The sequence below is a fragment of the Lontra canadensis genome, unplaced genomic scaffold (assembly GCF_010015895.1).
Source record: "Lontra canadensis isolate GAN:19392208 unplaced genomic scaffold, GSC_riverotter_1.0 scaffold3, whole genome shotgun sequence".
NCBI classification, from domain to species: domain Eukaryota; kingdom Metazoa; phylum Chordata; class Mammalia; order Carnivora; family Mustelidae; genus Lontra; species Lontra canadensis.
The window spans coordinates 52106030-52250208 of record NW_022630997.1 but is presented as its reverse complement, the minus strand read 5'-3'; the positions used below and the strand labels follow the sequence as shown (position 1 = coordinate 52250208).

The 144179-nt window shown below is 36.1% G+C and overlaps 1 protein-coding gene across 2 annotated transcripts; it reads right to left on the bottom strand.

Moving 5' to 3' along the window:
• Positions 1-36220: 36220 nt before the first annotated feature.
• On the bottom strand, positions 36221-107990 carry RTKN2 (rhotekin 2). 2 transcript variants are annotated; one of them, XM_032842289.1, is made up of 12 exons: positions 107719-107990; positions 100883-101079; positions 88672-88730; positions 83477-83530; positions 82035-82152; positions 79439-79633; positions 68133-68227; positions 56795-56901; positions 55736-55867; positions 44526-44691; positions 40471-40578; positions 36221-39208 (listed from the first exon to the last, which is right to left on the bottom strand). In XM_032842289.1, the coding sequence occupies exons 1-12, from the start codon at positions 107776-107778 to the stop codon at positions 38670-38672; spliced, it is 1830 nt and encodes a 609-aa protein (XP_032698180.1). In that variant the 5' UTR covers positions 107779-107990; the 3' UTR covers positions 36221-38669. The 2 variants fall into 2 exon arrangements, with proteins under 2 accessions (XP_032698180.1, XP_032698188.1); XM_032842297.1 differs by lacking the exon at positions 107719-107990 and adding an exon at positions 103282-103410.
• Positions 107991-144179: the final 36189 nt, after the last annotated feature.

Genomic DNA, 144179 nt, shown 5'->3' with positions numbered 1-144179 from the left:
GAGACTTGAAGGAAGAGATGGATCTGGCCTTGCCATATCCTGGACGCAAACCTTCTAAGCACTGGGAACAGTAAAAAGGAGGAAGATTGACAGTGGAGCCAAGGAGGTCAGCAGGTGGGGGGTAGAAGGAGGCCAGATGAGGAAGCTTATTACATGTCCGGTGAGTGGGACCTTATGCTAAGGTGACTTTAAAAACTGGCAGGTTTAGGGGTACCTGGGTGGCTCAGTGGGTTAAAGCCTCTGCTTTCAGCTCAGGTCATGATCCCAGGGTCCTGGGATCGAGCCCCACGTTGGGCTCTCTGCTCGGCAGGGAGTCTGCTTCCTCCTCTCTCTCTCTCTCTGCCTTTGCCTCTGTGCCTACTTGTGATCTCTGTCTGTCAAATAAATAAATAAATAAATCTTAAAAAAAAAAAAAAACAACTGGCGGGTTTAAGCAGGAAACCTGCCTTCCTGCATCCATTCGTCTGGTCAATGAACATGACTTCAGATCCTTCCCTTCCCTGGCACTGTTGGGTACCAACCTCGCTGGAGATTTAGTGTTCTAGAGAAAAGACAGATACAAATAGCTGGGACTCAGGAAACCAATTCCCAGGCACCTGGGTGGCTCAGTCCTTAAGTGTCTGCCTTCCGCTCAGGTCACGGTCCCAGGGTCCTGGGATCAAGCCCCGCATCAGGCTTCCTGCTCAGCGGCAAGCATGCTTTGCCCTCTCCCACGCCCGTGCTTTTATTTTCTCTCTTTCCATCAAATAAATAAATAAAATCTTAAAAAAAAAAAAAAGAAAAGAAAACCAACAGCCTCACATTGGAGGAACTATGGGCAGGAAACAAGGCCCGTAAACACAGAAGCAGAGGAGGGGTCCTTCCTTGGCACAGTTCTGGCTCCCACATCCCTAGGGTTCCACAGAAGTGTGGTTTGCCTGGTGGCAGTGTCCAGGCCCCAGGGTGCATGGGGACCTGCACCGAACCCAGGCCTGGGACTCCCCGGGATTTTTATCTACATTCCTCAGGACCCAGCACAGTACCTGGCCTCCAGTAGGTGCTCCACAAATGTTAGAATTGATGGTCTGCTTTTTAGGTATTTCTATTCCATCTAACTCAAAAACTGCTTCTGAAATTCACATGAACTATATGTATTAGTAAAACATGAAAAAAAAGGGGCGCCTGGTTGGTTCCGTTGTTAAGCATCTGTCTTCGGCTCAGGTCAATATTCCAGGGTCCTGGGATCAAGTCCCACATCAGGCTCCCTGCTCAGCAGGGAGTCTGCTTCTCCCTCTGACCCTTCCCCACACCTCGTGCTCTCGCTCTCTCACTCTCTCTAAAACAGATGAATAACACTTCTTTCAAAAAGTGAAAAAAATGAGGCAATCAGAAGAAGAAAATGCAAAGGGAAGGGAAGCGAGATAAAATTAGGGTTATAGGGAATGATTAAAACCCCGCATGAGTGGTTTTGAATAGAACTACTTCCAGCAGCCAGTGAAGAAAGTGCAAAGTTCAGCAGCGAGATTCACAGAAACAAACTAAAGGACAGTAACAAGAAGCCGGGGGCTCAGGAAAGGCCCAGCTCTTTCTAGCACTGAGTCAAGGAAATTTTTTCTGAGTCTTCATAAAGAGATTCTCTGTGAGATAGTACATAACAATGCCCCTAAGACAACACAGTCGTGGATTTCAAAGAGCTGTTTCTTGAAACACCCGCGGGGAGCATGACAGAGGCATACCTGAACAAAATCCCATCCAGGAGCCCAGGCCAGGGAGGAATTCTGATCTGCCAGTTGGTGGCGATGATCGCGTAGGACAGCAGACGGGCTGGGGGAGGCTGGGGAGCAATGGAAGATGAAGCTGGCCGGGCCCCCATAGTGTCTGAGTTTGGCACAGGTAGGCGTGTGCCTACATCCTACACACCTCCAGAGACGAGACACTCAGAATGCAGGGGACACCGTCCCCTTCACACCCTTTGTGCAGCAAGTTCTGCCCTCCCAGACCAAAACAAGGGGGAGGGAAGCCTCCAGAGAGGAGGGATTGGTCATGAGGGGCGAATCTTCATCAAGTGCGAGAGTAAACACCTCATATTTCAACTCTGTGAAGAAACCATCTCCTGGAAGACACTCTCCCAGAAATGTGTGTAGCTTGCAGTGGGGTCATCTAGGGCCTGCTGGCGATTCCACGGGGGCACCCTATTTCCTGGGCCATAAAAATGTGCCCCTGACTGACGGCGGGCATACGAGGTGCCAGGTTAAGGAATGGCTTGCTCTGGCTGTGTGTTTGTGGCCCTGTCTACAGCTGCCCTGGAATTAGCAAGGGCAGACACCTCCCCGGCTGTGGCGTCAAGTGCAGACTCCCAATCGCTCCTTCCTGGGGGAGAATGCCTGGTTTGGGAAAGAAAAAATCATGGTGAAATGAAAACAGAAATTAACATCTCTTTTTTAAATGGTGTCATTTTGGAATGATTGTAAACACAGTTTAAAGTCATTGGAGTTCCTACCCATATCTGTGTGCGCAGACATAACCAGTGCTGTGCTCTGATGCTATCGAGGAGGGAAAGGGCTTTGTCTCTTTGTGAGTGTGTATTATCTTGCTGGATCCTGATAGCGCTTGCAGATGGGAAAATGGAGGCTCAGTGAAGGTTAAATGACTTCTCCAAGGCCACACAAGATGGGTTCTAAATCTTGTCTCCCACTTCCTTGCTGTGAGCTGTTTCCATGAGATGATGTTCCTGGGGGACCCAGCTCTGTGTCTGACACTAGGAGTAGGAGCCCAATAAGCATTCATTCCCCCACCTGTTCCTGCCCTCTTCTCCATTTTTCTACTAAAGAGATGCTCCTACATTGAGGGCTCCGAGGGCAGCTGCTTCCCATAGTCTTAACCTATGATTTCCACTTGGCCCATGTATCTGCTCTGCCACAAGTCCCAAGTGGAAGTGGTTGAAACACAGGAGCTTCATGAAATGCCTCAGAAGCCAGCAAGGGTTGCGGAAGGTGGAACGTTGTTGAGCCTCCAGTCTACAAGGTTGGCATGAAAATCTCCTCCCACCCCTGTGCCCCAGCCCTGTCACCGTGTCTCTCTTCTTCACACAGAGTTACGAGGGTTTTGTGAGATGCTCACATCTGAACCATCGATGCCACGGGCTGCACATTCTGGTGACGAATAGGAGGCAAGAAAGACACCCATAAATTCTTGGGCAGTAAAGTCAAGAAAATAAATTCTTTGGGTGACAATGAGGGGATGGTGGAATTTATCAGTACGATTATTGCGCTAGATTTGTACTGTGTTCCACTTAGATTGGAAAGTCAACAACTATACATAGTTTGGGATACTCTGCATGTGATCAGGCTTCTTTCATTGGGCATATAATTTAATAATTGTTTTGGGATTAGGAATACATTCTAACTTCCTATTATGTACGTGTTTGTTTTAAGTGCTATTGTAGTGCAAGGGAAGGAGGAGCTGGAAGGTGCAGGTAGGGCAAAGACACTGTGCCAACAGATGCAGACCCTAAAGAGATTATTCTAGAGACATAAACTTCTTAACGGTCCACCTGTTGAATAAACAGACCTAGCACAGGGTTGCCTGGTGCTACAAAGGAGTATGGAAGATATATTTTTATAGTCATTTTTTAGTAGCAGAAGGAGGACACGGATAACCTATCATGGACTCAAGGCGAACAGGAAATCGATCAGTGCACCGGGTATCAGAAACGCGATTCAGGTCCTTTCACAAGATTTCAGCATCGAGGAACCATCTAGGAACCAGAACACTTTACTAATCAGATTGGGCCATTCCTTGACATTTGTGTATTTGCTGATTCTGATCCCCAAGTCCAGTTCTAGCCAGCAAATTCTCCAAATATGATTACCTCCAGTATATGAGCTCATTTCTTTGCACTTACTCCCAAATGGTCGACATCGATTTGTGACATTAATGAAGTAAGTACCCAACTATCCTTGTTCATGAGCTATTACCTCGGTATTGATTGTAGCTTTAATTGACAATTACTTGAATGGGCTGGGCTATAAATGGAAAAATTTATTAATTTTCCATGGTGATGCTCATTACTAAATTTCAGCGCAATTGTGTAACAAAGTACGCTCCCCACTGTGGCTAACTGAACTGGAAAATTCCACTGGCCATTTCCCAAACCTCTTTATCCTGGAAAATAAAGAATTTGATATTGTTAAATTTGATATCAGGATTCTAGACCTCGATTCTGTGGGAAGAGAATTGGCTGTGAAAATAAATAGAATTTGGTACATTATTTTTCCTTCACTGTTGTTTCAGAGAATGTGCGGCCCCACAGACTTCATTCTACCTCTTGCTGCCTAGAGAGATCGTGAACTCCATATAAAATTATATTCGTTTTTCTTTCTTCCTTTTTTTTTTTTTTAATTAGGAGTGGGGAAGAGGCAGGTAGGCAGAAGAGATTTTGTGGTTTTAAGAAAGAGGGGTTTCAGTTTCTAGGGGAGGTAAATGGGGGGAAGGTAAATTGATGAAAGACACTAATGGCAGACAAGGGTTATTTAAGCAGACCCATCTCTGTGTCATCACGAAGGAAACTTCATGCTCTGTTCTTAGGCAGAGCCATGGAATACAGAGACCTCTCCTTGTGTTTGTCAAGTCTCAAGTGCCTTCAGCTCAAAATAATCCTTATTCCAAAGTGGCATACTGGGGGCACACGCTGAGGGGGATATCCTGATTGCCTTCAAAGGTGATTCACAAGTGTGACTTATGATATCTGATTGAGCCAAAGCAATTGTTATAATGTGACATAAATTGATCAGAGTTGGAATTCACTTTGTTATGAGCTAATTAATGGAGACATTCCTATAGTTTTCTGGGAGAGTGAGTAATGTAGCAGAAAGGTTTGTCCATAAGTGAGCTGCTGAATTCTCGATGTGGCTGTTCTAGAATTATAACTAGTGAATATCCACAAAAATTTCAGGAAAAATATTGGTTGGCATTCAGCAAATTCAACTTTCAATTAATTGGACAGGTGCCATTTTTGTTTTGTTTTGTTTTGTTGACCATTACACACTCATGAGAAGTCAGTGGTAGGAAAACTAGCTCCTATTAGAAACGATGTTCTGAAACAGAAAAATTAATGAGATGGGTTTACTTTGAGTGCCGTCAACTTTGCCTTGTATGAAAGGCTATGTAGTATCGGGGAAAATGCCCTTTGCTAGGAATCAAAAATCTTACAGCTTCATACCTCTGGATCTCATTATAAAATGAAAGGTTTGGCCCATATAACCCCTAAGGGGCTTTCTATGCTCTTAAATCCCACAGTTTTGGTCTTGAGACATTGAGTTGTGTGAGGGAAAGATCATGGAAAGGGTATTGCACTGGAAGGCCAGAACACTGCTTTGAGTTGTCGTTTCCCCAGCCAGCTGTGTGCTCTTGGAGAAGTCACGTCACCTTCCCGGGTCCCACCTTCCTCCTCTATATCATGAGGAGCTATGGGGCCGTAGCCTGAATGATCCCTCCCCTTTTTCAGTTTCTTCAGTTCACATGGTAATCAATGGCTCCTGCTATGGTTACTTCTATGTGCAAACTTGGGGAGCCTCTAGTACCCAGTTATTTAACTAATCACGAATCCTAGAGTGTTTGGTAGATGTGGTGGACATCCACACTCAGATGACCTGAAGTGAAGGAGATTATGCTCAGTCCTGTGGACAGGCCTTGTCCAACCCACTGGAAGTTCTTAAGAGCAAAACCAGAGGTTTCCTGGAGAAGCAAAAGTTCTGTCCCAAGACTGCAGCTTAAACTCCTGCCTGAGTTTTGATCTTTCCAGACTGCCCTATGGACTTCAGACTTGCTAGCCCCCACAATTGTATAAGCTGATTTCTTAAAATAAATCTCTTAGTATACACACATGTAAGTACACATTTATCTCATTGGTTTTGTTTCGCTGGGGAACCCTGACTGATACAGCTCTCTGGGTGATAGATAAATTTGGGGCCATCAAAGGAAGACGTGCTAATATTTCTTTTACTTGCTGTGGTAGGAGGAGGGACAGAAACACAGAGCACAGACTACCTCAATGATTATATTCAGCCCACAAACATTTTTCTTGGGCCTGCACAGTTTATTTCTTTTGAATTGGTTGACAACATTTAAACAGAAGGAGATATCACTTAAGTGTGACTTTTTCTTTCTCTTAAATAATTGGAGATCGGGCCACCTGAGGCCTGTATTCCTTCGGGGGAATAATCAGCTTGAACTAAATCCTCAAACTGGGTTACTTCTCACCCTGGGGATACACAAAAGTTTTCCAAGGAATATCAATTTCCAGACACTCAACTTCCATATGTTCTCATTTCTAAAGCTGATCTGCTTGGCAACCGGCTTGCCTTCCGAGCCCTCACATTTGTCCTCTCCTTCTCAGGTCCCCTTTACAACCACCCTTCTCCCACCTCACAAACTGACTAGACGTGGGAATAATGCTGTCCAGCTATACTTTCCACAAAGCACTTGCTGCCCATGGAGAGTTGAAAGATGACCCCCGAAACGTATGTCCCATACGTTTAATAAAACCTCAGAATGTTACCTTATATGAAATAAAGGTCTTTGTAGATTATGATTTCCTGGATTACAGTAGATCGTCCATCCAATGACAAACGTCCTCACGAGAAGCTGAAAAGCAGAAAACAGCCACATAGATACAGAGGGGGAGGCCATGTCAAGACAGAGGCAGAGAGCAGAGGGATGGGTCTACAAGCCAAGAGGCACCAAGGGGTGCCGGGAGCCAACAGGAGCTGCGAAACAGGCGTGGAACAATTCTCCCCAGAGCTTCCAGAAGGACCCACCTCTGTTGACAGCTTGATTTTGGACTTCTGGCCTTCAGAACTATGAGAGAACACATTTCTTTGACCCGAAGCCACCAAGTTTGCGGTATTTGCTGGTGGCAGACCTAGAAAAAGGAATCTACTCCTCTCTGTGGGGAGCCCTTTCAGGGCTGACCTCCACTGCAGGGGGCCATCCTGACTGCAGCCACAGCCCTTCCAGGCTGGCCCACATCTGGCGACAGGGCGTGTGGGGTACCCGTCTCCTAGACAGCTCTGACGGGCAGCATTCTCTTCAGAGCTGCCTCCTGGGGAGGCTTCACCAATCTCCTCTCATCCAGGCTTGTGTCCTCCTCCTCCTTTGCACGTGTATGGATCCTGAGAAAATATCCCGCTCCCCACGTTCTGTCTCAGCATCTGCTTCCAGGGAACTCAATCTGCAATGCAAGAGAAATGCACCCCTTTGGCCCTTCTCAGGTCTTACTACGGTGCATTGCCTCAGGTGTTGCCGCTCTCTGGATGACCATCAGACAGTTCGAAATATCGATGTTGATGTTGCTATAACAAGAAAGTTTCTAGTCCCATTTCTCGCTTATGTAAACCAGTTTTCTCAGTATTTGTATCTGTCAACTCCAAACATAGGAACAGGTTTGGTGCGGAACCCTACCTTTTCCTAGGTAATATTCACCCATGAGTACGTGAACTAACTGGAAGAACTAAAACCCCATTTATCTCATACAGGTAGGCATTTTAAATAAAATTTTTAATTTTGTGTTTAATAATGATTCATAAATTTTACAAGTATATTTAGGTTATCTTAATCAATTTTCCCAGAAGAAAAATATTTTAACACCTAGGGCCTTATGGTAACAGGAAATTAACTTTTAATTTGTATTTTTATTTATGCAGAGATAGTACGGAAGTATGATGAACAAAACACTTTAAATCAAACATTATGGTTGAATAAAATTTTGTGGGGGAAGAGTAATTAAAATAAGAGTCCAGGGAGGAAAAGGAAGTAAAATTTGTTTGTCTTTAAAGAACTTGTTTGTGTATTCTTTTTATGGTTGTTGGTGTTTATCAAATTGGTATGGGATCTAAACTCTCTTGGAGTGATATAAATTATTTTAAAGTGTTACCCTTTACAGTACTCTACTTATCTTTTAAGAAATATCCATTAATCATATGACTAAAAAATTTAGTTGTTAACCTAACAGTCTGATAAGGGGTACATGGTTTTCCAAAAACTGGGGCCAAGTTCATGACAACCACTGATTTGTTCTGCCTGCTGGTACCTGTAGGCAGTTTGGTCTCTGACTCCTTCCTTTGCTAAAGAGCAGAACACCTCATGTTACAGCCTGTCTTAATCCCCAAGGGCAGTTTCTGGGAGCATCAGCCCCCCCGCTCCCCATCCAGATCTCTGATGAACTGACGTATCTGCCAGGAAGGAAGAGGCTGAGATACAGAGGAAGGGTAGCTTTTCCTAATTCTCGAAAAAACGCTTTAAAGGTTGGGGCTACTGAGAAGAAATCTCTGATGGGCAACAGCGGCTGAATTACAAAGTCCCCCAAAGAAATGTAAGACAAGCTTCTCCTTCCAGGCTCTCTGCCCAAACCCCTCACCCCTGAGCTTCCTATCTTTCCCTTCTCTACATAGATTCCATTCCAGGCAGAGGCGAATAAGACATCTGAGGAAAATGGATTCACTTTGCACCATTGCTAAGAACCTCAACTATAATAATGACTGCCATTCATTGAGTGGTTACTATGTGTCAGGTGGAAAAATGAAAGACCTTAATAGCTGACATCGGATTCACTGCAGGAAGGGAACTGCCTTTTGAGAATCTCTTCAACAACACTTTTAGGAACTGATTATAAAAGCCATCCAGAGGATGCACAGGACAGCAGGGGGGAAAAGTTATAACAAATAAGAATAGCCAACACCTATATAAATGCTAACTATATGCAAGATACTACTCAACATATTTTATATTTAGGAATTCATGAAATCCAAGGCAATTGGACGGCTCAGTTAGTTAAGTGCCTCTTAATCTTGGCTCAGGTCATGATCTCAGAATTGTGAGATTGAGCCCCAGGGCTCTGCACTGAGCATGGAGCCTGCTTAAAATTCTCTCTCGTCCCCTTCCTGAGTCCCTCCATCCCCCATCCACCTCACGCATATGTGTGCATGCTCTCTAAAAAAAAAAAAAAAAAAAAAAAATCATGAAATCCTCATAATCATCCTGTTATTATTCTCATTTCTAAAATGGGGAAACTGAGGAATGGAGATTAAGCAACTTGTCTCAGTACTAGTTAGCAACAAAGTGTCCAACTGGCTCTAGAGTTTGTGTTCTTGTTTATTATACTGGATTTATGCTCTTAACCACTGTACTATTCTATATCAGGACTTTTATGAATAAAACAATAATAATTAAGCCAATAGGGTCCCATTTCATCATAGAATAAGGAAATAGAATAAAGATCAGAAACAGACCCACATATAGAAAATTAACATATGATACTTAGGTATTTCAAATCAGTAGCAAAAATAAAAATAAATTTCCAGTTCACACCTAAATCAAATTATATTCCAGATGGATCAAATGTGTCAAATGTATAGAAATGTAAATATATCACAAAATGCAAGTTCTAGGAGAAAATATTGGAATTTTTTATAATGTTGGCATTTCCTTCTAGGCATATGAAGCACAGTATCTATTTTTAAAAAGATTTGTACTTTTAGCTAAACATACAGTAAAAACTTCTATATGGAAAACAACACACTATAATCTAAGTGGAAAGAAAAACTACTCTGAGAAAATATTGCAAATATATGATAAACAAAGAGACAGAAACCATAATATATAAAGAGCTTCTATAAACCAACAAGGGAAAGAAACCCAAACTACACATAAGGATGGGGAAAGAAAAAAATTCAAATGTGAATTCACAGAAAAATAAATGCAAATAGCTAGTAAACCTGTAAATAGATGCACAATCATATCAAAAGCCTAAGATGTACAAAATTTTTTAAAAGGGATATCATTTTTAAAGAAAAATATTAGCAAATATTAAAATGTTTGAAAATATGGCAGACGGAAAACTCTAAGATCCTGTCGGCATCTTGGCAATACGGTAAATGGCAAGCTTTTCAGAGAGAATATTGGCAGCAGCTATTTCAACAGGAAGTGCATATTCCCTTTGTTCTAATAATTACAGGGGATAATTATCAGGTCTCCAATGTTCAAGTGCATAGAACGAATCCACGATTCCCTCCTGGGTCAAGTTTCTGCACCTCAGCCTGGTTTGCAAGGCCCTCCATGGTCTGGGCCCATCTACCCACTCAGTGCCACTCCCGCACACCAACCTGCCACCCCCAAGCCTGACAGATACCAAATAACACCACCTCCCCTACGTCTTTGCTTATGTGGCTCCATTTCCAAGGCCCCTCCCTTTTGGCTTCCACCTGTCCCCACCCGTTTCAAGGCCAAGCCTGAGCTCCATCTCCTTCATGAAATCAGGTCCTTAACACAGCCTCTGACACCCACTAAGGGCTCAATAAATGCAAGCTTTTGTTACTTTAATATTGTAAATCATTAAACATCTACTCTCTTAGGTGACATCTTAACTCTTTGGGGTATATTTTCTTTACAGCGAGGTTGAAATTTTCTGGAAGACCAGAAATACTCTGGGCTTCGCATGTAAAGGCAGTATAGTTTACAGGGGTTTAGTATAAGACGGACCTGGGTTTGACCTTGATCTGCCATTTTCTGCCCAGGTTTCAAGTTATTCCACCTGTATGCACCAGCCAATAATACATGCTAAATTGATTGTTACTATAATGATTATGGTGGCTCACCATAATCTGCATCATATTTGCCCCACCCCTTCAAGTCCACAATAGAATCAAACCCATGGAAAACAGGAAACTCTCCTTGTAAGTTGCTTAGCTAGAGGTCCAAATTGTCGTGTGTTCTATCAAATACTTTCTAAGTGACACTTTGTGCGTGTGCATGTGTGTATGTGCATTCATTCATTCATTCATTCAAATATCTAAGAAGAGCTCCTCTGAGTTCGCTTGTAAGCGAGCAAGTAATTATTCTTGGTTTAGAGCTAGCCAAGAATCAATCTTGACCTGGTTGCTAGGAAACACTGTCTTTGGAGCAGAAGTTAAGAATCAATTTCCCCATGCTTTAAAGAACTTATATTTAAGTAAATGACTTTCTCAAAAATATTGATTCATTCCAAAAGCATTTAAATAATAGAGAAAACAAGAGGATTTTTATGTGAAAGCTGCATCTTGACAGCAAAGTAGACATGTGCTTAAGAAAACGTATTTACACATATAATCCACATCTTAGTTCAGAGAGAAAATACACTTTTATGTAGTAATAGGACTATTTATGCAATGAACTCTCATGGGCTGTTGCATAAATAATGATTCCTGAACTATATGAATGTTTTTATGTGAAAAGTGCCTTTGTGAACTTTCATAAAAATTTGGTTTTGTGATTACATCAAAGGCTGAATTCCTATTAACAAATGAAGCTTTGTGAAGACATGAAGACATTTTCTAATGGAAACATCGTAATTAGAAACACATTTTCTCAATAGACGTGTTTGGAAGATGCTTGCGCCTCCTCATGGCCTCGATGTCTTGCAAGGATTCTCTTGGTCAGCAACTGGCTTCACAAGCAATTCTCGGACCTCGGCGAGCCCTGCTCCAGGGAGGGATGCCAGCCAGCCTGTGAAATATTTCTGCAAGAACTTTTGGCTGCCTTAACTGCCTAAAGCAAATGTTTGTTTGCTGCAGTACGTGAATCAAATGCTTTTGTGTGAAAACACTTGCTAGAGAAACAAATGTTTGTTTTGGTAATCGACATTTGGACTGTTGGAACATTACCACTTAAGATATTGGTTTGAGAAATATACATTTAATTTGGAAAGCACCAGTGAGGATCAGGCATGTGACACAAATCCAGGCTGTAAGGAAATGAGGTTGAAATTGGACCCCAATATTTCACTTCCCCTTGTCAGATCTGACTAAGAAAATGGCGCCTTGTTTGACATGTTGCTGTGTAATGTTACTGAGCAACAGCATAAAGGAAAAAAGTGATTTACTTCCTTCCAGAAGTGTATGACTTATAAATTATCAAAGATAGCAGCAAGAGTGTATTTATCTAGTATTAATATTTAAATGCCATCTTTCTATTGAATGTACCACATGTTCTATATTAATCTTTTAGATTAGACTTAGTACAAAGTGATGTTTCCTAAATGGAAGATTTCTCCTTACAGTTCACTTTTGATTATCCATGCTAACTGGCAGCAGGAAAGGTACAGATACTCCAAAACAGCAGGTGATATAGAAATAAGCTTTGGCTTCAGAGAGCATTAAATTTTTTAGTAGCAGAAAGAAACTAATTACATTTTAAGGGAGAGACAAGTTCAGAGGGGAGTTTAATGGCAAGAGGGTAGTTTTGATTTTAAATATATTTGGTCACAGAAAATCCATAAATAGAAAGTCAAATGATAGGATACAGAGCTCTAGTCTAAATACTAGAGTAAAAAACTTTTTAATTAAATGTTTTATTTATTTCCCATACATTTTAAAGCATATTTTTAGTTCTGACAAATACCAGGATTATGTGTAAATGTATTTGATTTTTTTCCCACTATGTTTGAGTTTTTCTCTTTCGTTAAAGGAAACTACAGGACCCAGGTTCATCTGAAAATTTATGAGCTGAAACCTATAATCAAATCACTATGTACTTAATAATAAAATAAAATTATAGTCCACATTCTTTGCTGCTGGCCTTAGTCCTATTTGATCTTTAGCTGAAAAAAGAAAACCATATTTTTAAATGAAAAAGGAAACTAGTATCAGTTCAGAATAGCCAAATAGAAGGATTATTCACTAGAACATTGAGAAACATGACTTTGTATCCTGAATCCAACCATTGCTGTTTCCATTTGTAAATTTCATTCTACCATTGAGAAAGATAAGTGATATAATTCATGTATATTTTAAGTACTTTGAGCTCCCCAGAACTTAATAATTCAAAGTATTACAGTAAATTCCCATTTATTTTGAATCCAAACTACCAGAAAGCTGAAATAATGAGAATTTTTTGTGTGCAATTTATAAAATGGTAATATCCCTGGAGCATTAAAAGATTCTAAATTCTTCTGAGCAGTCATACAAAGATTAAATTTTGTTCAGCATAATTTTGTGGTAAGATGTTTGATAGAGTTCTAATTCTTTGAAGATAGTAATTAATCCATGTGTAGCCTATGGTAATTCCTCTTCTTAACTTCAATATAGAAATAGTATCTTTGCATTTCCGGGAAACCTTGGCTTTTTATTTCTAGTCTACTCATGTTCAAAAATGTAGAGCACATCATAAACTTTACAAAGTTTGATAACGGATCACATATGCCCTACTTTATTAGCTATAAATGATTCATGTGATTTCAAGTTAAGAAACACCCACCCACTCAAGCTAGCCACAGGAAAAGATATTCTTTATTTACTCTGATATGGGCTTTTCTATAGATACCATGCCTGTGCTCAGGCACAAATGAACCAAGGGCAGGAGGTCTGTGGGAAAACCCTGGGAATTTATATTTTTTCTCTGCCTCCCATCTCTATTCTCTTTATCTGTTTCATTCTCTTCTTGGGCTGCAAACCAGTATCTCCCTCCACTAGATGGAAAGTTGGGCCTGATATGGTAACAGACATGTATTCCAGGATCAGGCATTAGAAAGACACCAGCACTTTTTAGGCCCCACTTGAATTGTAAGAGAGTAAGACGGGTATCTACTCAGTACTCCACTTCCCAACCTTTCTCTCCCCCAGTACACTGATGGGGAGGAGGGGAAGGATCACAACCTTGGTAAACGATCAAACCCCATGAACAGAGGAAAGGGCAGTCATCAGAGAGGCAGGCTCAATGTGAGCTGGGAGATATCGCTAACAATCTCATCTGAAGAATTTTAAGTATCGAGAAACTGTCACATTCATGGTGACAGATACAAGTTTTCTAAAATTCTAATTTTCACTTGAAAGCTTAAATTTTAGCATTGGCAAAAAGTACTGTCAATTGCATGACTGTGGTGACAAGCTGACTTCATTCATTTTTGAGAAAATGTCTGCCAAATAACCAAGTCTAAATAACCATAATTTGTCTGTCAGTTATTCTTTTAAGTAAAAATGTTCCATTAAAAAAAGAAAGAGAGAGAGGCTAGTTGGGCTCACAACTCAAACAACCACACTCCTGAAGACAACCATCATACTTTGATATACAGTGCTCTATACGTACTTCTTATTTCATCAGATAGAATATTTAAAATTACATGTAATCGAGGGCCAATATTTAATACAAGGGATAATTTTTAACTGATCCATCAAGGGCATTACACAAAATTGTCTTCTTTTTCCCTCGACATGGCAGCTAAAATTCTAATGACTTCTAGCTGGTGTTCCTGCTAAGATGCCAGTTTTATCCATTATTATTATTATTTTTTTTTACCATCAATGCAAATGTCAATATAGTGAAGAAGGCAAATTATCTTTTTAGTGTTATTGTAAAAATTGTTTTGCTTTCTCATCTTACTGAAAGGATCTCAGAGATACCCCCATTACCTCCATAGCCAGGGATCTGTGGATTACACTGAGATAATCAGTGTTAATACACCAACCTGCTAAACATACTTTCATATCAGCTGAAATCATTGAGCAAGAGAATCTTAGTCTTCTGGTATAGTATTTTCCTGGCAATAAGAAAATGTACATCCATATTACATGGGACAACACCACATTTAAAAATTATAAATTATAACATTTTAGCAATCAATTTTGGGGAGAATTTGGCTGATAAAACTGGTTGATAAAAACCACAGAAATTAAAAAAAAAAACACAGAAATGATGCGGGTTCAACATAACATCCAGAATAATATTTAAAACAATACATACCATGATTTTGGTTTGATGGATTACTTTCCAGGAACTGAGAAGTTCGTGCATGGAGACGTGATATGACAATTTCCCAAATCACATAAAATTAAAAATTCAAAGAAGTGCTGGAAGTCCTAGCCACAACAATCAGACAGGAAAAAGGAATAAAAGGCACCCAGATTGGTAAGGAAGAAGTCAAACTTTTGCTATTTGCAGATGACATGATACTATATATACAAAACCCTAAAGATTTCATCAAAACCTACTAGAACTGTTAAATGAATTCAGTAAGGTCACATGGTACAAAATCAATATAGAGAAATCCATTACATTTCCATACACTAATAATGAAGCAGCAGAAAGAGAAATTCAAAAACCTTCCCATTTATAATTGTACCAAAAACAATAAAATGCCTAGAAATAAATTTAATCAAGAAAATGAAAGAGCTGTACTCTGAAAACTATAAAATATTGATGAAAGAAATTGAAGACGACACAAAGGGTAAAATATTCTACGCTCATTGATTGGAAGAAAAAAAAATTGTTAAAATGTCCACACCACCCAAAACATTCTAAAGATTTTTTAAAAGATTGTTATTTATTTATTTTAGAGAGAGAATACATGTGCACAAGTTGGTGGGGGCGGGGCAGAGAGACAGGGAGAGGCAGAGAATCTAGCAGACTCCATGTGCACATGAAGCCTGTTGCAGGCCTTGATCCCATGACCCTGAGATTATGACCTGAGCCAAAACCAAAAGTCAGACACTTAACTGACTCAGCTACCTAGGTGCCTTATAATCTGTAGATTTAATGCAATCCTTATCAAAAACCCCAACATTTTCACAGAACTAGAACAATCCTAAAATTTGTGTAGAATCACAAAAGACCCCACACAGCTAAAGCAAAATTGAAATAGAAAAACAAAGCTAAAGGTATCACAATTCTTGATTTCAAGTTATACTACAAAGCTGTAGTAACCAGAATAGTATGGTACTGGCACAAAAATAGATACATAGGTCAAAGGAACAGAATAGAAAATACAGAAATAAACCCAAGATTATATGGTCATTTGATCTTTGACGAAGCAGGAAAGAATATCCAATGGGAAAAAGTCTCTTCAACAAATGGTGTTGGGAAAACTGGACAGCTACATGCAAAGAACCACTTTCTTACACCATACACAAAAATAAACTCAAAATGGATTAAGGACCTAAATGTAACACCTAGAACAGAGCACATCAATAATTTCTCTAATGTCAGCCATACATACATTTTTCTAGATCTCTAGGTCTCATGAGGTAAGGGAAACAAAAGCAAAAATAAACTATTAGGATTTCATTAAAATAAAAAGCTTCTGCACAGAGAAGGAAAAAATCAGCAAAATGGAGAAGATATTTGCAAATGACATATCAGATAAAGGTTAGTACCCAAAATATATAAAGAACTTCTGTAATTCACTACCCAAAAAACAAACAAAAGAAAACAAAATAATTCAGTTTAAAAATAGCCAGAAGACATGAACAGCTATTTATTCAAAGAAGACATCCAGATGGCCAACAGGCATAGGAAAAGATGCTCAACATCACTCATCATCAGGGAAATGCAAACCAAAACCACAATGAGCTATAACCTCACACCTGTCAGAATGGCTAAAATAAAAAACACAAGAAACAAGTGTTGATGACGATATAGAGAAAATGAAACCTTATGTGCAGTTTGAAGGAGTGCAGACTGGTGCAACCACAGTATGGAGTTTCCTCAAAAATTAAAAATAAGACTACTGAATGATCCAGCAAACACAATACTGAATATTTACCCAAAGAATACAAAAACACTAATTCAAAAGGATTTTATTGCAGCATTATTTCCAATAGCTAAATTATGGAAGCGGCCCAAGTGTCCACTGATAGATGAATGGATAAAGAAGATGTGGCATATATAAAATGGAATATTACTCAGCCATCAAAAAGAATGAACTCTTGCCATTTGCAACCACATGGATAGATCTAGACAGTATAATGCTAAGCAAAATAAGTTAGTCAGAGAAAGACAAATATACAACATGATTTCACTCATATGTGGAATTAAAGAAACAAAAGGAATGAAAAAAGGGGAAAAAAGAGACAAACCAAAAAACAGACTTTTAACTATAGAGAACAAACAGTTACTAAAGGGGAGCTGGGTGGGGGGGTTGATTAAATAGGTAAAGGGGATTAAGAGTACACTTATCTTGATGAGCACTGAATAATATACAGAACTAATGAATCAATATATTATATACCTGAAACAAATAAAACACTGTACATTAACTATACTGGAATTAAAATAAAATTAAAATAGAAATAATAGGGGCACCTTGGTGGCTCAGTGGTTTAAAGCCTCTGCCTTCAGCTCAGGTTGTGATCCCAGGGTCCTGGGATCGAGCCTCGCATCACCTGCTTCCTCCTCTCTCTCTCTCTGCCTGCCTGTCTGCCTACTTGTGATCTCTGTCTGTCAAATAAATAAATAAAATCTTTAAAAAAATAAAAATAATAAAATAGATATAATAAAAACAACTGTATAAGTAATAAAACCACATTATAACAATATAATTACAACATTAAAAAAATTCAAGGAACTCTGATGCGAAAGCAACCTAGAACAGGTTTGTGAGTTGAAATAATAAAAATAAAAATGAAACAAATTAAATTTTCAAATGAAGCAGTTACCATATATACTACTGAATGAGAACACTAATTTGAATTACTAAGATTCAGAGATCCAGGACTAAGGACGGAGTAGTTTAATTTTCTAGCTGTGTAACTGTAAGCAAATGTCTGTGAAATTCTTTGGACTGTTTTCACAGTTTAATTGTATTATATGAATAAATGTATTTAAAGTGTTGGACACTATGTAGCACATAGGAGATATCCAAAAATGTTATTTCTGTGAAAGTTTTAAGAGATAGGCATTATAGGGGCACCTGGGTGGCTCAGTCAGTTAAGTGTCAGGCTTCGGCTCAGGTCATGATCCCAGGATCCTGGGATTGAGCCCCGTGTCAGGTTCCCTGCTTGGCAGGGTGCCTGCTTCTCCCTCTCCTCCCAGTTCCTGCTCTTTCATTATCTCTCTCTTTCTCTCAAATAAGTAAATTAAAAAAAAATCTTTAAAAAATGGTAAGCATTATATAGCAGAGAAATTCTATTGCTTACCTAAAAGGATGGTCTTTACTATTCAGCCTAAAAGAATCACTAAAACAAAGAATTACAAGAGTAATAAGAGTTATAAGAATTACAGCTCATAAATCAAAAAGCATAATAAAATGTAATAATAATTGTTATTATAATACTCAACTAATCTAAAATAGGACAAAAAAGAAGGAAGAGTGGAACAATGATAGAACAAATAGAAAACAAAGAGCAAGATGACAGACTTAAACTTTATCATATCAATAACCACATTAAACATATATTACCTAAATAACAACCCAATTAAAAAGCAGAGATTGGGGCGCCTGGGTGACTCAGTGGGTTAAGCCTCTGCTTTCAGCTCAGGTCATGATTCCAGAGTCCTGGGATCGAGTCCTGCATAGGGCTCTCTGCTCAGTAGGGAGTCTGCTTCTCCCTCTCTCTCTACCTGCCTCTCTGCCTACTTGTGATCTCTGTCTGTCAAATAAATAAATAAAATCTTAAAAAAAAAAAAAAGCAGAGATTGTCAGACTGGATTAAAAAGTAAGACCTTAACTATATAATGTCTACAAAAAGCACATTTTAAATATAAAGAACAAATGGTGTTAAATGTTCAAGGATGTAAAAGACTAAAAAGAGACGTTTTATGCTAACATTAATTATTTAAAAAGTCAGAGTGGCCATGTTAATATCAAATGAAGTAGATTTCAGAGCAAAAACAGTGACAGGGAGAAAGAAGTTCATTTCACAAAGCTAAAGGGATCAGTTGATCAGAAGGATATGAAAATACTAAACTTTTATGAATCTATTAATAGAATTTCAAAATATATGAGCAAAATGGACAAAACTATGAAGAGGAATAAATAAATCCACAACTATAGTTAGGGATTTCAAGATCTATCTCTCCTTAACTAACTAAAAAGGTAAATAAAATGTAGATGACAGGTATGTAAAACATTTGAACAACACAATCAATCACTGAATTTAACTGACATGTATAGAACATTCCATCCAATGACAGAAGAATAGATGTCCTTTTCAAGTGTACACATGTGAAACACTAATCAAGAATGACAACATTCTGGGCCACAAAGCAAATCTCAATACATTTAAAAGTATTCAAACTATACAATGTATGTTTCTTGACACAGTGTTATTAATTAGAAATCAATACCAAAAGGTTATAGAAAATCTCCAAATGTTTAGGAAATTAAATCACACTTTTCTAAATCACTTATGACCAATCAAGAAATAAAATAGGAGATTTAAAAGTATTTTGAACTGAATGAAATGAAAACACATGTCAAAATTTGTAAGATGCTACTAAAGCTAGGCCTGGAGGGAAATTCATGCACTAACTGCCTGTAAAGAAAATAGAAGCAGTCTCAAATTAGTGAACTCAGTTCCCACCCTAAGAAACTAGAAAATCAAGAGCAAATGAAACTCAAAGTAAGCAGCAGGGAAATAATAGAGAATTAAGTGGAAATCAATTGTCTTAAAAAGGAAAATCAATAAGATAAAAGTTGGTTTTTCATGATCAATAAAATTAACAAAGCTCTGTCCAGGCTGATCAGGAAAAAATAAGAGAAGAAACCAATAATCAATATCAGGAATGAGAGAAGTGACATCAATAGAGTCTGCAGATGTTTTTAAAAAGATAATTAAAGAATATTACAAACAACATTATGTTAATAGATTTAACAACATAGATTACATGCATTAAATTTTTAGAAAGACTGAAACTATGAGAGCTCTCTCAAGAAGAAACAGATAACCTGAGTAGCCCTGAATCTATTAAAGGAATTAAATTTTTCAAAGAAACTTTCAAAGGAAAGAAATCCAGGCCCAAATGGTTTTATTAGTGAATTTTATAAAACATGTAAGGAAGAAATAATGCAAATTCTTCCAGAAAAGAGAAGAGAGTGTAATACTTCCTAACTTATTGTTTGAGGTCTCAAATTAATCTATAGATTAAATGGAATCTCAATCAAAATGCCAGCAGGGATTTTGCAGAAACTGGCAAGCTGATTCTAAAATTCATCTGGAAATGCAAAGGATCTCAAACAGTCAAAACAACTTGGAAAAAGAATAAAGCTGTAGGACTAACAATGATTTCAAGACTTATCACAAAGCTGGAGTGTGGCATCAGCGTAAAGACTGAATAGATCAATGGAACAAAATAGAGAGCGTCCAAGTCAAAATGACTTACAAATGCATGGGCTGATTCTCTACAAATGTGCAAAGGCAGTTCATTGGAGAGTTTCAATAAATGGTGCTTGAAAAACAGGATATGCATATAGAAATAATGAACTTTGACTGATATGTCACACCATATACAAAACAAACTATAATGGATCAGAGACCAAATGTGAAACCTAAAAACTTTAGCGTTTAGAATAAAATGTAGGAGAAAACCTCAATGTTCTTGGGTTAGGCAGACTTTGTAAATATGACACCAAAAATCTGATTCATAAAATTTTTAAAAAACCTGATAAATCAACAGCATCAACATTAAAATCACTGTTCAGAGAATGAAGAAACAAAACACAGTCTGGGAGACGATACTTGCCAACCAAAAAGGTGGGAAAGGGCTGTATCCAGAGTATATGAAGAACTTTCAAAACCTAATAAGAAGAAAACAAACAATTCAGTTTTTTAAAGGAGCAAAACACTTGAACAGATACATCACCAAAGAAGAAACATTGATGGTAAATGAACACATGAAAAGATATTCAACATCTTTAACATTAGGAAGATGGAAATTGAAACCTCAGTAAGATACTACTACTTACTCATTGCAATGATTAAAATTGAAAAGACCGGCTGCCACGATATGCATACACTGGAATTGAACAATTAGGTAAATTGACGTGGAGGTGGGAACCAGGTTTCTCCCTATTTGAGTGGGAGGTTACAAATAATCAAGGGGAAGTGACTAGACTGATCTCTGAGGTAACTGTTCCGAGCTCGATATGCAAGTTTAAACTCATGTTGAGCTTGCTATAAATATATGGTTACAGATAGAAATGTCTATAGATATGGATACATCCATGTGTTCCCATTTCCATGCCCTTTCAGCAGAGAGATCTAGAAGCAAGAATACTCAGTAACAATGAGTAAAAGGAACCCGAGTTCTTTGAAGAAACAGCTGATTTTAGGACTAGAGCAGGAAATACACAGATAGTCTGGAGAATTCTGTGGTACCACAAAGTAAGAAAGCACTCATACAAAAACACAGTGGGGTATGTCATAGAAACACAGGGGCCAAGGAAAAGAACTCACATGGCTGAGGTAGAGTTTGTCAAGTCTTACCACTGTGAAGTTACTCACTCTCTTCCTCTCCATACTCTTCTCTCTGGAAGAAAGTCACTCTGTGTAGCCTCAACCTAAGGAGTGGAGTGTTATGCTCCATCTCCTGGAGAAGGGAGTATCTGCATAAATTGTGTGTGTGTGTGTGTGTGTGTGTGCATGTGTATACACATATATGTATACACATACATATATTTTAATATATAAATTGTGTGTATACATATACATATACATATGTTTCTGTATAAATATATATAAATACATACACATAAATATATTTTTATATATAAATTATGTGTCTACATATACATATATACATATATATGTTTCTGTATGAATATATATAAATACATATATATCACATAAATGAAGATATATTGGAATTCTCTTGTTATTTATTCAATCATTTGTTCATAATGGTATAGATTCATGAAGAGTTATTTTATACCTTGCATTATAATACTACTTGATTTTGTTGTTCATGTGGTTCCAGCTTTGCTGTTGGGACACTTCCATATTTCTGGCGCCACAAGGTGTTCCAGACTCATCTTGTGCTGTCCTTATCTAGCAATAGTGTCAGCCATTTCTACAAGGAACCCTGGTTTCTTTTAGTGGAAAGGGTATTTAGAACCAAGATCTGGGCACCAATATACTCACTGATACTGGTATGTTATGATATCCAGGCCTTCATGGTGGATAGAGCTATCATATAGATATACATTTGTAAGAAAAAGGAGTTAATCGTAATACTTCCAATTTCAATCCAGTGATGAAGGGTATATTCTACTCTTCCCCTTCTCACACTTTTAACCCAACAGTAGAAACCTGACTCCAATTATCCTCAGTATATATATCATTTGCTCAAGCCTAGAATACATAGAAGATAGTTTCAAAATCGCTGGTCTGACACTGCAATGAAATATACGAATGTAGCACTTAAAGATAATGAGTTTCCTATGTGGGACAGAGGCAGTAGAGGGAGGGAGTTGAGTTCAAATTTATCATGTCCAAAATGTTGACTTTGGACAAGTTATGCCGCCTATTCAAGCCTCAATTTCCTCACGTATAAAATGGGAATAATGATGCTGCCTACCTCACTGCATTGTTGTGAAGATTAAATGGGCCATAGCTATAACAATATTCAGTACATGGAAGCTAGATGTTGTTTTAGACACATTCTGGGAACCCTTTTTAATATACTGTGTAGAGGGAAAGCAAGGAACAAAATAGGGGGGATCTTAAGGGCTTCCTTGTGCCTACACATTATTTGCTAGACCAACTACCAAGGGAACTGTTAGCAGAGGGATAAAACTGAGACTTGCTACCTTGTTCTAGGCATTGTTGTAGGCAGCGGGGATACAGCAGTCAACAAAAACCAATAAAAATCCTTGTTGTCACAGAACTTAGCATTCTAGTATGGGAATGCTTTTTGTCTCTACTGCTGTTTAATAAACTGTCCCAAAACCTGGTATCTTCAAATACAACTTTTTATTTCCTGAGTCAGGAATGCTGAGTGAGGAATTCAGGGCCCAGCCTGGCAGCTCTGTTTCATATAGTGATGGCCATGTCATTCACTTGACTCCATTCTTCTCACGGCTATGATAGGCCAGGAAGGTCAAAAAGGCTTTATTTACATGTCTGGAGCCTTGGTACTTAACCCATGTGACCTCACATCATTTGGCTAGCTTGTGCTTCCTTTGGGCTTGCTGGTCTGAGGGTAGTTGATCTTACTTGTCTGTTGGCTTCCAAGAGGAAGCACTCCAGACATCAAAGGCAGAAGCGCAGACCGGGTGAGGGGAAAGAGACTCCATTTCTTGATGGGGGAGTGGCGATGTCACTTCAGAAAAGAGCATGTGGGATGGCAGCTAATGTTGTCATCTTTGGAAACAATCTACCTCTGAGAGCAATACCAAAGATCAAACAGTGAAAATGAATTGTAGAAGAGAACTAAAGCAGGGAAGGGCATCATAGGAGTTGCGATGAGGATTCATTGAGAAAGTTATGCTTACGTTAAGACTTGAAGGAAATAGAGAAAATTGGGGCAAGAACATTCCAGGCAGAGGAAACAAGTACAAAGCTCCAAGGAGGATATGCTTTGCATATTCAAGACAGCAAAAAAGCTGATTTGTCTGGAGCAGAAGGAGTGAGGGGTCCCAACAGTGGGAGGTGATAAAATCAGAGAGGAAAGAGTTCAGCAGATCATGTAGAGTCTTGTAGGTCATTGTTAGAAGTTTGGCTTTTTCTCTGAATTAAATGGAGAGCCTTGGTGGTTTCTGAGCAGGGAAGAAATACACATTGTATGTGAAACTGTCTTTTCACGGGATCCCTCTGTCTACTGGACTGAGCACACCACAGGAAGCTAAATAGACGTAGGCAGACCAGTCAGAAGACGATTGTAATAATTCAGACAAGAGATGATGGTGGCTTGGATGAGAGTGGAAACAATGGAGAGGTGATAAGTGGTTGGATCCCTGGACGACAAGATTTACAGATGAATTGGACATAGAGTAGGGAGGAACCAGGGAAGTCAAGGATGATCTCAAGGTTCTTGACCCTTGCAGTTAGGGGCATGGAGTTGGTATTCTCCAGATGAACTGAGAAGATTGGGACCGGGAGAGAAGAGTAGAAGGTCATGTTAAATTTGGAACGATTATTGAACCTCCAAGTGTAGTTATTTAATAAGAAGTGGAAGATATAATTGATACATGTGCACACTTTTAGATACATAGGAAATTTTTGGAAACACATTAAAAACAGTTAACAGCGGTTACTTCTGGGTAATGAGAATCTTCAAAAATGGCACTGGGATATAAAAGGACAGACTAATATATGTTTCTGCTGTTTTTAAATTTAATACCCTTCTGTACCATGTATTACATAGATGTATGCATGCGTTGCTGTGTCCTGTATTACTTTGATAACTAGAAAATTACATACAATTTGTGTGGTTGGTGAAATGAATCAAGTCCTCACAAATAAATCTTTATCAGAAAAGCCCACATTGGGCCAGGATTGTGACAATGTCCTTTCAAGCTCTGACACTGATTTTTATGATGGGGAATTAACTGCTAATTCTTACCTTCACTTCCTCCTCAGAACTCTGTGAAATTTGGAGTGTGTAAACAGCCTCTCTCATTCACTTGCCTCATCTTGAAAACAGCACCAAGAGCTCTCAGCACTTACCTACCTCACAGGAAATTTGAGGTTGGATGAGATAAGGTGTTCAAATACTTTGAGTTACCACAAAGACAGGTGCTTGTGTAGGCAGGTTATCATGAGTCCTGGAATATTAAGACATCGTAAAAAGAAGCTGTTTCTGTCTTTTGATCACACAGGCATTTTGATACTCTTGAACTATTACTCTTCATTTTGTCTGCCGTAGAATGAGTGTTTCTCCCCAAACAGTATTCATTTTAGCATTTTTGTTCATGCCTTCTGTCAAACAAGATTTCCACAGCCTTTGATTTTTATCAAGATTTACTTGACTTTATTCTTCAAAGCATTTAATTCAAAGTTCACTCTATCAGTGGGTGGATTAGTTGAGTAACTGAAACATCAGTGTTGAATGCCATAATAGTTTGTTAAATTATTTCTCTTCACAGGAGATGTACTTACCAAAGTCATGTACTAATGAACAATGAAGTGACTGTCTAAATAGTAGACATCGTTAGAAGAAGTTACTGGTACACGGTGAATGGAAAATAATAAACAGTGACAGCTCTAGCAAATGTTCATTCAGTGTCTCTTAAGTATTCTTCTAAGGCCATTATCATGTGTCAGGTACTGTATTAGGTGCTATGAATACAAGAAGAAAACACATGTCTTTTCCCTCATGAAGCTTATATTCTGTCAGAGAAATGCCACATTGTGTTTTAAGTTTGGTATCGCCATTTTAATGAAGTATTTGAGATGTTAGGCAAAGAGGAATTCAGAGGGTGCCGGCTGTATCCGTTTCTGGAAATTATGTAGTTGATGACTATTATTTTGAAAAAAATCACCTTTAGTCCCACAAAGGCAAGGAGAAACCCAGAAAATCACCACCAAGCAGAATCACAAAGTACAGTCAGTGGAAAAAGTTGCAAGTCTCAGGAAAGATGAGCCGTCTTTATATGTAAGAACTTTCTTAGAACTAGAAATTACAAGAAATCTAGGCTGAATGTTCTAAAAACAACGTAAGATTTAAAAAAAAACCCAAAAAACAAAAAACAAAAAAACACCCCCAAAAAACTTATGTCAAACGCAGGCCAGAGATGCACAGATATTATGGTCTCCTCGGACTGGCTCCTGCCTCTGGAAGGTGGTTGAAGTAGATTGCCTTTGAGATTCCTTCTCAGCCTGAAGGAACCTAAATAAGTACAATTGTGAAGTGATATTTTCTCTAGAGAAAGATTTCTCAACAACCAAATACACCCAAGATGCTAAGATTCTATTTATATTTTATAATTATTTAACAGTGATTTCAAACCAGAGATGGAGCTAAAGAAAACAGACGTTGCTAATTACCGAAGAGAGTTAAATGAAAGTATAGATTTTACCAGATATTCTTTTGCCTTTAGTTCATTAGAAATCCTACTACTTGCGGACCACATGTCTGTCAGATTTAATTGGTAAACCACTCAATGGCCAACGGTCAGTCCAGGGTCCCCTGCCACCACCAGCATCCCCAGTTCTCCAGAAATCTTGCTAACATCGTTCCCCTCACTTTTGCCTCCCTGTTCTAATTTTCCACCCACATTTCTGATTTCAGTGCCAACTTCAGATGACTCTTGCTTCATCTTATAATTGAGCTTGCCATTCCTCGCTTCTATAATTATTCTTAAAAAAGACCTCCATAGTAAAAATAAAAACTCACATTTTTGATTGGCAGCTTCTCCAAGTTGACTGGCACTTAGGTGCTCATCCGAAGCTAATGAGCATTTGATTGCAACCGTTCCTCTGGCTCTGATTCAAAAAGTGCTCCTGGCAAAGCCATTGTCTTGCTTTCAAATGGTGGTGGGACAGCAATGAGGGGGTCCGCCGGACATCAGAATTCACGTTAACACTGTTGCGCACGACCGCTGGCTCCCCACCTTGCAGCCACCCCACGGTGGGTTGTCTCCCATGCAGTATATCAGTTGTTTCTTGTGCTTTGAACAACTTTGGACGTTGGGACAATAAGAATAGTCTTAGCGGCTAACATTTATTGGACACGGACTATTTCCTTAGAACTTTGCAGATGGCTTTATGTGTGGCTGCTCAATGAAACCTCGCAAAGACCTTCTGAAGAAGGTCCTATCATTACCCTTTTACAGGGTAATGATAAGCCTGTGGCTTAGTGGACTTACGCTGACTGGCCCAAGGCTGGTGGGTGAAGGCGGCACCCCTCCCTCAGCCCTCCACTGGGTGCCTTCAGCACTGCGATGGCCTGGCTGGAGACTGTGCGTCGGAACTCCCTGTGGGAGGGAGGTGGGCCATCACACCTTCGCTTTCTCTTTTCTGTGCCTGCATCCCCTTCTAGGGTTGCTCATTCTTGCTTCTTCTTGACATGTACGTGTGTATCTTGTCCTTGTTTTGTGTCACCTCAGGAAATCATCTATAATTCAGCTGAAGCTTCTACCTCATGCATGTAGATATTGTAAAGGTCCAAAAAGAGTTTCCCTCTATGTATCTCAGTAAAGTTTTGCTTTAGAACAATGAGAATAATGAGTTAAGTGAGCAATTTACTAGAAACAGGATTGAAGGAACATTCTCTCGATCTGAAGGGGACAAACATGGAGACTTTGTGGCCACAGAGGAACAGAGCAGTGATCCTGTTGGCATCCTTCTGTGTCTTCATTGGAATGAGAGTCGGCACAACAAGGAATGTGTCTATCAGCCCACGAGGAAAGGACATGTGTCATTTAATGAGATATGTTCTCTCCTTAATTTGTGGTTCCAGGAATCCATTCAGGGCTTGTTTAAACCCTTGGGAGAACACGGAAGATTTGGGCGCCCCCTTCCCTCCACCTTATAGAATTAAAAAACAGGAGTACAATACAACCCATTAAGTTTAAATCTTATATGTCTGCTGGAATTAATACAGATTCTTTTTTTCTTATTGAAGACTCTGGCCTCGCACGCACACGCATGCGTGTGTGTGTGTGTGCTGTTGGATTGAGATTTGCTTAGTTTTGTAAACTGAGTAATTCAGTACTGAGCATTCCAAATGTAAGTTTCCAGAAGGCCCCAACAAATTGCATAAAGGAGAAAGAGGAGTTAGGCTAAAGCTCATCAGTTTATAAATTGAATGTCTAGCAGCACCTTACTAAGACTTAAGGAATGCCTTAGACTAATGGTTTCCAAATTGCTGCGGGAAACCCCAAGGTCCTAGGTAGGACCTAGGTAGGAATGAGGGGAGGCCATGTGCTCCTACTCCCTTTCCACTCCAGTGTAGCTGCACTGTGACCTCTTTTATTATTAAAAGGCCCACATAAGATTTTGCTTGGAAATGGGGTCCTGCTGCTGAAATAAAAGCCGAGTATTGTATACGCGTTGTTTTAATGCTGGTTACTGATCAGAAAAGTACTTTTTTTTTTTTTTTTCTGGCACTGGAACTAAACCTCATGTATCAGTCCAACTAATCTATAATCCCCAAGAAACAGAGACTAGCCTTCATCTTCATCTTCCCCTGCCCAGCAGCTGGCAGAGCCCTGCATATGATGGGGACTAGCAAAGTGTTGGCTGAAAGCATGTCATGTTTTCCCAATTACATTAATAATACGAGTTATCCACTACTTCCCATGAAGTTCACGGCAGAAAATAAAACAACAGTATTTTCACTGGTGTTGATCAGGCTTGTGGTACATTTAGTCCAACACTTTCAGGGCTCTCCACTCTAAGCATTTTATTTTAGTAATTGATTTGGGTTGAGATCAATCTAAAGTGGAATCATATCTCTGCATTTTTATGGAGTTTCATTTCTTGGGATGCTTTGCAGCACGAAATAGCAAAGGTGTGGAAGTATCCTGGGCACACTATTCTAATTTCCTGAAGAAACTTTGAATGACTCATTTGGGGATGATGTCAGTGTTGCTCTCAGAACTGACTATTTAAAATGCACTTTTGGTATCACAAATTATGAAGAAAAAAAAAAAAGTACAGCTGAATTTCCCACAGAGAGCAGGAATCATGAACTCCATTTAAAGGGCTTGGTGTGGATGCATGAGGTTTGCCCTGGGCCCGTGACTGTTTCCTCCCTGCAATCTGTTCACAGCTCTGGGTCACTCTTCACAACCTTTAGGCTCCCCTTCCCTCTTGCCTACTGAAAAGAGAATTTGATAAACACATTCATGCTCAGATGTTGCAGGTGGAAGCAATTTAATGTGTCATCTTCTCCTAGCAAAGAGTCTGGTAGGTAAGAAGAATCAAGTCAATGCGGTCACATTAGTGGCCTGGATACATGTGAGAAGTTATTTCTCTCCTTAATTTTTTTTTTTTTTTTTTTTGATCAAGCCAGGGGAGACTTGATCCCCCCAGCACTTTTGTATTGATAAAGCCTTACTCAAAACTAGCCCCTGCCGTCCATGGACTTCCCAAGTAGTCGGTGACATATACAGGCTATTGTTTTTCCTCTGCTAGAGACATGGCAAGCGTGCTCCCCCAATAACAACCATCGCCACTCCGGCCCTCCCTGGTCTAACAGAGAGTGGGTCACAGGTGATCAGGATACACTAAGCCCACACGGCAGAGTTCTTCAGAAACTAAATGGAAGGTAAACACTTCAGCCTGACCTTCAAGGCAGTTCATCTGACTTCACTCTCTCATCCACTTTATTTCTCCAATCCCCAGCTATGTGCAATTACACCATTTCAGACCCTCGGCATACCCTATATTTTCAAGTTTTTTAAGGCCATCTATTGCTTTGGAAGCAAATTACCCTCCCCCCCCCCCAAGTTACTGGTTAAAACAATAAGCATTTATTATCTTACTGTAAGTTTTTGTGGGTCAAGAATTTCAGAAGCACTTAACTGGATGGTTCTGGCTTGGAATTTCTCAGGCTGCTCATGCCTGGGATCTGCTCCCGAGGTGGCTCACTCAGGTGGTGCTTGTTGCTGGGAAGAGGGCACAGTTCCTCTTTAGTGGGGTCTCTTCTAGGACTGTTTTGAGGGTAGCTGCTGGATTCCCTCAAAGTAAGAGATTTGAGAGAGAGCTTGGGGGTAATTGTCCTTCTAATGACCAAGCGTCACGAGCTGCCACACAGCATCTCCTCCACCAGTCTGTTAGCTAGGAATGAATCACTAAGTCTGTATTCAAGGGGAGGGGAATGAGGCTCCACCTTTGAAGAGAAGTGTCAGAGAATTTGTAGATGTATTTTAAACCACCATAATGCTCCTGCCCTACTGTTTGCTCTGCTCTTTCTGCTCAGAATGTCCTTTCCTATATAGGCATGGCCCCAAACGACATGACTTCATAGTTAACAGCATCCCTGGTCTTTTCCCAACAGATCTGACCAGCACCCTAAACACCAAGGCATGGCGATTCAAACTGTCTCCACATTATGCCAAATATTCCATAGTGAACACAAATCACCCCTGGCTTAGAACCACAGTTCTAGATGTTAAAAGTTCCGTGACTTATTTTTGTAACCCCAATATTAAAGTTTTAATATGCTGGCGCAGTCACTACTCTGACTGTTCTAACAAACCTTAGAACGTGACTTTATTCTTTCAACTTTGTGCTGCTGAGGACCCTCACTTGTCCTGTCTGACCTTTCCCAGGCTTCCTTCACCCCTGAATCCAGTAGCCTCTCAATAAATTATCCCAAACCTCTCCCCCACCTTTTTTTTTTTTTCCCCAAGGTCTGGCTCAAATACTTCTTCCAGTTCTCCCTGATTTCCTTAGATGCAATTTATCTTTTTTTCCCCTCCTTATTTCTGTTATAATGCTTTCCATAGCTTAGTGGTAAATTCAAGTTTACATATACCCAATGCAGGTCCCTCCTGAATGCCTCCTGGGGCCAAGCATTATGCCCAGAATAGTATATGCTGGATCTTACTGTGAATGAAATGGATTTTCCTTTGGGCTCTAATACAAAGGGATATACCAAGGGACTACATCACTAGGAGAAAAGTTTGGAAGCTAGTCTGGCAAAACTTACACTTAATCTTTTTTTGCTATTTCACATTTATTAAAGTCTGGGAGTACATTGAGGAAGTTGAGCACTCACTTTGGATCATGAATGATGATGTTCAAATAGTGTCTCACTCACCATGAGACTTTAGGCAAGTTACTTAATTGTTTTGTGCCTTCAATTGCTCATTTGTAAAATGGTGATTGTTATGATACTACCCTGAGGGGATAGAACGAGAGAGATCAACTTGGAGTTACTCTAGCTGAATTAGGAGAGGGAGAACCAGAGGCTCACTCTCTTGGCATCACTCTCTGTTTGCTACCTCAAAAGCTATCAATTCAGGAGCCTAGGACTCTCTAGATTAGTTTGAGACAAATACCAACAGCCATTCCAGTGGTTTTACTAATAGGAAAGTCGAACAGATGAGTAAATAGCTTGCCCAGGCAACACGGCTATTTAATGGTAAAACGACAACTAGAATCCAATTCCCCCAACTCTTAAACTGAATACTCTTTCCACGAACTCTGCCAACTGTATTGCTGACATCGATTCCTACTTCAGTTTGCTTTATTTTCTTGAACTGGCATTCAAGGTCCTGCATGTGGTCCAATATATCCTATCTTTCCCCTATTGTCAATTATACTTTAGCCATGCCAATCTTTACCATGTTCTATGGGTTCCTACCCCCAAAATAGGCTCAATGCCTAACTTAATCCATTCTTTTCCACAACTGTCATGACCACATTCCCCCTTAAACTCCTCCAGGAACCTACTGGATAAACTGGCTTCTATTTTGTTTATTTCTCCTTGATTTGAAAAATCTTCCTATTACAACTTGTTCTCACATTGTCCCAAGATACTCATAGTATATAATTTTGCGTTGCTTAATTCACTTGAGTAGTAAAAACATACAAGGCATTTTGTACTTGCTGAAAAATTGTTTTGCAAAAGTTCTCATACCTCTTAAAATTAGATGTTTGTGATATACTGAATAATCTTTTATATCGCCTCTTATTTATGTATTATCTTTTCAACTAATTTTTCAGGTACACTGGTGGTAGATAAGGATTTCTTCAAATGTCTGTGTACAGATATATTACTTTTAGATATGCAGAATGCAAATTCAAGCAGTAATTCACCTTGCTATTCTCTAATATGGTTGATCCTACAAACACGTGAACTTTTCAAGAATAAGTATTCTTTATAATTTTCCAAACCGCAATGGTGCCTAACATAGGATTCATACACAATAAGTATTTGGATACATTTTTAGATATCTCTTAAAGTCTGATATTTTCACATTAAGTAAAAAAAAAAAAAAAATGGAGCTGGGTTAAATTTTTTTTTTATTTTATTTAATTATTTGAGAGAGAGAAATTGAGATATCACAAGTAGGCAGAGAAGAAGGCAGAGAGAGAGGGAGAAGCAGGCTCCCTGTTGAGCAGAGAGCCCAATACGGGGCTTGATTCCAGGACCCTGAGACCACGACCTGAGCCAAAGGCAGAAGCTTAACCCACTGAGCCACCCAGGCACCCCTAAAATTCTTTTAAGAGTATATGTATGCATGTGTATATGTTAGCTAGATCTTCTCATGCCTCTCTTTATACATTTGTTACAATGTTATATATCACACTATAGAAACAAGGTGAGAATTTAAATACCAGGCCCTGGGCTTTATGTTTATTTCCTGCATTATCTTATTTAATAATCATGGCTATCCTGTGAGGTAAATACTATTTTTACCTTAAAGATAGAAAAACCCTAAAACCCCAAACTTAGATGATGTTTAAAAAAAAAAAAGTCCCAAATCACACAACCGGTCACACAGAGCTAGAAGTTAATCCAGGTCTAATTCCAGAATCCACACTCCTAACTACCAATGCAATGTGACCCCAGGCAAGTCTTCTATGTTTACTTAGTGGGCTACTGAGTTAATTCATATGCTTAGCACAATGCCCTACACATACTTACCCAATACTCTTCCTCCACTAGCATGTCACTGTGACAGGATTAAAAGGTTAGTAAGGCATGCTCCCTTGTCCTGAAAAACCTAATTTGTGATAGGTAGAATTCTAAAATGGCGCCCCAAGATGTCCTTCCCTTTGAATATATCATGCCCCTGATTACATTATATGCAAAAGAGATTTTTTTTCCTGATGTAATTAAGGTTACTAATCAGTGGATCTTGAACTAATGATGGGCCACATCTACTCACATAACTCCTTAAAAAGTAGTTTTCCCCAGCTGGTGGTGGATGGAAAAGTCAGATAAATCTGACTCAGATAGATTTAACTCCCCCATGAGGAGGATTTAATCCACCCAACTTAATGAGTTGTTGCTATCTTTGAAGAGGGAGCCACGTGTTAAAAACCAGAGTACGACCTGCAGCTGCTGAGAGTGACCCCTGGTCCATCTACAAGCACCAGGAACTGAATTCTGCCAACAACAGAATAACAGATAAGTCTAGAAGTGGATTTTCCCCAGAGCCTCCGGATTAGAGAGCCAAGGCTGGCGGACACCTTTATGTTGGTCTTATGGGATCCGAAGCAGAGAACCCACTGGAATCCATGCAGAATGCTGATCAAAAAAAATGTGAGATAATGAATGGATGTTGTTTAAAGTTGGTAAGTTTATGGTAATATATTATGCAGGAGACAAATTCACAAAACTAATATGTAAGGGAACGCAAAACTGTGAACAAGGGCTTGGGCTATAGAGGTATAAATAAAGTACAAAGAATGGAGTGTAATTACCCTGGTGGAGAGGTTGAAGAGGGCATGAAGTCTTGAGGAATTTAGAGGTGCTACCATTTTGAAGAATGAATAAAATTTGCTGGCTGTGGGCTGAGGGAGGTAGGGAAGAGAGGGAGGAGAGATATTCTAGGCTGAGAGGATAGCATGAGAAAATAATGAGCAAGCAGAAACTTGTTGAGGCAAGGTCCAAACGCTGAGAGTAGCAAGAGGAATGCACCCAGCAGGGCGTGGCAGGTTGGAAGGGGGCTGTGATGCTTTCTGTCAGCTGTGGAGAGGTTTGGGCTCCTGTTCTGCCAACATTGGCAGCACTTAATAGAGTCTTTTAAGATTAATTGAAAATCTGAAGACTTGATGGAGTATATGTTATATATCTATATTTTTATATTTTATGTATATTAACACGTTTTAGTAGTTGAGGTAAGTGGATAGATAACTCTCTTCTTAACATGTTCTCTCCTCTTTAATATAAGATGAAAATTGCCACAACCAAATAAATTAAGATGTTTACTAAGATGGCTAAATTCAACAAAAATGTATCTACTCACAAAAACAGAAAGAAAATGTTTTTTGAGTGGACAAACATAAAAATATAGCACTCAGAAAAGTACCCACTGTTGTCAAAACCAACTATTTAAAAAAACATTTTTCTGAGTATAGTTGACGCACAATGTTAATTAATTTCAGGTGTACAGTGATTCAACAAGTCTCTAGGTTACGCTGTGCTCACCACAAGTGTAGCCATCATCTGTCCTCATACAACACCATGACAATACCATTGACTGTATTCCCTGTGCTGTGCCTTTTATTCCCATGCCTTATTCATTCCATAACTGGAAGCCTGTATCTCCCACCACTCTTCGCCCATTTTGTCCGTCCCCTCCCCACTGGGAACCATCAGTTTGTCTTCTGTATTTATAGGTCTGATTCTGCTTTTTGTTTGAAACATTCTATTTCAATTTCTTGGAACATGTTTATGACATGACATAATTATGTATACACAAGATCTTTCAATCTCTCCTTCAGTAATATATAAAGAGATTACCATATCTCTGAAAGCAAACTGCTGTGACATAAAACACAATTTTCGGTAAGATTTGGAATGATTTTGCCTAGTTTTCTAATTATCAAACATGTCAGGACTGGTATTTTTCCTATATTCAGATAAACAAAAATATTTATGTAATAAATCTCAGAGAAAGGGAAGCTTTTTTAAAAAAATGTTAAATATTTCTGGTCATGTTTCAGATTCAGAAGTAAAATGTTGAAATAATATAATTGAGCCAGGATTGTTCATTTCTCTCCCTCTCCCCTGAAGAGCTCCATGGGAATAAATTAAGCACTAAGGGAGGTACATTAGAATGAGGAGTCTCCTTGTGGCTAACAGCAACTGAGTATCCTAGGTTCCTAATTTATTATCAGAATGACTTAAGCTCTGGGCGAATTCTGCATCAATAATATAAAACTAAGGTTATACAGTGAATTTTTAAAAGAGTATACTCTAAGAAAGATTATATGTAAACATTCTGATGATTATTAGTTATAGCAAGGTTATCAAATATTAGTCTTATAATAACTAACACCAGGTTTGGTATGTCTTTCTGATTGAGCTAATTTCACAGCAGTTTACTTCTATCAGTCTAGCACAGAAGGGGGTACCTAAAGAAAAAGGCAGCAAATGTCTTCATGAACCAACTCCTGTAATGTATAGAAATTTTAATCACATGACATTGGCTTCCTTACCAATCTTTGGTACTTTAAAAAAAACACATACACATAATAGGATACTTCTTTTTTTTTTTTAGAGAGTGCCAGCAGAGTCAAGGGGAGGGGCAAAGGGAGAGGGAGAATCCCAAGCAGACACCCTGCCCAGCATGGAGTCTGACACAGGGCTCTATCTCAGGACATTTGCAATCATGACCTGAGCCAAAATCAGGAGTTGTATACTTAACCACCTGAACCACCCAGGCGTCCCATGGATGTTTTAATCTAGATGATGCTTGACCTACATTTAATTAAAAAATAAAAATTAGAAACAATGTCAATCATACATGCCATGTTAAAAAAAAATAACACCTTCTAGCATATCTTTAAATTAAATCTTGTCTTTTAAAAATTCAAAGGTAATGACACCTTTTTAGTGCTAACTAAAAATACGCATGATCCAAAATAAACCATTTTTTCATAGAACTATTATTAGTGAAGCAGTTACATTACACATGTAAACATTTGAAAATAGTGATGCCTTTGAAATTTAAGGGCACAAAGTCAACTCTGTCTACTTTGTAGTTTAAGACTAAAAGAACACTGTATAAATGGTCATCAGTTAAAATTTAATTACTATTCAATAATTCACTCTTTAAGAAGACAAGGACTTTGATAAATTCTGACCACAGGGAGAGATACTTCCCTGCCAAAGCACTGCTCTTTCTGTTCCTGGTACAGCGTTCTGACTCTGTTGTTCCTCATTCATGGTAACACAGGTGATTACATTCAAACGGCATTTAACATAAATTGCGCCAAACTGCCCTATAATTTCATTTTGGACTGAATTAATTAACTTCTCAGTAGGTGACTAAGGTGCTGAACACAAGCCTAAGGAAATACTTGACTGCTTAACCTACCTCATATGAATCATCTCTAATGCAAGGCAGCTTCCATTTTTAATAAACAGGACCAGAAAAATTTACTTAGTAAGATCTTAAAGGGTAAAGATAAAGCACTTATAATAAATGAAATCAGTTTTCCACATACATGCACATCCATTTAAAGAAGTCAGGGGGCACTGCAGACAGTTAAGGAGGATTTAACCAAACTCACCAAGAGTTGGCACGCCTGATATTCTGAAAGACTCTTTACCTTAGGAGGTGTGTGTTTATAATAACAAAATGCCTTCTTTGTCCTTGGCAACATGTTTAAATAAAAAGCTCACCACTTTGTAGCAAGTAAAAATAATACTATCTTAATGCTATTGTAATTTATGTCCCAGAGCTTGAAATGTAAATGTAATTTTCTAAGACATTATATTCAGATCATCAGAATTATCATAATATCATAAAATAACTATTCTTTCTGTTTCTCTAATTATAATATTCTTATCAAGCTCTGACAGCTAACTCTTTGTTTTCAAGTTTATAGTCTTCATATATCAAGAAACAAATTAAAAGGACAAACAGGAATGTGAGAAGGCAGCTCATAAAAAGCTGAAATGTCTTTTATTACATGACATATTTTTATCTGTCATAAACTTCCGGTTTAGGAAATGAGAAAACAAATACTTCTTTGACGAACTCCTTGACAAAGTGTTTAACTAAGTATTTTTAGATTTTTTTTAACTGTGGAAGGAAGGAAGGAAGGGAGTAAGAAGGAAAAAAGGAAGGGAGGGAGCCCCGACTTTGTATTAAACCTTTCGGGGGAAGTGAACTAACATTTAATGAACACCACGTTAAAGGAAGTGAAGCTGAAGCCTTCAGCCTGCTCCCAAAGGCTCTGTAGCATACAGGAAGGTGGGCCCCAGAAATAGCCTGAATAACCGTGGTCCTTGGTCAGGCTTCACATAAATATTTCTAGGAGGAAGGGCCTCAGCTTTGTTTCAGTGTCCCACTGAGGGCACAACTGCTAGGTAGCTTCTCTATGAATAAATTCTATTTCCAGTACACCTTAAATCCTTCTTGATATAATATGCATGAGGAAATGACAAGAATATAATTTGGAAGTTTTAACACTGGTTGTTATAAGGAAGGCTTCGACTAAAAAAAAAAAAATGCTTAGATGCCAGTTTCAGAAACAATTTTGCCTGCAGCATCTTCTAACTCAATAATTTAGTGGCAATGACAGTCACAAATGCTGTCAAAAACAGCAGCTGAGGTTTAAAAAATAAACAAAAATTCAAACAATAATAGCCTGTAGATTTTAATATTGTCATTTACTGAACTGGCAACCAAAACAGAATTTATGAGCGTCTTCTCGTTAGAAAAAAACAAATTAATCGTACCTTTGTAGGTTTTCGTGCATGTGATTGTCTCTACTGTCCTCTAAAGGCAGGCACGTGGGGCTTCCTTCTCATCAAATACTATGTCTATCATGGTGTCGACGGTCACAAGAGACCTTTTGTATCATTACTCCCCCGAGTTGCAATTCTTACGAGGAGTCCCCGGCAAACACAAAAGTAACCTGGCAGTTACATCATTCTGTATAAATGAAGAAAGACTGCTATCTAAAAATAATGAAAGGCTCCGTTTAAATTAATGTTACTTTTTGTCAAGTGTTCATTTTACTTTGTAATAATGTAGTTCTGAACCAAATAGAGTTCTCATGAGCTTTAAAAAGATCTCTAGAGATTATACACAGGGCAGTAATTTAATTCTTATATTTTTATTTCTTGCAATGACATTTAGGGTTCAGTGTGATTTCAGATTTTTTGAGCTGTTGCTGACACCTTATGGAAACTGTTTTATTTGGAAATTCTGATTTGATTTTTAAAACTGTTCAGCTCTTGTTTACAAGAAGCATTATTATTTAAAAAAAGGATTTTTTTGTTCCTTTAAGGTATTCATCCTCTCGCTATTTATTCCTCACTTGATTTCATAATCCTGTTTAGGTCACAATGATTAGTTGCTATGGAAATTACCTCCTATGGAAATGATTCCAATGTCATTGTTGTAAGAATATGACTTTTAATGAATAATATCAATAGCAGACATCAACCCTTACTAGAAAAAGGAAATTTAATTAAAATGTTTTAAAAGGATTAATTCTGAAAATTATTATCATGGCCAACTTTTCTGATATTTTTGAATCAGCCATCTGCTTTTTAAATAAGTATTAAATGAATTTTAAGGTGTTAATCAGCTACTCCTCCAAATTCCAATGTCATAATGGAAATTAGCACCATGCATAGAAAAGTGGAAATAGAGAACATTTCATTTACCTTTTCTCTAAACTAATAAATGTTATGCTTCACTTATGAGAGTTAATGTCAACAGGATTTCAGGGCTCATCAAGGAAACAACTTTGAATAACACATTATGAATTCCCTTTAAAGATGAAGAATTTAATATTCCAAAATTTATCCCAGGAATTTGAAAGGTCAGTGAGTTAACTAGTGAGTTAAACAATAGATGAGAGTCAGTGAACCATTAGATGAGAATTCCAGAATGCTAAGAAGAAATTTTCTTGGGTGGATTCTATAATTTGTGGTTTGAATAAAACTTTTGAAACATTCCATTAGTATTAAAACTCTCACAATGAGAATATGGCTCATATTTAACACATTTTAAATTACTAGACAGTCTCTCCCCAAAGAAATTTTAATGCCTTCTTCTGCCTAGTGCTTGCTCACTGCTGGCACTAATTTAGGAATAAATTAACCCTTCAAACAATTAGGATATTGTCTGAAACTGCCTCTTGCACTCTACCAGGGAAATCACTTATATTCCAAAGATCAGAAGTAAAAGAGAAATCCAATTCTTCATTATAAAGCATTTTTTAGGCCTCATAGCTTATTAATTATTGATGTAAGTCACTATCATATTTACCAACATAATTACATATTACTATATCTCTAGTGCTTCTGAATTAAGCCTAACAGTATGGGTTTTGTTAAATGCTTTATACATTAAGAGTTTTCTATACTTGTGCCTGCAACCATGATCTAGGGTCCAAAATGTCTTTGATAGATTTCTGCCTTGGAGCTGGCACTGGCTTGGCTTCAAAATTGGTTTTAGTGTCTATGTGTTCACTATCATCATTTAAATTATTTTTCCTGGCAGGAAGGAGTTTTCGAGGAGCAGCCATCGGTTTCTGTAAGTGGTGCATTAGGGTTGATAATTTGGTATCCAAAGGCGAGGTCCAAGATACACTTGTTTTTTCCCAGTTGTCCTTAACCAATTGATCTGGGTTACTCTGTGTTTTTAAGCTGAATGGAGCTTTATCAGAAGGAGGAAGGGGAGCACGTCTTTTTTTCCCTTTCCCATCATGTAGCTGGTTACTTGCAGGAGATAATACCTTTTTCTGGATAACCACTTGATGATTACCATCAAAGAGGCTGGCCCAAAGAGGTGGTGAGGAGTTTTCATGCTGACCAATAAGAAACTGTCCATTTGTCTCTTCAAGTTTTTTTTGTATTGTATCAGTCAAACTTTCAAGTTTTACAGGTGAATCAATGCCTGTAATAATTTTGAGAAAAAGTACATGGGGGAAAAATTCAAAAGCTGTGTACACTTTGAGTTATTGTTTTCTAAATCAGTATCTATAATGGTCATCGAAAACACAATGGATAAGCAACTAGTTTGAGCTTAAAAATAACCCTACCAACAGAACCAAAAAAAAAGATCATTCACTGTGCACTTCATACACAGACACACGCACGCGTGCACACACGCACACACACACACATACATTCCTAAATAAATGAGTATAAGCCAGTTTTCAAAGGAGTGTAGACACATCATAACTTTTTCAATTCTGTAGGTTAAATATTTATTAAATAACTTTTCTTAGATTTAAAATTTATTCTGACTTCTAGGTAAGAGGAGATCCCCTTTTTATAAGAGCCTGATATGTAAACTTGGACAAGTGTAACTGGATTAACATCCTTTACTTTAGACTAGCAAAGTCTCTGTTAATAGGGAAAAATTCCAAAACCAGAAACCCAAGGAAATAGAGTGAAGCCCTGATGCCAATTGGGTGATTAGGATGCTGGATGAATTTTTCCTTGGGAAAAAATAAGAGAACAGAGATAAATGTCTGTTAAATGAATCACTGGCATTAAATGAATCACTGGTTGTATCATTTTTAATCTAACATTTTAAAGTGTGTGTAAAGTATATATTGGTGGCAAAAATAGGATATAATTTATTGTTGACCTGTGTGTGTTCACAGCACTGTTCGTTCAGGCAACCCCACAGAGAAATAAATACCCTTCAAAGTGTGGGAAAATGGAATATTAATTAATGAGTCTATAAAGTTAAAATTTTCCAAAGTATTAAACTTAACCAATTTTTTGACCTGAGATGAAAGCTTCCATTTATTAATATTCATTTATCAACATTACTTTAAAACAAATTTAATAAAACACAGAAAAAATTAGAGAACATAATTATATTTTAGAATCTACAAGTTTACATTTTCAGAATTTTCATCAGCTACTCAGCTAATATTTATTTTCAGTGCAGCCTTATTCATTTGGAAGCTTTAACATTTTTGTTTGATCTTAAGCATTCAAACTATGAAAAATGTGTATTCATTAATTTTGTATTAATTCATCTATAAAACATGAGTTCCTTAGTCTATAATCATAGTCCTTTTTCATTCATTTTGACTGTGCCTTGAAAATTTTAGCATTTTAATGTCAATAGAATAAGCTGCTTGAGTATGGACAATGTTGTTTTTGTTACCCTGCAGCTTAGAAAAGAAAAACCCCACTTACTCATATCATGGTAGACTGAGGTCGCCTCTTTTGTCAAGAACAAAGGTGGTTTCCGTGGTGACATAATCTCAATTTTCATAAGTTCTTCACAACAATGCTTCCATTGGCCTAAGAAAGACAGAAAAAGGCAGGCTAGTTTAAAACATAAATGTGAAGACATATACTTCATTTTCAGTAGATATCAACATATTTTTTGTTGTGAAAAATAAGAGGGAATCTATAAAGCATTGCCTTAAGGAAACCACAAAAACCTAGTACTACCCGTAATTTTGAAGTCCAAGTCTAAGTACTAGAGTAATCTATTTGAAAAATAAAGTTCTGTGCACAGATATAAAAAGCTAAGATCTCTAGGCTATTATACTATACTATTTCACTAAATGGTCTAGTAACTGAAATTTCTATGCATGGCAAAAAGTTCTCTTCTTTTAAATATTAAATAAAAATACCCAGTTCTTAAGACAGTTGAAAGGTAAAAATCAACTGAAATAGTTATCTAGAAGGATACAGTGCTTCTCAAAAATGGTGTTAACTTTGAAAATTCTAATTAAGATACAAGAATTGTTTATTTAACAATTATTTCTTCTAATGATTATGCTTTTTGAAATTCATATAACTCGAAAAATGCTGCATCTTCATTCAAGTAAAAGGTATATAAGAGCCTATTATAATAAAGACACATCAGTCAAAATTCTAACTGGATCTAATTTATTTTAGAAAGGACACTTTAAATAAAGCCATTAGTCATTTGACATAAAAAATACTCTTTAAGCTGTTTCAATTTTTAAGTTAAAATTTAGGAGTATGAACAACATTAATTTTTCTTTTAATTATGTTTTACTATTTTCATCTTCAAACGCTCATTTCTTCTGAGTGGATATAAACTTCAGCCATTCCATGTTTATTGCGCGCCTGCGTGCTGGATAACAACTGTGCCAGAGACTATGTGTCTCTATATTCATGTTATAAAGTAGGTTATTGAGCTTCACTGTTCTTATACTCTATCTTACATCTGTAGAAAAATAAATGTGATACACATGTGCCTTTTGGGAATGATTTATGATGTATATTTTTCTTCCTTTTATTATATTCTCAGTCTCCATACTCAATATCCAATTTAGTTATTTTCCATAGTTTAAAAATAAAAGACATTTCGTGTTTGGTCAAATTATCTATTCATTTTTGTTGTTTTAAATCTAATATATAGCCATGGTTATATGGTAATATGCATAAATTTTAAATCCATCACCTTAAATAGCTAAGAAACATAAAAAACCTTTTAGTATGTTTTATTACAATGCTAAGTATAGAATATGGTAAAAATTTCAAAATAGCCCACATAGCATCTCATGAAGGGAATGAAATCTTGAGTTTGAGGCTTCAAAGGTTGCTCTGCAGAATTTAAATCTAGTAGGATCTGAGATCTGATAACTTATTCCTCCCCTCCACTTCCTTTTTTAGATAAATATATAAAAGCCAGCTTTTCCTTCTTGGGGGCAGAAAAAAATAAGGTCTTATTTAATAGAAAAATAATGAAATACTTTGAACTAGCAAACATTTCTCCATCAAATCTTAGGCAAATTATAAAGTATAGCATTTTCTCTTTATTGATAGATGAAAGCTTTTCTTTGTTAAATGGGTAGCAGAATACTAATCATGCTGAAGACTGGACTATAAAGCCATACTATCCCATGCGTTACTGAAGTCAGAGGTACAAGTGCAGTATGTTCACTGGTGAATTTTACAATGGGAACATTTGTTTTATCAGTGACTAAATTAGTATGCACAGTTAGACCTGATTCAACATGCTAACCAATATGAAATATTAAACAGCTATGTTGTATTCACATAAAATCTGTATCCTAAAGATGTTTACCACGATAATATTTGCTGTAACGTTCCCAGTCAAAATGATCTGTTATCCTAAGCTGCTAATGTACCTCAATATTTATATTATTAAATACTTGAAAAAATTTATCTTTGACCCACCATTCTAGCTCTATTTTTTTGATCATCCAAAACAAGAGTCATTACTCTTTTACATGTTTGTTAGCTCTCAAATATTAAAAATTATCTATGACATCCCCCTTGCCTCCAGCCTCCACTCTTCAGGTTGTCCTTCGGCAGGCCAAACAGACCTAGTGCCATTAATGATTTCTCATGGTTTTTAATTTTCTCATTCTCCTGATTTTCTACTCTTAATCAGAGTTAAGTAATTGAAATTAACCCTAAACATTAAATTGCTCTTAGTTTATTCTGCCCTAAATATCTATACTCTACTTTGTTCTACACATCAGATTTCATCTAAGATTACAAGAGGCTACACTTACCACTTGCCACTTATAAGTCAGTCTTTAGGATATAAACATTTCCGTCTTTGCTTCATATCATCATATACAATGAATTCTAAAGTGTAAGTCTAATAGAATTTATACTTTAAAGATCACATAGATTGGCAGATTTTATCCACAAATCATTAAATACTAAAGAAGTAGCCAGATGTAAGAACCTAGTTGTCATCACTTTCTTATTTTGACAGTAATATCACAAGATTTGTATCCTTCCAAATTCCCCATTTTAGCATGATGAATTATTTTACCTAATCTGGCGAATAAAAACATGAGACCATTTAGCAGTTGATATCCAGACCATAATAGTCTGCATTTTTACCTCCTTTCACCCCTCATTCCTGTTTTTATACACATAAAAAGTGTAAAATAGCAGAATCACTCCTAAAAATAATATAGTCTTTGTAAGACTCTCTAGAGCAGAGCATTTGAGAAAGCAGTTAAAATTTCAGATGTGATCAGCAAAGGAAAGGAAGTTTTTGTCTTTTAAGTTACATGTCTAAGATCAGCTGAAATAAAAAAAAAAAAAAAAGTACTGCATGCTGATAAGCATGGAACAAATATTTAAACATCTATTCAGTGCCTAGGAATAGTACTTAAGGAAAACAAGTCCTAAAGAATTCCAGAAGTCTATAGAGGGAGTCCTCTGGATTCCTGCAGTAAACCAGCAAACTCTTCAGGCCTCAATTTTCTCAACTTTAGAGGAGAGGGAAATCATTTCTGCTTGCTGGGCTGTTGTGAGAAATAAAGGAAGCCATATGGTATGTGGAAGGTAATCAATACATTTAGTTCCCTTCTTTGTCCCCACTCCAACCATCACTATAATAACTTAACCAGGCCACAGACCACAGTAGGCTTATAAAAATTAATCTGAGGACAGCAGGTATTAATTCTTTTATAAAGTTCCCAAAACAGATCTTAAGAAGTCCTAAAATTTCTTCTAGGAGTTGCAGGAACAACTTTCTATCATTAGAAAATGCCTATCTTTCTTAATTCTTTATAAAAAAGCATTCTGAAGACATAAAATACTGGTTGAATCTAAGAGTAGGCTTAGTTTGACTAGAAATAGCTGTTATCAATAATCTACATTTTCAATATATGACTTCATTATTTTCTTGTTGATAAAATTCCTCCTTAAATTGAGAATATTAGAACCTCACATATTTTACATAGTAGAACTCTATTATATTACTATCACATTGTTTTTATAATCATAGGCTGTATTACTGAAACTGAAAAACCATATGTACGGTTTAAAAAAAAATCTTTGGATGATGTCCAAGATGATATAATGAATCTGGAGTTAACAGAAGGTTACACGAGTCTCCTGAACATTTCAAATTTTAGGATCATCACCAAACTACAGAAGTTTTTTACTACTCAAATGGCTTCTTATCCCTTTGATCAAACACACTACCTTAACCAGTTAAACCCCAATATTTTGAAAAAAATGTGGCCTAATTGTTTTAGGGACAGAGAAACTTAAAAATAACAGGTATTCAAAGGTATAATAAGCTACAGTAAGTCAGCACTGGGAAAAGGTTGAGAGAAAAAGGCATCAATGCACTGATGATATACTGTCATTTTATTCAAGAGCATAAAAAAAATTTTGATACAAACCAAAGGATTATAATTTTAAAATTTAGATTGCTTTGTGCATCCTTTCATGCTTCATGAATATATTACTAATAAATCCAAACACCAACTTACTAAGATCAAAGAAATGTTGCCAGAAGGCTTCCATCCATTTCTGAAGATCTTCTCTATTGTCTGCTACAAAGATATGAGTTACAGCCTGTCCAGCAACAGGGTTGATGACAGAGAAATTATGAATTTTTTTCTCGGTATCCTTATCCATTGCCCGAATTCTGGTTTCCTAAAAATTAGGACAAAATTGGTATTTTACAAGAGAATATTTTTGTAATATTCAAATAAATGTTTTAGTGCCTAGCTACTATACTCACACCAGATGCAATTATAAATCTCGTTGCTGATCACTTAAAATATGTAATTTTGAGAACTTTCAATATTCAGACTCAAACCTATAAAAAATTGCTTTTTATAAAAAATACTGAGTAATGTTTCAAAGTATGCTACATAGAGAACTTAAATTACATGAGATTAAAACATAACCAGTTTTGATCTGTTTAAGTAGGAGTTTGCTGTCTTTTATATACATCTTAAAATTTGCAATAAAACAAGTACAGCATAACTGTAATGTGAATTATGTTAACTACATTTCCAACAGTAATAAAAGAATCAGTAAAGTATGTTTGTTATTCTAATATTCAGGCATTATACACAGCGTTATCACTTAAAGCAGCAAAACCATAACTTAGTGTTTACTGCAGCAAAGCAGGTTTTCGCCATTAACATTTATTTCATATGTAACATTCATTTACAAAGCTCATAGCTAAAGATCCATGAAGTACTATAACCTTCCTGATGGTACCAATTATTTTTTTAAACGCTGAATGCAACCATCAGCAACAAAGGCAATGGTTTCCTTCATGTTGGTAGTTTAAACTTTTTCTTTGTGGTACTAGGTATGACGTTGTGGTTCTTCTCCTGTCTATATGTAGAAAAGTCTTGTTCCCAAGTCATTCAAGTACCACCACGACACATGACAACTAGCATCTACATGCAGTTTCCAAGTTTTGGGGAAAGAAGTCTGAAATAAAACTATCTATTTATGCAACAGTAAGGATTTTGGCTGCTTGGATAATGACTGATAATGTTCTAGAGCAGTGCTGTCCATTAGAAATATGTGAACCACATAGGTAATTTTAAGAGTTTCTAGTAACTGCGTTAAGAAGGTAAAATGAAACTGGTGAAAATCATTTTGTATTTATTAATTACATTATTTTAAAATTGTGTTTTTATGTAACCCAACACATCCAAAATATTATTCTAACATGTGAGCAAAAAACATTTTTGAGATATTTTACATTCTTTTTCATACTAAGTCTCCAAAATCTAGTCTGTCTCTGACACAGCACATCATATTTGGACCAGGCACATTTTAGGTGGTTAACAGCCACTGGTGGCTAACGGCTCCTGTACCAGGTAGTTAACAGTTCTAGACTCATATGTTTAAACCTACAGAAGTGTATGTAGAAGAATATTTAGCTGGCAGCTACAAAAGCTGATTAGGAGTGAGAAGAAATTCCTCACTTCTTGCAGTCTTGAGTGAAGAGAGATTCTATGTATAGTCACATCCCAAAACCAACATACACATACAATGATGTCTATGTGGACATTACAGGAGTAGCAAAGAGTTAACCAAGAAACACTGTACATTCCCTAAAGAACGGGTAAATACGGGGAGGTGAATCCCTGATACACCAGCTCCCCCATCCTCAGTTTGTTGCTGTCTGCAGTTTCAGTTGCCCCCAGTCAACTGCAGTCGAGAAGCAGATGATCCTCCTCCTGACATGCGGTCCGAAGGTCAGTAGTAGCCTAACACCACATCACAGTGCCTGTGTCAATCCCCTCACTTCATCTCAGCACACAGGCATTTTATCATCTCATATCATCACAAGAAGGGTGAGCACAGTACAAGGTACTCTGAGAGACTGAAAGACTATATTCACATAACCTTTATTATGTATATTGTTAGCATTATTCTATTCTACTCTTAGTTACTGTTGTTAATCTCTTACTATGCCTAATGGATAAGTTAAACTTTATCAGAGCTCTGTATGTATAGGAAAAAACAGTATAGACAGGGTTCGGTTCTATCCACAGTATCAAGCATCCACTGGGGTCTTGGAACATACGCCCTACAGATAGGAAGGGGCTACTGTGTACTACAGAAGTTCTTTCCTGAAGGAAGGAATTCTTATTCAAGAATCACATGAGAAAAAAAATGTATGCTGCATGAAGTGGCAACATAACTTTGAAAGTCTGGAGTATCACAAAAGGTGAGGATTTAGTAACCATCTTAGAGACAGCCTGACCTGTCAATTTTAAAATGTGGGAATGTGAGTGTCTTCAGAGGGTTATAATGGACTTATGGTCAACACTGTAATTTGAAAGAACAGGGTCTTTTTACAATCCTGTGCCATGGTAATAAACTTTGTGAATGAACTCTTTTAAGTAATTATTTATACAATATAAAAACAAAATGGTGTCCCAAATGGCATGAAAATGCATATAATCCATCTCTTTAAATAGAAAGCTTATTATACCAGCAGAGAATGACTTAAGCTCTAGGAAGAATCTTTAATATGCTCTCAATAAGATTTATTGAAGGTTGACTCAGTGGGGGAGGAGGGCAAGAGAACACTCTATTGGTATTAGTATTTAAAAAAAAAACAATGAAATATGAAGTATTCTTGTTGTTGAAATTGTGCTTCCTTCTATCCTAGTCTATCTTAATACAAATTTCTGACTACCTTTTGTATATAGGATTAAAATGAATTTAACTTTTAAATAAGGAAAGTGATTTTTATAGATGAATGTGTATATTTTTAATAATACCAAGATATCATTTCAAATGAAAATAGCGATGTAGAAAATCTGATGAACTGGATCATTTATATCCTTCTAAGAGAATATAATGCAATAATATAAAAATACTATACATTATACACTCCATTAACTCTGAGAACCATAAATACCACTAAATTTTTAAAACATGAGAAGCTTTTAAAAGGTGCAAATGAAATACAAAATAGATCATTTGAATTAACTTACTATATTTTATCAACCAAAATAATTTAACTAATGGGAATTTTTTCAACCAAAAAACTGCATGTCAAAGAAAAAGTCATTAAACAAATTAAGTTTCTGATAATGTCAGAAAGTCTATGCAAGTTGTTTTTCGTGTGGACAAAGTACCAATAAGAGTGCTTAAAACTGCACTTCTCAAAGGAGGAATGGATTAGAAAACACAAGGTGCCTTTTAGGATATGAAAGCAAGCAGCTTAGGTATTTTTGCTCCCACTCTTTCTACCGCCTAAAATATTGTCTGTCACTCATTGTATTTGAAATATATTTGGAGAATAAATGAATGAGATAGGAGAAAACTCAGATAATGACAGTTACAGGTTGACAAAGTTAGATCCCACAGGTGATCCTAATCCTACTCTTTATAGATAAGGACACTGATTTTCTGAAATCAGTTTTCTATCCAAAGACAGAGTTTTCTGCCCAAACCATTTAGTTTATTTGGAAGGTTTTACAGTCAACTTTCATTGCTTTGTGGATAGATTTGAGACTATTCACTGTGAAATTTTAATCCTTGGCTGGACCTCTTTTGTCAGTCACCATATACGGAACTGCAACTTTCCTCTGCATGAGATGGTGGGTACTCAGAGAAGGCCAAGTGAAATCAATAAATCTAAGAAGTCAATTTTATGACAAAATACAGTTAACTCTGAAATTAAAGGAAAGTTTCTTTTAGGTTGGTTGTTCATTATTTTTAATTAAAACTGTACTTCAACCTGTTGGTTTCTGTGATACTGGGAAATTACTAAATCAGAACTAGATTTACAAACCATTTCTCACCTTACCTTTTGACTATATGATCTTTAAAAAGTCTACTATGTACCCAGATTATGGTTTCTAAATACTCTTTACTGCTAAAAGGTATCAGAGCTCTTTACAGAGATGGCTGATTTCAGCCTGGGTGAGGAAATGTACAAGATAATCCCAGAACATATTCTCCCATCAGAAATCAAAGATTACTAGGGTTGTATCAAAAGGTTTCAAAAGTCAAAATGAAGAGGCTTTCAGTAGCCAAAGATGGGACCATCTGAACATCAATAACAATGATAATGGATTGATGCATGAAGTCTACATGAATTTGAAGACTATGAAGTCTTTAAATCTATTAATTAAGAATGATATTTAAAATGAACTCACTTGTCTCTTTTGAAGGATGCTAAGGGAACCACCTCATTATTTTGGTAACTATTTAAAGTCTTTATTCTCTGTTTCCTCTAAGAATTGTACCTCAACCCAATAGGTGACAAAGTATTAATTTCCCAGCTAATAAATGAAGAATATTAAAATATCACCAGTTTGCAATCCCTAATGAAATAAAGGATCTAAACAATGCTCATCTGTGAATGTTAATATGACTAGAAGACTCAGACATATTAAATGTTTCCCAATATGGGGTGTCTGGCTGGTTCTGCTGGTTAAGCATCAGACTCTCGGTATCTGCTCAGGTCATGATCTTGTGGTTGTGAGATCAGCCCCATGTCAGGCTCCACACTCAGTGCAGAGTCTGCTTCAGACTCTCGCTCCCTCTCTCTCTCTCTCTCAAAAAAAAAAAAATCTTTAAATGCCTCCCAACAAAGTACACAGTATTTCCTAAGACATATTGTTACTAACCAACCAACCAACCAACCAACCGAAATCTTAGCCAAAAACAGAAGGGAAAAGGAAAAAGACAACTCAAAGATGCAGGTAACAAAATCCAGACTATGGAAAACTCTGTAGGATAAATTTCTTCAACAAATTGTGTATGAGAGAGAGAGAGTGTGTGTATATGTGTGTGTGTATGAGAGACAGAGAGAGAGAGAAAGAACATGAGAATGCTAGAGCACTCCAACAGATTTAGAGATTTAAGAGACCAAATCAATTAACTGTAATATAAACCCTTATTTCAAAATCCTGATTCAAAAACTAATCTAAAAATTACAAGACTGGGAAATCTGAACACTGAATTCTTGATATATTGAAAATATATATATATGACTATATATTTTTCTAAAGCATAATTGTTAAATTTACAAGTAAAATCATATAGTCTCCAGGATTTGCCTCAAAATAATTCTATGGTGGGGGCAATGTGTGAGGGCAGAGATAGGTTTATTTCTACCCTTCTCTATATAGATTATCTTTAAATTTCCCCTCAAAAATTGAAAATAAAATACAAGTACAAAAAACTAAGCACCTGCTTTCCTACCTATAAGGCAGAGATAGCACTATTTAACTCACAGTTTCCTTATAAACATGTTGTAAGAATAAATGAGTTATTTGAAAGGTGGTTGGTCTAAAGTCTTGTTAATCAGGAATGAAAACAAAATTGTGCTGGCCAAAAACTAGCTTTAGACCTTATATATACTCTAATGTCAAAAAAAGTATACCTTCACAATATATGGCAAGGAATGTTTGAAATACGTAAACCATAACCATAAATTAAACCAAGCTTTAGGAAGGATTAGTATTAGTGCGACATAATTCTTTTCAATTTATGTCAATTAAATCAGATGTAAACTCCTAAAGGAAAAGATTTGTTTAAATAATTATTTTTGCTATATTTAATAAAGGACAATCTAAATCATTGGTAGGACTGGGACATTAAAGGACTAACATAATCAGAAAAAAAAAAAATCCCATGTGCTTCATAATAATCTTGCTTGCTAGGGTCCATGACAAACATAATGGCTAAAAGCAGTTTCAAGACAATTTAATAAAAGTCTATAACACCAAGTAGTGATACTGATTTGTTTAGCATAACTTTTACTAGTTATTAAAGTGATATATAGTATTTAAAGCAAGAAAAGACTTTTGATCGCAAAAACCCACACCACTTTTCCATCCCACTCCCCACCCCACTGGCAATGGATAAAACTTTAGCTAATAAAATGCTTTCTGCAATGTATAGAGGATTCTATAGTGGCTCTATTAAATACCCCTGATTGGGAATGTCTTGCTCGAGAACATTAACAGGGAAGTTTTTTTGAAGTTGAAGCAATCACTTTGAAGTAAACCATCCTTTCAAATTTGGATTGAAAAGAGGAGGGGAATAGCTTAGGCTTTTCTTTCCTTAATGTGACTCTTTCCACAGATGGCTCCCTATGAAAATTAATAAACTAACTTAGCTTTATAGGAAATGCCATTTAGAAGAACAAAAATTATAGTTAGAGAACAGATCCTGTGATCAAAATAAAGAAACTATTATTTATATACCTTAGCAACTGCAAAATGTATGTTTTTACGTAATTTTTAAAGTGGCATTAAACAAAATTATTTTCTAAATCATGAGAGAAGACAACCAAAAGAAAAAAATTCTGATTTGTTCTTTAATATTTAACATTATTAAGCATAAAAAGATCTTAGAGACCCAAGATCGAAAATATACTAAAAACTGAAACAAAATCACTATTCTTTAAGTTTTATTTGGTGCTTACCAGCTCTACAGATCAGAAAATACCAAGTTGGCATTTATCAAAGATCTTGTTTATTTGAGAATATACTAATACATGTATCCTTAGAAATTTCCAAAGTCAAACAATAAAAAACATCTACCTTATATTTAAAAACCAAGTAATTTAAAACATTGAATAAATGAAAATCTATGAGTTTACCATTAATACGGGAAGAACAGAACAGACACAATGCTCATTTGCTTCTTCTGGAGAGAGTAATACTGCTCCAAGACCTATATTGGAGCCAATATCCGTGTAAGACCAATATGTAATACCAACTCCTTACTCTGAAAACTGGTAATTAAAACAGTAAGCTTTCATCCTGCCTTTTCAGGAGGGACTGGGATTCATTCCTACTCGATGAAAAAAAGTCCTTTACAAAAGAATGCCAGCTAACACATGTAGAATGAGGGATATTATGAGAATAACATATGCAATCTCCAGTGTAATAAGCAATTCAGACAAGGGCAATCAGGTCACTAAAACCATTATGTGAAAGACTATTGGACGACAAAGATATTCACACAGTGCCAAACTATCACCTCCCTGACTACCTGCTAATAGTAAAGAGGAAAACTTACCTTTATGCTGGAGAGAGTTGGGGGCACCACCTTAACCAGGTCATTAAATATGACATTGGCAATAATGAGACAACCTGACATCATGTGCCCCTGAACAGAATGCCCTATAAAGTATTTGTCATCATGCATGAAACATGCTTGTAAATAGTGTTTAGAATGAATCTAATCAAGCCTCTAGACCTAATTTACAGTTTAAGAATGCATAATCCTTGAACATTCCTAGATTGAAAGCAAAAGCTTTTAAAAGGACATCTTAGGGAAAATGGGGAAATGTGAATATGGACTGGGTTATTAGATGATGTAAGATAATTACTGTTCATTTGGTTAGCTGTGATAATGGTACTGTAATTTCATTTACACACACAAACACACTCACACACTTTCATTTTAGAGTTTCCTATATTTTATAGTTGCATGCTGAAATATTCAGGGATGAAGTGTCAATGCTGGAGACATATTCAAATGGGTCAGCAAAAAATGTAGGTAAGAGGCTTTATAGACTGACAGCTATAAGATAAATAAGGTCTGAAAGTGACTATTGTTGACGACTCTACTGTATAATTGAAATTTGTGAAGAGAATAGAACTTAAATGTTCTCACAGAAATGCTTAAAAAACCTATAATTCAAAGCTTGTAGTAATGATTACACAACCATATATTATTTGTCGAAGTTACCAAATTGTACACTTACAATTGGTAAATTTTATTTTATGTAAGCTATACCATCATAAAACAAATTAAAAACAAAATACAAAGAGCTTCAACTCCCCCCAAGAAGAACACCTAGAGATAAAGCAAACTGGACAGCAAGAGTAACTGCTGAATCCAGGTGGCATGAGTGTACCTCTAGTATTGTTTCAACTTCTCCATAAATCTGAATCATTGGCTAAGTTGAGAAAAAATAAGTAAAAATGACTTTAATAGAAGATATAACTACATAGCAGTCAGGCTTACAGAAGAAACAAATAGACTTCTTGATAGAAATAGTCATATTTAAATAAGGAAACCAGGGTGTTTGTTGCTAAAGAACAGTTTTCAGGTGAATGGAAGGGTTCAAAGGAAACCCGAAGTGGGAGTAGGAACTGCCAACAGGAGCACTGCTAGAGAGAGAGAGCAGGAATCAGCCCCAGAGAAAATGAAGATAGCAACATCACAACACTAGAGAATGGAACACCTTGGTATCAGTTCAATCTTTGAGATCAGCAACTAAATTCTATTAACCTTCTCAACCTAACCCTTATTTCATGGTGTAATCTTAGAATCCTCTTTTGTACTTGAGACAAAAGTCATGAACAATGACAATTTATGTCATCAGTCCTCAGGGTCAAATACAGCCCACGTTGTCCCCAAGTCTAAGGTCAAGTCTATACAAATTACTAGATTAATCATTTTCCTGTGAATTTGTAATGGTCAATTGTGAAACCACCACTGGGATTTCTAAGTATGGTGATTTCAGTCATCTTAATAATGGAGCTGATTGACTACCAAATCACATCAGTCACCAGGCCATCAGCTTTTATTACCATAAGGAAAAATGAGTCAACTGAAAAAAGGTCAATTCAGCTGGGCCATGTAAACACTGTTAACTGCTTTTCTGGAATTACACCCTTGTCATCAGACAAGAAAATACAGATACCCTGGCTACAGTAACAGTGGGGTTCCACTATAACTGTCCTCTTAAATTTAAATGCTAAAGATTCAACACATATCTACACCATTGCCTTGAGGTTGAAACTGTGGCTTCAGGCTCACAACCTCATTTCAGAGATACTTCTTACTTTCAAAACTTATTCAGAGTGGGTACGGAGATAGGAAAAAGTCTAATTTTGTCTTCCAGATCTAGTCTAGCAGTATGTCTGTGAGGAAATAGAAAAACAGTGAGCCATATAATTTTACTTACTAGCTAGACAAGTTCTATCTGATCTGTGAGTCTGTTTTTTCACTTATAAAACAGAAATAACATACCTATAAAACAGAGCTGACTTACCGGCTCTGTCTGCCATAAAGGACTGATATGGTAAAATGAATACCTTGAAAAGAGTTTTCAAATAAAATAAATGAATTTTAAAATATCCTTTATTAGATTATGTTTTAATTAGTTTCAGGATGATTTTTATTCTATTGTGCAACATGTAAGCGAATTCCATTTTTACTACCTAGGTACCTAGTGAAAAACAGTTTAGACAGAATCATCTATGTAGAATTCTTGTCAAAAACAGCTACCTGAATTTAGTGAAACAATTAGTCAAAAACAGATATGGGGACTGGCATGGACTTTTCTAAAATGTCAATATAATAAAAGACAATAAAAGAAAAAGAGGCAGTGAGTGATGGGTCCAATTTAGATAAAAAGGAAACAATCAAAATACATGGTGACCAGATGCTAATTTGTGGTCCCTGATGGGGGTCTTGGATCAAACAATAAACAAAGATTAGAAAGAACACTATAGGGACAATTGGGATAATTTTCTGTTTATATTAGATATTATTTTATCAACAATAGATTTTTTGAGTGTGGTAATAATATTATGGTTATAAAAGAAATGTCCTTGTTTTTAGGAGAAACATTGTTGAAATATTTTAGGGAAGAAACAAGTTATGCTGTTTGCTACTTACTTTCAAATGGTTCTGAAAAAAAACTCAAACTACTTAAAGAGAAAGCAAATATGGGAAAATATTAACAACAGCTGAAAAATCCAGGTGAGAAGTATACTACTAATCATTATTCTATTCTTTCAACTTTTCTGCACATCTGAAATTTTCAAAAGGTGGGGAAAAGTGGACACTGTATAAACAAAACAAAACATTGGCAAGTAATGAAAAAATATCACTTTTTCAATAATAAAAATATACTTTCATAAACCTAATTATCTAACCCTAAATAAATTCATCATGTTATAACTTTAACATTTATTATTTAAAAATAACAGCAATCTTCCTAATATACAGAACAGATAAACTAAGTGGACTTAATTTAAAGGTCTTACTGAAGAATTTCCTTTAAGAAAAAGCAATATCATTTCTAAAAGCAGGATGGAAACAGACCAAATGTTATTACTGGAAAAGATCAGATAAATTAACTCAAATCCTTATAGATTAGCAAACTAGTATACATATGTTTCTCAGGACATACAACTTTATGTTTTTTTTCAAAAGATAATTTAAAGTCAAGTAGAACATGTACAGTTACAAAAAGAAAAGAACATGTAGTTAACAGATGTGATGGCTCATACTTTACCATAGCCTTCAATTCAACCACTCCAAAAGCAAGCAAAGTAAAACAACTAGAAACAATTAAGTACAAGCTATGGATAGAAAACATGATATTCTTCTCTAGAAATGCCATTAAAGTACTCCAGAGTAGGAATGCCAAAAAGGCGGGGGGGGAGGCAAGGCTTGGATAACAGATGAAGAAAAATTTAAGACGATGGGGTAAGTGTGTGTGTGTGTGTGTTTGCTTTTGTGCACGTGTGTGCGGTGGAGGGGGAGGGGTCAGGCTTTCCTGTTTTGACACCAGGATAGACAACTGCCCATCAATCCCATAAGAAATCAGGAAGTATTCTCAGGAATGTCTTTTTATGGGATCATTTGAATATTAACTACGAAAAGAATTGTTGTAACATGAGCTAAAAATTTGTTTATAATCTCTTAAATTCATGAAAAATTTAAGTATTAATGTGAAGTTGCATTCTCTGTTTTAAAACCCATTTACTGGTATAGATTTCCAATTACTATGTTTTCTTAGGAAATATACAGTACTTCCTTTACCAGATAAGCTCTGTTATGGAAAAAAAAATAAGAAGATTACTTTATCTTTATGAACTGACCTATTTTTTTAACTTATTATTTTTATTTTTTTTAAGATTTTACTTATTTATTTGGAAGAGTGAGACAGAGATAGCAAGAGAGAGAGAGCACAAGCAGGAAGGAGAGAGAGAAGCAGGCTCGCCGCTAAGCAGGGAGCCCTACTCAGTGCTCAATTCCAGGACCCTGGGATCATGACCTGAGATGAAAGTAGATGCTTAACCAACTGAACCACCCAGGCACTCCTGAACTAATCTATTTTAGCAGTCCTTCTCTTTTGTCCATAAAATGTTAACAATGTGAATTGTATAGAAAAGAACAAACTTTACAAAATGTTGTATCTTTATTTTTAAAATAACATTTTATTTACCTTGTTAATGGACACTACCAAAACTGGTTCCACTTTAGCTTCAATTTCTTCTGGAGTATAAAAGCAATAGAGTTTACCCCCTCTTAAAACACAATACAACCTTCTCCAACTAATTAGGCTTTCTTCCATTTGCTGAAAAAAAATTCAAGAAGCCATTAACCTTAATCATTATTTATCATCATTAAATTCAACAAAATACTTCAATTATTAAAGTTATTAATTAAAAAAAATTAGATGTGATAGAGTTACCCATTAATTTAGTGTGCAGTAAGTCAACAGTCCAAAATCAGAGGAAGTTAATATCACAGAAGGGTTTGAAATTCTCAAAAATATTAAGCAAAATGGAGGCAATGAATACCACATAACTTTTACACACATAAAATCATAAATCAATGCAGTTTTAGAAAAGCTAGTCTATTCAAAATTAGTGCTTAAAATTCCACAGCAATCCATCTGATGACGCAAAAAATTATAAAAATAACTCAATATTCAAAATATAATTTTCCCTTACTATTCTCAGAACACTAGAAAATGTTGACTACCCTTTAAGAATGCAAATTTTCTTTCCTCTTAATGGAATCTTTAAAAAAAAAGTTATTGATTCATTGAAGCCCATAATTAATTATTTACTGACTATAAATAAGTCTGGTTATAAATAAATCAGGAGTAGGTGGCACAGAGGCAGCTTTGGGAGCCCAGAGGCCTAAAACTGTGCCAAAAGCTGTTTGCCAGAAAGGCCTTTCTGTGAAAGGTGTGGAACAGTCCTCATCTGCTTCCACAAGGAGTCCTCTGCGGCTGATTATCCTGTTCCTGCTGTTATGAAGCCAAGGAACCTGGATAGGTAGCTCCTTAGCCATCAAAACTGCACTGGACCCCTCCCCTTCCCCCCTTCTCACCCTCAGCCCCTTCACCCCCCATCCCCATTCTATGTCTAACATGGAGAAAACTACCATTTAAAAGAGGCTTTAAAAAATACTTATTATCAGAAGGCGAAATAACTGCCAGTATATTAAAATCTAGATTGCAGCTATAATTGTACGAAATGTAAAGTCCTCCAACCTGCTGATTAAGAAATCCTGCAAACGCATCCTCAGCCATACACACTGGCTGGGCAACTAGGCGGCAGCACATGTTGCCATATAAGGGAAGCCAAAATGAAGACTCCTCTATTTAAACAAGACAGGAAAAAAAAAATCAAGTTATAAACATGTTTATTTAAGGTCATTATACATTTTTATTTTTTTCTTTTTGCAATTTTTTTTCGGCTTTACGTAAGAACATATGTAAAGGTTCACCCAACTCATATACCAGTGCCATAGTTAATGACAAAATCAAATATGAGAAAGTAGACAGGATAAGATAATATTAAACTGACAGTTTATAAATGCTTTCATCTAGAATAGACATAGAACTTTTAGTTTCTTGATCTCTCATTTGATCTTAAAGTATTTAATCAATGGAGATAATTCAGGGCATATGAGTAAACTTATCTAATATAAAAAAATCTAATAAAATGATTTTTGTACATCAAATTCAACTTTTTGCTCTGATTTTCATTATAATAGCTAGCAAAGGGATCCTCTAAATAAAACATTTCAGAACACAATTTCATAATACTTTAATAAGCCTTTTGGCTCTTCTTCCCCCTTCCCTTACTGAACATTAGGTGGAGCCCACAAAGATGGGCATCTGTGCCTGGGGTTGTGGGAGGAGCTGCAGTGTGCCAGAACAAGGGGCTACTGCCAGGCAGGATGAGGGTGAGTAGGAGAGCTGCCAGGCACGAGGTGTCAGAGCCTGAATGGGCTGAGGAAGGTGGATGACATGGGACAATCTCTCCTCAGGTGTTGTCTAGGGTGGGGGGTCAAGGCCCAAGCAGAATGAGGAGCATCTACATGGTGTGGCTGCCCAGTGTGAGGTATCAGAATCCAAAGGATAAGGAGAGTGTACACATTTGGCAGGTGACTCAGCCATGGGAGTCAGAGTTTGAGAGCAGTGAGGACACCATCCATAATTCAGTGACCCAGAACAGTGTGGCAGAGCCCAGTGAGAAGGACATCTGAGAAGAGGCACAGGGCATGAGGTGTCAGAGCACAGGCAGGCTGAGGGGGGTGTCCACACGGGACTCAGGAAAGGACAGCCAGGCATGAGAACTTAAAGCTTGAGGAAGAACAGGCCTATGTGGGCTGTATAAGCCTCAGCAAGGTAAGGAATGTCCACATGGGGCAAGGGACAACCTAGAATGAGGAGTCAGAGCTCAAGCAAGGAGAAGAGAGCATCCATACAGAAGAGATAGAATGGTTGCTTTCAGGAAGACTGATCAAGGAAAATGCATTAAAGGTAATAGAACACCATTTTCTCTTTGTCAAAAAGAGGAGTTAACAAATGTGTAGAATGAACTCTGCACTGTTGGGATTAGAACTGGAGGCACTGGTGTGGACTCATGGTTTCCAATATACAGATTAAAAAATACAAGACACTATATGCACATAAGAGTAGCTGTGTCCACGGAGAGGGCCTGGGGAAAGCAACAGTAGTGCTCTAATACCAATGAGTGGACCTAGAGCACAGACCATGTCTTCTAAATATTATTTCCTTTACAAGAGAACCAGCATTCCTTGGAGAAGTAAGTGGTTCCAAGGTTGGGGCTCAGAAAGTACCTGATGAGCCTGAAATATCTTGTTACACCATAAAGCAAGAACTACTCAATGAATGATGAGAATACTGTCAAAAAAACATCAGAACCCATCTTGAATGTGCTCCCATTGGCCAAACTGGAGACAACCTGAACCTTATAATAAACAATATCAACAGATTTTGATGCACTGAATAAAAAAGGAAAACATGAGTCTATACTGATATAAATAAATCAATGAGTAAACCGAAAGACCAGTAAGAAATACACTTACAGAGTTTCAAGACACTCCCCTCTTCCTCACAAAATAGGTGTTAATTGCAAAGGGGAAACAAGAGTAACTTTACAGTAGGGATGGTGGGTAGACACCACACTAATCAAATGTTCAAAGTGAAAATCATAATCAAATTATATGCCATTTGACAGAATGCAATGAGAACTTAGCAGCAATTTCTGCCAAAGATGTATATCCTAAATCTCAAGAAAACATCAGACAAACCCAAACTTAGGGACCTTCTACAAAATAACTGATCATGATGTTTAAAAATGTCAAGGTTATAAATGCAAAAAAAAAAAAAAGACAGAAAAACTGGTTCAGTTTGAAAGAAACTGAAAGAAGCATGATAATTAAATGTAATGTATGATTTGGATGGTTCTTCACCGGATCCTTTTGTCATGAAAGACATTATTGGGACAATAAGCAACACTTTAATAGGGTCTCATGATTAAATGGTGGTAATGTAGTAATATTCATTTCCTGACTTGGTAAGTGGTAGTGATGTAGTCGATGTCCTGTTAGTAGGAAATACATATTAATATATTTGGGGTAATGGAGAACCATGTAAACAACTTGCTCTCATGTATTTTGAGGGGGAAGATCTTGACATTTGACTTGTAACTTTTCTGTAAGCTTGCAATTGTTTAAAAAAGTTCTTTCAAAGAACATTAAGATATTCCTTTTAATGTAGAGTGTAGGTAGGCATTGAGCCTTCACATTTACATAATTCTGTGTGTTAGGGCATAAATAAAAACTCAATTTATCGCCCTTTGCCCACCCTCAACCACACAAAAATGATTTTCAAAGTTTTTACTGCATCCCTGTTGGTAATGACTATAAAATGGTTAGCCAATGGCTCTCACTATTATTGACCCAAAAGTCTTAACTCTGGAAAATAAAACATTTTTAGGTAAAAATACTATTATATAATATATAGATGCCATGCCAAGGTTTGGTACATCAGTTACATGAAAAAGCCCAGCCTAAATGAAGTATACAAAGTAAAACAAAAAAGTTTTTAACAACCTGCTTGCTCATAATTCTACTATAGAATAGAGCACAACAAATTACCTTGCACTATTCAAATCTTTTTTATTAATATCTTGGTAAAGCTGCTATCATTCAGAAATAAAGGGTTTGACCTGGGAGAAATAAATGCATAAGTACAATAAAGACAATGATTCCAAAACACAGACATAAATAAATAAATATGTGAGCATCTCCTTTCTTAAAATAGGCAGGAAATGAAATAAAAATTGTATAAAAGCAGGCATCTGAGTGATACATCTGAAATCAACTTTGTGATTTGTGAATTTAAAGTTTGAAAGTAAATTTCTTTATATAGCAATCCCAGATTTATGAATGCCTTATGTTCCAAATATCTGTAAGCTAGTTGTATTTAAGTTAGGATGTACTTTCTAAAAAAATAGAATCGTAAATGATGATTAGTTTTTCAGATGAGTTCTTAGAATTTATCCAATCAATAATGTGTCTGGAACCTAAATACCACATGTAACAATGGGCTTCTCTGGTAAAATAAGTTTAGGTTTCATAGCATGCAGAGAAAAATAGTTTCTTCCTGATTACAGTCCTTAAAAAGGGATATTGGGTGTAGAATTCCTTTTTCTACAGACCTCTTAACACATCGCAATCACCTATCCCTTCTAACCTAGGTTTATTTACAGTTCAGGACCCCTGTGGAATGAAGCAGAGTCACAGCTGCTTCTCCTGACTTCTGAAAAGAAATATGGCATCTAGGCTAGTCACTTCACTTAGCTGAGTATCAAGTCTTCATTTTTAAAAATACTACCTTCTTAGGTAGGAGGGTTATTGTGAAAACCAAGTTAGATAAAGTGTAAATGGCATCTATCATTATGTTTGTCACACAGTATCTGCTTCTCGTAATTTCAAATCCAGGGCAGTCTCACTCTCAAAACCACACCCTTTCCATTTTCAGAGCTGTCTCCATTCTTGTGCAACATATCTAATCAAATTACTTAATTCTTCTTTTCTAACCAAGGGCAGCATTAGAACAAGATGAAACAGGAAGTGAAAAAGCAATTTGACTTTTCACTATTTAAAGATTTTATCTAATTCATTTGTAGTTTCAAATGGGGAACAAAATGGTGTTTAAAAATGACAGCAACAACAAAAACAAAACACAGGCAAGGGAAAGAATCCAGATAACATCTCAGTTCCGTGTGAGTCAATCTTCACAATGTGGTTTCATTGTTTTATAAAAAGCATAAAAATTTCTTGATGATAAAGATATCATTCTAGCTTTTCCTTTCAATGATCAAGAATAATAAAATTGAGTTATAAATTTTTAAAAATCTCGTATTTCCTCTTGATTTTATAGACACTGACATAACCTTATTTAGGAAAACCCATTGTATTAACATAGATTTAAAGTAATGAATAAATTTGAGGATGGCTTTTTTCTGTATAAAATTGTTTCCTTTAAGTTACAATATTTCTTCTTTTTCAAAAAATGACTGATTTCCAAGATTTTAATTTACACACACTCCTAAGAATATACATACATATTACATAAAGAGGCATACAGGTTACTATTTCTTAAAATTTTTTCTGTGGAGTCCACAAGTTTCAAAGTCAACAGTTTTCGGGTGTTGTTATTTTAAGCATAAGTCTTCTCACAGTCTTTAATGTGTTGGTCTGGATTGTGTTTCTCTAAAACAGAGCCATGCTGCACAGTTCCCATGCTGATCTGCCTTATGAGCATTTTATTAAATAAGAATCTAGTAATATCTTACAGAACACTGAAGACAACTGAGGAATCACTGCTAAATTAATGCTTCCTTTATGAATTGTACTCCTTTCCACAACTTTTCAGATGATTTGGTTGAAAGAATGGAGCTTTTCATCATCAATTCCATTATTCACACATCACAGTGTTTTGAGTCTGTAGGTGCTTTAGCAGTCATCATCCCCGACAAGAAAGCAGAGCAAGAAGAGCACAGCCTGTCCTGGATTATTTAAATTCTGGCTCATTCACTTGCTAGCTATATGATATAGCATGTTATGTTTCTCTACACTGCAAGTCACCCATCTGTAAAATGTAAATGACAGTAAAATGAGGAACTTGTGAAGGTCACAGAGCTAGCCAGTGGTAGGACTAGAATAAGAGTCCAAGGCTGATGGCTCCACAGTCCAGACTATAAGTCATTTCACTGTAATGTTTTTTGATAGATACATCTCACAGATACTAGGAATGAAAACTGATGCAAAGTGTTTATTTATTTACATTTTGTTGAGGTAAGAACACCTAACAGGAGATCTATTCCCTAACCAGATTTCAAGTGCACAATACAGTACTTTTAACAATAGGCAGTAGTACATTGTACAGCAGATCTCTAGGGCTTATCCATCTTGCATACCTGAAATTTTATACCCGTTAATTAGCAACTCATTCTTGCCCCTGGTAGCTACCATTCTACTCCTGTTTCTTTGACTCTATTTTAGCTACCTCATATAAGTGGAATCAGGCAGTATCTGTCTTTCTGTGACTGGCTATTTCAGTTAGCATGATGTCCTCAAGGTGCATTCATGTTGCCACATACTGCAGAATTTTATTCCTTTTTAAGGCTGAATAATATTTCACAGAACAGTGTCTGCTGCATAATAGACCCTCAACATATGATGGCAAATGAAATGACAATAAACTCCATCTGCCAGATTTTCTGATAAAATTGATAATGCTAATACTATTATAGACTTCAAGTTTTGGGTGATGAGAGGCTAGATTGTTTAGATCAATCTTCCCACTGAAAAGTACTGAAAATGCTGAATCAAATATACTTAAAAATTTTTCCCAGAGCAACAAAGAGATAACAAGACCATAAGAAATTACCAGTACAAATATGATAAATGAGAACAAGTGAGTTAAGTGAGCACAGAAGCTGTGTTTGTCTTGAGAGCATTTGCCAATCCCAGCAAGTCTGAATTTATGATTTAATGATCCTGCAAGATAAGGAAGCAGAACAGAAATCAAATTCTAGGGACTGAATAATGTAAGTAGTTAATGGGAGATCCTCCCCATGCTAGGCTGATATCCTGAAGGAATCACCAACAGGGTAGTGGTGAACAAGAAATAATCCAAGCCCAGGATTCTCAATGCCTACAAGTAGGGGATAGGAGGGGTTCAGAGAAACTCAGATATGATCTTTGGATAAAGCAGGCCTAGACTGATAGTCCCCCCAGGTGCCTGCCAGAAGCAAACAGAAACATTAAGCATCAATTTATTCCTGTATGTAAACTTTAGATTATAATGACAAGTACATGAAGACATTCAAGGAATTGAGACATCATGAGAACCACTAGAAAAAGACAACAGAAATAGACCCAGAAAGACATTATATGTCTGAATTATTAGTCATAGACTATAAAACAGGCTTTTCACTAAAAACCTAAACGATAATATTGACAATGCATGCAAGAAATACAAAGTTCCCAAGCAAACCTGAAAAAGTCAAATAGAAACTTCTAGAGCTAGGAAATATAAGAACAGAAATGAAGAACTCTTGGTATATAGGTTTAACAGCAGATGAGACAGAGCTGCAGAGAGAATAAGGGAAATAGAAGATAGTTCATAAAACAACCCAGAAAAGCATTAAAGACAGACAAAAAGACGAAAAATACATCACAAAGAGTAAGAAATATAGACGATAAAGCCAGAAAGATGAACACAGCTTTAACAGGAATGCTAGGAGAAAAGCAAGAGAATGGAACAGAGGCTCTCTGAATAGAAAAGTGAGATTTTTGTCCAGAATTAATGAAAGACACCAATCAGTAATTTTAAGAAGTTAAAGGAGTTGCCTCTCTGTTTTGTTGACTGTTTCCTTTGCTGTGCAGAAGCTTTTGATCTTGATGAAGTCCCAAAACCTCATTTTCTCTTTTGTTTCCTTTGCCTTTGGAGACATATCTTGAAAAGTTGCTGTGGCTGATATCGAAGAGGTTACTGCCTATGTTCTCCTCTAGGATTCTGATGGATTCCTGTCTCATGTTGAGGTCTTTTATCCATTTCGAGTTTATCTTTGTGTACAGTGTAAGAGAATGGTCGAGTTTCATTCTTCTATATATAGCTGTCCAGTTTTCCCAGCACCATTTATTGAAGAGACTTTTATCCACTGTATATTTTTTCCTGTTTTGTCGAAGATTATTTGACCATAGAGTTGAGGGTCCATATCTGGGCTCTCTACTCTGTTCCACTGGTCTATGTGTCTGTTTTTATGCAGTACCATACTGTCTTGGTGATAACAGCTTTGTAGTAAAGCTTGAAATCAGGTAACATGATGCCCCCGGTTTTGTTTTTGTTTTTCAACATTTCCTTAGCGATTCGGGGTCTCTTCTGATTCCATACAAATTTTAGGATTATGTGCTCCTGCTCTTTGAAAAATAACGGTGGAAATTTGATCGGAATGGCATTAAAAGTATAGATTGCTCTAGGCAGTACAGACATTTTAACAACGTTTATTCTTCCGATCCAAGAGCATGGAATGGTCTTCCATCTTTTTGTGTCTTCTTCAATTTCTTTCATGAGTGTTCTGTAGTTCCTCGAGTACAGATCCTTTACCTCTTTGGTTAGGTTTATTCCCAGGTATCTTATGGTTCTTGGAGCTATAGTAAATGGAATCGATTCTCTAATTTCCCTTTCTGTATTTTGGGAGAAGATATTTGCAAATGGCAGTACAGACAAAAGGTTAATATCCAAGATCTATAAAGAACTCATCAAACTCAACACACACAAAACAGACAATCATATAAAAAAAAATGGGCAGAAGATATGAACAGACACTTCTCCAATGAAGACATACAAATGGCTATCAGACACATGAAAAAATGTTCATCATCACTAGCCATCAGGGAGATTCAAATTAAAACCACATTGAGATACCACCTTACACCAGTTAGAATGGCCAAAATTAGCAAGACAGGAAAAAACGTGTGTTGGAGAGGATGTGGAGAAAGGGGAACCCTCTTACACTGTTGATGGGGATGCAAGTTGGTGTGGCCACTTTGGAGAACAGTGTGGAGATTCCTCAAGAAATTAAAAATAGAACTTCCCTATGACCCTGCATTGCACTACTGGTTATTTACCCCAAAGATACAGATGTAGTGAAAAGAAGGGCCATCTGTACCCCAATGTTTATAGCAGCAATGGCCACGGTCGTCAAACTGTGGAAAAAAACCAAGATGCCCTTCAGTGAAAGAATGGATAAGGAAGATGTGGTCCATATACACTATGGAGTATTATGCCTCCATCAGAAAGGATGAATACCCAACTTTTGTAGCAACATGGACGGGACTGGAAGAGTTATGCTGAGTGAAATAAGTCAAGCAGAGAGAGTCAATTATCATATGGTTTCACTTATTTGTGGAGCATAACAAATAATATGGAGGACAAGGGGAGATGGAGAGGAGAAGGGAGTTGAGGGAAATTGGAAGGGGAGGTGAACCATGAGAGACTATGGACTCTGAAAAACAATCTGAGGGTTTTGAAGGGGCAGGGGGTAGGAGGTTGGGGGAAGCAGGTGGTGGGTATTAGGGAGGGCACAGATTGCATGGAGCACTGGGTGTGGTGCAAAAAACAATGAATACTTTTACGCTGAAAAGAAATAAAAAATTAAAAAAAAAAAAAAGAAGTTAAAGGAGTTGTGAAAGCAGCATAAATGAAATTAAATTCCATACCTATATCATAATGAAACTTCAGAAAACCAAAGACAAAGAGAAAATAAAGTTCCTTCCCAGAAGGAACACACTGACAAATGATTTTCAACAGTTAGTAAAAGAAGCCAGAAGACAGTGAAATTATATCTTTAATATTCAAAAAGAAAAAAAATTGAAACTGCCAAAATCCTATATCTTGTAAAAGATGCCTTTCGAGAATGAAGCAAAATAGAGTCATCTTCAGACAAACACAAGAACAAAAAAGTATGATACCAGTGGAACACACTAAAAGAAATTCTAAGGCTTATACTTCGAACATAAGGAAAGTGATATCACATTTGAGATATAAGGTGCAAGTGATACACAGAAACTTATGGATAAATCTAAATACATATAAAATGTATAAGACATTTTGTGAAATTTAAAAATTAAATAGAATTATATAACAATAGTACACAGGTCAGAGAAATGGAATTTAAGTGTTTGAAAGTCCCTGCATTGTCTAAGAAAAGAGTAAAACTATCTTTTAATTTCAGGCTTTAATAAGTATGATTAATGACATTTCTAGCAGTAATTTCTTAAAGATGAGAAAAAGAATTATAACTTTACTTTGAACAAGGAAAAAGTGAAAATAATAAAATTATCAATCCTTAAAAAGGCAACAAAGAACAGAAAAACACATGCAAGATCAATAGCAAACACAGGATATGATGGTATATTTAAGCCCAAATATTTAATATCATATAATATACCTTATAAACTTTTTGGTATCAAGTGTAAAATGACTAAATGTTCCATTAAAAACACAAAGATTGTCAAACTGGATAAAAACTAAAATCCAGTATATAACCCTCTTTGAAGAGGCATGTCTACAATATAAAAATAAGTACAGTTTAAGGTAAAAGAGAGGTAAAAGAGTGGAAGAAAACTGTGTATCAGCAGCTCGTGGGTGGCTCAGTTGGTTAAGTGTCCAATTCTTGATTTCAGCTCAGGTCTTGACCTCAGAGTTGTGAGTTCAAGCCTGATGTTGGGCTCCAGTGTGGAGCCCATGTTAAAAAAACATTGTGTGTATCAAATAGCAAAGGCTCAAATAATATAAAGCAAAAATAGTTGTAACTGTGAGAACTAGAAAACTCTACAATCACAGCGGATTTTATCACATCTCTCATAGTAATATATAGAGTATATAGACTATAATAATTATTTCTAACAAATAATTGGAATATATAGAACAGACCACTGAATAAAAACACTGACAAAACTACTGCAAGAATGATAATAAAAAGACAAAAGAATGTACAAAAAGCCAATATCAAATAGAAAGGAGGGACACCACTATAGATGCTGAGGAAATTCAATAAAGCTATCATTAAGAAGTTAATACTTATGAAACTCAATTTTTTTTATGTTTTATTTTATTATTTTTTTTTGAGAGTGAGAGAGAGAGAGAGAGAGAGAGAGAGCAAGCACATGAGACAGATAGCATGCACATGTCCAAGTGTTTGGGGGAAGGGAGAGAGAGAGGCTTTTAAGTAGGCTCCACGCTCAGCAAGGAGGCCAACACAGGGCTCCATCTCACAACGCTGAGATCATGACCTGAGCCAAAATCAAGAGTTGGATGCTTAACTGACTGAGACACCCATGTTCCCTAATGAATCTCAAATTTTACCCAAAGAACCTTATAGCTATTAAAAATAATTGAATAAAAGATAAATAATAGCGATACAACCATACAATGAAATACTATAAGCAATATAGTATATATACTGCATATACTGAATGAACAAAAACCAAGTTGCTAAGGAGACATAATGTGATTTTATCCATATAAAGTTCAAACCAGAAAAAATTATTTAGAGAAGCACACATAGGTAGTAAAACCAAAAATAAATGCATGAAAGTGAATACCATAAAAACTGGGACCCATTTATACCTAGAATAATTGAGAAGTAATGTTGACAATGTTCTTTCTTGACATGAAGGTAGTTATGCATATATTCATCTCAAAATTATTTGTTACATTGTACATTTATATTTTAAGAACTTTTCTGTACTTTTAATGTAATTTTTAGAGCAAAACTTTAAAAATATTTTTGTAAAATCATCTATTTCATCAGTGTGGAGCCACCCAATTTTACAACCATAAGTACAAAGTAAGGTTATACAAAATTTTATATATTCTACTTCAGAAAATGGACAAGAATAAATGACCCAAATTGTATTTCTAAACTACTCTGCCATCACCACTCTGTATTTTTTCTCATAAGTAAAATAATCTGGGAAAATGGAGAATGCTCATGTTAAATTTTACAAACCTTTCTAATTACTTAGCTCCCTTCTTCAACTTGTTATATTATTTTTTTGAATAAGCTACAACTACCAGTATTATCCAGAAAGAAAAGTGTTCAGATTATTTCAGCCCTACCTTCTCTTACATCCTCTGTTTCTACCAACAGGAGGTTTGGCTTCCTCAATTTCAACTTTAAAAATAAGACAGGTCTTTGACTGCCAACTAGAAGGGTGGTAAAGTAATCAATTTCAAGTCAAAGTCAAAGATTCAGAATACACAAAACCTTTCTGTCCTCACAAAGTTAGCCTCACAAACAAATCTCTGGCAAATGGCATGGAAAAAGGAAAATTTTTTTTTCTCGTTTTGGGAAAAGGGATAGAAAGAACGCATGCCTATGTTATTTAAGCCAACATCCGCTTCAGAGGAGCATATTTAAATTAGAAATTATTACTGTCTCCACATTATCTATTATCATAACATATGTAATAAGTAAAATATAGACTGTACTCACCATTTCCATTAATAGACAGATTATGGGTCTTGAAGCTATCCTCAGCACTTTCCAAGGTCAAAGTTGTATGAGCTAGCAAATTATACTTTGCAGCACTAGTAATAGGGAGAAATAAGACATACTTTGAGTATTTTAGTATATTTTCTATTACACAAAATATTTAGATGTTCAATAACAGAAAATAAACAACCTGATTAAAAAACAGGCTAAGGTCTTAAATAGACATTTCTCCAAAGAAGATATAAAGATGGCCAATAAAAACATGAAAAATGCTCAAGAACACAAATCATTAGGAAAATGCAAATCAAAACCACGAGTAGAGCTCCTGGGTGGCTCAGTCAGTTGAACACCTGACTCCCAGCCTCAGCTCAGGTCATTATCAGGATTGTTAGATTGCGCACCACATCCAGCTCTGAGTTCAGCATAAAGTCTGCTTGAGATTCTCTCTCTGGCTCTCCCTCTGCCTCTCTCCACTTCATGTGCGCACGTGTGCTCTTTCTCTCTCTCTCAAATAAATAAATATTTTAACAAAAAAAAATACAATGATACCACTTCACATCCATTAGGATGGCTTTTATTAATTAAAAAAAAAACAACAGAAAATAAGTGTTGGCTAGACTGGGGACAAATTTGTAACATTGTGCATTGCTAATGAGAAAGTAAAATGTTGCAGCCACTATGGAAAAAGTACAGTGGTTCCTCAAAAAATTAGAAATAGAATTACCATATGATTCAGCAATTCCACTTCTGGATATATACCCAAAAGAATTTAAAGTAGTGACTCAAATGGATATGTGTACACCTGTATAAATAGCAGCATTACTCACAACTCACAAGAGCCAAACAGCAGAAGAAGGTCAACTGTCCATTCAAAGGATGAAAGGATAAATAAAATGTAGTACATACATATAATAGAGTATTCTTCAGCCTTAAAAGGGAAGGAAATTCTGACACAGGCTACAACATGAATTAACCTTCAAGACCTTACACTAAGTGAAATAAACCAATGACGAAAGGACAAATACTGCTTGATTCCATGTGTAAAGTCCGTGGGTAGTCTAATTCGTAGAAACAAAAAGTCGAGTTGAAGTTTGCCAGTGGCTGCGTGGCAGGGGAGCAGGATGTTATTGTTTATTGGGCATAGAATTTCATAGAATTTCAGTTTGTAAAGATAAAAAGTTCTGGGGATGGGTGATGAGGATAGTTGCAAAATACTGTGAATGTACTAAATGTCACTGAACTATACACTTAAAAATGGTTAAAATCGTAAATTTTATATATTTAACCATAATAAAAAAATGAAGAAAAACCACATTTAGATGTTGTAGATGACAGATTATAAATATAAATGAATTATCAACCTAGTATGTTTATTTCTTTATGCTATTTTATCTTAAAATCTGCAAGTTATTTGCTTTAACTCATACATGTTTCTCTGAATGATCTCCATTCATTCAAAAATATTAACAGAACACCTAAAATAAGCCAAGTTCTATGCAAGGTGATGGGCATTTTGGTAAACAAGACTCAGTATTATATTCTGATGTAAGGGGGAGGGAGGAGAGGTAAGCAGAGGGATAAATTAAATATTGGTATTTGTAAGTTATAATGCAACCTTTTCTATGAAGCAAAGGGGATAAGAAAACTGAGGACCTGTTAAGCAGGAGAAACAGGGAAGGACTCTCTAAGGGGTAATGGTGACGCTCTCATAAGAATATGGAATCAAGCAAAGAAATTGGGAAAACATTCCAAACAGAGAAGGCTGAAAGTAGAGCAGTGTGGCTGAAGCATAGGGAGCAAGTGGGAAACACCACCTTACGACACAAGGTCAGAGATAAAGGCAGGAATTAGATCCTCAAACTTGGCTGGAAACCTTGGAGGAAGAGTGGATTTGATTCCAAGCATAATGAAGTCATTGGAGAAAGTTAATAAGAAGATAGTGATGGGATCTGATTCACAATTACTTCCTGGGAGTAAGAATGAATCTTCTTCTGGTTTACCAACTTCAAAGATTTGTTGGAGTTTTCACATTCATCATATGGAAAAATGGAGGACTTCATTACTAATTCCACTTTTTTCATGATAGTCCCCTTTATGCTACTTGTGTTAAAATAGCACTCTTGTCAAAGTATCTAAAAATTCTGAGGTTAAATTTCATATCCTGGTACTCTGTGGTGATTAAAAAGTGAATTTTCATTCAATAATAATTCTATTTTCTGGGGCGCCTGGGTGGCTCAGTGGGTTAAAGCCTCTGCCTTCAGCTCAAGTCATGATCCCAAGGTCCTGGGATCGAGCCCTGCGTCAGGCTCTCTGCTCAGCGGTGAGCCTGCTTCCTCCTCTGTCTCTGCCTGCATCTCTGCCTACTTGTGATCTCTGTCTGTCAAATAAATAAATAAAATCTTTAAAAAATAGTAATAATAATAATTCTATTTTCCGGGCTAGTAATCTTGATTTTATTTCAAGAATTTTTCTTGGTTTTATTTATTTTCCAAATTAGTAAAACCTCAACATTCAAAACATCAGAAAGCATGTTAAAATGTGACAGGAATATAGACAGAGAAGACAGACAAGGAAAAGTTTGGTGGGAATTTTTATTAATTGTGCCAAGTGATATGTTTCATAAACCTCCTTTGTCTCATACTAAATCTTTACTAGAATCTCTACTATAAAGAAAAGTATGTATACATGTAGTAACTGTGTAATGCATACTCCACAGAATGTTATTCCCTTGGAGAACACCTGCTGGTGTTCTCCAAGGGAGTATTGAGAAATAATGGAAATACTTTACTGTATAAGTACAGCATGAGGCTCTGATTTATCTTGCCTTTTAATATATAACTACCATAGACTAGAGATATTTCTCAATACCCAGGGACTTTTATCAGTGTTTATATAGGGAAATTTATGTTTCTGTATCCAAAACTCAATAAAATATTTTTAACAAAGTGATGTATGACTAAATTTCAAGCTATATCCTGAATACAACTGGTATAATGTCAGATTTCTATGCAGACTTCTAGAAAGTTTACTAAGCACCAGCCAATCTCCACTGTTGCAAGAGCTAATAGGCACCAACCTCGTACTCAATGTGGGCCAGTCTCTGCTATTACTCACTTAGCCTGGGTTTCTATAGTTAACTCTTCCATAGTTAGCTCTTATTTTTCCCTAGTGTTACACAATGAGTCCCTCCCCCCCAAAAAAAGTTGAGAAAGTATTAATGAAAACTGTGGAGAAAAAAGTCAAAGCAACTGAGAACAGCAATTACAATGGAAGAGCAAATATGATTACATACAAAGCACCTACTAATAACCACTAACTGTCTCGTGATGAGGGCCTAATATGTTAAGTATTATCTATCTCAACATGATAATTTGTCCCTGATATATAAATTTTGCAGAACTACATTATAACTTCTCTCATTTAAAATAAAGAAGATTAGGCTCCCTTCTGGCATTTCAGGGCAGTGTGTTATCTTCAGGAACAGGTGATTGTCAACAAGCAGGGAAGTGATGCAAGAGAGAGATGCTAGGTGTGTGTGACAAACCACAAGCCCGATATGGCTAGAGTATTATGTAGGAGAAGGAGAGATGTCCCAAATGTAAGTAAGAGGCAGACCCTGCACATGGCAGTGCTTTGTGAGGCATACTAAAGACAATGGATTTTCTTGTGAGTGAGATGGGAACAAATGGTAAGCTGGAGCAGAGGCATGCGCTCTGATGTGACTTGTATTTTTAAACAATCCCTCTGGCTGCTATGTGCAGAACAGACCACAGGGGTTAAGAGTGAAAATGGACATCAACTAGAAAGCTTCTAGTCGATGACTAGATGACTAGATGACTGCAGGTCAAAAATCTGATGCAGACCTGGAATAGGGTGGTAGCTGGTGAGCTAGGGAGAAGAAACAAAATTCTTGATATATTCTTGAAGTTGACCCAATGTGGACATGGGAGGTGGAAAAAAAAAAAAAAGTCTGAAAACAACTCCAAGGCTTTTGGCCTAAGCAACCAGAAAAATGGAATACTTATTATACTGCAGTGAGGCTGATAGAAGAATAGATACGGGAAATATGAATTTAGTTGTGGACAAGTCAAGTTTAAAATTGTTCTAGATATCTAGATAGGTTGTAAGGTAGGCAGCTGGACAATATCTGTAGTTAAGAGAAGAAAAAGTATGGAAAAATTAAATTTGGGAGTTACCAGTGTATAAATGAAATTTAATTAAAGTTAGAAAGTCAAGTGAAGTCCAAGGACTGAAAAATGAGACACACTTCATCATTAGAGATCAAGTTGAAGAGCAATGAACAAAGGAGGCAGGCGAGAAACAGTCAGAGGTAGCAGGAAAACCAGGGAAGTGGATCCTAGAAGGGAAGTTAACAGAAATGGTCCAAGAGAGAGTAAGAGGAGAAGAAGTGGAGGTACGGAATATAGAAAACTTTTCTATAAAGGGTAGCTGTCAAATGGAGCAGTACGGATGGGAGTTATTTCAGCATGCTTTGTATTGGTAGCAATGATGCAGTTAAAAAACAACAATAAAAAAAACTGATGATGGGGAGCAGGGGATATGCATAGGAGCTTACTTCTAAGTCATTCAGAAGATGGGATCCAGTGCACAAGAAGGTGGCATTAGATGAGACAGAGTTCCCAAGGAAGGAAAGCAGCAAATAAACATACAGATGTGGACAGGCTTATAGATTTGGCTGATGGAAGATATGTAAGTTCTCTCCTGATTGCTTCAGTAGTATCAGTGATAGCTGAAACAAAGTCATCAGCTTTGAGTAAGGAGTAGAGAGGAGGGGGAATCGGAGTTTTCAAAAGAGACAGTAATATGATGTGAAATACCTTCCCTGAAGAGAGGCAAAGTAGAAGGCAATGGAAACTCAGTAGGATTGCTGTCATACTGAGAACTCACTTAAGGTTAGTGATCATGTGTCTAAAGGGAGACCAGTAACTGTGACTCTTTTTCTCCAGCTTCCTCATCTATTTCTCATGAGTGCAGGTGCGGAGGAGCACAAAGGAGGATTTAACCAAGGTTGGAGTTTTTCCAAGTAAGTATGACAACAAGAAAAAGGCTAGGAAAGAATAAAGTGGTTAATCATAGAGTCAAAGCTAAGTTCGAGTCAGACTGCTAAAGCGAGCAAGCTGGAAATGTGGGAGGCGGTGGATAGAGTGGGATACCAGCTAACAAGATGGTAGAGGGTATGCAATTATTTGTCACAAGGTCTAGGGCACAATTATAGAGTGGAGGACTGGAATAGGCAGAAGGACAAGATCACTGGAGATGGGGGGTCATGAAACTGAGAGGTCAAGGTATTAGATGAATAGACTACATGTCTTTTTAAGTCCATCAGGAAAAATACCTGAAATAGTGGGAGGCCGGGAAAGGGAGAGAAAGAGAATGAAGATACTTTTTATTTTTCGGAATGACATGGTAATTTATTCTTACTAACTACTAAAAACATTTGAGTATTCTTCACTTCAGGAATAGCATCAATTCAATACATAGTATAATACAAAATACCGCCATTAGTGTGCACAGAAAGCAGCTGGTTATAGGCTGTGCCTTTACACCAAGCACACTGGGGAGGTGTTCAGAAAGCAACTTCCGTATAACGGAACAGGCTAAAATCATGTGATGAATGAGGTGTATGTTCGAATTTTTTCTGAGGCTTTAAGAAACAATTGTGACTAAGGCATCTTTTCCTCAGCTACTTTCAGGTAAACACAGAGCAGATAGTTTGGTCCATGTTTTCAGATGAAGAAACTGAAGTTCAGAGAATATAATTGACTTGCCTCTGCTAGTAGTATATTGGAAAGAGAGCCGCACTATACTTACTACCTTTATACTTCATTAAGAAATAATTTAAAATTATGATACCTTTTCTGTTAAAACAGATATAAGGGACCGTATTTTACCACTGCAAGAATTTTGAGTTCAGGGAGCGTGACTTATGAACCTTGGAATCTAATGTGCCATATGATATAACTGCTGAATAATCCTTTCTAAGATGATTAAATGAATGGATAATGAAATTGTACCCAAAGGCTGAGGAGCTCCTTAGTTACATTTGAACTCTGCATCATCTTTCACACAATCAAAACAGTAACTTCATTGTTCCTCAAATCATAAATAATCCATTTATTCTAGACAAGTGTTAAGATACTTGTTTTATAACTTCAATCTAATTTAAAATGCAGTATAGTGGCTTATTTTTTAAAAAATTAATATACATTTTGTCAAATAATCATTCTCAATTTTACCATTTTTCTTGAAATGATTGTTTAAAATGATGTATATTTACATAGTGATGAATAATGTACTAAATAAATAGTTCTCAAAGACCATAAAATAGTGAACTCAGCTATTAGAAACACTGGGAAAATCTGGACAAAGGAATTTCAGTAAGTGAAATTCCACAAATAAAAATGAATAAATGAATCATATCAGGGAGCATGCTAAAAATTACCAAAAATGTTCACTGTCTTCTTTTGGATCAAACAATACTTTATGATGATATTTCAAGTTACTTCATTTTTAAACCATGACTAATTACAATGCCAATGTTTCCAAAACTAACAATGATCTCACTTTTAAAACATTCTTGTCAGGATAACATTTTCTTACTAAAACATTACACTCATTCCTTTTAGCCAACCCTAATATTGAGTTCCCAAAAGTTCAATCAGCTACATTTTTTAATCAAATAAGCCAATTGTTATAACACTGGGGGGAGAAGATTGGTCCAAAATGTTATGAAAAAAATAAATGACTACTTTAAATGGTAGTCTAAAAAAACGTACTCTTTTGTCAGAAAGAATAGCTTGCCATGTTACTAGAGAAGATATATACAGCCCAAAATTGATCTTTTATGTGCATTTTGGTTAAAAATTAAAAGCTGTATTGGGAATCTTTTCATTGAACTAGATCACTATTAAAGAAACAAAACTGATCCCCTTATGCATTCTGATCACTAGTACTTTTCTCAAACTCCTATTATGGTGCTGAAGCAGTCAGTTAAGGAATTACTAGTTAAGAGTCATCCCAGGCTATGAATTTAACCTAGTGTATGCCGGATTCACACCTGAAGCTCAGCAGAATACAGGTACAAGCAGAACATGATTCAATGAAATGTAAAGGATTTTACTTTTTCTTTGACCAAATTTAATTGGTATAAATAAGCAAATGCCATTCAAGTTGCATGGGGAATGTTCATAAATTAAATTCGTGTTTGGATTCAGGTATAAACCAAGTAGAATAACAAATCTAAATAGAATGAGCACTTCAAGACAAATACGTCAGTTGTTATTTAAAAGAATTAATACTGGGGTATGTGGGTAGCTCAGTTGGGTAAGCATCTGACTTTGGCTCAAGTCATGATGCCAGGGTCCTAGGATGGAGCCCCACATCAGGCTTCCTGCTCAGTGGGGACTGCTTCTCTCTTTGGCCCTCTCCCCCAACCCTGCTAGTGCTCTCTTTCTCTCCCTCAAATAAATAAGAAAAATCTAAAAAAAATTCAAAAAAAAAAAAAAAGGAACTTAATACCAGCAATATTATGCTCAAAAATTCCTCCAGGCTTCAAAGAGGAATACAGGTTAAATGCAAGTTCTAACATCACTTAGATTATCTTCTATGAAATTAGAAACGATAGTTTTAAATTTTAAAATATCTGTCTATATTTTATAATCCTACATTGTTTTTAAATTGCAATGCTTCAGCATGGGTTTGAAAAAGTTAAGGAAAACCTAGTCTCAGAACAGTAAAAATAGCAACAATAATGGGACAAGCTACAATTATTAAATTTCCACTGAATTTTTATTTTTTTAATTTTTGAGGAAACTCCATACTGTTTTCCATAGTGGTTGCACCAACTTACATTCCCAGCAACAGTGCACAAGGGTTTCCCCTTTCTCCACATGTTCAGCATTTCTTAATTCTTTTGATAACAGTCATTGTAAAAAGTATGAGGTAATATCTTACTGTAGTTTTGATTTGCATTTCCCTGATGATTTCTGATATTGACCATCTTTTCATGTTTCTGTTGGCCATCTGTGTGTCTTTTTTGGAATAATGTCTATTCAGATCCTCTGCCTATATTCTAATTAGGTTTTTTTTTTTTGCTATTAAGTTCTAAGAGTTCTTTGTGTATATGGATATTAACCTCTTAACAGATATATGATTTGAAAATATCTCGTCTCATTCACTAGGCTGCCTGTTCATTTTGTTGATGGTTTCCTTCACTGTGCAAAAGCTTTTTTATTTATCCAAAGAAAATGAAAACACTAATTCAAAAAGATGTATGCATCTCTATGTTCACTATAGCATTATTTATAATAACAAAGATATGGAAACAACCTAAGTACCCACCAATGGATGAATTAGATAAAGATGTATTATATTTTTATACTCAGCCATAAAAAAGAATGAAATCTTGCCTTTTGCATCACCACGAATGGACCTTGAGGATATTACGCTAAGTGAAATAAGTCAGACAGAAAAAGACAAATACCATATGATTTACTCATATGTGGAACTAAAAAAACAAAACAACAAATAAAACAAAACTATGAAGTATAGAGAACAGACTGGTGCCTTGCAGAGGAGAGGTGTGTTGGGAGCTTGGCAAAATAGGTGAACAGAGTCAAGAGGTACAAACTTAATAGTTATAAAATAAGTCATGAGGATGTAATTTATAGCATGATGATTACAGTCAATCACATTGTATTAAATATTTGAAAGCTGCTAAGAGTGTAAATCTTAAAAGTTCCCATCACAAAGAAACAAATCTTTAGTTTGGAATGGTGAGCTAGTTACTAGGCAGTAACTAGACTTACTGAACTGATCATTTCTCAGTGTATACAAAATTGAATCACTATGTTGTACTCTTGAAGCTAATATGTTATAAGCAAATTAATCTGCCCTGGGTCACAAAAATAATATAAGACAGGATAAAACATTACGTATTCACTGCCAAACATTGAGGTTTTATAATGAGGCTTGAGTCCCACTGCCCCCCCCCCACCATTTTTTTTTTCCCTTAAACAAGCTTTAAGGTGTATGAAACCTTAGAAATGTCTCTAAGGAGGCTCCTAATAAATGATTGTGTCTAAGAATCCTTACCTTTTATATGAGAAAACTGAGACCCAAGGAATAATGTTAACTTCTCCAGGATATTAGGGGTCCTATCATTGTTTTGAATAAAGCAAAATAAATTTTGCTGTCTAAAAAGGTTTTTAAAAACTACTGAACTCAATGGAAAATTCTTGATATAATTTAATCAAGAAAAGCTTTAAGAAGGTAAAGGAAAAAAAATAAAGGGTTCCTTACTTACTTTTCAATGAGATTTATATGAGGAAAGACTTAACATCTTCTATGACTATTTTTCAGAGGAAAATGGGGGGAGAAAACCCCTATTTGGATCCAACAGATCCAACAGATTGTGATATCAACTTATAACTCATAAACTGTAATTTTAAAAACTAAAAATAGAATTAAAAATCTGATGACTGTATTATAGTAAGGGCTAAGTATTGCTTCATGAAATTTATCTGCTTATGCTACTGTACACTCAGTCATGATGTAAAATGTATTTCTTAGCACAGGCCTCAATTGAAAGAGACTGAAAGCTACAATACTAGAATCCCAAGACATTATTCATATGTAAGTATCCGACATGAAAAGAGTTATATAACTATGTTGTGATGATTAACATTCCCAAGGTCTATAGACCTGAGCTATTTTGCTTTTTATAATTCATAGTGAAGTTATTGACATGTTGAAGAGCCAACTCTACCAGAACATGCAAAGAAATTCTAAGAATGTACTCTAATCGACAGTTTTCCCAAGACACATAAACAAAACTATTTGTGCAGTAACAAATGCAATGTATAAAGAAAGTATCTGAGAGAAACCAGGGCTCCTTGAAGAAATGGTGACTCCAAGTTTGGGCTGAAAAATTCAAGATGAATGTGGAACATCTTGCGTCAGAAAGCAAAGAAGCTATCAGAGATTAGGTTATGTCAAAAGCTGCAGGAGTCAGCTGAAAAGTTTGTCCCTGATCAAAGTTAGGACAACTTGGCTTCAAAGAGAATAATAACTGTAACAGATTGAAACACAAACATATACAAAAATTCAAGACTTCAAATAAAAAAGAACATTGATTACCTCCATGGTTGATAGAATAGCAACTCATAATTCTAAAATTGGGTAAATAAAACAATCTAGCATTTTTTTTCTCGCTTTCCTCCATCAATTTTTTTTCCATTTATATCCACAGTTCATGAAGGAAACGTCTTCTTTAGAAAAATTCAAAATTTTAAAAAAAGTGCATGACCAATTTAGAAAGTCACCAAATTATAATCCCTAATGAAATAATTATCAGTAATAGCTGCTAAAACCATTAGATAAAATATTGACACGGAACTTCATAATGGATGAATTGGGCTGGCAACACCTGAACCCACTGATCAATTTTAATATAACTATAAGTGGAACAAGGCCTCCCAATGGGAGACAGTAGGAAGTACCTATAATCAATGTGAAGTATTACTGCCTAAAAAAGAACCTGAATCAAATCAGTCTTCTAGATCTACCAATCAATTGTAAGGAAGCACAGGGGATAGAAAAAGATGTTTAAAAAGATAAGATGCAATTAGCTAAATTCAAAATATGGTAAATTCTACAAGATCTGATTTCTTCAATAAACAATGGAAAGAAAAAAGTAGGCAGGAAATCATTAAAGATTAAAAGAAACTTAAAAGACTCACTTAAATGCAACATTGTAGACCTCATTGGATCCTGATTTGCACAAACAAATTACAAGAGGACATTTTCATAATTGGGGCACTTTGAATACAGACTGGATATCTTTCTGATATCCAGACAGATATCAGATATACCAGCTGACATTAAGGGCTTATTTTTTTGTACATGACAATGGTAGTGAGGCTTTGTTATACAGAGATAAAATATTTTTTAAAATCTGTAAGAACAACGTATGACAAATATAGAAAATCAGTTGGTAGACTGACAAGCAGCAAACACTTTGACAAACAGTCCCTTTTAAAGAAAAACATTTCAGCTTTGTGGTAGGAACTGGAATTCCAAATCACTAAAACATGCTATCCCCCCAACTTCCTAATTTCAAACTAAAGATATTAAGAATACCTCAACTGGGTAAATTTCAGTTTTGTTTCTACTTCAGGATGTTTTTTCAACTTAAAATGAAACTTATACTCCATATACGATACTTTAAAATGTCACAAATACAGAGTAATACTATGTCACTATGAATGCTGTCGTTAAAAACTTACAAAATAGGAGAACTGTAGGATGAGCATGTTTCATGATCTTCTTGAAGCACCAAATTTATTTTCTTCCCTGTAGCTTTACTTATAGATGTCTTCAGTTTCTTAGCTAGTTTTTTTGGTGTGTTGGTTATAGAAGATTCTTCTGTACAGCAGCTGTAAACCTCCACCTTTATCTGAAAGTCTGGCCCTGCTTTATTACTAAAATCAAGAGCATTCATAACATTAGAAACTTAACTCACTAGAAAATAAAATTGAAACATCCTTTAGTGTTTTCATAACATTTAAAAATCACAATTTGAAACACAATTTATGTTAAAAATGTTAATGAGATAGAACCTCCCTGTATTTATTTAGTACCTAAATGACCTGAGAGAGTGGCTACAACTTCCAGAGCTAAGCAGCTTCTAAGTAGGGCCAAGTTAACACAATGCAATCTACATAAACAGGCACAGTCCTAAAGAAAAACAATAATATGCCCTGGTCTTCTTGTTGCCAGTGCTATTTTCCTGATGTGACGTCTTCAGTTATACCTTCTTGGAAGGTATTTGCATAATATGTGTGATTTCCTAAAATAACTATTCCTCCAAAAGGAAAAGACTTAAAAACTGAAGAAGGAAAGAGAACAGAAAAGGTTTCCTCTGTTGAAAGCTTTAGTGTTCATTTCTTTTTCATAAAGAGTCACTGTCTGATCACCAACCGCCATGTCTTCTCCACCCCATCTTGTACCCAATAACTCTAAAATAACACTGCACTGTTTGGTTATCTAGAGGAAAAAAACACACAAGCAAGAAACAATACAAAGACCTATATACTACAAGGCAGGAACTCCTTGAGGGAGAGTGCGACCTTGGTAATATTCCTAACCTTGCATAAAAGATACTGAATACACTATTATACCCATATGCAAAAACTCTGCACTTTTAGCATATGCTAAGTTTGCTTTGCCCTTTTTCAGACACAATGAACTACCTTTACTATAAAAGCTTGTGGTGGTGTTACTAATAATAAAATTTACTTAAAACCACAAGAAAGGTCCATCAGCAGTAGATGTTGCCTTAGATGGAAGATCCATGAGTCTCAGAGATTTTAAATGGCCAATCTATACTTTGGATACATCCAATGAATGCCTCCCAGATATTTTTATAGTTTACTTGGCATCCTTTAAACATACAGTACTCCTGGTAATGACTAACAAATGTCAATATTTAGAGAAAAACCAGAGATTCATAAATATTGAATACTTATTAAAAACAATCTTAACAAAAGCATATTTTTTAAACAATATTTAGAACATTTGTCAGCAGCTATTTTTGGAACAATTTAAAATATTTACAGAATTTTTTTATAATTATAAATCATGCGGTGTCTTCCCAAGTAACTTGCATTGCTCTCTCAATGAAAAAAATTATGATTTTTGTCTTTGTGGTAAAAACAAACAATAGCACAGTGATGTGAAGAAAAGAGCCCATTAACAGGACAGTTTTGGTAGAAAAAAATGCACTTGAGAAAGTTGATTATGGAGATAAAGGTAGTTAGATAAGCAAGGAAAATTACTCTTAGTTTCAATTACATAAGTAAGAATTTGGTGATATTTTGAAGATCCTAAATAAATTCCTGTGGCTCAAGAATTTGTAAGAATGCCTGCACAATGGCTAATAACTCAGAACAATGCATTTTATTTTTCTGTGCTACACCATTATTTACGGGACACTAGACAGAAGCCACAAAACATGGTCTGCAATAGTTTTTTCTAATGTTATGTGAGTGGCAAAACTACTCTCCAATCTCAACTGTTAAGCTCCACAGCTGAAAATGGCAAAAACCATGTATATTGTTTTATTTTAATAGTTAAGTAGCTATTAATATTTAGATACAAAGACAGTGTTTTTGAAACCCTCAAAGAAATACAAATCATACACTGATTTAGGCTAGTGGAAACTCTAGAAGAGGCCAGGAAAAACTTATGTTAGTTGAAAATGATTTCTATGGCTACCTGAGGAGTTCCTTCTGTATTATGACCACAACAAAATGAGCCTATAAAAGAGCATGGGCAATAAAAACAGCCCTAAGGATCACCCCATTTTTTACTGTTTGGGAGTACTTGAAAGAAGTATGATGTAAGAAAAAGAACGTGTCGAAATTTTACCGAAGTGCTTTCCCTATGGTACATATTTCAGGACTATCTTTTAAATAAAGTTGTTATAACTATTTTAGCATTTCTGTAACTAAATATCCTATATGAGATGTAAGAACTGTTTTATGCCCAAATTCACTCTATATAAAATAATGTTATGAGATTTCATTGTATTCATAGTTTGGTTAATAATGAAACTGTACATGTTCACAAAAATTAATAAAAATTTATCATATCCAATGAGTCAAATATTTACAACTAACATTACATGATTTCATTTTAATTTACATTGAAAAACTTCAAATGCTAAAATGGGCTTCTTCTGAATAAAGTAATTTTCAAAATCAATTTAAACATTTAAAGATCTAAATGCTTCAAAAATAATCCAAACACCTAATAATTTTGCATTCCTTTAAAGGTAGAATTTAAACTGTTCTCATTCCCTGAAGACTTAAACATACTTACAATATAGTTACATTTTCAAAACATAGATCTGTGATAGTTTTATCCACAATCACCATGTCAGTATCAAAAACTTCAGCTCCCATTTTGAACAAACAGAAAATGGCATACTGCTGTGATCCTAGGGAAAAAAGAGTGCTCCATGAGATGAATCATGCCTATACCATTTTAAAATCTACTTGGAAATGACAAGTTAGCACAAATATTTGTTAATAGATTCTCATTTTCATGTATGTTACACCGTAAACGTTAACTTTTTATAGGGCCTGCTCTGGCAGTATATGTTAACACCTTTCCCAGCCAGAACAAAGCAATTAAGGAGTATTGAAAAATAAAGCTGAAAATACAGACCTCTCAGCAGCCTACAGCAAGCACCATGTTCATAAATTTATTCCTAGAAACTCTTTAGGTTTTCATTAATTGCCAACTTATTATTGTATATATACTATTATCTCTGTCATTTTGGTTTCCAAGTCTATTCAAGAAGAAGTTTTCTATTATAAGACGTTAGGGGCAGGCATGCTAACATCAGCAAAACATTTCCCACCAAATTGACAGCAAGAGAGGAAACCACAAAAACAATAAAAAGTAGACATGCAAACAAAAAACGCAATTGCTGAGCCTTTTAATTTGGTGACTTTTTAAAAAGTATTGGGTGATTAAAGGTCTAAAACCTCATTATTGAGAAAATGTAGCTCTTCAGAAAAACTTATTCTCTATAGTAATCAGAAAGATACGCTTAATCCCCACATGTACTCCTTTGTAAAGTAAATTATATTTCCTAATTGAATAACAAATATACTAACCTGATTTTGGATTCTTCATATAAAACTAATTATGCTCAATATGATTCAGTTTTTAAACTATGAGGAACAAAGCTATCACAATAGACAAGAAAGATAAAGGATTATCATATCTTTTCCGCTTTGCCTGTAACAGCTAGAAATCATTTGAGGTTAATTTCTATGACCTAAGCAATACATGGATTTGTGAAATCTATATAAAGCTATAAAATGCTGAAGGGGAAAAAAATCAGATCAAGCTAAAAACCCTTCGCTCTTACACCCTGTTAAATAATCTGAAGTAACAAAACAAGGCAGAAAAGATCGCCAAGATTCTGGTCAAAAAGAAATACTGCCTTTACGTTTACTCCTTGCACATTTTCTTTTGTTGTACACTTCCCTTCCCCATAACCTGTTACAGTCCTTGCATAGGTTCCAATCAACAACTAAAAGTACACTAGATAGGCATTATCTTAATTAGTATCAAGCAATTATGACATATTTGTACTAAAAATAGGAAAAAGCACGGTTCAGCAAGATACTGCTTATTCTGCCTAATGACATCAATTTATTTCAGTGTGGGAGCAGCTTTTTCTCCCAATAATCACAAATTTACTATACCCTAAAGAAAATATTTCAAATATAAATTAAAATCATACATACGTTCCTTATTGCTGAAGTGATCAGAGTCTTTCCACATTAGTGGTATTCGTATATCTATGAAGGAGGAGAAAAAGAAATGATAAGTAATAATCTTGATAAATTTCATTTCTTAGAGTGAAATGAACTTCTGAATTCCATAATGGATTCCAACCATTAAAGCCAATATAAAATTTATTATTTAAATATTCTAACATAGGCAATATTTTCTCAAAAATAGCTTAGACTAGGAATATAAAATATGTTACAGTTATTTAAATAATTTACTAAAAAACCCTGCCAACTATTACTCAAGAAATTATTAAGTAAGGTCTGTAATAAGCTTATGCCATAACATTTTCATTTTGTGATTTATGTTTCTGAAATAGATGAAATAGTTGAATTTCTATTTTAGATAACCAGTTGCAACAAATGTAAATACATTTTAAAATCATAAAATAGTAGGTAGAAATGATGTCAGTACTTCCATTACGCAAACTTTAAAGATGAAGAAAATTAAGTGATTTGTCTAAGACCATTGTTAGTGACAAACAAATCCAAACCTTTCCATTAAGAGGATTTAACTTGTCTACAAAAGAATTTGCAGATCTTTGTTTATTCATGTTACAAACTACAGCATTTCCTTTAAGAAATAAAACTGGGGGCGCCTGGGTGGCTCAGTGGGTTAAAGCCTCTGCCTTCGGCGCAGGTCATGATCCCAGGGTCCTGGGATCGAGCCCCACATTGGGCTCTCTGCTCGGCAGGGAGCTTGCTTCCTCCTCTCTCTGCCTGCCTCTCTGCCTACTTGTAATCTCTGTCAAATAAATAAATAAAATCTTTAAAAAAAAAAAAAAAGAAATAAAACTAAAAAGAATAATGCATTCCTTCTTCAAGACCAAGAAAAGGGCATGTGTTCTAAAAGTGATGAAAATGTATCTTCTCTCATTCACACATTCTTCAAACCTTAAAGTAAATGTGTTAATGATCCTTATTCCAGATGTTAATCTAGACCTTTGACATAGTCAAAATTTTACTTTCCTAGTTTCCTCCATTCTTTCCTTTACTTTTAATACTAGGTTAACAATTTTCCTCTGACATTCTAGTGGTATCTATATATTTACAGAGAATCAAAGTTCTATCAACTAGATTAAGATGTATGAATTAAAACATAACACAGCACAGTAGAAAGCTCAATGATAAAGTGAAATTAGTTTCAATTACTCACAGTGTAAATATCTCAAACCTTTGTGGTGAATTTCTCTGTTTAAGACAGTTCCCTATTACACTTAGGATGTTGATATGAATATTTTCATACCTATTAATTATGCCATTTTCTAATAATTACAAATCTTTATGAACATAAGCTGCTTTGGCTACATATATGTTGTTCTTCACTTTAAGTCCTTTGATCCTTTGTCTATACTTTCATTAGTTTAGAATCCTTTTTAAGGTTCTTAATGCCTATTTCTAATTTCCTTTCTAGAAAATCTTTATAATACTCTTTCATCCTTACACATCCAACCAGACATGTATGTATGAATGCCCTTGACACTTCTGCCTTAGCAGTTTTGATTAAAAAATATTACTTATTGGGCTCTCTACATGTGCTCAGCTAAACACTTTATATATATCTCGTCTAACCACAATTTTTAAAATATTTACTAATTTAATAGCAATTGACAAGACTTGTTTAGATTTGTATTTTCTTCATTAATAAGAAAAATGTTAATACATTTATCAGCCAGTTCAGTGAATGTTTGTACCCATGACCTAAAATAAAATATAAAGTATAAATAAAAATACATAATTATTTCATCTATGTGAGTTTTAGGGTATGTGAAATAAAAATATAAACATTCTTCTTATAAGAATAATTGTTCCAGCCCCTTTTGTGTATATAATAGGCCTTCCTTTCCTCATTCATTTAATGATTCAGTGGATCTTTATCATATATGTCATCCTGAGTAAGTATCTGTCCTTTGGCTATATGCTTTACAGATCTAATTGAATCACTTAACAGTTACTGTCTATCCTAATAGCAGTACCATACTATTATACTTAATCTTTACAGTATACTTTACCATTTGCTAGAAATATATCCTTCCAAAACATCTTATTCTCAGTTGCTAATTTCTTTATGTGAATTTTAGAAGTATATTGTCCAAATTCCTCTAAAATGTTTTATTAGAATTCTATTATCCAAATTCACTTGAGAACTGGTAACTTTATTATATTCTGTCAATATATACAGTAGCACAACACAGTTACCCTTACATCTTTACTAAGGTTATTCTTGGCTATTTAATATTTTTGTTTTTTGTTGTTTTTATTGTAAAAGAGATCTTTTTGCCATATTTTCTCACTAGATATTGTTGGTTTTGACAGCTTACCACTTTTTGTATATTTACCTTGAATCTAGCCACTTTTACTGAATTCTTTTTTTTTTTTTTAAGATTTTATTTATTTATTTGACAGGGAGAGATCACAAGTAGGCACAGAGGCAGGCAGAGAGAAAAGGGGAAGCAGGCTCTCTGCTGAACAGGGAGGCCGATGGGGGCCTCGATCCCAGGACCCTGAGATCATGACCTGAGCCGAAGGCAGAGGCTTAACACCACCCAGGCGCCCCTACTGAATTCTTTTTTAGTTCAAATAGTGTTTCAGTAAATTTCCTTAGATATTCTAGGTTTGCAATCTATTGTTTTAAAACAGTATTCAGTTTCTCTATTTCTATTTCAGCAGTTTTATCTTTCAGTCTTGCTATTTTAGTTACAATTTCTTAAATTGTATCAAAATTACATAGATAACAATAGACATTTTTACTTTCCCCTTAATTTTAATGGGATTGCCTTTATTGTTTCATAATTATGATTTGGCTGATACCCTGTCAAAAAGCCTGCTTTTTGCTTGACCACAGTTGCTGACTCATTTCATTTCACAACTGTTCTTGTTCACAGCTGTTCTTGTCCTATTAGGGTGGTACTGACTATTTACACTATCTTGGGAGGAACATGAACCATGACTTCCTCTGCTATATACCAATAGCCTATGGGAAAACCTTGCCTTTTCCCATGCCTAGCTACATCAAATCCTCAAGAGAAGGCACACATTTCTTATCTATTTCCCGGGTAGTCAGGTACTGTTCAGATGACAAAGGAAATGTACCTTACCAACTATGATTTTTAATTCATAATTATCTTTTTATTTTTATAAGGACCTGGCCATGAATGGTGAAGCTGGAAATGGTTCCAAACCCAGGTATCACCCAGTAATCAATGTAATCTCAGAACATTCAGAAACTTTGTTGCAAATACTCATTTTAATCAAAACAAAAGTCATCCCAATGTCAAAAGAAAATGGATTTATAAAGGTGAATTAGTTTTTAATTTTGTTTTTATTTGTCTGTGTGTTTGTAATACACAAACAAGATATAATTAAGCCAAAGTAAAGATGAAGAGAAATTACATATGTATTCCATTTTCTGAGGCTTCTAGTTCCTTAATTTAAAATTATCTTTTGGAAAGAAGGAACACACGCAAAAATTTCTATACTTGAGTACTTGTGGTCAGGAAAATCACCTTTTTCTTTCACTTTAAATGCTTTTACTTAAGTACTCTTCTAAATGCGCAGTAAATGTTAATATGAATTGCTGTAGCGAATAAACTATTATGGCATTAGATGTTAACCCTATCATGTCATTTTAGTCTTCAACAGTAATTTAACATCTCACTTGTGTACTTAGTGGCACTAAATCAGAAGATGAAATGGAGGATTATGTTTAAGTATTTTTAGAAAATCTCCCTTAAAGATCTCAAATATTTTATTTATTCACATTAAAATGTATTGAACATAGTGCACAACTGCTATGTAAAAGTACTGTGTTAAGCATTAAAAGCATACAAGGAGGAATAAAACGTGTTTTATTGCAGTCTTATAATTGGAAAGATGAAAACATGAATATAAATAACTATAAAACAAGCAACAGATTTTATATAGTTCAGTTACTTTACCGAAGAATTTTTTACTGAAGGCAATTCCTACGATTTAGGACAATTACATCCTGTAAAATTCAGATCTACCTTTCCTGCATGAGAATTTTGTTTATCCGTAAAGACACTCCTAAAAACAGTTCCTTGAGCAAGAGAGCCTGAAATGTAGCAGCATGTTCCCTGGAGCTACGAGGACAAGGCTTTTGGCCAGTGAAACAAGTTAGTTATGACTTAAGGGCTTATGGAGGTCTGTTGTTCCCAAAATGTACTGATGAGAATAATATTTGTAAAAGGTACATTATCTAACTAGTATACATGAGTCAGCCTGTGTTCACTTCAATCTGTGCCATCTTTAACCGCTGTCTAGTTTCCTTAACACTTTGGAGAAACTGAGACAACACAGCATAAGTGCCATCTAGTGGTAAAGGGTCTCCTATCTGCATTAGGAATTCAAAGAAAGAAAACATTTCCAGCTGGAATGATAACAGGGAAGGCTTTATAGATGAGCAAACAGATCCTGAAGATAACATAGTTATTTCAAGAGCTAATTGGGTGTCAGAAGCAGGAAATGTATTGACAGAACAGGGAGAGAAATGTCTGGCTAAGCAGACAGTTTATGTCAAGAGTGGAAGATATGGTTAGAAAAATAGTTGGGTCAGAATGGAAAACTTGTGGGGGAAAGTTTCGTTTTCACCCTATGAAAAACAAGAAGCAGTCATCCATCCAATCAATGTCCAATGAGTAATTACTGTGTAAGCACTGTATTACCTTCAGGGTGTACAATAATGAACAAAAACAAACAAACAAACAACAAACCATAGTTCCAACCCTCAAGGAATTTCTAGCCTGGACAAACATTAGAAATGTTATTGAAACTTCTGACCAGAAAAGGAATGGAGAGTCAAAGATGTGAGTTTGTAGCTCAGCTCAACCACTTACAGGAAGTTGTTTAACCTCTGTGTCTAGAAAAAGAGAACTATCCTATCTATTTCACAAAACTGCACTGAAGAGAATATATAAAATACACATCAAACAGCTTTCTCAAACTGTAAAATCTTACATAAATGTACAGCATAATAATGAAAACAGTGTTTTAGAACAAATATAGATAGAGGTTATGCAAAATAAAATGAAGGAAAGAAATGCACTCAGGGAATCAAAACCCCACCAATGCTAAGAAGGTATGTAATAGAATTTATTCAGCAATATAAAAACAATCCATCTACAGCATACCTGATATGGCAATCTTTCCTTTACAAGCGGTTCGTTCTTTACTTTCAAAATTCACATCACTGTTAAAAGGAAAAAACCTAATGAAAAAAAGATCTTTTCTAATAAGCAATGTCTTAACAATCTTTCACAAATGCTTAAATATTAAAAACACACACATATCCATGCATAATGATTTCCAGTTAATATGACTACTTCACTCAAATTTCACGATGTTTAGGCAACAGCTAGCTGCTTTTAAGAGAAATATATAGAAGCACTCTCTTTCATTTTTCATATAATCTTTACATTCCATGATGATTATATACTGGCTTACCCTACAATGAAAGCCTTCTGTGAACACTTAATTTATAAGTAAGATGTGCAGTATTTGTTCAGGTACCAGGATGGATAATACCTAGGCTCACCATTTCATAAATCACATTTCTATCTTACCAGATTATAGTTGTCTGAAAAAGCTAGAGAGCTTCCCAAGCATAAACTTGCTGCTCAGGAGTATTTTATCTTTATAAAAACCTAAAAATACCAAAACAATTACTCTGTGCTATATATTTATATGCAGTAATATATATCATTCTTTGAAACTCAGAAAAACAAATATTAAAACAATAAATTAACTCAGGAACGAAAAGATGGGAGTGGCTCACAGAAAGAAAAAAAATATGGAGTAAAACACTGTCATGACAAGAGGAAAAAACTCTCAAGTAAAATTCCTGGTATATAAGAGACTCCAACAAGATCTGACTTTAGAATATACTATTACCATTTTAAAAAATTCAAAATACTTATCTCCTGGTAAATCAAATCACTCTGACCCTTGAATATTTTTCTAATATCTTATTTCCTAATATCCCACATGTAAAAATTAGCATTACATTTCTGGAGCAATATTTCTCAGAGTATTCTGCTTTGCATTTTTGGGGGGGGGTCTCCACTTAATTTGGTTAGTTAATTAACTACTGGCTAATTAAATTAGGTGCTTCAAATAATGTGATAAGATAAAAACTTTTCATCTGAATACTGTTTGATTCTAAGAGAGCTTTTGGAGAAAGGTTGGGTGGGATTCTGAAATGCAACTAATTTTCAGAAGAGTATGACACCATCTCATTGCGTTTCAGTAGGCAAGTTAAAAAGACTACACAGATATTCTTTTTCTTACATCAAAACTTAAAGACAATATATCAGTCTACTTCTCTTACTCTCTTACTCGATTAAGCACATAAGCATTTTAGGCAAAATCTATTCCATATGAGCTAAAATAATATACTGATGTACTTAAGTTGATAAATTTACATAAGACATGTATATAGTATTTATAGAACTACATATGAGCTATAACTAAAGTAATGTAGTAGACTTTAAGCCATAAATTTCAGGATCCTATCTAATTTCTTCGTGGTTACATTAGTATTTAAGTTAATATAGGAAATTCACTAAGTGAAAAATAAAAGTACTCATTGATTATTTAAAAATAATGTTTCATTAAATCATAAATTCTAAGAGTCTAGTTCAATATTTTATACTCAAGTTTAGTTTGTCAAGTTGGAGAACAGTAGCTTGCTTATTACTTAGTTGATCACAGAGGAAAAGTTCAGTTGAATAGCCTGCTATCAGGCACACTAGAAATCAAACACAAATCTCAATTTCCTCAAATTGGTATAAGAAATACAATATATATATACAGTTGGCTGGCATTTGTAAGTAATATTTCTAAAAACATCTTCTATATGAGCAATGAATAATATAAATTCTTAAAATGCTTATTTCAGTGAAGAAATATAAGAAAGGTCTAATATGGTGAGTAACTTGAGTTTTATGGAAAAAGTGATAGATTATGCTAAAGTTGAGATCCATTAGATATTACTAAATTGGATTAACTGTGAGGCTTTGGCAGGTGAGTGAAATTCTGAAATATAAGAACCACCAAAGCAAATTTGTTGAAAATGTACTACCAAAAAAAAAAAAAAAAAAAAAAAAAAAAATTCCCCCTTAAGGATTCAACCACATGGCAGAGTACAGCTTTCTTCCCTATAATTATAATTTACTTGCATAGGCATTTCCAGGGCCAGCCAACAAAGCTATTATAGATAAATATTATCAAACTATAATATAAACCCATTTTATCATATGAGCTTACAGAATAATTAAGTCTTTTTAAAAAAATGAGAGACACATTGAACTAATTCAGCCTCATTTTGCTGAAGCCTGAATTATCTTCAATTCAAATAACTCTTCAAACTGTTATTTAGGGTGCTAAAATGTGATGTTTTTCTAATTAATCCAAATTGACAATAAAATTGTTAAACATTCTCTGTTTAATAATGTGCTACTGTAGCTAATAGTTTGCTACAGTTAAATAAATACTTGTTTGAAAATCTGCAATGTTAATGCCAATTCTAAATGCTACAATTAGAGAGCCAGCCTGAGGAAAAAGCAAATAACCACAAAATTATCCAAACAGAGACACAGCAAAATAGTAGTGTACCTTCCTCTTATAAATCCAGTTTAGAGCATTATTATGGTGAGACTTGTAACTGCTAATTTAAGAGATAGAGACAAAAATATTAAAGACGAACTTTTAATTTTATCTTATTATTTAATTTCTGCCTGTAGGTAAACAAAATGACCAACAGAGGGTGCCAATCAACCACTTTGTTGCTCAAAAATCTGTATTTAAAATTGACTAAGTATAGATTATCCTATTTTATATTATTCAATACGGGAATTTAAAATAGAATTTATTTGCCAAAATTAACAAAGTTTAATGAGAAATTGAACAATTATGAAAGTATTTTATATTTTCTTAATGAAGTACTAAGAGAATTCTAACTGGGATCCTATTATTTGGAAGCATGTTATAAAATCCTTCACCTCTTATGCAAATGAGTGAAAACTCAGACATTCAGAAGAGCTTAATGTGGAATTTTAAACATCTTAAGTTATGTGGTATAAAATTAATAACTTCATAAGTATCTTAAATTGGGAAGATGAGGTTTCTATTTTAAACCTTGACATAACAGACTCAACAGACATAAAATACTATAAAGTTTAAAAAATAAAATCAGCTCTGTTTTTGATATACCATGTTCTAATGCCAGGAGTACACAATTCTCATTTGCTATCTATACTTTTTCTTTTTTCAGTTTATTAGTATTTAAGCAATATATTAGGCAACTGGATTATAAGAAACTGGTTAGTGTGGTGTTATTAAAAGCGCAATTATGTTGAATGATATACATAATTAGGCACTACAAATTACTTTGACTAATAGCATTTTTATAAAACCAAATAAAGTATTTCAGAAGTTAAGACAAGAAATACATTGGCAGGTTGGGAAAGGAGAGAATATTATTACTTGAATGTACGCTCTATAAGCATAGGGATTTCTTCATCTATTTTGTTCACTGCTGAATCACCAGTACCTGGTATACAGCTGAGTACATTGTAAGATACTCAACAAAATTTTAGTGAATACTGAATGAAGTGAAATATATGTAGCCATTGAAAGAAGGAGGGAGTATTTAGTAGGTTCAGTCTAAATCTTAGGTCTGATTCCTACCATCAATAACTACTTATGCTAAAGAGTTGCTGTTAATCTCTTAGCCTCAACATCATCATCTGTAAAATAGGAGAAATATCTACTTACCTCATAGGTACTGAATGAAGTAATATTTTAAATATATTCTATGTCATTCTTAGAAATGTCACACAAACAAGGATTAGTTTGTATTTATATTCTTGGCCTCAATATTTAACTTGAAGCTTAGGTGGAAGAGGCATTAAAACATTTGTTAAAGTAATCAGAGTATGACTCCCCAGCTCCTGTAAGATAATGGTAGCTAAATCTGAATTTCTTCAGGTATCTTACAAAAGCTTTTAGATCAACAGGAAAGCAAATAAAATCACCTATAGCCCATACTTCACAGCATAACTAGAAAACAGAGACTACAACAACATTCTATTTACATATAAGTGGAGAAATTGACAACTGAAACCATCAAAGTCAACTCCTGGAGTACCCACTGCAAAACACAAAACCAACCTGTGATCTCTCCTAGAAGAAAAGACAATGGATATAAGACCTGAATGATACCATAGCCCTGGTTCCTATAGAGAGCTGAAAGGGACTGCTAAAGAATTCTTGTTCAGAAGTTATTAGACTTATGGAAAGAAAGACACACAATGAAAGAGGTATCCTTTCAAGGTATGCCCATGAAGAAAAAAGCAGCAGCAGCAGCAGCAGCAGCAGAAGAAGAAGAAGAAGAAGAAGAAGAAGAAGAAGAAAGCAATTGAAGTTAAAAGCCTTAAAAAACAAAATAATATTTTTTAAAAAATCAGGAAACCAACTAACTAACATCTCAAAGGCATCATTTATTAAAGAAACTGCTCTTTGGAGTTCCAATAATTGAAAATACTGTTAGACAAACAAACAAACAAAAAACAAGTAAGCTCCTCTACCCACACATTATCAGTTGGTCCAGGAGAACTCTAGATCCTGCATACTTAACAAGGAACCGAAGAAAAGGGACCTAAACATCCATAGAAAGCTACTATAAAACAAAAGTAGGAGGAGTCAAAATGCTACAGCTGACAAAAATATGCCATCAACCACTCTCCAAAAAATATAAAGTAACAAAAGCACGATATTCCAAAATGAATTAAGAGCAGTTAAATAAGCTATTACAAATAAGAAAGAAGTGAGGAATCTGAAATCTTTAGATCTCAGACTAGTAAGGGACAAACAATAGGTAAATATGAAAAAAAAAAGAGAGAGAGGTAAGAAGAAAGAAACTGTAAAAAGTAAAACAAAATCATTTCTGAAATGATGAGTAAAATACAAAGTGCTCAAGGATGAAGACATAAAATTGAAAATACGTTAAGAGACACAGTGGGTGAGAATGAAAGAGCCAAAAGACAAAAAAATGAGATAAAGACTTTAAAAACATCAAAGAGAAAGTGATAGACATAGAAGACAGGCAAAGAAGAGCCAACTTATGTGTAATTGGCATCCTTAGATAATTAAAAACAAAGTTAATGAGACACTTAATGCCTTATTCTAGAGGCTTTAACTCCAGGAAAACTGTCTGAAAATAAATGGACTGAATCTACATATTGAAAGAGTCCTAAGTGAGCCAAAATGGTCATCCTTTAAACCTACCCCAATAAAATTATCACTTTCAGCCTCTAGACAAAAAGGACCAAGTCATTTACAAAGGAAAGAAAATTAGACATTAGAATTTTTTGATAAGACAACAGGGGAACGAGGTTTTTAAGAAACTCCAGGGAAGAAAACATTGGCCAAGGATTTTGTATACAGCCAACCTGTGCTTTTAAAGTTCAAACACTAAAGGAAAGCATTTTAAACATAAAAGAATGTGAAGAAAGCTATACTCACATTGAGAAATCTACTAGATCATAACCTTTCACCAAACAGGAGATGATTTTAGAAACTACAACAAAAGGAGAGTTAGTGAACATTATACATATTTAATAGTAGATCAAAGACTAAAACAAAGGTGAGACACAATTACAAGATTAGCATGTAAATATTAACTACTCAACCAAAGAAGAACACAGCTTAGAAAATAGTAATAATACTAAACCAAAACAAAATAGAAAGATAGAGAAGGAAAAAATGGAAAAATAAGTTCACTGATCTCCCCACAGATGATAAATGAAAGGAAATGATTTCATTTAAAGTAGAAAAACAAAATAGTAAAAGCCTAAGTCAGGGAAAAAAAGAGCTAAAGTCATTATGAAGTTACCAGTACCTAGGTTTTTTTTTTTAATATAAAGTTCCAATAACTACCATAACCAATAAAACTCATCTTAAATTAAAAAAAAAAAAATTAAAAAGAGCAGGGAAGATAGACCAAACACTAAAAGACAAAGCACAATATAACACATAAGTTAACATAACATAAAAGAATATGACAAAGCTAAAATCAATTACATCAGTAATATAAACAGAAATAGGCTTAGCACTCCCCCCCACCAAAGGATTTTCAGATAAGCTCATAATGTAAAACCTAACTCTGGGCTGAACACAGGAAACACACCTCCTACAAAGTGATTCATAAAGGTTAAAATAAAAGAGATGCGCAAAGATAAACAAAACAAATGCAAACACTAAGAATGCCTGGGGTTATGATCTTGTTAACAGGCAACTCCAGAATTCAAGTCTAAAAAAGCCACTATCAAACAACAGCAATAAAAGGACATTTATAATACTAAAGATCACAACTGACAACAAGTATGAAATAAGTGCAAAGATATCAAATGTTTCATAAAACAGAAAGTATCAGATATACGAGAGGTAAGACAGAAAATCTTTTTTTTTCTTAAGATTTTTATTTATTTATTTGACAGACAGAGATCACAAGTAGGCAGACAGGCAGGCAGAGAGGAAGGGAAGCAGGCTCCCCGCTGAGCAGAGAGCCAGATGCGGGTCTCCATCCCAGGACCCTGGGATCAGGACCAAAGCCAAAGACAGAGGCTTTAACCGACTAAGCCACCCAGGTGTCCCAAGACAGAAAAATCTTAATAACAAATATCTCAACCTTTCAGTCCAAGACAGTTCAAGTGTTCTTGAATAAGCAAGGCCATAGAAAACTATTGTTTTTAAGATCTTATTTATTTATTTGAGAGAGAGAGAGTGAGGGATAGAGAGTGCACAGCTGGGGAAGAGGTAGAGGGAGAGAGAGAGAAACGGACTTCCTGAGAGCAGGGAGCCCCATGTGGGGCTAGATCATCTCCCAGGACACTGGGATCATGACTGGAACCCAAGGCAGATGCTTAACCAACTGAGCCACCCAGGAACCCCTATAGAATACTTTAAAAACAATCAATAACATAGATCTTTGAATATATGTATTAAACTTTGTATCATGGTAAAAAGAAATATAACTTTAAAAGCCCACAAAAGTTATGAAAATTGACTATATTAAGTCAGAAAGAAATTACAAAATATTCCTTAAAATAGAAAAAATAAAAATCGGTTTGATCAAGATATAAAATGAATTCCTCTTTTGGTAATGTCCAAGTATTTCATATTAGAAAAACCCTACCTCTCCCTCTTCTCTTTCCCACAGAAAACAATATAAAATCTGGGAAAACTACTTAAAAAACAACTACCTAAAAGGACTAGCAGGCAACCAAAGGAGAGAAGAAATTAGAGAAAACTCAACACTACAAGGGAGTGGCACCATGATACATTCATACAGGGGAATACTACTTATCAATAAAAAGGAGCAAATCACTAGTCACATAATGAATCTTAAAAGTATTATGCTGAAGGAAGAAACAGAGTACATACTAGACAAGTCCATTTATATTAAGTTCTAGAACAGGCAAAACCTATGGTGGGAAAAAAATCAGTTAACAATGCTTGCTTTGAAGAGTGGGGGACACAGGTAGGTACTACTAATTGAGAGCTGGAGAAAAAGAAACAGGATGTATCCAAGAAGTATAAAGAAAAAGGCAAATTCAAAATGAAACATAGATGACTCTTTATGAAACTGATAACATAACTGTTCAGAAAGAAAAAAAATAAGTAATTTTTAATCATGGTCTCCCGTTTATCCATAGGAATGTATACATGCTTGCATGTACATAGACACACACACACACACACAAAGAACTTTCTTTGAATTGCATCACAAAAAATAAGATGGATTGATGGATGAAGAGAAGAATGAATTTAGAATAAGACAAATGTAGTTAAAATATTAATTGTAGAATCTAGGTGGTGGATATATGAGTTTTCACTGTATAATTCTTTCAACATTTTTGTATGTTAGAAAATTTCATAATTTCCATATGTTGGGAAAGAACTGCAAAGAAATGCTGAACTTGCCTAGCTGGGTTTTCTGTCAGTAACCATATTGATACTAAAATTATGAAACTACTTTATATAATCATATTATTAAACAAATAAGGAAGTAGATTACTGTTATTAGGAATTAAGTTTTTTAGAATGAGAAAAAGATAAATACAAAATAATTCAAGAAAACAAAAACCTACAAATATCAATGTAAACACCTAACTTTTAAAAAAAATCTCTCCTATAGCTATGTCTACTAAAAAGGTCTAATAGCAATGATTCCAAGTAACAATGGGAACACCCAGTGCCCAGATTTTAATTTCAAAATACCATTCACTATTAAAGGGAACCAGGACTCTAGTACTACATCACCCTTGACTGAATTCTGGTCTGGGAAAAAACACTGTAAAGGATTTTCTTTTTACAACTAGCTGAAAGTGAATTCAGACTGAATATTAGATGACCACTATGGAATTATTGTTAATTTTTTTACATATGATAATTACATTTTGGCTATGTAGCAGAATATTTGCTTTTAGAACCATTGAGATGTACATGCCATGTTGACTGCAAATTATTTTTAAATGGATCAATACAAAAAAAGAAAAATGTATATGTGTACATGTCTATGCTTGTACATATAATATAAAAACAGGATAGAGAATAGATGAACCTATATAGTGAATTACTAACTGATCCATCTAGGTAGAGAATATACTACTTTACAATTTTTATCATACTGTTCTTACTACTTTTTTACATTTGAAATTTCATATTAAAAAGTTGATTAAAAATCTGAACAAAGTAAGGAATAATACTCGACAAACATGGCAAGCATAGAGGCCAGTGAAAGTCAGAACTTAAGAACAGGCATGAAGGTGACAAAAAGAATGCTGGGAAGTTTAAGAAGAGGTTTGTACCTCTCAGTTTGCGGGACACCTTAGCACAATTATCTGGCACCTAAAAGGCTGTCAGTTAACACCCATTAACTTCCTACAGGGGTGAGGAGTCCTCAGATTTTTGGGTCATCTGGGTTCATGTCCTAGCCACGTAGTCACTGTGAGTCCTTTGAAACAGTTACCTAATATTGCAAAGTCCCATTTGACTACTCTTTAATAGAGGTTTATAGTTCTCCCAGCATATAACGTGATATTTGTGCACACCTTAACAAAATATGTGGCACTTGGAAATCTGTCGGTTAACAACCATTAACTTGCCAGCTAGCCTTCTACACATTCCTGAATCTTGCTTCCCCCTTGCTTTTCAACTTTGGCTTCGTCTTGAGCCTCAACCAAACACATCTTGTCACTACTCTTAAATAAATCATGGTCTCTTTCACCCTGAGCTTTTATTTTGCTATTTTTCTTTCTTGGAATGCTGCTTTCCTCTCACTCACCCAACCAAACTCTATCCATCCTCCAAAATCTAGAAGATTCAGATTTTTTTTTTAAGATTTTATTTATTTATTTGACAGACAGAGATCACAAGTAGGCAGAGAGAGAGAGGAGGAAGCAGGATCCCCGCCAAGGAGAGAACCTGATGTGGGTATCGATCCCACGACCCTGGGATCATGACCTGAGCTGAAGGCAGAGGCTTTAACCCTCTGAGCCACCCAGGCACCCTAGAAGATTCAGATTTTATTCTTTCATCAGATCTTCCTCAAGTTTGCCATTTCATACTGACTTAATTCTTCTTTGACAAAGCCTAGCTGCATTAATTTTTTGATATTTTATAATAAAATTTTAGAGAAGGTAGACTAAACTAGACTAGAGGTAGGCGGTAGACTCATTAATATGCCATTTTAACTCTGGTAGCCATGTAAAAAACAAAGCATTTTTCTACCTTAACGACTATCAAAACCAAGCTAAGGAAAAGAACACTGAGTCTCTAAAGGTTAAATATTTGACTGCTGAACATACAAATGTTCTCATATTTTGACAAATTCTGTCCTTTGAATTTGTATACACCAACACAGTACTTAATAATGTTGTACAAGTACTAGTCAGTAAATATTTGACCAACCAATCAAATGGCATAATTTACATAACTTAATTCCCAAAACTGAAAAACCATCCTAAGACTCTCCTTACTATCTAGATCATTTTTATGAAATTTCCAGTTATAGGGGCACCTGGGTGGCTCAGTGGGTTAAGCCTCTGCCTTCGGCTCAGGTCATGATCTCAGGGTCCTGGGATTGAGCCCCACATCAGGCTCTCTGCTCAGCGGGGAGCCTGCTTCCCTTCCTCTCTCTCTGCCTGCCTCTCTGTATACTTGTGATCTCTCTCTCTCTGTCAAATAAATAAATAAAATATTTAGAAAAAAAAAAAAAGAAATTTCCAGTTATATTTGATAGTGACATCAGGTTATATCTGTACAAAACAAAGTAGAACTGTAAACAAAAGAATTCATAGAGAATATTCAGATTTCTTTAAAGAAATAATTTTATAATTAAGGGAGACAATTTTTTATAGGAATTATGAATATAAATATGTATGTATAGCAGCAAAGCTATTTTCATCTAATGAAGATAATCCCTAAAGAAACTGAAAATTATACACATTTCCAATTGAGTCAAATATTTTTTCCTATCTTTCTTCTATCATTTCAATAAGGATTAAGTTTATTTAACATTTTTATAAATCAGTAACTTTAGAAAAGTCATACTACCAAATTAAGAAAACGGTCAATTCACAATTCACTAAAAATATGTACAGAACGTAAATGTGGAGGACACTGATTCCCAGAAGAGTATTTCCTGCAATGTGAGAGATGATATAATAGCAAGTGTTTAGTCCCACCCTGTACTTAAACCAGTGCTTCTTAAACCCTTCCACTGAAACGGCCCTCTCCTGACAAAATGTCCTTAAAAAGGATGGGCGGAGAACATACAGCTCTGTGAACAGAATAATGCAAATTATACCACAGTTCCTAATTTCTCATGTTTTATCTTAAGAACTCATGTATATAAAGAAGATATGCCATATTTATCCTATGGCTTTGTATATATCCTGAGACATATTTATGTACTCTCAGTGATATATGGGATCCAGTTTGAGAGGCACTGACTTAAACCAAGGTATGTCCATCTGAAAAAATGTTTTCTTAAATTACGACGTAAGAATAATTTCATCTTATAATGTCAGGGATAAAAAATAATGAAAATTATTTCACATTTGTTGAAATAATAATTATGTAAAAAGTATCAGATTGGGTTTTTAATATAACCTTAATTTTTAAAATATAAGTATTATCTTGCCAACTGTAATGAAGGAACTGAGGCACAAAGAGGTCCAAAAGCAGTACAGTAAATAAATATTGTGACTTTGTACGCAAGTGTTTATTGTATCACCATCTCATCACATTTTATTTTTACAAAAATCTCTTTCTGTAACCTGTGTTTTTTATCTTATTTTTCAAGCATTTAGTGGAAGTATCTGTGAACAGCACAATGGCCATTAAGGTATAAAAAGAAATTCTTCACTAGTGCTAGAGCTTTAAGAGTGATCAGCAATGGGTGATGTAAGACCATTTACATTAGAAAAGAAACCAAATTTAAGTCCATTCTTAGATTCAAGAAGAGTTGGCATTGTAAATGGGATAGAATGTAAATTTCATACACAAATCCTAGACCTGATCCAAAATGGAAACACAGAGTAAACAAGAGAACAAGGACCAGAAGATACTTAGCAAATCCTAAGCAACCTCTCATTAGTTTCTGTCACTGGCCAGTGACATGTCCTTGAGTAAATTGCTTGCCTCTTGAGGACTTATATTCACCATATGAAAGGAGTGTGTATTTCAATTTCTACACCTAAGCTTCCATTATCTCAGCTAACACCTCTTTATTTGCATTTTTAAGCAACTTTTTTTTAAATTCACATTTCTATATACTCAGCTATCAGTCTTGGTCCTTTTTCTAAAAAAAGATTTAGTTATTTCTCATTTGAGAGAGAGATAAAGATGCAGGAGGCAGAAAGAGAAGGAGAGACTCTCAAGCAGACTCCCACTGAGTGTGGAGCCTAAGGCAATGCTCATTCTCACAACCTTGAGATCCTGATCGGAACTGAAATAAGAGTCAGAGGCTTAACCAACTAAGCCTCCCAGGGGCTCCAGTCTTCCTCCTTTTTAAAATATTCTCTCAGCTCTTGCTTCTTAACCATTTCACTTCATAATCTGGGACACAATAAAACTGCCAAGCGAAAACTGCTACTATAATATTAATTTTATTCTGATTTCTACTGCCAAAATATTTCTAATATTAGAGACTACTTTGGTGTATTTATTTTTTAAAAGCTTTGATGATTTGATATTTGACATTAAAATTAAACTATATTGTGTTCTTATTCAAATACTTGAGTACATTAAAAGCCATAAGAAAACTATGCTACTAACCATCTTCCAGTCTGATTTGCAATCTGTTCTTCTAATTTCTGTAGCTCCGATGTGTAAGCCATTATTCGAGCATTGCATACCATGAGATTCTTAACTGCATGCAAGATCTGGTCTTTCTGAGTGCTCAGAGAAAGGAGTTTCCATATTCCTTCTCTCATTCGAATTTCTAAATCTATTTTTTCTTGAATGCTGCAATCCTTTAAAAAAAAGAGAGAAAAGTATTCTTGAAAAATAGCAAAAATTCAGAATTATAACATTTCTTTTTACCCCAATAGATGGAAAACATACTAGACATCATTTTAATGTTGTAACATATTGGGAAAGTGACAAACTTTTAATGTATAATAGCACAAATTATATAGCTATTTGATAATGCTCTTTGCAAAACCTTAATTTATTTTACTAGGAAGTTTTTACAATCTAGTAGAGAAACAGAACAGAAATGGGGGTGAGAAACATTACATATTCTTAGCATAATTTCACAAGTTTAAATAATGTCTCCCAAATACTCCTGTCCTCCTAGAACTGCAGAATGTGACCTTATTCGGATATAGAGTTTTACGGACGTAGTTAGTTAAGATGAAGTCATACTGTAATAGTATGAGCCCAAACCCAATGACTGGTGTCCTTATAGGAAAGCCACATGAAGAAAGAGACATACACAGAGAGATTACATGCAAAGACTAAAGCAGAGATGGGAGTAATGAGTCCACAAGCAAAGGACCACCAGGCAACAAAAGGAAGCTGGAAAGGGCAAGAGAAAAATTATTCCCACAGCCCTTAGCAGGAATATGGGCCTGCAGGTGGGTACCTTGATTTCATACTTCTGGACCCCAGAACAATGAGAGAATAAATTTCTACTGTCTAAAGTCACCCAGTTTGGTAATTTGTTAAAGAATAATCTCAGGAAACTAATACAATAATACATTAACTAATGTAAACAATATAGCATATGCACATATTATATATGTTGTATTGTGGAATGGCAAGATATGATTGATGACACTGAATTAACCAAGGTAAGATTTTCTAAAGGAGAAGATGCTGTAAAAGGGATAAGTTTTAGTGGCTATGGTAAGCAATGTAAATAAAATCTCAGAAGCAAGAGTGAAAGCACTGTGCCCAGAAAATGTCAGAAGCTTTTAGCTATTGGATGGAACAGAGATTTAGAATAGATTTTTGGATATGTTTACTTTAGTTTTTTTTTTTTTTAAGATTTTATTTATTTGAGAGAGAGAGACAGAGATAGTGACAGAGAAAGCAGGAGCAGGGAGGAGAGGGAGAAGCAGGTTCCCTACTGAGCCGGGAGCACCAGTGTGGGACTTGAACCCAGTACTCTGGGATTATGACCTGAGCTGAAGGCAGAGGACTTAATCTACTCAGCCACCCAGGCGCCCTGTTTACTTTAGTTTTAAGAGTCATCATGAAACTACTATATCACTTTAGTTCTGAAAGTCTTTTATTCCATACAATTATCTTGTAATGGCCTGGTTCTATACACAATTTATACATGTAACATTAAAATTCTATAAACTCCAACATACTATTTTGATTTAATTCACAGTGGCTTTAAAAAAAAATTATAAACCATTGGATACTCTTTAACTATACTACCAACATAATAATGCTCCAGTATGTCTATTTCTAAAAGTAGAAGTCCTGGCTTCTGTGGTAAAAAATAAATGTTATAATTTACCTTTTAATTGGATCAAAATCTGTATCAAAAATGTAAATGGAATATAATAATGGAAGTTCCAGATATTCAAAAGACAATCTTTTCAAAAGAAAACTAAAAGTTAGGAGAACAAGTCTATGAAAATTACCCTAAAAGAGAAGCTGTAGCAGATGATTTAACTTGTCTATCCAAATCAGTCAAATGCACTATTCGCATATAGAAGAACAGAGCTGTTTAATTACTTTCTGTAATTACATCATGTAATTACCACATAAAAACCTTCTCCAGTAGTAGAACTCAAAACTGGTATATTTTATAAATGTAGTCGTTTGCTGGTTTTCCTTCTTTACACATGGCTGAATTTCAACAATTCTGTTTCATCTTTTTATGAATTTGTCAGTCTCAAAGTAAATTCTTCTTTAATGTAATTAATAATTAATTATAAGAATTATCTATGTGACCCATATGTCTATAGAAATAAGCTCTGGCAGTCTGGTTAGTATTGGAGAGTTCATGTAGGGAACAACATGAAGCCAGGATGAATAGCTTTACCCTACAACTGAAATACAAACAAATACCATCTGCTACCATTAAATTCAATTTTGCTTTTTAATAGTGTGAGGCAGCCAGCTGAACCAGCAAAACGGTTCTTAAAGCTGGCTGCATATTACAATCACCTCTGATAGGGGAAGGGCCTTATAAAAGTTCCTAAGTTAAGACTCACCCACCAAAAAACAATTAGACTCTCTGGAGGTGGAGCCCGAGTTTTTGTTGCTGCTGTTTTTCTGTTTTTTATTTTAAGTTCCTCTGGTGATTCAATGTACAGCCAGGGTAGAGATCCACTGATGTAGTACTTGAAATTTCATAGCAATCCGTAAAGTTGCAACAACCTTAAGGAACCAGTAGGTGGCCACAAACACGTTAAAGAATCAGTTTGGGATTCTAGGGTCTCCATCTTATAAATGAAGATTGTCTTCTCTTCATCACTTATTGATAAAGACTATAAAATTATAGAGGCTTGGGAAATAGTGCAGAAATGAAATGCAAAGTTAGGACTTCTTTTTTAAATCACCTTATTTGTAAGGTTAAATATTCATTAAGGAAATGAGATGTATCTAATATATTAACATTAGAAATCTATCCTTTAGAGCAGGGATCAGCAAACTATTGCCCAGTCAATGCTAGTCTTTTTGTAAATAAACTTGTACTGGGGCACAGTCACACCCATTTGTGTTATCTAAAGCTACTTTCAAGTACCATGGCAGAGTTGAGTAGTCTCAACTAAGACCATGTGGTTCACAAAGCTGAAAATATTTACCTACCTGTTCTTTTGCAGAAAAAGTTCGCTGATCCCTAACCCAGCCAAATTAACATTCATAGTAAACTAGTTTACCTCACCTATTCTACAGTGAGCAAATGTGGATCCGGGAGGGCTGACATAAGTGAGATGAATTAAGTGTATGTACACTTTAGAATGTACTGGTGTTAAAAAAAAAAAAAAAAAAAAAAAGCTATGGTGTTAGCTAGTTTTGTGGTCTCCGCAACTTTAGTATACATCTATACTTCACAAACAGAGAAAACCTCTCTGGTTAAGTGATATTACTCTAGCCAAGAAAGTCTTTATGGAGTCAAAGAACTTAATTTTAGTTAGTAAGGGGTGCAAAGTGCTCCCGGGGTAATAGCTGATGTGTTATCCACAGTGAGAACAATGATCTTGTAATGAGGGCACAGACTGAGCCCTAAAGTATAACAGGACGGAGATAAAATCCCTATTGCTGCTGCCTCAACTATAATAGTAGAGTCAAGACTGAGTAGGACCCAAGACAAAAGCATATACCCGTCCTTCTTAGAAATGTCAGAAAGCAAGTCTCCAGAAAGAGCCAAGAATGGGGGGAAAGCCTTCCTTTTGCCATTTCTTCTTCAATTTTCTAAACGAGAGTTTCCTTGTAATCAAGTCAAATGAAGCTTATGGCACTGTCCTGATCATGTATCTAAAGTCAGGCTGATAAAAATAAATGGACAGACCAAGGCTAAAAATGAAACAGGAAAAGGACTTAAAAGTGCAAATCTAGATTATGTAGAAAACAGAAAGATACTAGTTTTGAAGAGCTAGAAGGGGACAAAGGAAGTCCAAAGAAAATGGCTTTAGTGTTGAAATTAAGTATGGACTTAAAAAATATATATATATATGAAGTTGGGCTGCTGATAAGACTACTGTAGTAATCCAGATAGAAACTATTACCTACCTAATGGATATAGTTAAACGATGTTCACTAAAAGGCCAGGATGAAAAAGACTGCAAATGAGTATTTATAGCATACATCCTTCTTCTAAAAGATATTGCATGTTATTTCAAGAATTGTTTATGTACAGAAAAAATCTGGAAATTGTTAATAGTGGTCACTCTGGGAAATGGCATTAGAGAAAGAATTCTTAAATTCATGTTTCTATATACATTTACTTTGGTGAAATGACATAATGAGATAGGGAAACTGAAGAACTCCATAAAAATCTGTCTTTTGCTTTTTTTCCTGCTTCTATTCTTGCCGGACTTGACCCACACCCCACTTTACACATGCCTTGTAATGCAAATAGTGTATGTCCTCCTTGTAAGGGTCAAGGAGTTCAAGATTTCTCTAGAACAGATAACATCCAAGAAAGAATCAGATGAGAATGACTGGAGGAATCTACCATATGTGTATTCCAGACCACCAGCACTAGACATCTTGACACCAAGACCCCCCTCAGCTCCTCCACCTGGGCTCCAAGCAATAACACTTGGGTCCTTGTCTTTGTTCTAACCAGTTCCTGGTTATCTGAGAGGACACATACACCACACCATTATCCTCAATAAAAATCCCCAGACCCCAAACTAAGACAAGACTCATGCTCCTTTTCTAAGTTTCCTGAGCATTCATCCTTATCTGCTCTCTATCTTCAATAAACTCTTTCACCTCCTATGGGCTCAGATAAGATTTCCATCCTGCAAGAAGCTAAGGACCTTCTTAGCTAGTCCTATGGGACCCCATTCTGGGTCCTCTGATCCAGCCTGCTGGCATCAATAGCATTACATCTTAATCTCATTTTTATTACGATTTCTAAAGTTTAAATATTTGTAAGAAAAGCTAGGTGGCTGCCCCAACATCTCAGATGAATGGGACAAGAGATTGTAAGAAAACTGTTTTCTCTCAAGTATATTCTGAGTGTTAGGTACTATCCTAAGTATTTTATTTTATTTTTGTTTTAAAGATTTTACTTATTTATTTGACAGACAGAGATCACAGGTAGGCAGAGAGGCAGGCAGAGAGAGAGGAAGGGAGACAGGCTCCCTGCTGAGCAGAGAGCCCGACGTGGGGCTCTATCCCAGGACCCTGGGATCATGACCTGAGCCGAAAGCAGAGGCTTTAACCCACTGAGCCACCCAGGTGCCCCTATCCTAAGTATTTTAAAGAGGTTCTCAACTCCCAATAACTTTCTAAGATAAGCATCTTACCCATTTTACAACTGTGAAAACTAAGGACTTAGAAAAGACAGATAACTTATTCAAGGTTGTATAACAAGCAGAGTTGGATTTGACCTTAAACTGACTCCAAAGCCAATACTGTGTGTACTCACAGATGACTCCAAGGTTTGAACAGAGGTGTTTCACTAGTATTTGACCACCCAAGAATTTCTGGCCCTATCCCTAATAGATGGCAGGTTCATTAATATCAAAGGAAAAACAGCAAATAAAAATTCAGTTAGTCAAGTATAAAATTCTCTTACTGACCCTCAATATTAGGTTGAAACCTATTACTATTTTGCAATTTTTATTCAAGATCCTAACAGAAGGAATTCCACAACTCTATTATTTGCTTTTCTTGCTGCCTAAGAAATCATTACATACTGTATCTTCTCACATGAAAATAATTCAGCCCTTGTGTATAATTATTTATTTTCATTCCACGTAGCTAAACTTCATGACCTTATCCTCTTCTTTCGTATAATTCCTAAATATTACTGCTTCACACAGCTAAATAAATATACTCGAACCACTATACAAACACCTATGTAATGCACACAAGAACTTCCACAGATTGCCAATTCACTAGAAATCAAGATTTTGTTAATAATCGGGACAGCCAAAGTACATAAAGGAGAGGACAGAAAAGAAGTATTTTACATTAAAATGTTTGAAATTTTTGAAAATGCTGGCATAAAACAGCATTACTAATAAAGGAGTTGGACTTTTCTGCATAATGATTCTTAATGTCTTGCTTTATTTTTCTCAGTATTATTGAAGATTTACTAACGATGTTGTATCTACTGAGGATTCTAACAAAAAATAATTTTCTAAGGAAAGGCTTTGCCAGGGTTCTAAGCAAAGACAATATAAAATTCCTTATAGTCTGCCAATTTTGACCTACAAAACTGGTATTTTCATATAGTTTAGGCTATCTCAGAATTCAGGAAAATAAGATAGAAATTTAAAATAGAAATGAAGCTCCAGCTTAAAGATCAGTTTTCTTTTACGACTCTAAAATTATGGTTAAGGGGAAAAACAACATTTTAATAACTGGTTTCCCTAAGAAAAAATGCTGCTCTCTATGAAGTAAAAAGGTTTCTAACCCGCACTTTACAATGCGAAATAGCAATCTATCTTACTTCTTTCTTATCCATTTCAAAAAGGACCCACTTTCAATTTTCTGAAGTTCCAAGGTTGCAGTTTGCTCCCCCACCCTGCCCCTCTAGTTTCTGTCGTGCGTAGACAGCCGTCCAGTACTTGTGCTGCCGTCAAATCAAGTGATAAGCAAACTGTCCTCCCCGGGCCTCGGGTGGGCTTCTTGGAAATCCCGGAACCTGCATTTCCCCAGCATCACCTACGCTTGGGCGGGTGTTCCAAACCCTGCCCGGGGCCGGGAAGCAGCTGGCAGGTGCGCCCAGAAACGCACGGCCGAACTCTGGCATCGCTTCCCCACTCGGGTCTGTCTGTCCCATGAGAAACCGGGGACCGTGGGGAATGCAGAGATTTCTAAGCTCCCTTGGAGCCTCAAAAGTGCGGCCTCCTAGTCCTTCCTTTTGTTTCTGGTCACCGCTGGATAGGAGACGCGGCCTGGGGTTTTCTCAGCGCCGAAGCACAACGGTGGCCTGAGGACCTGAAGCCGGGCCCTTCGTCACTCACCTGCTGGGCAGGAAGGCCCGCCAGGCGGAGCTCGGGACCCCTCACGGTCTGTCCCTCCATCTCCTGCGCCACAGCCGGGGCCGCCGCCACTCCTCCACGGGTAAGATTTGAAAATCCCGCCGCTCGCCTGAGCCGCGGAGGACGCCAACCGCCGTCGCGGCTGTACCAAGTCCGGCCGCAGGGGGAGGGGCGCGGGGGGCGTCCCGCCGGAGGGCGCACGCGCAGTGGGAGCGCCCCGCGCCCTGGCCTCCAGAGTGGGAAGCCGGCGGAGAACCGAGTTTGCACAGCCCGCGGAGAAGTGGGGCGCGGACGGCGGACTTAAAGCCGTGATGGAGTGTGGGCGGGCCTGGGGCGCGAGTGGGCAGGGCCGTGGGTAGAGCGTTGGCCACCGAGCTCACCCTGCCCGGCGCAGGGTTTCTGCTGCTGGTGGTGGTCGAGGCAAGTATTTGGTGCTGAATGCATTTTCCCTGCATCCCGGTGCAGGCTCTCCCTCCAGGGCACTTGCGCTGGCTGCAATCCCTGCGTTCTTACGAACGACTCGGGGACACACAGTATCACTGGGAGCCTATGGTGTCATTCCCAGAGAACCAAGGGACACTGCTCCCAGCGCTCACACAGCACAGGGTCATTCAGAGACCACGGCCCTGTTAACCCGGCTAGTGGGATGCTGTGGCATTTCACAAGGTCTTTTCTTTTGTCCCCGTTGTTTCTTTATAATTCCATATACCCCCACCACACACGCCCAAATAGTGTGTTCTTCTTGCAAAGACTTCTTTCCTGAAAGTAGTTTATTCTTTCCTTGCAAAATACTTTTCATTACTCCTTCCCCACCAGCATCCAAGCGAATGATGTATTATTTTCCCAGAGCCCAATTATTTTTGCTGTCCCTAAAGACCACCACAAAGCTCTTTTTTCTTTCTTTCTTTCTTTTTTTTTCTTTTCTTTTTTTCTTTTCTTTTTTTTAAGATTTTATATTAGAGAGAGAGAGAGCCCAAGCTGGGGGGTGGGGGGAGAATCAAAGGGAGAGATAGAAGCAGACTTCCCTCTGAGCAGGGAGCTCTTCATGGGCTCAATCTGGGGACTCTGATCTGGGGTCTCCCGGATCATGACCTTCAGCAAGAGGCTGAAGACTCCCAGGTGCCCCCCGTGCAAAGATTCTTTAAAGAGTCTTATTATTAATCATAATGGGAAAGTATGGAATCTTTAAAAGGAAAAATTGGAGTGCTGAAGATTTCAAGCCCTTGTAAGATCCTTATGAATATATTGTCCTGGCCTATCCTGACTTACCCTTGAAAAGGCAATAGGACTCCTCTTTGACTTCTGACAGTTTTTTCTCCTAAGTACAAAATCAACCAAATCAACTCTCCCACCATCACCTCATAGAAGACCTTGGGCACTTTTCCTTCCATGAACTGGATGAAAATATTTTTTTATTTGCCTGAGACATTCCCTGTTTGGATTTGCTGTCTCAGTGTCCCACCAATCTTGCACTTGTCCAAAGTGAATAATAAATTGTATGGTCACATAATCCACAAGGCTCTTTTTAAGCAGCTGGTTTGAAGATTTACTTCTGAAAATATGGAGAGTGCCTGTCCTCTCAAATAAGTAATTGCCTCTTTGAGGCCCTCTGGAATAGATGATACTCGAAGCTTCCCAGCTAGGAATGACCATCCCCTTGCATGAGGAATGTATGGGTCATTAGGAATGACCCATATTCTTACACACAACTATAAAATGTGTACAGCTCAAATTACCAACACAATGAGTTCACCTCATTCTCTCCAAGCACAGATCTGAATTCCAAAGTCATTAGGTACCCTTCCCCCAATGCACACCCCTCTCTTATGCTTACCACTTTGTGATATAATTATCCCCTACTCAAAGTGAGCTGCATGAGCCTAGTAGAATACCTGACTCATAAAGGAAATACACACAGGGAGCTCATCATCAGACATATATTATTTGTCATATAACACAGCTCTCAGACTCCAACCAAAATACTTATAGAAACCATCACTTTATGGAAACAGACAAGCCAACCAGTTTTAAATTGGATACAGATGTAGGAATATGTGATGAGTAAATACTACCTGGAGATGCATTTATTCTTGAAAAAAGAGATCTAGGAAAAGCCATATTTAGTAATTATTGTGGAATTGACAGTTGTTATTAAAGACCTTTCTCCTTGGAGAAGATATATTGTAGGCCTATCTCTTTATTATTATTCATCAAGGGATGTGTCCAGGAAGTACTTAAGTTATAACTACCATATGGTGATTTAAATACCTCCAAGCAGGAATGCGGTTTCCTTATTTACCCCCAGGTCCTTCTGGTAGTTTCATCAAACATAGTTTTCTCTGGTATATGTGATGCACATGAAAAAGAGATGGAAACTACCAAAAGGTTAAAGATTTCACATGAGTAGTTTGGTTAGCTTGAGAAGGAAGGAAAGAAGGAATTTAAACAACTCCCAGAAAGTAAAAAGTATGACATTTTACCATTTCACCTGTTTAAAAAATAGCAACTGGGCATCTCGTTTGAGAGCTAACATCCCACCCTCTGCGGGCTCCTCAAGTCGATGGATGCTTACCTAATTGCCCAGTATAAAAGCTTCACTGGGGTGCCTGGGTGGCTCAATTGGTTAGGTGACCACCTTCAGCTCAGGTCATGATCCTGGAGTCGCAGGATCGAGTCCCACATAAGGCTCCCTGCTCGGCAGGGAGTCTGCTTCTCCTGCTGACTTTTCTCCTCTCTCTCTCTCTCTTTCAAATAAATAAATAAAATCTTTAAAAAAAAAATAAAAGCTTCAGATGAAAGGTGAATGATGGGATTACTAGTCTACCAATATTACTTCCTGTGATAAGTTCAACATGTAAGACTAATTACAAGTATTTGTTATCTCTAATATAACAAATAGATAATATTTAAAAATTAATTAATATAAAATCAGTATTTGACATAGGACAGCCAATTTAGATAATACTAATAAATGTTAAAGCACATTTTTTCTTCTCGTAATCCCTGCATTCCTCTTTTTAAATCTCTAGAAGGCCAAAACAAAGGAAAATACTGATGGGGAAATCAGCTCTCTGACATAATAGACTCATTATGTTTAAAAATGTGACCTGCCCCAGGAACAGATAACTGTTGTGGTTTCTAATATCCTCCTATACTCTCGTAAAAAACTCCTATTAAAAAATTCTTTCAGTGCTTCCTTTATTCATCTGTTATCTTGTAAGCGATGCATTTAAAACGAACTTGATAGACTAGAGCTATAGTTTGAATCATATACAAAAAAAAGAAAAAACTGAAGTAATGATGCTGAGCAGAGGTGCAGCATTTGCTTAAATGAATAAGCCATAATCTACAAATAGCAGAAGCATCATATAATCATAAGGAGGTATGGAAGACAGAATTTGAGGACTTATTAGCTCTATGACCTTGGGCAAGCCACTCAGTGTCCTTATTTATAAAACAAGTATAATAATACCCAGCTCATTTTTTAAAAGTTGTTGGGAGACTCAGATGAGATAAGATTTGTGAGAGTGCTTTATAAACTGGTTATCCACACAAGCATGAGACATTGCTACTGTAGGAAGGAAGCCTTAGAACCTATGGGCCAGTGTACAGGACCCACAGAACACTGAGAACTGAATGAGAAAATCTTATGTGAATAGGGTTGGGTATATTCAAAATAGACCACCTACCCCTGAAAAATAATTAATACCATGATTATATTATAAAGAACTCAAATCAATAAAAAAATCCAACTGGAAAATGGTCAAATGTTATGGTAGGCATATTGTAGGAGATTAAACACAAATGGCAAATAAACTGTGAAAAGTTGCTCAACTTTATAGTGTTTTGATCTGTAAATTAGCAATTTACAGATTAAGGCCTGAACAAGATAATATTTTATAGTTACTAGATTGGTAAATATGAAAAAGTTTGATAATACTAAGGACTGGACAATTTACAGGTGAAAAGGATATTATACACTGATAGAAGTGATATAAATTTGTGCAATTACTTTGGGAAAAAATCAGAACTATCTTGCAAAGTTAAGAATGTATATACCAAGCCATTCCACTGTTAGTTATATATATCCTTGAGGAACTTCTTACAAATGTGTGCAAGCAACATGTTTGTAATAGCAAAAATATAAAACAATCCAAATGTTCATTTCACGACAATGGATAAAAAAAAATTGTGGTGGTGTACCTAATGACATATGTCAGTAAAAATGAGTAAACCATAGATACATGTAACATCATGGCTGAATCTTGGAAATATTGAATGAAGGAATCAAGTTGTAGAGGAGTACATAAAATATGTAATTTTTACGAAGCTGAATAAGAGAATCTAAACAACATTTTGTTTAGGAACACATAAATGTGATAAAATGCTTGTATTTTAAAAGGAAGAGAGTGCCAAGAACAAAACTCAGAATAGTGCTAAGAACAAAACTTAGAATAGTGACTATCTCTGGGAGAAAGGCAAGGGGATGCGAGGGAGACTGAGCAGGCAGATACAAAGCTACTAGTAATGTTTTAGTTCTTAAGCTGGATAGTAGGTTCCCAGGTTATTTATTTTAGTGTTTACCTAGTAACTTACATATATATTGCATATATTCTTTTGTGTGCCTTCCACATGTCATAATAGAAATCATTCAAAGATATTTGAAATATTCTTGTACAAGATAAATAATGGTGATAATGTATGGTCTTTTAAAAAATTCTTACTTGGCAAAATGATATTTTTTGGTTTCCAAATTTGACTTACATTTGATTCATTTGCAGTACATTTTAGTATGTGAAAGTGTGAAAGAACCGCTGAAATGCACTGTTGCCTATGCCCAGTGAGAGATGAAAACTGGCCATGTGGGTTGATCTATGAACGCTTAAAAGCCATTGCTTGGGAGCTTGGATGGCTGGTGAGGTAGGTAGATTTTGCAAAGGATGAGAAGTTTGTCAGCAGGTAGGGATGAAGTGAAGTGCAATTTGAGTAGTTACTGTTAATGTGACCTGTGTATTACACATAGGCCTAAGGACATTCAAATGACATTAAAATCAGAGGGCTCTCTATTGAGCAAGAAAATCTGCCAGAGGAATTAGTTACATGACTTGAATCAGTGGTCTGCAAACAGCGGCACACAAAAACTTCCCAAAGTTGTATAGGCTTGGGCAGTGTTAAAGGAATCATTGTTAAGATCTTCAGTTTACATTCCCCAACCTGAAATTGATCTATCTAAGGTGCCTGTTGTCTGGGCCTCACATTGATCCTTTTCCCACTTGACAAAAGACATCACTGTCAGCCATCCCTACTACAGCCTTGCTCCTGGGTATAAAAACCATCTGGGGGCAAAGGGGCAATTAAATTCATTGGTGTTGCTGTTGCTACAATTCATGAACCAGGGGCGCTGTTGCTTATTAGCAGAGGTAGACTTGGTGTTGAGAACTGTCTCATTCTAGCATTAATTTCTGCTCATGGATACATGAACTATTGGAGGAAAAATAGGGCTCATCTACCTCATTAGGAGATTCATTTCCAGAAAACTTTTACTTTTGATATTTAGTATTGATCTGTTATAATTCATCATACACTTATTTTGTATCAATTGTATACTACTAACAATTTAAATAATGTAATCCAAATCATTAAATCTTAAAGTCACGTGAAATGTAAAAATGTGTAAAATTCCAATTTATACTTATATGCTTGCTGAAGAGAAACATGATAGGATGAATAATAAAGACCTTGAGCATAAAAATATTTTATGTAAGCAGAAAAGTCTGTGGAGAAAGTGGAATAAAAATAGCAGTTCGAGTAGGAAAAGGAGCAATGTAAAATTTCTGATTTAGAGATAAAGTGGTTCAGGTCTTTTCTAAATGGACAATGGTGGCTGAGTATCAAATCTTTAACATTTGAGATTCCATTAGATACACTTAGTAAATATAATGACTTAAATTGTACATTGTAATTATTTTCAATACACCAACAATTATATCCTTTGAAACTATTTAAATATATGCTAAAACATGACAGATGCCCCCTTAAAAATAAATGAAGAGGTAAAAAGTTTTTATTTTATTTTATTTTTTTTAAAAGATTTTATTTATTTATTTGACAGAGAGAGATCACAAGTAGGCAGAGAGGCAGGCAGAGAGAGAGAAACAGACTCCCCGCAGAGCAGAGAGCCCGATGCGGGGCTCGATCCCAGGACCCTGAGATCATGACCTGAGCCGAAGGCAGAGGCTTTAACCCACTGAGCCACCCAGGCGCCCCGGTAAAAACTTTTTAAAAATTATTTTAGGAGTTTTGCACAAGTATTTTGGAAAACGGCTAATGTAGATATCTGATGGTTTCACACTGCAAGACCTGGATGTGTCTGTCTGACAGAGAAGCCTGGTTGCAGACTCACTTCTTTCAATTTTTCTCTGATTCTGCTCCTCCACTTCCCACCATCCCTTGTTGTCTCTCCTATCCACTTCTAGTTTCCCAAACAGACTCACCTCCTTTTCTAGGAATTTTTTTCTTCAAGTGAATTAATACTATCAATTAGGCAAAGGACAAATTCATGTCTTCCTGCTCTCATTCTGGAGATGTTCTCTTTATAGATATTCTCCATTGTTTCCTCCTTTCTCTGTCTTTGTTCTTTCACGTAAAATTCTGAATCCGTTTCTCAAGTTCTGAAGCAACAACAAAGAAGTCTGTTGGAATTCTATTGTATTGACTTAAGAGGAAACTTACATGTTTTGGGTATTGAGAGTTCTTCTCCATGAACATCACATATGTTGCAAATTTAGATCTTCCTTAATGTCTTTCAATAAAAGTTGTATACATTTTTCCACATAGGCTTTATGTATCCTTTGTTCCATATATTTTTGGATTCCTTATATCTCTTCTTGCTGCAGTAAATAATGGCTTTAAAAATATGTCTCTGTTTGTGGCTAGTCTATAAAAATAATCCTGAGAACCCTCCTACACTGTTGGTGGGAATGCAAGCTGGTGCAGCCACTCTGGAAAACAGCATGGAGATTCCTCAAAAAGTTGAAAATAGAGCTACCCTACAACCCAGCAATTGCACTACTGGGTATTTACCCTAAAGATACAAATGCAGTGATCTGAAGGGGCACATGCACCCGAATGTTTATAGCAGCAATGTCCACAATAGCCAAATTATGGAAAGATCATAGATGTCCACCAACAGATGAATGGATAAAGAAGATGGGGTATATATACACAATGGAATACTATGCAGCCATCAAAAGAAATGAAATCTTGCCATTTGCGATGACATGGATGGAACTAGAGGGTACTATGCTTAGCGAAATAAGTCAATCAGAGGAAGACAATTATCTCTCTGATAGGAGGAATTTGAGAGGCAGGGTGGGGGATTGTGGGGGATAGGAAAGGAAAAAATGAAATAAGATGGGATCAGGAGAGAGACAAACCATAAGAAACTCAATCTCTCAAAACAAACTGAGGGTTGCTGGGGGTGGGGGAGGAGGGATAGGATGGCTGGGTTATGGACACTGGGGAAGGTATGTGCTATGGTGAGTGCTGCGAAATGTGTAAGCCTGATGATTCACAGACCTGTACCCCTGTGGCAAATAATACAATATATGTTAATAAAAATAAAAAATAAAAACAAATAAAAAAAAACTCTGATTTCCATTTGTTGGTGTTGTATCCAAATACAAATTTATCTTTGATAACTTAAATTCTCTTATTATTTCTAATAAATGATAAGTTTGCAGAGGGTGGGGCGCCTGGGTGGCTCAGTGGGTTAAAGCCTCTGCCTTCAGCTCAGGTCATGATCCCAGGGTCCTGGGATCGAGCCCCATGTCAGGCTCTGCTCCGCAGGGAGCTTGCTTCCTCCTCTCTCTCTCTGCCTGCCTCTCTGCCTACTTGTAATCTCTGTCTGTCAAATTATTTAAAAAAATATATATAAAGATAAAAAAAATAGTTTGCCGAGGGCAAGGGGCAGTATTCCATGTAGACAACAAAGTGTGAATTATAACAGTTTTGTTTCCTTCTCTTCTAATTCTTGTTATTCTTCTTACCTGACATATTGAAGTGAGGAGGGCGGACTGCTAATATAATGTTAAAAGGAAGCTGGGGAAGTAGACATGCTTGTCTTCTTCCTGATTTTAAAGGAAATGTTTCTAATGTTTAACCATTTCTTTATTTCACTACTCTGGATCTCTTGTACTTTGGATTTATGCCCTTCATTTTCAAGTATTACTCTTTAAAAATTGCCTCTTCTCTGTTCTCTCTGTTCTGTCATTTAAGGACTATAATTAGACATAAGTTAAATCTTATTCTATTTCTTCATTTCCTAACCTTTATTTAATATTCTACATTTTCAAACAAACAAACAATCCTAAAATTTATATGGAACCAGAAAAGACCTCGAATAGCCAGAGGAATATTGAAAAAGAAAGCCAAAGTTGGTAGCATCACAATTCCGGACTTCAAGCTCTATTACAAAGCTGTCATCATCAAGACAGTATGGTACTGGTGCAAAAACAGACACATAGAGCAATGGAACAGAATAGAGAGACAAGAAATAGACCCTCAAGTCTATGGTCAACTAATCTTCAACAAAGCAGGAAAGAATGTCCAATGGAAAAAAGACAGCCTCTTCAACAAATGGTGATGGGAAAATTGGACAGCCACATGCAGAAAAATGTAATTGGACCATTTCCTTACACCACACATGAAAATAGACTCAAAATGGATGAAGAACCTCAATGTGAGAAAGGAATCCATCAAAATCCTTGAGGAGAACACAGGCAGCAACCTCTTCGACCTCAGCTACAGCAGCTTCTTCCTAGGAACATTGCCAAAGGCAAGGGAAACAAGGGCAAAAATGAACTATTGGGACTTCATCAAGATCAAAAGCTTTTGCACAGCAAAGGAAACAGTTAACAAAACCAAAAGACAACTGACAGAATGGGAGAAGATATTTGCAAACGACATATCAGATAAAAGGCTAGTATCCAAAATCTATAAAGAGCTTAGCAAACTCAACACCCAAAGTACAAATAATCCAACCAAGAAATGGGCAGAGGACATGAACAGATATTTCTGCAAAGAAGACATCCAGATGGCCAACAGACACATGAAAAAGTGCTCCACATCACTCGGCATCAGGGAAATACAAATCAAAACCACAATGAGATACCACCTCACACCAGTCAGAATGGCTAAAATTAACAAGTCAGGAAATGACAGATGCTGGCAAGGATGTGGAGAAAGGGGAACCCTCCTACATTGTTGGTGGGAATGCAAGGTGGTGCAGCCACTCTGGAAAACAGCATGGAGGTTCCTCAAAAAGTTGAAAATAGAGCTACCCTACAACCCAACCATCACACTACTGGGTATTTACCCTAAAGATACAAATGTAGTGATCTGAAGGGGCACAGGCACCTGATTGTTTATAGCAGCAATGTCCACAATAGCCAAATTATGGAAAGAACCTAGATGTCCATCAACAGATGAATGGATAAAGAAGATGGGGTATATATACACAATGGAATACTATGCAGCCATCAAAAGAAATGAAATCTTGCCATTTGAGATAACATGGATGGAACTAGAGGGTATTATGCTTAGCGAAATAAGTCAATCAGAGAAAGATGATTATCATATGATCTCCCTCATATGAGGCAATATGGGAGGTTTGGGGAGTAGGAAAAGAATAAATGAAACAAGATGGGATCAGGAAAGGAGACAAACCATAAGAGACTCTTAATCTTGCAAAACAAAATGAGGGTTACTGGGGTAGGGGGGGGGGGGGGAAGGGAGAGGGTGGTTGGGTTATCAACACTGGGGAAGATATGTGCTATGGTGAGTGCTGTGAAGTGTGTAAACCTGGCAATTCACAGACCTGTACCCCTGGGGCCAATAATACATTGCATATTAATAAAAAATTTTTAAATTCTCCATTCTTGCCTCTTTGTGGCTGAATTCTGAGTATTTTTCCATCTTGATATTTCTTTATCTGTGTCTAATTTTCTCTTAAATTCAACCACTGAGTTTCTTTATTTCAACCATTACACTTTTCATTATAAGAGTTCCACTTTAGTTACTTTTTTGGTATCTTTCTTATCATTTTGGGTAATGGTTTGTTGCCTGTGCATTCATGTGATACTATTTTTAATTTCTTTCTGTCTTTCTCATCCTTTACATTCTGTATCTAGTCATTTTTATATGTGTAGTTTTTTAGGATATTAATTTCAGGTTTCCACTGACATTTACTCATGGTGACTTATTTCCTTGTGCTTTATAACCTTTAAATGGATCTTCATATTAGCTAATCTCAGCTTTCTTCCAGAGAGGATTTGCACATGCTTCTTCTAGGAGCCATAAGGCTCTAGATAAATGAAACCAGTTGGCCCAGATTCCTCGGTTTGTTATCAGAATCTCTGGTTCAGGTCCTTCTACGTGCCACTGGCAGAGCAAAACCACATGTGTATGTGCATAGTTTGTGTGCAGGTAGAGCTTATAGCTCAGATTTCAACTCCTGGTTGTTTTGTTTGTTTGGGGGCTTGGGGGGTTGTTACTTGATTTTTAGTCCCTTAAAAGTTATTTCTTTTTTCCTGAGATTTCAGCAATGCTACAAAAGTTATATTTTACACAAAATTTATATTTCATGCAAACTGGTTCAATAATGAGAAGAATCACTGCTCATGAAGTCCATCCTACTGCTGACATGGTAGCCCACAGGAAAGGGTATTTTTAACACCAAAAATACAAGAAGCATATAATATTCTTCACTGCAGAATAAAGAGCAGTCTTAATACTGCACACCTTTGGTTTTAAGGGAAACTTGCCATGTTATCTGTTTTTCTCTTGCCACCTGAAAAAGTTGTTCAGTGTCCCAATAAGGTCACCATTGTTCATCTTTGGACAAAGATTGGCTTTTTCAGAGAATAGAACAAAGAGCCACGGAGAATAAATGCACTGGAAAGCCCCTTGTAGGTCTAATTTAAAAAAAAAAAAATTTTTTTCTCTCCCTCTGCAATAGGGATCCTTAATATATCTGCCCCCTGGGATTTCATACCTGCTATAGACAGAAGTATCGTGTCTCCCATTCTTCTCTTTCCTTAATAGGAATCTTTATTGAAGTTACCCTGAACATGTTTCACTGGTGGGTACTGGAGGCTTGGCAAGCAGATGACTTGCCTTTTTAGTTCATAGGTATTTTGGTTCAAGAGGAGCTATACCCAGACATGAAGAACATTTCTCCCTGCTGTAGAGACTATGCTGCAGTGTCATCCATAAATCCTGCTCTTTGTGCTTCTGGTCCTCACTAAATGGCACTTTTTGGGTTTTCTCCTTCGGCGGGGGGGAGGGGGTGAGTATATATTGCCTGTGGAAGGAGAATGAATCAAATATTTGGTGCCTTGAAGGATTATTGTAATCTGTGATATTCACAAAATATTTCTAGTGGTTCACTTCCTCATAGGCTTGCCCATTTGCAGTTAGACATGACTGTGAGGCATGCTTTGGCTGATGAACCATGAATAAGTGTCTGTGTAGCAACTTTAAGAGCAAGTGTGTGATTTGCTACAATTTTCTCTCCCTCTGTCCCAATGACAGGCAACTTTCCAGATGGTGGATAGTGCAATATCCTGGGCTGCAGAGGGAGAAGACTAAAGAGAGCCCCAGATATCTTGTCATAAACATGTATTAACAGCAAGAAATCCATCTTTGCTGTTTTGAATCTCTGGATCTGGGGACTTTTTGTTGCTACAGCATCTCATAGGCCATACTGACTGATGCAAGTACAAAACTGAGAGACAGGATTTAAAGTATGGTCTTAACTCTGCCACCTAGTATCCATGTGCCCAGTCACTTGGTGACTCTGAACCCAAATCCCTTCACCTGTCAAGTAGGACTAATAATTCTTCCCCTGTCTGCTGCACTGGCTTGTCTGCTGCACTGGCTTGGTTTTGGTATCTAGTATTTGTGAGTGTGTCTGAAAAATATAAAGGAGGTACAGACCTATTCCAGTAGTATTACCATTCACAATATTGAATTGGTTTATTCCCATTTTTAATGCCAATCCCAAGAAGAAAACATTAAAGAAGTTATGAAAATTCAAGACTTAAATCAGATAATGGTGTAATGAATAACTTGATGATTTCAGCATGAAGTAGTGACATATCTGTCTAAAATATCTAAATAGCTATGCACACTTTCTTTTGTAAACATAAGCTTCATTAAAGAGTCTTTAGTGCTTTTGAAATTTTATTGTAAGTTAAAGATTACACCTAAGAGAAATAAAACTAAAGGTAATTTTGGAAGAAAAAGAAGTTTATTTTGGCCTTAAAATTATATTTTTTGTTAATGTGATATCAAAGTAAATATTGAGCTGGCTTACTTACCATGAATTCCAGAACCAAGCTTATTAAACTGCTTTTTTTTTTAAACTTCTTCAGCCATTTCTTCACCACAAAATTCTGACTTCTCGTGAGCTGACCCTTGTCTTCCATTGAGAACACCACATTAGAAAGAATAAATCATAAAATCTTATAAAATTGGCCTTCCTGTTACTTTCTGAAAACCAAAGGCAGGAACACATCTTGTGACCACTTTCCAGAGTGTGTGAGCCTGGTTAGCAACTCTGTATTGGTTAACAAAGACCATAAACTGAACACTTATACTGTCCATGACAGGGAACTCTGGGTGTTACAGGACTGTTGTTTTGGGCTTGCCATTTGCTGTCTCATGAATGGCCAGGCTGGTAGGGCAGGCTCCATATTAATTCTGTAAAGTGCTGTGTTGACTGCTGCTATCATAATAATGATGATGATGTGTGATGAATAATTATACACGAAAAGCTGAGCTCCTTCTCATATATAAGACACCTGGAATGGATTACTTATTTCTGTCCTTTCTAGTTTTGCAATGGGAAATCTAAAAGATTTAGGATTCATTTTGAGCTGTATAACCTTTCCTGATTAGTTATGTTCAAATGAAGTGTTAAATAATAGCTAATGCTAAATGAAAGCTTGCTTTGACGGCCACTGCTCTAATTTTTTCCATTTGTTTACTCTGCCATGAATATAATTTCATTTCTTCAAAGCATTTCTTTATTACTTACAGAAATCATTCATTTATAAAGCACGCACTAAATTCTTTAGTTGTAATAAATAAAGTATAAGATAGTATATACAGTATCAATAAGAAACTTTTTTGTCTTCCGTGACTCAAATAACGTGGCTCTGACTTCTTCAAAGGACATTTGTGTAGGCTCGAAAATACAGTCATCAAATACACATCTTTATTTTTTTATGTCCTAATAATATCTTAACCACTTGGAGTTTCATTTCTTTGTCTGGTGGATGTTTTTATAACAATGTCACAAGATTGTCACTCTTTCTCCCTGGCATGGTATAAATAAAATCTGAGATTTTACCTGCAGATTCAATGTGTCTTCCTTAATGTATAACACTAAATATTTTGAAGAATTCTATGTACTAATCATACACTGGATTCATATTTGGAAGTGTCTAACTAAAATATTCTCTTAAAGTGTTGTACCCAGAAAAAGACACTCATATTGAATAGAAAAAAACAGGTGATCTCCCTGCTGAAACAATTTTCTTCCCAACGCCCAATATCTTGTTTTTGTTGTTTTTTTTAAGATTTTATTTATTTATTTCAGAGAGAGAGAGCAGAGAGAGAGAGAGAGAGAGAGAGAGCACACGAGTTATGGGGAGGGGCAGAGGGAGGAGAAGCAGGCTCCCCCCTGAGCAGGGAGACCAATGAGCAGGGCTCAATCGTAGGACCCCAGGATCATGACCTGAACTGAAGGCAGATACTTGACTGACTGAGACACCCAGGCGCCCCTAATATCTTGTTTTTCTGCTGGTTTTTATTTAATCAAATTCTACTTTGCTTCTTTGCTTAATAGTTTCTTATGTTAGGGCTAATTATAGAAATTATATATAAAATTATATGTATTGTATTATCTAAGATGTAATTAGTTTCCACTTTGGGACATTATTTATTTACTGAAACTAAATTTGCCTCTATTAGCTGTGTTTTAAGTTCACAAAATTAGTAAAATGAAAAGTATGGCTATGGAAATCTGGATTATCATAAATTACTTTCTAACATAATGCAGTGTTAACAAAAATAAATTATATAAGTGGAAAAAGTCTGTGGAAATGAGTAAAGAGATACTTGAAAGTCCTTTGTATCTTACTGATTTTTTTCTATATCTTAATTCATTATTAGAGGAAACAAATTATCGATTAAGTGTTTAATCATCTTTTATTACTCAAAGTATTTCCCCCTGAAAAAGTGTTGATTGTTCCAGAAAATTCATTTTAATGAATGACAGGTTAGATTTGTTAAATAATAGAAGATTTTACTGTATATATTTTGAATTATGAGACTGGTTTAGTAATTATCACCATGTGTACAAGGCAGATGCTATGCTGTGTTTTTCTAAGGTATGGAATAAAATGTATTATGTAACAATGTTAGCAAAAAAAGATTTGGGTTGATGTCAACTCTTTCTGGCTTAATCAGGTCAGAATTTTTATGACTATTGGCAAAATGTAGTACAAGACTTTCAGAGCCAGGAAGATTCAATCATAAAATTTTAGAAATTAGAACAAGCCTTAGTATCTATCCAGGTCTATTCTACAGTTTTATAGAAGAGGGTAGAAACAATGTCATCATTATAAAGCATTATAAGAATAACAACAAAATTTACTACTTATTAGGTACCTTTAATATCCTACTGCGGCATATTTGTAATCTCTTCTGAAAGATCTTGAGCAATATGATACATTGCCAGCATTTACTTATTATGTATTTGTCTAAACATTGATACATACTATATGGCATGAGGTGCAATTCCAATATATGATAAAACATTTTTTTCACGAAGTTGTTTTCTGATGCGGTCTTTTCCATGACAACATTTACTGAAGGACCAAAATTGGTTGTTAATGATGAGTTACCACAGTATTTTTTTCCATCATTTAAAAATGACTGCTTACTGTATTGGCCAGGGTTTCACCCACGTAGCAGGACGGGATCTCCCTAAGGGCCATCTCCGTATGTGTTCATCTTGCTAGAACAGTGGTGAAAGGCTCTTGTTCTGGTTTGTCTTTCCAACTGTGAGCCTGAAAGTGATAAATGCTAATGGACCTGTAGACAGTTCAGTGGGGAAACAGGAATATGAGAAAGAAAAGATGCCCAGCCCTGGAGATCCTGCCGTGTTTCTTCTTTTCCTGCCTTCTGGATCCAACTGTCATAGTTTAGATAAGACAAGACATTAATCGACCAGGAGCTCAGTGGTCCTGACAGTTGCAATGCCTTTTAAATGAAATGCTTCCTGGATTGGCCTATGCTACAGCTGTACCTGCCACAGAATATAGTCATTCATCCACTGAGAAAGTCCTTTTATTTTTTCCCTTGTAGTAGCAGCAGTTTTTCTCTTCCTAAATAAAGCAAAATCTAGCTTTTAAGGGGGAGCTCTTGAACAATAGCCATATTTTTCTGTCTAAAGCCAAGAGCCAGCCTCAATTCTATTGAATTTGTTTGCAGTTTTTATTGGAGAAAAGTTGGAGGTATAACCAAACATAGGATTTCATCTTTGAATATTAAGTCTCCAATTTTTCAGGTGAAAAATACAACAAAAAACCTTGCCACCTCTGCCCTCAACTTCAATGCTCTCATATACTTTGTAACATTAAATAATTTCTCAGGCTCATCATTATTTATTTCTGTGGATACATTTCAAACCTCAAATTAACAAGATTAATATCAAAAGGTTATACAACACTAGGTAAAATGTCAGTCTGATGCCATAGTAATTAATTTTAAAAATGAGACTACAAATTTGAATTTGTTATTATGATCATCATATTTATGATGGTATGAATAAAGTTATTCATTCCAGAATGTTAACAAGATATCTTTCATGTATCATTAAAATAACTTATGTCAAAAACTTGGCTAAATTATGGAAGTACTTCCAATATTAATAATTTCTTACACATGTCTAGCAAGAATAACCAGTCAAAATTAATTAATGATCAATTAGGATAGATTATTCTCTTGGCTCTCAATTTCTTTCCTAATAATCAACTTGCTTTTTTCTAAAATAGGTCAGTTAGCAATAAGTCTTAGTCATTTCACACTTCTATTTTTTAATAAGCCAAAACTGTTTAAAGAAATAAGTGATTCTCTTGTAAGTTGTTAATCCTTATGGATATTATAAATCGTGTTTTTAGCCTTTAAGTTTGATGTGCTCATTTTCTCTTTAATTATTCTATACTAATGTGATAATACTGCAGTAATTTTATTAGTTCTACTTCTAATACATTTTGCAAAACTTGATTTATTCTCCAATTAATTATATTTGACTTCATAGTATAAACATTCCTCTCATTATTACACTATTGATTAGGGGAAAATTATTTTCAAGCTAAAAGTATAAAAGGGTACATTAACATCTTTCATTTTTTAATTATTTTGTACCCTGGTTTGGATTTTTGTGAATCTATGTTTGCTACACAAATCTCTTATTAATTTAAGCTAGAACCCAAGAGATTAAGAATCAAATGCTTTGATTCATCTTTTAGCAGAAGATATAATATTAGCAAGAAACATATTACCTGCAAGCCATAGTAAAGAATAAGGATCTGAAATGTTGGGTAAAAATTAAATCTTTGAATTATAGGCATGTTGAAGAGATGTTGGGTTTCTGAAAAGGGTTAAGCTCTTCTATGGTTACTATATTTGAGAAATATCATTTCCTCTATGTATTTATAGAATTAACCACTTCATTTAGCAATTGCTAAGTTACAGATGAATATTAAAATGGAAAAAATGTGAAAATAACTGCAGAATAAATATAACAGAATCATTATCCTAAAAACACAATACTTGAAAATTCTACTAACCAATTATTCTGAATGTTAAGTTTATCACTTAATTTAATTGGGGTCAATTCCTTTCTTACCTGCATTGCTGAAAAGTAGTACATATTTTCCTAAGTGCGTTGATTTCATAGATTACATACCTACTCTTAAATTATTTCTACAGACCTTAGTATACTAACTAAATGATGTGCTTAGAAAAGCCTTCCATTTTTTCTGACTGCTTTCTATGCCTTCTAAGTATTCTCCCCATTTAAAAAGGGAATTGAAGTCTGTTTGCTTAGATACTAACTGAATCTTTTCAGTCACCCCATGATATAAAGTATGAATTAGAGACTTTACATAGAGTAATAACAGCAGGAGCAGCTAATATTTACTTAGTGTTATTGTTAGGCAGTGATGATACTTAGTGCTTTATATGTTCTGTCTTATTTAACCTTCACTGCTCTGAGGCAGGTGAATACAGGATGGGAAGGGGGGAAGACTCACAAATTCAGGAACTTGCTTCATTCACACAACTAATAAGTGGCACCCTGGCTGGGACTTAAACCAGATCTGTTTGACTCTAGAGCCTTCTACACTACCTTTCCACTTGTGACAGAATAGAATAGAAATACAACAGGAGAGCCTGTGTCTGAGAGGATTAGAGTCAGATTTTTTTTTTTTTTGCCATATTAAAAAAAAATGTCAAAACTCTGGTTTCTACCACAGACATTGCTCTCAAACTTGAAACGATTCAACTGGTTAGGGGAGGTGAAAAGTAGGAGGAAAAGCTAAGAGAGCTTAGAGACTGTGTGTCCCTGGAAAAGGGAAACCCCTGGAGATCAAGAGGACCAGGTCCTTACTCCTGGATAGAGACTGGAGAAGCAGTGAGGCCCCAGAGAAGGGATATTTGACTATGTACATAATTGTGCTGGAACAGGGGTCCACAGTTTCCCTTGCCTCTTTGTAGGAGCAGAGGATTCCCATGCTCCCTCCCATGCTCAAAGGGAAAGGTCCTTGACAGCCCTCCCAGAACCCAGCAAAGCTTGGGAGCAGCATGCAGATCCCTGCACGCCTTGAGAGTGCAGCTGACATTGCAGAGAGAACTGGACCCCAGAGAAGGGACCTTGCAGTGAAGGGACCCTCCCGGCAACCTGTGGGGATCTGTACTTAAGGAGCAGGCAAGTTAGTAGCCATCTCTGCAGATGTCACTGGAAGTAGAAGTTGCTGGGAATATCCTGTACAAATCACACTAACCAAGACTGCCCCCCCAGGGACAGAACAAAGCTGAATTGACTGATTGCCATAAAATGAAAATTTTAAACTTATTAGACATATGGAGAACGTGTTCATGTAAATGGAATCTTTAAGTAGAACCTGAAACAAGGATTGCTTGTAATTCCCACTGGTCACCCAAATGTCACCCTAGATTAAAGGATTTCCTTGATTTCATTCTTTTGTTATTTAATCCTTGACACAGTTGGCCTACCGATTTTAAATATTCATTTTGCCATTTTGAGGGGGAGGGGAGGGAGAAGACTGCTGATTATTCTCTGTCCATCCATGCCCATCATCCATCCATGCCCTGGGCTGTGTTGTGGAGATCAGCCCAGGGCCCAGGCTCCTTTGCTGCTGGCTCCAGTTGTTCAGCCAGCAGGAGGCACTGGCAGTAGTTGAAGGATGGCGGGAAGACAGGGGTCCATGTTTCTTCCTCATTCCCTCCTGCTTTGAGCAGTGGCTGTCTGCCTTTCCAGCTCTACCTCTACTTCAAGGCTTCAACTGTCTTTGGGTTTCAATAATATCACTTCCTCTCTTTACCCTTCTAGGCACAAGGACACCAATGGCTTCCCCTGTTGCTGGACCCTAGGTACCTCACCATGTCTCGTCCTTTCCCTTCACTCAGCTCACGTCTCAGGGAGGAGGCCCTTCGTTAGAATCTCCGGTCTTCCTGAGTTGACTTCCCTTCCCTCCAGCTCTCTTGACTGGTACTTCTAAAATTTTGAATTTAGAGTGTCTTGGATTTAGAGTTAACAGAGATGGCAGAGGTAAATTCCCTCTTAGTCTTAGGAAAACCAAATTAATATGCACACGTGCTTATTACAGCACAGATAGTACAGATAGGTAGATCTCCAAACTGAGTCTTTTAAATGGCAGTTTAAAAATTATTTAAAAATAAGTTGAAGTGTTTAAACTATGAAATTTGAATCAGGTTGTTCTGAAGTATTTCTGTGAAACCCCAGGATTGGTGAGGGACCCTACCTAAAAACTAATGTGTCAGATTTTGTGTCAGGTTTTGCTCTATTTAATATGAGATAGTGACTTAGCAACACTTGAATTAATCAATAGAGCCACCAAATTTAGATTAAAGTAAATGCATTGTTTTTCTTTTGGCAATTAACATAGTAACTAAGTTTTTTACTGAGTGCAGTAAAAAAATTAAAAGCTTCTAGTGTAAGGATGGTGTGTGAAGCTAAAACTGTTAAAAAAAAGATGTTCAAATATGTTTAAATTCTTTGTAATGGCATATATTAAACATAATTCTAAGTAAGAAGAATAATTTAATGAATCCTCATGAATCACCTGGGTTCAACACTATTAAATCATAATCAGTTTTATTTATCTAAGTTGCCCCCTCCTTCTAGCTCCAGCCCTGATTAACTGGAAGCAAATACCAAACCCATATCACTTCTTCTGGAAGTATTTCAGTAGGCTCTCTAAATGGCAAGATCTCTTTTTAGGAGCATAACTATAGTCTGATAATGTAAATAATTCCTTGCTGTCATAAAATACCCAGCCAGTGTGTTCATAGTTCTCTTATCATCACATCACATTTTTATACTTCGCTTGTATGAATCAGGGTCAAAATTGATCCATACATTGAAATTGGTCGATATGCTTCTTAATCCCTTTTTTACTCTTTCTTATGATTTCGTTGTAGAGAAGAAACAGGTTATTTGATCTGTATAATTTCCCATGGTGTAGGTTTTGTTGATGCATGTCCTGTTCCTCTGTCCTCTGAATTTCTTGTAAATTAGAGTAGGTTCTAGAGTAGTAGTTCTCAATCCAGGCAGTTTTGAACTCGGAGGACATTTGTCAATGCCTGGAAACAGTTTTGGTTGTCACAGTGAAGGGAAGTGCTCCTGGCATCTAGTGGGAAGGGGCCAGGGACACACTAAACATCCTACAGTACATGGGATGACCCCTTTCCCCCAAAAAAGAATTATCTGGCTAAATTGTCAATAGCGCCAAGGTTGAGAAACTCCAAAGGCATGGTTACATTCAACTTTGATTTTAACCCTTTTTCCCAGTTTGTCCATTTTTATCATGTTCATATCTTAGGTACTAATTGTTTGCACTAAATAAATAGTAATTATTTCTAACATGTAATTTGAAATATACTGTAGATTAAAAGAATATTGGAATGACTTTGGAGAGACTTCTAAACTACCGTTAGGATTAGCCTTTATCTTGGTTCCCTGATCAGAATATAGTTTTATTCACTAATCTGTAGTTAGAAGAATTTGATATCTCACTACAATTGTGGTTGAAGTACAAAGCTCATTTTTTTTGCATTACTCATTCCTAATTAGTCCACTTGCCCTTCTAATGCCTAGTTTCTGAGCCCATTATGAAAGCTGATGAAATTTAGTATTTGCTAAACTGTCTGAAAATTTTTGAGGAAATAAATACAAAAAAACCTGTAACCATTTTGCTCCTCATATGTACAGCTATAATTAAATTTGAAAATAAACAAGCCATCTGTCCTGGCTTTTGAAAAAAATTAAGCAACATCATTTAGAAAAAATTGGAAAGAATATCTAATTTACAAATGATTCAAGTCTTTAAAAGTGAATCACCAAAAAACGTACTAAAGAAATAAAATTTTCCATGAAAGTAGCCTAGTTTTTTTGTGTGTGAAGAGAAGAAAATTTCTGAGTCCCAATTCTGCCAGTCATCTGAGTTCAGTTTTTATGTCTTTATGCTCTTTGGTCTTTTCTCTGTAAAAGAAATTTTAAACAGTGAACAATGGAATGACATGCATTTATAGAATGTGTGGTGGATAAAAGAGCACAGCAATCTTAAATTCTGAAAATATTTTTACCTCAAAGATTGAAAACAAGATAAAGATGAAGAACCCTCTGAAATATTAACTGATTTTATGTTGAAATTGTTCCAGTGCCCTGTCTGTGAGATAACAGCTCAGTTATCTCCTCAGTAAGTGCATGAGTGGTCTATTTAATATGCAGGAATGTTTGGCTCACCTGTATGAAAATATGAAAAGCAAACCCATCTTCTAAAACTGAACAACCTTTATAATTTTTTATTTCTTTGGTAATATAATAGAAATGTATAAGAAATTTCTCTTAAATATTTTAAAATTTGTAATAAAAATGTGAATTTTTTAAATGAAATATTTTATGATACGCAATTGGTTGCAAAGCCTGATTCAAAATACCTAAATAAATGAACTATTTGTCCTTGGGTACTTGAAAAATCCATGGAAAATCAGTGTGGTAGACCCTACTAGTAGTTCCCCACCAAAACACACCCTCCCCACTCCCCACCTCCCATCCATACCCTTCTTTCCCTTGCCAGAAAGGCCTGTCTCTCACTGTGCAGGTGGAAAACGATAGATCTGCACCTACCCAGCTTCCCAACTTCGCTTGCAGCTAGGGTATAGGCATGTGACCTAATCCAGGCCAATGAGACACAAGGAGAGTCAACTTGGAACCCTTGGAAAAGACTTTTCCTTCCTGTCTTTAGTCATGGTTGTGTGAGAATGTGATGCTGCAGTGGTTACACAAGAGATGTTGGGCAAATCTGGAACAATCTACCCCTGAACTCTTTGCTAGATGAAATGCAATGATCACTTCTATTGCAGTGTTTTGTTGTGTGTAGCCAAAGGCATTGTAATTGATATTACTGATTTCAGGTATGGTTATGTTCAAAAGCTTTAGAGATATTATCAATTGTTTATCTGTTTTTCTCACAATTATTTTTCCCTCATTATTGGCTTCACTATCAGTTTCCAGGAAGTGCCCTAGGCAGGTATAAACTAACGTCATCTTTACCAGTAACAGTTTTAGCCTAGGCAGAATTTCCTCCAAAAGATTTCCCAAATTCTCCTAGGATTTAGTGAGATTCATCTGGCTGAGTTCTATACTCTTCCATGGGACAATTTCTCCAACCAAAGACATGAAATACAGCAATCAGTTTTCCTGAGACCCCTGGAGCTGAAGGGGGGTCCACCCTACTCAACCATACATAGAGTAGAGCTATTTCCCAATATTGTTAACTAAACATAGAAATGGGTGCTATCTAGACAAACAAAATAAATATGCAAAAAGTTCAAAATGTTTGGTATAATAATAAAAATAAATGTTTACATGGGACACCCAGCTAGCTGAGTCAGTGGAGAATGAGCCTCTTGATCTCAGGGTTGTAAGTTCAAGCCCCATGTTGGGTGTAAAGATTACTTAAAAAATGAAATCTTTAAAAAAAAATAAAATGTTTGTATTGCCTAAGTATAGAATGCATAGAGAAAAATGTAGTCTTAGAAACAAGGAGACTATTAAAAAAAGAAAAAAGAAATAAGGAGACTATACTTTTATAGATTGAATCTTTTTTTCAAGTTTTTTTTTTTTTAAGATTTTATTTATTTATTTGATAGAGAGTGAGAGAGAGAATGACAGGGGAGAAGGTCAGGGGGAGAAGCAGACTCCTCATGGAGCTGGGAGCCCGATGCAGGACTTGATCCTGGGATTCCGGGATCATGACCTGAGCTGAACGCAGTCACCTAACCAACTGAGCCACCCAGGCGCCCCTTGATTGAATCTTTTAAATACACAGATCATTAAGCTCCTAATATATTCTGGGTATTGTGTCGGTGCTGAGGATACAGGAAGTCAGATATGTAACACCTGTTCTCCCAGTCAGTCTAATGAAAGAGATTGAGGGAAATCAGCAATACAACATAGCAGAGAGATGCCATGTGCACTGTATATCATGGTTTTGCAAAGGAATGGCAGAAGAGAGGGTAAGGTGAAAGTTTCCACAAAACTTTCCAAGAGTTGGTAAGATGACAACTGCATTTTAGGACGTTGAGATGGTGAGAACTTCATGAGCAAAAATCAGAAGCAGGTGAACGCTTCGTGCATGTGCTTAAACCTAGGCTACTTCCAACTCCACTCTTGGCCTTCCACAAGCTTTCTGGCCGCTCTGTTTCCTCATCAGTAAATAAACAGGGAGTGGGTTGGGAGGCAGGGAGAGAGTGGATAGGGCTGGACTTTTCCTGGATTCTTTACAGATGTAGAATCTGATTATTCTATCTTGTTACAAAAAGGCCTAAAAACAAAGTTTTTAATTTTGACCCATTATGAAATTCACAACTGACCCAGTTTTCTAATTATTGCCCAAAAAGACTTTAGTTTAACACTAAATAACAAATAACAGAGTCATCACATTTGGGAAATAATTCCCCTAAAATTAACTTCCTTATAGTTAACATCCCATTTTCTAGGGATACATTTAACTATTTTATCTCTCAGTGAGTTCACCAAAAAAGCTGTTGTTTAAGTTATAAGTTCATTTGGTGCTTTCCTGAGTAGTTTTGTTTTGACAATACTCATTTCTTTTTAAAGTTGAAGTTCTCTTGGTCTTCCTTTGAGACTTCAAGGACCCATTCACACTCATTTACTATAATTATTGTGAAAATCTGAATTACTAAGTCCCCATTACACTCCCAATGAATAGTACAGTAAAGTTCAGAAAATGAAAAAGATAAAGTAAAGGAACAGAACTTACCCGGGAGGTTAAAGTTGAGGAGAGAAAATCTGCATCAGACTACTGATCTTCCTAAACTTGACATCTATATTTCTAAAAAAAAGAGGAAAAAAAAGCATCATTTTATCTCTTAATATCATTTTGTTGAACAAATACAGATTTATTCAAATCCTCCTCCTACAAACTTACATAATTCTAAAATGTGTCCTAAAGTTCATATTAACTTGGAATGGACCTATATTTATACACATCTGAATTTCATCTTAGAAAGCACTTTGCCCTACAGAAATGAAGGAGATTCTCATCTCTATCCCTCTTCTCGCTTCTCCAAACCACATCAGTAGCAGCGGAAAATTCTAATTTTCTAATTCTAAAGCCAGCTTCTCTGAAAATGAGAGAGAAGTTTGTATTTTGTTGATAAATATTGTAAGATTTCAGTTTTGAGGCTTAGCATTTTTAGTGTCCTATATTTCTCACTACATCCAGGAAGTTATATTCAAGTAAGGAAGCACTTACGATGCTTCTGTTATTCTTTCAGAAATTAGAATGGAAGGAATAGAAATGAGCTTTGAAAATATGTGAAACCATATAGATCTATTCTCTAACTATGGACCCGTTTATTTCGAGATTTGACAGCAGATCTGTAAAAAAACAACGTCATACATATTAACTGTGTGGTCCATTAATTTGAGAATATTCATTATGACAAGTAATGAGAGGAACAGAACGCTCTATTTGTTTAAGCGATCAGAAAACTCATTTGGAGGAATAATGGGCTTTCTCTGGGAGTCTGACACAGGAAACTCTGGGAGAGCACACGCAGCTTATTTAAAGTACGTCTTTGTATTTGCTTTTATTGGAGAGTTTCAAACTTTTGTAGATGAATCCCAATAATTATTTGAAAAGACAGAGCGTTCTTAGGTTGTACTGAGCTAACTGGATATTCAACTTGCTGCAGTCAGTGCAATGGAATACCTAGCACAAAGAAAAAAAAATACTACAATTTAATATATTTTGGGATAAAAGAACTCCCCCTAATTTACCACTCTCAACAAGAGACATATCCCCTCGTCTGAATTCCACACCGTTAAGGGAAGTCTTATTAAGATTTGTCACTCCATGGGGTGCCTGGGTAGCTTGATTTGTTAAGTGTCCAACTCTCCATCTCAGCTCAGGTCTTGATCTCAGGGTCGTGAGTTCAAGCCTCATATTTCACTCTACTCCCAGAGAACCCTACTAAAAAAAAAAAAAAGAAAGAAAGAAAAAAAAAAGTCATTCCATAAATCCCAAATAGGATTGCTACAATCAATTTTTTCACCATTGTTTAAATATACATATATTTAACCAAATGGAATATATGTTCACCACACATGTACACACATACATACAGGGAATGGAGCAAGCGGTTGGAGACATTCCATTCAATGGTGGTGGCATCAACTTACTCTATGAAAATATACACATCATTTCTCCTCAACAGGGCCATTGATCTGTTTATCATCTTAAGACCAAATGAGTATAAAACACTTTAAGGTTTGTTTTGAAATCCAGTGTCGAAATGGTGATAAAAGGTTATTTAATCTTATACAAATTTTCAAAAGGAAAGACCTACTTGCCAAGAGAAAATTGTTTTTACAGAGCATTCTATTTCCTTTGAATATTAAATACCCAATTATACCTCAGAAGTTGGTTTATTGTGCTGTGGTGAGCCTGATTTTCCATTTAATATAAAGGAACAGATGTTCTGTGCATGTCAGGGATGGGGGGAAATCTGTCCTCCTTTCCCTTGTCTCCCACCCACACCCCCACTGGCTGTTCTCCACATGGTAGAGACATCTACTCTCTGAATTGTGCAACCCCAAATTAGGAAGAATGCTACCAATTTCCTGACATTTGATCATCATTTTGCTAAAGAACAATTTTAGACTAATAATAGAGGTGAACTCCTCACAAAAGTTTGTAAGAGTCCCAGGCGGGGAAGAGTGGAAGTGGAGGGATAAACTTTAGAGGCAGAAAACAAGTTGTGAGAATTAAAACAACAACTTGGAACTTGTTATTTTGAATCTAATTACATTTCCAATGGCGATCAATGACCAAAGACTAAAATCTTGATTCAAATTAGTAACAAATAGAGAATTTATCTTTCAGAAATGCAACTTACATAGTTTTGAAATTATTTCACTACTAAATGTTTTATTGCATGTGCCTTCTAATATATTTTGTTTTGATGTACCTAATAGATTTTGTTTCAGTTTTGACTGATGTCGTTATTAGGGTTTGTTGTTGGCTTGCTTCTAAGGAATTTATGGTTAAGAAAAATAGAAGAGTGGTTTATTTGTTTGGGTTCCATTTTCAACAGCTGGGGGGTTAGAGAGTAGAGAAGGAGCTACCCACAGGGCAGCCCTGGAAAGTGGAGACTGTCAGCGTTCAAGGCTGAGAAGGCAGACAGCTAAGAAGGGTCCTGGAAGGGTCATCCAACTCTGCAGAGCAGAGCAGAGCATCAAGGTCACCAGTACCGTAGAGGGGGTGGAGCAAAAGCAAGCTCAGGAAACAATCATCTCAGTACCCAGGAGGGTTTCTAGATATTATAATTTTGGTGTTTGTTTGTTTGTTTTTAAATTGGCTGGAACAAAATTTGTTTTTCGGTATTTCAATTTCCTGAGTAAGAGCCTTCTAACAGACACTGCCTGTCACCTAATTGTCAGCCTTTCCTCCCTGCTGAGAGTCAGACCTGTTCAGAGAGAGAGGGGCGCTCTCTTGACCTTAGGAAAGGTAGGTCTTTACTTCAGGCCTGAGGGTGAATCAGGAGACTCACGACCACTGTGGTCATTCTTCCATTGATTCGATGTGTCATCAAACACCTATGAGTCAGGCATGGTCCTAAGCGTTAGGCATACAGCAGTAAACAAAACAGACAAAGCCCCTGCCCTCAAGAACCTTACATTCTAGGGGAAAGAGACAGTTACTCTCTACATAAGCAGATACAGTGGGCCGGCTGGTGATCTAGGGAGAAAAACTGAGCAAGACGAGGTAGGAAGTCAGGCCGAGGTGGAGGTTGGGGGTTACTTCATATAGAGTGGTTAGAGGCAGCCTCAGCAAAAGGGGAGTGAGTCATATGGCATCTGGAGGTAGAGGGTGCTGCAAGCATGGAGGCCTTTAGGGCGGCATACTGGGTATGTTCAAAGAACAGCAGAAGCCAGGGTGATTGGACCAGTATGAGTGAGGGAGGAGTAAGGGGAAGATCATACAGGGAAGACAGCAGTGAAGGTCAGATGGTGTAGAGCCAGGGAGACCTTGGCTTTTACCCTGAGCACAATGGGGAATCCATTGTAGATGTGAGCAGAGGCATCCCGTGATCTGGGATTTGTTTTTAAACAGCTCTCTAAGCTGTCTTGATGTCCCCTGGTCAGTGGGTGGTCTGAAGGCTGTTACATGGCCCACTTCTGTCTAATGAAATATAAAAGGACATCTACTAGGGAGGGCTTCTACTGCCGAATTTTTAATAAACTAAGCATTTTGAATAGAAGGCCCTTCCCTTTACCTTTTCTGCCTGGAACTTGAATGTGATGCCTAGAATCGCAGTGGGTCTCTTACTGCCATGAACTGAGGAGGTATCATGCTAAGGATGGTGGAGCAGATAAACAGAAGGAGTGGGTCTTTGGAGACACCACTGATCCTTCATAGTGGCTCATGACTACCTACTTCCAAACTTGTGTTAGACCTACTTTAATGGGTTATTGTTCCCTGTAAATGAATTCCAAACTGGAACTGACTTTGGGGAAAGAAAAAAGAAAAAAGAAAATGACAACCATTACGCACTCAAAATGACATTTAAGTACCAAAAAGAGTGGGAAGAACATAATCTCAGAATATGATATAAATTTTTAAATTGAATCAATTTAGCTTTATAACAAATCTCATGATTGGATTTTAATTCTTCTTTCCCTACAGACCAGTAAAATCTTCATCACAAACGAAGCTCTAAAGCAAAATGACAGAACAGCTGGACAGTTCAGCAAACCAGGCCCTGAAAGGTCATGGTCTTGTTGCGCACTACAAGGGTCTGGTTGGGTGACCTCGTGTCAAGGCTTGCTAAGGACAATCTTGGCTTATGCTTGATGTCTCTACATAATTATTAATAGCACCTTCTTTCACCCTCAAAAGCATCTTGATTAGGATAATAAATTATAAGATTGCACACACACATACATGCATATATCCACATAGAGGAGTAAATTAATCAAACCTTTGGGAAAGGATTTACAGGGAACTAAATAAGAGATTTTCTCTGGAAATAGGGCCAGATTTATAGAAGAGTTATTTTTAATATATTATTTGTTTGAGTTTTGTATCAAGTGCATGTTTTATTTTCAAAATTGAAAAGAAAAAAAAAGCTTACAGCAATGAAAAGAAGTACTTACCAAGCTATAAGGATTCTCAACTTTTATTTGTCCTATGTAAGAAATCAATCACAAACAAAAAATGTCAGATTCTATTGGAAACAACATCTAAAGAGACGGAAAGCTAATATTTGAGAATAAATATCAGTTACCCGCCTCTGAGTGTACGGTCAGTTCACAAAGATAGGATCTGAGGGGCCTGGTGCTGGTGTTGCCTGCGATACTTTATTTCCTCGAGTTCCCTGTGGCCCATGGTCAGCATGCTTCCTAACACTATTGTGGTTAGGGATTAAGGACAGAATGCAAACAATTTCTGTAACTTTCAACTGCCAACATGTGTTTTTTTGAATGCCTACCTGTTTTTTGAATGCCTATTATGCCAAAGGCACCGGGCTGGGGTCTGGGTCATGAAAGCAACAGGCTCCCTGCTCTTGTAGAACTTAGAGTTTAGTAGGAGAGACAGACAATAAACAAGCAAATACACACATACATAGGGAGTTACAGATTGTGTATGTTATTGTGAAACAGATGAGAAAAGCACAGTGCTTGAGAATAAATAGAACACAGACTAATTTTGCTGGGATCACAAAGATCAGAGTAAAAAATCTGAAAGCTTTTCTTTCCTTCTTCTACAAGGGGAACCAGGTTCAGGAATGGAAAGGAGAAGGATTTTGTCAAAAAAGTGCAGTTCTGGTTCCACTATAAAATAATACCATACTTGTAAAAGTGACAAATATTCTAAGCCTCATTTTTTTAGTTGACCTTCTTTTGTCATAAGGTTGCTGTGAAAAACAAGACAAAAATAATCAATGTAGATGAGGTGCTGCAAAGTACTATTTATTATCTACTCTGTCAACAAACGTTTGTTGAGTACTGTCTTTGGGATGGGCTTCTGTACTAACAGCATGATATATAAAGCTTCAAGAAAAAAGGCTGTAGTCACAAAAATCTCAGATTTGGGGAGATAAATAAATATATGGAAGTAACTATGTGTTTGTATATGTACATGAAGTTTATTTTTTTATTTTTAAGGATTTTTTTGAAACAAATGGAAGTAAAAAGCTCACATAAAAAATTGATCTTAAAAGGTTTTCAAAGTATTGCTTCTGCATTACTAGAGACCCAACCCTATATTTGTCATCATTTATATTGTGGTATACAATGAGGATAAATGTTTACAATGTGATGCTGAGACTCCATCTTTGTTGAATGACATTTGAATGACGTCATTTGAATGACATCAATTTCATCATTTGAATGACGAAAGATTAAAAATCATCAGCATAAATTTGCATGAGAAACCCATGCATATATGCTCAATTAATTAACAATGAAGAAGTCAAGAGTGTGCAATGGGGAAAGGACAGCTTCTTCAATAAATGGTGTTGGGAAAGATGAACAGTACATGCAAAAGAATCAAACTAGATGATTATCTTACACCACATACAAAAATTAACACAAACTGGATTAAAGGCTTGGAGTAAGACCTGAAGCCATAAAACTCTTAAAAGAAGACATAGGTGTAAGGTCCTTGATGTGAGTCTTGCTGATGATTTTTTGGATCTGACTCAAAAAGTGAAAATAAACAAGTGGGACTATATTAAACTAAAAGACTTCTTCACGGCAAAGGTCAACAAAATAAAAAGACAATCTACTCAGTGGAAGAAAATGTTTGCAAATCGTATATCTAATAAAAGGTTAATATTCAAAACATATACAACTCAATAGCAAAAACCCCAAGCAATTCAATTTAAAAATGGGCAGAGGATCTGAATAGACATTTTTCCAAAGAGGACATAGAGGTGGCCAACAGACAGACAGATGAAGAGATGCTCAATGTTCCTAATCAAGGAAATGCAAATCAAAACCACAGTGAGTTATCACTTCACACCTGTTACAATGACTATTATCAAAAAACACCAGAAATATCAAGTGTTGACAAGGATATGGAGGAAAGGGAACCCTTGTGTTGGGTTGGTTGGGATTGTAAATTGGTGTAGCCACTATGGAAGACAGTATGGAAGTTCCTTAAAAAATTAAAAATAGAACTACCATATCCAGCAATTTCACTTTTGGATATTTATTCAAAGAAAAAGAAAATGGTAACTCAAAAAGGCATATGGACGCCTGTGTTCATTGCGGCATTATTTACAATAGCTAAGATATGAAAACAAACTAAGTGTCCATTAATGGATAAATGAATAAAGAAGTTGTGGTATTTTATATACATAGAAATACTATTTTTTAAAATATTTTATTTATTCATTTGACACAGAGAGAGAGAGAGAGAGATCACAAGTAGGCAGAGTAGCAGGCAGAGAGAGGAGGAAGCAGGCTCCCTGCTGAGCAGAAAGCCTGATGCGGGGCTTGATCCCACGACCCTGAGATCATGACCTGAGCCAAAGACAGACACTTAACCCACTGAACCACCCAGGCACCCAGGAATACTATTTTACACATATAATGTAATTCACCTATAAAAAAAGAATGAGATTTTGCCGTTTTTGACAACATGGATAGAACTCGAGGGCACTTTGCTAAGTGAAATAGTCAAAGAGAAACGGATACTGTATTATCTCACTTATATCTAGAATCTAAAAACAAAACAAAAAATTAAAAAAACAAGATCAAAGATATAGAAAACAGATTGTTGATTGCAGGGAGGGGCAAAATGGGTGAAGGTGGTCAAAAGTAACAACTTCTAGCTGTAAAGTAATTGAGTTCATGATGATGTAGTGCTCTGCATAGTGACTATAGTTAATAATACTGTTTTGCATATTTGAAAGCTGCTAAGAGAATAGATCTTAAAAGTCCTTGTCATACCATAAGAGACTCTTAATGTCACAAAAGAAACTGAGGGGGGGTCGGGGGAAGGGGGTAGGGAGTGTGGTGGGGTTATGGACATTGAGGAGGGTATGTGCTATGGTAAGTGCTGTGAAGTGTGTAAACCTGGTGATTCACAGACCTGTACCCCTGGGGCTAATAATACATTATATGTTTATAAAAAAATTTAAAAATTAAAAAAAAAGTCCTTGTCATAAGAAAAAAAAAGACAAAATTTTTATGACCAGGTATGGTGACAGACACATTAACTAAAGTTCTTGTAGTGATCATTTCATAATGTATACAAATATCAAATCACTATGTTGTATACCTGAAACTAATATAATGTTATATGTCAATTATACCTCAATAAAAATAAGTTAGATAAATAGCAATTTTTAAGCAGAAAAAAATAAATTTGTGTGAGATATTTGCTTATATTTTATAGATGTGAAAACCAATAATTTATACAAACTATATATGATCATTTTGGACTACATAAAATTTATACAAACTAAATATGATCAATTGTGGACTATGCAAAGTAAAAGATATGTGGATGAATTGAAGATGATTTTGCCAAAACTGGAGTCTTTTAAAGAAGAGAATGTGTTGGAAAGATTTTCTTACAGCTAGACTCTCTCAGTTCAAGCAGAGCTTTTGCCTATTTAAATTTAAATTAAGGGGCACCTGGGTGGCTCAGTGGGTTGGGGCCTCTGCCTTTGGGCTCTCTGCTCAGTGGGGAGCCTGCTTCCCTTCCTCTCTCTCTGCCTGCCTCTCTGCCTGCTTGTGATCTCTGTCTGTCGAATAAACAAAATGAAGAGTCCATGGTGTTAACTTGGTCATAAAGAGTCATTTGGTTCACAAGTTCTATAACTGGTTTGCCTGAAGAGATTGAATTTTTAGGACTCAATTGATGAGCTATTTTGATATGTTATCTCTATGCCTGTAGATGCTTGGAAATTACCCACATCCATATACCCTCTCAAGTGGCCTATTTTTTTGTCAAAACTGTCTCACATTCCTACTTAAGTTTAGTTTAATCTTTATAAAGCATGTTATATAAATGCTACCTGAATCATGTAGTACTTAAAAAAATTCTTGAAACAGTTAAGATGTTCTCAAACAAAATTGAGTAAACAACTCAAAGAAGTGGGTAAAACTTCTTGAAAATTTATTTTGGTAACTTTATAACAACTTAAAAATTCCAGATTCCTTGTGCTCTTATGCTCCATGGCCCTCTCTGATTAATGGGGACCTAATTATTACTGTTTCTGAATTATTATAGTTTCTGCATCCTTCCTTTTCTTTCTCTTACAATGTGAAATTTGTCCTCAGCAAGAGACTAAATGATACGCCTTTTAATATTTCCCTTTTGATAGCACTTGTTATGAATAAGATGGTGATGGACACCAAAGCCATTTTCATAAAGGAAGCCCGTAGATTACTGGTTGATAATTATTTCCTGTCAAGTGGTAACACCAATGGGAAAAAGGGTCACATGCATCATGGTCAACACCACATCTCCACCTGGTATGGGAACTGGTATCTGACAACTGTTCAGTAAATACTGATGGGACAAGTTACCTCATCTTAGTCTTTGGTCTTGCTAATAATCATGACACAGGCTAACTGTATAATCATGGTAAAATCATTGTGATAGGAATCAGAATTTGACTGGCCCATAACTAGTTATAATGCTGAACAAGATGCTTTGTTTCTCAGGATGTGGCCTTTTTGTTATTGAAGTTTAATTAACATATAATGTTATATTAGTTTCAGGCACAAAACATATTGATTCAACAATTTCATACATTACTCAGTCCTTACCATGGTAAGTATAATCACAAGACTTGGCTTTTTTATTGTAAAATGAGAATTTCAGATGAGATCACTACTTTGAAAACTTTTTTGTTTGACAGTTTTGTTTTAGCAATGAAACATTTTTTAAAAGATCCCTTAAGTGGAATATTAATATGTTTTATGCAGCTTCTAAAAGCAGAACAAATGTGGTTTGAAACAGAGCCAACACCTCCCTTGCTTGGCAATTCTATCATTGAGTCACTTTTTTTTTTTTTTTTTTAAGAACCCTAAGGCTCCAGAGAACACAATTTGAGAGCCAAGGGACTTAGTTGTTTTTAATATTCTAGTTTGAAAAATTTATGACCAACATGAAAAGATGTCATAGTGAAGAAAGAACACATAGTTCTCAGTAATCACTGAAATCAAGCTCCAGTCCTGCATTACTGTGTCACTTTTTGGTTCAGATTCTTGTCTATCAGATAGAACTATGTTGCTGAGTAGTGGCATGCCTATCAGTGACTAGATAACTTAGGAGGTAAGGGTTCTGGCTATCTGTTGCTATAGAAAAAACTTCCCCAAATTTTGGTGGTTCAAATAACATCTCACAATTTTATGGTTCAGGATCTCAGGCCGGGGTTGCCTAGAGGATTTTCTGTTTGCTTAATGGTATTCAGCTGGAAATTTTGGGCAGTCTGGAGAGTCCAAATCATCTTCATTCATGTGTCCTTAGTAGGGATAGATGGCTGGAAGCCAGGACCCAGCTGGGACCGTCAACTGCAGCGCCTCCTCCAGGCCTTCCCAGCATGGCAGACTCAGCGCAGTCAGATTCTTCCATAGTGGCTCAAGGCTCTAAGAAGAATGTTCCAGCAAACAAGTCTTTCCTGTATGACCTCTTATGACCCAGACTTCTAAATCATACAGCATTCCTTCTGCCATACTCTCTTGGTCAAAACTGTCACTAGCTTTTCAAAGTCAAAAAGAAGGGCTTGAGCCCCTAATCTTTCAATGGTAGGAGTGTCAAAGAATTTGCAGCCGTGTTTTAAAGCTGACAGTTATTCTAGTCTTCAGCATCTGTGTCATTACTACAATAGTCAAGGAAAATTCAGAGGTGTGAGTACTACATTTCTCTCCACAGTCCCAGGGAGAGAATATTTTAAGGGGTTCCGCATTTTCTTGAAAATTTTATATTGGGATTAAATGTACCAAGCCAAACCAAATGACTACCGGGTTTCTTGAGTTCTGTGCTGTAGGCAAGCCTCACACCTATACTACAGAATGCTTTTGGCAGAATTCTTTGCCATCATTATCATTCTGTATAATCAAGGCTTTTATAGTTAGGATACATTGAGCTACTCCAAGATTATTTGGATAATGGACACAGGACATGCATATTTGGAGGGCTGCTCTGGAATTGTGACTCAAAGAGCTCCCGGCCTGTAGGTTTTGTTAAACAATTCAAACCGTTTGGATTCTTTCCCCCTGCTCCCAGTAATACTAGAAACAAATAAATTGAAACTACAGAATGTATGTTGCCTGGGGAAACATACTGAATGCACTTTGGACATAGTTCTTTTTTTTTTTTTTTTTTTTTGTATTATAAGGTGGGAAGAGAATGTGAAAGTGTTTAGGAAGCGAAATTCCTTATTGTCCTTGATAGTGATAAATGGACTTGGCTGGGCTTTTTCTACTCAAATGAAAGTAAGAGGGAGTATTGTTCCACCAGCAGAGATGATTTTCTTTTTACCTCTGTTAATTCCACATGTTGCCTAGAGAATTCCTTTCCCTATGTGGAATATATAACTCAGAATTTGTAAAGACACATAAGGGAAAATGATTTCAGGAAATCAAATTACTTTGGGGGAGAATTGCCACAGTATTTTTTCATAAAACCAAATATGAGAGTTTTTCTAGTGTGTTGCTTAAGACCACTTTGTACCACTGGGTCTGCGGTCAATAAGAACATAACCATCAAAATGTGTCTTTAAGTCATCACAGCAGTCTGTAAAACTACCAGTACAGGTTAAGCCCTTTGTTTGAATTAAGGTAACAGGTCAACTAGAGTTCTTGCTATGTATCAAGATAATTAATACTTAGCAGCAAGTTTTATGGTACGATTTTCTTGATACCTTGCTCCTCCTTCCACAGGGAAGGTAACTGTGGCCGGGGGGAGCATGATGGAAGGGTATATCCCTGCTAAATGCTGATTATACTGTATTGTATAAGAGCAAGACTCTAAGATTCCTGGTTAGGAAAATAAAAGAAATTAGTTAACAACTTGGTTACCGTTAACTTCTATTCAACAGCCTGATTTGTAACTTGGTTAAGTGTGGACTAGACTCAATGAAATGGCATACCTGGCAGTGTGTAGCACAAAAGAAATTCTTGATAAATGAGAGCTGTGTCATTAGGTTCCCAAAAAAGAAACAGATGGCATATTCCAGTTGAATTAATTTGAGAAGAGTTTTGGAAAGGAACTCTTTATAAAGGTCTGGGAAGAATGTAGTGAGACCCCAAGCTTAGTACAACTGGGCAGTATGACCACCAGAGGCCTGAACTAATAAGAAAAAGGGGCAGTTGTGAGAGCCTGAAGACAGAGAGAATCATAGTTGGAGAGGGTTGCCTGGCAGGAGCTGTGACTTTCAGTAGAGGGATGAAGCCAGTTTATGAAAATCCCACAGGGAGGGAACTGGGGGGGGCGGCGGGATTCTCTAACTAGAGCCAATGATTTAGGGAGTTCTCTGATAACAGTCACATGGGTCAGCCCCACAGGGGCACAAAGCAGGATACATGAACAGTGGATTTAGAGGAGCAAGTGGAAAATGGAGTCAGCATAATATGTTCATTGTTACTATTATTCTTTTATTTTCATTTTTCCAATATCTGGTCCCAGAATACTCAATATTTTGTGCAGCACTTGGAATCTGGAAGCACAATTATTATCTGTTGATTAAATGAGTAAATGAATGAACAAATTCTCACCTATGATTGTTTCAGGTAGGAATTAAATCAGGTTGATATTAAAAGAAACCCAACTACAGTGGCTTGAAAACCCAAGAGTTATTTTCTACATAAAAGAAATCTGAAGACAGACTCGCCAAGATTTCCAAAGAGGTAGTATTTTTCTGAGTACATTGTTACTTTAAATTAAAGCCATTACTAAGGAAGAAGGTCAGCATTCTTTTGACCAGATGAATGGACTTCAAAAAACAAATTTTGACACCTGAGAAAAGATAGTTACGGAAGAGCCATGTAAGCTATCTTACCATATCTGTTTCCTAGGTAGGATTTGAACTAACCGAATAAACTTGTGATTTGAAACAATTATCTGGACAGTGGAAGGAAAAAACCAACAGCAACCAATGACTGATGTACTCTGTGTGTGTGTGTGTGTGTGTGTGTGTGTGTGTGTGTATGCACACGCACATGTGTGCATTGGGGGTTATCTTCCAGGTTTAATTTTATAAATCCTTCCCCATCTCACCTGTGCAGTTCACAAATCATGAATCATGATTCATGATGCTGAATCATGTTTGTCCCCCCAAAGCTAGCTTTAAAAATAGCCCCAAAACATCATTAAATCTAGGGCCCAAATGGATTTTTCCTTCAAATTAAAAAAGAAGAAGAAGGAGGAGGAGGAGGAGGAAACAAATTTAGGAGAGTACAAAGGGTAATACATCAAACTCCCATGTTCTCTCCAGTCATAACGGAAAATTAACATTTAAAAAGCATTTGCTCAGAGCACCATATTGACTCA

Bases quoted from the DNA above. Each gene is read 5' to 3' on its own strand.
- RTKN2 (XM_032842289.1), bottom strand. From the start codon at position 107,778: ATGGAGGGACAGACCGTGAGGGGTCCCGAGCTCCGCCTGGCGGGCCTT. The intron at 101,080-107,718 runs GTGAGTGACGAA...TTTTTTTTAAAG, and splicing joins CGGGCCTTCCTGCCCAGCAG to GATTGCAGCATTCAAGAAAA. The intron at 44,692-55,735 runs GTAAATAAAATG...CCTAATTTTTAG, and splicing joins TGGTAGTGTCCATTAACAAG to GAAACCAGAATTCGGGCAAT.